General features: G+C 36.2%; 16 protein-coding genes, 3 long non-coding RNA genes and 6 pseudogenes across 32 annotated transcripts in view; 12 read left to right on the forward strand and 13 right to left on the reverse strand.

Annotated features, from left to right (window-relative positions):
- Positions 1-13398: 13398 nt before the first annotated feature.
- LOC148691948 (uncharacterized) lies at positions 13399-16162 on the forward strand. Its single transcript, XR_015954777.1, has 2 exons — positions 13399-14862; positions 15748-16162. It is a non-coding gene; the product is annotated as an uncharacterized LOC148691948 (long non-coding RNA).
- A 1947-nt stretch (positions 16163-18109) lies between these two features.
- Positions 18110-19674, forward strand: LOC137737193 (peroxidase 40-like). Its single transcript, XM_068476600.2, has 4 exons — positions 18110-18404; positions 18539-18730; positions 18873-19038; positions 19128-19674. Exons 1-4 carry the CDS (start codon positions 18117-18119, stop codon positions 19526-19528), a joined length of 1047 nt encoding a protein of 348 aa, XP_068332701.2. The 5' UTR covers positions 18110-18116; the 3' UTR covers positions 19529-19674.
- Positions 19604-28567, reverse strand: LOC137737192 (flowering time control protein FCA). Of its 4 annotated transcripts, none has more exons than XM_088682531.1 (19): positions 28074-28567; positions 27720-27790; positions 27505-27583; positions 24339-24421; positions 24213-24264; positions 23712-23779; positions 23361-23427; positions 23192-23271; positions 23017-23081; positions 22849-22905; positions 22594-22747; positions 22214-22285; positions 21530-22063; positions 20844-21044; positions 20560-20763; positions 20447-20485; positions 20265-20327; positions 20134-20170; positions 19604-19949 (listed from the first exon to the last, which is right to left on the reverse strand). In XM_088682531.1, the coding sequence occupies exons 1-19, from the start codon at positions 28282-28284 to the stop codon at positions 19942-19944; spliced, it is 2145 nt and encodes a 714-aa protein (XP_088538657.1). In that variant the 5' UTR covers positions 28285-28567; the 3' UTR covers positions 19604-19941. The 4 variants fall into 4 exon arrangements, with proteins under 4 accessions (XP_088538657.1, XP_068332700.2, XP_068332699.2 ...); XM_068476599.2 differs by having other exon boundaries at positions 21530-22099; positions 28074-28550; XM_068476598.2 differs by having other exon boundaries at positions 20134-20179; positions 21530-22099; positions 28074-28550.
- A 2499-nt stretch (positions 28568-31066) lies between these two features.
- LOC137736207 (cell wall / vacuolar inhibitor of fructosidase 1 pseudogene) lies at positions 31067-31597 on the forward strand (annotated as a pseudogene).
- A 5548-nt stretch (positions 31598-37145) lies between these two features.
- Positions 37146-37816, forward strand: LOC137736687 (cell wall / vacuolar inhibitor of fructosidase 1 pseudogene; annotated as a pseudogene).
- Positions 37817-38600: 784 nt separating this feature from the next.
- LOC137736208 (GPN-loop GTPase QQT2-like) lies at positions 38601-40749 on the forward strand (annotated as a pseudogene).
- Positions 40750-40858: 109 nt separating this feature from the next.
- On the reverse strand, positions 40859-43930 carry LOC148691949 (uncharacterized). The gene is made up of 3 exons (XR_015954674.1): positions 43312-43930; positions 41855-41917; positions 40859-41038 (listed from the first exon to the last, which is right to left on the reverse strand). It is a non-coding gene; the product is annotated as an uncharacterized LOC148691949 (long non-coding RNA).
- Positions 43931-46834: 2904 nt separating this feature from the next.
- LOC137736828 (galactokinase) lies at positions 46835-50803 on the forward strand. The gene is made up of 14 exons (XM_068476108.2): positions 46835-46930; positions 47144-47428; positions 47524-47708; positions 47816-47862; positions 48019-48110; positions 48276-48358; positions 48439-48507; positions 48589-48774; positions 48906-49040; positions 49166-49300; positions 49405-49475; positions 49836-49913; positions 50094-50235; positions 50327-50803. The coding sequence occupies exons 2-14, from the start codon at positions 47257-47259 to the stop codon at positions 50438-50440; spliced, it is 1509 nt and encodes a 502-aa protein (XP_068332209.2). The 5' UTR covers positions 46835-46930; positions 47144-47256; the 3' UTR covers positions 50441-50803.
- Positions 50804-54933: 4130 nt separating this feature from the next.
- Positions 54934-57853, forward strand: LOC137737904 (uncharacterized). Of its 6 annotated transcripts, none has more exons than XM_088683107.1 (5): positions 55078-55276; positions 55371-55456; positions 55852-56739; positions 57177-57312; positions 57504-57853. In XM_088683107.1, exons 3-5 carry the CDS (start codon positions 56196-56198, stop codon positions 57562-57564), a joined length of 741 nt encoding a protein of 246 aa, XP_088539233.1. In that variant the 5' UTR covers positions 55078-55276; positions 55371-55456; positions 55852-56195; the 3' UTR covers positions 57565-57853. The 6 variants fall into 6 exon arrangements, with proteins under 6 accessions (XP_068333583.2, XP_068333585.2, XP_088539233.1 ...); XM_088683106.1 differs by having other exon boundaries at positions 55374-55456; XM_068477482.2 differs by having other exon boundaries at positions 54934-55456.
- Positions 57854-60136: 2283 nt separating this feature from the next.
- On the reverse strand, positions 60137-61068 carry LOC137738176 (cell wall / vacuolar inhibitor of fructosidase 1-like). The gene has a single exon (XM_088683109.1). The coding sequence runs from the start codon at positions 60991-60993 to the stop codon at positions 60439-60441; it is 555 nt and encodes a 184-aa protein (XP_088539235.1). The 5' UTR covers positions 60994-61068; the 3' UTR covers positions 60137-60438.
- Positions 61069-63358: 2290 nt separating this feature from the next.
- On the reverse strand, positions 63359-63892 carry LOC137736210 (cell wall / vacuolar inhibitor of fructosidase 1-like). Its single transcript, XM_068475529.1, has one exon. It carries the CDS (start codon positions 63890-63892, stop codon positions 63359-63361), a length of 534 nt encoding a protein of 177 aa, XP_068331630.1.
- Positions 63893-70229: 6337 nt separating this feature from the next.
- On the reverse strand, positions 70230-70777 carry LOC148691950 (uncharacterized). The gene has a single exon (XM_088683282.1). The coding sequence runs from the start codon at positions 70667-70669 to the stop codon at positions 70400-70402; it is 270 nt and encodes an 89-aa protein (XP_088539408.1). The 5' UTR covers positions 70670-70777; the 3' UTR covers positions 70230-70399.
- A 2226-nt stretch (positions 70778-73003) lies between these two features.
- Positions 73004-75307, forward strand: LOC137736211 (uncharacterized). Its single transcript, XM_068475530.2, has 2 exons — positions 73004-73626; positions 74618-75307. Exons 1-2 carry the CDS (start codon positions 73243-73245, stop codon positions 74855-74857), a joined length of 624 nt encoding a protein of 207 aa, XP_068331631.2. The 5' UTR covers positions 73004-73242; the 3' UTR covers positions 74858-75307.
- A 1943-nt stretch (positions 75308-77250) lies between these two features.
- Positions 77251-81526, forward strand: LOC137736890 (protein REDUCED WALL ACETYLATION 2). Of its 2 annotated transcripts, none has more exons than XM_068476201.2 (16): positions 77251-77588; positions 77702-77793; positions 77966-78106; positions 78189-78245; positions 78340-78412; positions 78660-78818; positions 79005-79154; positions 79245-79500; positions 79586-79701; positions 79845-79931; positions 80002-80090; positions 80181-80243; positions 80463-80519; positions 80719-80815; positions 80890-81048; positions 81203-81526. In XM_068476201.2, the coding sequence occupies exons 1-16, from the start codon at positions 77556-77558 to the stop codon at positions 81206-81208; spliced, it is 1635 nt and encodes a 544-aa protein (XP_068332302.2). In that variant the 5' UTR covers positions 77251-77555; the 3' UTR covers positions 81209-81526. The 2 variants fall into 2 exon arrangements, with proteins under 2 accessions (XP_068332302.2, XP_068332303.2); XM_068476202.2 differs by having other exon boundaries at positions 77276-77588; positions 77969-78106.
- Positions 81527-82357: 831 nt separating this feature from the next.
- LOC137737563 (uncharacterized) lies at positions 82358-84423 on the reverse strand. Its single transcript, XM_068477083.2, has 3 exons — positions 84288-84423; positions 83133-83263; positions 82358-82793 (listed from the first exon to the last, which is right to left on the reverse strand). Exons 2-3 carry the CDS (start codon positions 83228-83230, stop codon positions 82547-82549), a joined length of 345 nt encoding a protein of 114 aa, XP_068333184.2. The 5' UTR covers positions 83231-83263; positions 84288-84423; the 3' UTR covers positions 82358-82546.
- On the forward strand, positions 84269-87201 carry LOC137737562 (Pentatricopeptide repeat (PPR) superfamily protein). Its single transcript, XM_068477082.2, has one exon. It carries the CDS (start codon positions 84720-84722, stop codon positions 86721-86723), a length of 2004 nt encoding a protein of 667 aa, XP_068333183.2. The 5' UTR covers positions 84269-84719; the 3' UTR covers positions 86724-87201.
- Positions 87202-87368: 167 nt separating this feature from the next.
- On the reverse strand, positions 87369-88890 carry LOC137736550 (desiccation-related protein PCC13-62-like). Its single transcript, XM_088683256.1, has 3 exons — positions 88550-88890; positions 88069-88294; positions 87369-87825 (listed from the first exon to the last, which is right to left on the reverse strand). Exons 1-3 carry the CDS (start codon positions 88879-88881, stop codon positions 87448-87450), a joined length of 936 nt encoding a protein of 311 aa, XP_088539382.1. The 5' UTR covers positions 88882-88890; the 3' UTR covers positions 87369-87447.
- A 2403-nt stretch (positions 88891-91293) lies between these two features.
- Positions 91294-92770, reverse strand: LOC137738087 (desiccation-related protein PCC13-62-like). Its single transcript, XM_068477689.2, has 3 exons — positions 92430-92770; positions 91944-92169; positions 91294-91703 (listed from the first exon to the last, which is right to left on the reverse strand). Exons 1-3 carry the CDS (start codon positions 92759-92761, stop codon positions 91326-91328), a joined length of 936 nt encoding a protein of 311 aa, XP_068333790.2. The 5' UTR covers positions 92762-92770; the 3' UTR covers positions 91294-91325.
- A 1563-nt stretch (positions 92771-94333) lies between these two features.
- Positions 94334-95739, reverse strand: LOC137736212 (desiccation-related protein PCC13-62-like; annotated as a pseudogene).
- An 827-nt stretch (positions 95740-96566) lies between these two features.
- On the reverse strand, positions 96567-99018 carry LOC137738086 (protein REGULATOR OF FATTY ACID COMPOSITION 3, chloroplastic). Its single transcript, XM_068477688.2, has 5 exons — positions 98672-99018; positions 98220-98274; positions 98044-98100; positions 97792-97869; positions 96567-97118 (listed from the first exon to the last, which is right to left on the reverse strand). The coding sequence occupies exons 1-5, from the start codon at positions 98975-98977 to the stop codon at positions 96694-96696; spliced, it is 921 nt and encodes a 306-aa protein (XP_068333789.2). The 5' UTR covers positions 98978-99018; the 3' UTR covers positions 96567-96693.
- A 956-nt stretch (positions 99019-99974) lies between these two features.
- LOC137736914 (uncharacterized) lies at positions 99975-105355 on the reverse strand. 5 transcript variants are annotated; one of them, XR_015954789.1, is made up of 11 exons: positions 105092-105355; positions 103509-104418; positions 103052-103181; positions 102502-102953; positions 102145-102225; positions 101948-102046; positions 101451-101609; positions 101214-101367; positions 100934-101005; positions 100489-100805; positions 99975-100388 (listed from the first exon to the last, which is right to left on the reverse strand). XR_015954789.1 is itself a non-coding variant. In XM_068476234.2 (11 exons), coding segments are annotated over exons 2-11 (2223 nt in total). In that variant the 5' UTR covers positions 104334-104418; positions 105092-105355; the 3' UTR covers positions 99975-100387. The 5 variants fall into 5 exon arrangements, 4 of the variants coding, with proteins under 4 accessions (XP_068332335.2, XP_088538697.1, XP_068332333.2 ...); XM_068476234.2 differs by having other exon boundaries at positions 101214-101300; XM_088682571.1 differs by having other exon boundaries at positions 101214-101300; positions 103509-104354; positions 105092-105344.
- A 1358-nt stretch (positions 105356-106713) lies between these two features.
- On the reverse strand, positions 106714-108248 carry LOC137738399 (F-box protein At5g49610 pseudogene; annotated as a pseudogene).
- A 9146-nt stretch (positions 108249-117394) lies between these two features.
- On the reverse strand, positions 117395-118443 carry LOC137736994 (uncharacterized). Its single transcript, XR_011068813.2, has 2 exons — positions 118336-118443; positions 117395-118223 (listed from the first exon to the last, which is right to left on the reverse strand). It is a non-coding gene; the product is annotated as an uncharacterized LOC137736994 (long non-coding RNA).
- Positions 118444-126144: 7701 nt separating this feature from the next.
- LOC137736213 (beta-glucosidase-like SFR2, chloroplastic) lies at positions 126145-128481 on the forward strand (annotated as a pseudogene).
- A 10874-nt stretch (positions 128482-139355) lies between these two features.
- LOC137738345 (gibberellin 2-beta-dioxygenase 2-like) overlaps positions 139356-140615 on the forward strand; it is a 5604-nt gene continuing 4344 nt past the window's right edge. The window contains exon 1 of the mRNA XM_068477983.2: positions 139356-139882. Coding sequence (XP_068334084.1) covers positions 139503-139882 — 380 coding nt within the window. The 5' untranslated portion in view covers positions 139356-139502. The remainder of the gene's footprint in view (positions 139883-140615) is intronic.

The raw sequence follows: 140615 nt of genomic DNA on the forward strand, positions 1-140615 counted from the left end.
TTTAAAGTATTAATTATTTTTAGAATAAATATTTAATGTATTAAACATAATACCTTAAATATTTATTCTAAAAATAATTAATATTTTATTCGTCGTGCAATATATTGAGCGACGCTAACTTCGCCGTGTAACGAATTCATGTGTTTGTCGCGCAAAGCACGGTCAATCTGCATTTAAACCTTCCAATTAATCACGCATAGATGACGCATTTTGCGCGACGAACTTGAAATTTGTGCGACGAATATGTTGGTCACGCAAAGGTGTCTTAGTGCTATATAAACACAATTTCAAAGCCCTAATTTTCAAAAAAAATTTGTTTCAAAAAAATGGCCGATTCTGGAGAAGGTTCTGGCAAAAAAAAACTTGTAGTGCGAATAGAGAGGTATTGACGGAAGCAAGTGATGTACTTTAAAGGCAGAAATTTGGCTGAGGCGTACGCCGAATCTAAGTATGACATTGGGAATTTGTTACGGAGGGATTGTTCTGCCGAGTTTGAGTCTTGGAAAAAGGTCTCTGAGGAGTTGAAGAAGTCCATGCTAGGAAAGTTATCGGTAAGTTTATGGTAAATAATGAACAATTTTTTTTGTTAAAACATAATATTTTTTAAATTACTAATTTATTGTTACTGGCATTAATGTAGGTTCATTGAGATGTTGATGAAACCTATGAGAAGCAACGGATTTATGTGGATGGGCTTTTCAAGCAGAGTTTTCGGCAGTGGAAGTTTGATGTGTTGTAGGTGGAGGATTGAAGTTGATGAGAGTTGTTGTTGTCTTTTTTTTTTTTTTTTTTTTTTTTTTTTTTGTAATAAGATTTTGTGGACTTTATATTTAATTTAATGAAAAAAATATATGTTATGTGGATGAGTATTAATATTTGCATTAATTATAATTTCTATTTGGGATAGTAAATTAGTTTTGTAATTAATTTAATGTTTAATTAGGTTTGAGTTTTTTATTTATAATAAAATAAAAATTTACAATACATACAAATAAAAAACAAAAATGGAAAAAAAAATTAAAAAATATGCATTGCGCGACGATACATTCCTTCATCGCGCAATGTGTTGAAAATAATAAATTGAAAAGTAAAAGACATAAAATAAAAAAATGGTAAACTTGCGCGACGAATACCATCTTCGTCCCTCAATAGGTGTTTACGCAACGAAGACCTTTTTCGTCGTGCAAAATCGTTCGTCCAAAAGTGAACTTTTTAATCTGGATTCAGCCATGTGCATAGGCAAACTGCAAAAAAAGTTGCAGATTGTGCCTCTGCACTCATCCCTTCGATTTTGCTCAATCCGGCATCCGTCATTTCCATTTTCTCTCAATTTCATCATCTAATACTCACTCCATCTTATTCTCTAGGTTGATCGAGCTGTCTCGGTGTGTTTGGTAAACGTTTTTTGTCATTAGGGTAAAAGTATTAATATAAATTCATACTAACGACATTAATTTCGTTGTCTGTAAGGATATTATGTGTGAATAGCAATTGGTGGAGAATGATTAAGAAGGTATTTTCTTCGTTTTATTTTTTAAACATATAAAATTAATTTAATTATATTGAACTTAGTTTGTTATGTTTATATTGTGTTGTGAAATTATATTTATATTATGTTCTTAAATTTGTACGTGACGTACAAATATGTGTTGTGATGTACGGAGTTAATTGAAATTAACTTTGTACTTGTTTTTTATTTTTAGTAAAACTTAGTATCCCGTTCGAGGATTAGTTGGATTTCGCGCATGGATGCGAAAGCATGACTACGATCCAATTAATTCTTGAATTGTCCCATTATTTGGATAGTTTTGTAATGCATAGTAATGATGCATAGTTTATGGTTGAAGGATTAGGTTTCGGTTGTGGAGATTTCGGTGTCATCTATGTACGTTCTTTGGGTCGTACACCTGAAGAACTGTATCAAGATGCTGCCGAAATTCATCCACGTCGAAATCTAATCTGATGTAGCCGTAAATTACATGACATGACTATGCATTCTCGAATGGGATAGGGCCCTTACCGAAAGCATAAGGTGACATTATCATTTTGTATGAAGTTGTTGTGATTGTTGTATTGTTATTGTGGTGTTCCAGGAATTATGGACATGACATGGATACAGAACCCGAATAGATGCACGGATTTTATTGACTTTGCACGTACACACAACCCTGGTGCAACTAGAATCCGGTGTCCTTGTAGGAGGTGTAACAACACGTTAAGGGAGACAATTGAAAATGTTCGATTTCATTTAGTAAGGAATGGAATGATTGAGACATATAATACTTGGAACCATCATGGGGAACAATTAGACAATGCTTCGTCTTCAAACGCCACAAGAGTGGACAATGTTGAAGCTATTGTGGATCCTAATGAACAAGTCATGGGTATTATAAATTATGCTTTTCCATTTGCATCGACAAACACCAATCAGTAAGGGGAAGATGATGTGCCTACACCAATGCACAGTGTAGAGTTTGAACAATATGAAAAACTATTAAAAAAATGCCAACCAAGAGTTATACCCGAGGTGTGAGAGCTTTTCCGTTCTCACGGCCATTGTGGAACTAATGCACGGAAAAATAAAGTATCGTATGCCTTGGGATCAAGAGAATGCTTCTGAAGGACAATTGTTTGCTAAAAGACCATAGACATGCGCACAAGGTGTTGAATGGTCTTGGATTGGGTTATGAAAAAATTCATGCTTGCAAAAACAATTGTATTTTATTCTACAAAGAGAATAAAGTATTGGATAAATGCCCTGTATGCAATGAGTCGAGGTTCAAAATGACAACTCAAAATCGAACGAATATGATCCCACAAAAAGTCATGCATCGTCTGCCCCTAAAACCTAGGTTGTAGCGATTGTATATATCAATGCATACTGCCACGGACAGGAGATGGCATAAGGAAAAACGGGTTGATGACGATGTCTTGAGGCATCCTGCAAATGGAGAGGCATGGAAATAGTTCAATCGAACGTTCCCTGATTGTGGTACTGATTCTCATAACGTTAGATTGGGATTTACCACTGACAGATTTAATCCATTTGGGGTTTTAAACCAACAGCATAGTACTTGGCCGATTTTCATATTTTCGTATAATTTGCCGCCATGGAAATATATGAAAAAGAATACATGATGATGACTCTATTGATAACCGAGGATCCTAGTAAGTCAATCGATGTATACTTACGACCGTTGGTGGATAAGCTAAAAGATTTATGGACACATGGTGTGCGCACATACAATAAATGTACTGGCAAGATGTTCACTTTGGGGGCTGCAGTGATGTGGACTATGAACGATTTCCCCACATATGCAATGCTTTTCGAGTGGAGCACTACGAGTTATATGGCATGCCCTGTACGCAAGGAAAATGTAACATTTAGTTGGCACGCCGGAAAAGTTTGTTACCTTGGTCATCAGAGATGGTTGCCTTGGGACCACGAGTGGCGAGAGAAAGACAAAAAGTTTGATAGGGAGAAAGAGCATCGGCTCAAACCCAGAGAATGATCCGATGATCAAATTTTGGAACAGTTTAACCGTTTGGATATTGCTCATTTCAAGACTAATGTCAGTAGGACTAGACCTTCTACACATATGAACTGGATGCACAAGTTAATGTTTTTTGAGTTCCCATTATTGGTCCAAACTAAATTTGAGAAACAACCTCGATGTTATGCATGTTGAGAAAAATGTATTTGACACATTGGTCGGCACAATTCTAGATATTGAGGGCAAGACAAATGACACGATCAAAGCTCGTCTTGATTTGGAATGAATGGGAATACAACGGGGTTTATGGATAAGTAGGGACAATGATAAGGTCAGAAGGGATCTTGTGTTTTTTTCAATGAAACCGAATGACAAGAAAGAATTTTTAAAGTTTTTATCGTCTGTAAAGTTTCTCAATGGGTATGCTTCAAATATCGCGCGTTGCGTAAACGTTGACGAGAGTAAATTAGCTGGCCTAAAGAGTCATGACTGCCATGTGGTTTTGCAACACCTAATTCCTGTGGGTATTTGACATCTCTTGTCAGCCGATGTAGTGAAACCAATCATGTTGTTGTCCAATTTTTTTTTTTTTGCAATTAACTTCAAGAGCGTTGCAAAAAACGGACATTAATTAGTTGCCCCATGACATTGTGCCAGTTCTATGCAAGTTTGAATGATATTTCCTCCAGCTTTCTTCACAAGTATGATACACGTGATGGTTCACTTACCAGAGGAGGCATTGGTTGTTGGACCAGTCAACTTTCGATAGATGTATCCAACAAAAAGGTATATATTCCTCCTTTTTTTATTAATCAATATTAAATATATTATGATTAGTAATATGTGTATCATATCGTTTTCTTTTGGCAGGCTTCTCGGAGACTTGAAGAAAAGTGTACGAAACAAAGGAAAGCCAGAAGAACCATTTTAGATAGAAGGAATATCTTCAATCAAAATACCGATTCAATTGATCACAATTGATCTCGATAATATTCCACGATACAATGGTCCAGTGCGCACAAACAATGATGGTGATGTACCTATTGATGATGAGGAATGAGACACTAAAAATGATGATAGTGACAAAAGTGAAAGTTATTATAGTTCGGATGAAGATTAAGGCAATTTATTTGTAACTTTTTTTGTAAATCACATGAAATGGTTAATGCATTATATAGAGTGATGGAAAAAATGGTATGAATGATTCCCATTTTATATGTGAATTACCTTGTAAATAAATTTGGTATCTTTGTATTTTATAATAAATTGTAAACAAAATTAAAAAATTAAAAAAAAAAACCATTTTAAAACGTAATTGCGTGACGCATAACAATTTTTGGTCCCGCAAGTTAGGCCTGGCAATTCCTAACAAGACCTGATAACCCGACACGACAAGCAAAATATTAATTTTATAATTTTATAACCCTAAAAAAATTACTATAATAATTATATATATTAATTTAACAATTTTATACCCCTAAAAACTATAATAATTATATATATATTAAATTAAATTTAAAAAATTGGTGTCCATTGGATCGACCTAAATATACATACCATTCAACTTCTTAAGTGTTATATGTACAAAATAAATAAATTTAAATCTACTTAATAAATAAATAAATATATATATATACACACACACACACACCATTGAACTTGATGAGATACGCATTCTACGAAACTAATTTCAACGATCCAACCATCAAACTTGTTTGTATATGGTTCCAGATCGTATACGCCAAAAATCGCAAAAAACAAACATTCAGAGATCAAGTAACAATACAAAACTTTTTGACGATTAGAAACGAAAAATCACGATTTAACGATTATTTTAACTCCAATTTTGATGATTTTTTACAGCTACACTCATTTAGCTTATATGAATACAATAAATGAATTTGATCTTCAATTTAAACTATTTACAAAAGTGGATACCACAAAATCTTATGTTATACCTAATGAAAGTATAAATAAACTCGTGTTAGTGAATCTATCTTTTTTATGGGATACGCATTCTACGAAATTAATTTCAATGATCCAACCGTCATACTTGTTTGTATATGGTTCCAGATTGCATACACCAAAAATTGCAAAAAAAAAAAACATTCAGAAATCAAGTAACGGTACAAAACTTTTCGACGGTTAGAAATGAAAAATCATGATTTAACAGTTTTTTAAAATTTACGCTGGAATATTGCCTGACGAATACATATTTTTGTCGCACAAAGTATATTTGCGGGACGAAATATTGTATTCATCGCGCAAGTGTCTAAAATTTCAATTAAGGCTTTTTTCTTTCGCGGAAATTTTAAAAAACTTGTGCGACGATTCTTTACCCTTGCGAGACAAAGGCTCTATCGCACAAGATTCCATATTTTAACCCCATCTCTTCTTCTTCCCCTCACTTACCTCTTCTTCCTTTTTCCCTACGCGATACCCTCTCCCTTCTTCCTCTGTATCTTCATCTGTCTCTCCGTCCCTTTTTCCAGCTGTCGCGACTTCATCTCGAAGAGGTAATTTCCTTTTCAGTTTTTTTTTTCAATTTTCTTTATTTACAAATTGGGGGTTAGATATGGGGTTTTTTTGGTTTTTTTTTTCTTTTTCATATTGGGGGTTAGAATTAGGGCAGTCAGGTTAGATTTAGGGTTCGTAAATTGCGGGTTACATTTAGGTTCTTAAATTAGAGTTTTTAGGGTTCTTAATTGGGGTTAGATTTAGGTCTTAAATTAGGGGAATGATTTTGGGCAGTTAGGTTAGATTAGGTTTTCTTAAATTAGGGGTTAGATTTAGGGTGCTTCATTGGGGGTTAGATTAGGGTTGTTACATTAGCGGTTTTTTTAATTTCAAGTACAGGGTTCAAATTAGGGTTTTTTTTTTTTTTTTTTAATTTAAGTACAGGGTTCTTAAATTAGGGATTTGTTAATGTTTTCCTGTGTTCTATGCATCCACAACATTGCACTTACACTTTTCGATATGCAACAATCATTTTATTTATTTATCTTTATATCGTATAATTCACCTTTTTAATTCTCTTTTATTACCATTAGATGAAATATATTTATGTTTGTGGTTTTTTATGTTGGAATTTAAGATATTGAAGGATGTGTTCTCTATTATAGGTTTGAAAGGAAAAAAATTGAATTACAATGTACATTTGTGGAATAAGATTTTAGAGATTTGCATTGTTGACTGCCATGATTTCTTGATATATAATGGGGTATTAGCCTTTGTTGTTACCTTATTAATATGATAGACTTAGTTGTGTTGCTTGTTGAATTCGGCCTCCCAATTCTGAAGTTACATTTTTAGGAATGTCATGAATGGATTCTCTCCTGGGTCTTGCTATACTTAATTCACCAAGAAGGACAAAAAGTGGGAAATTTATATGTAAAATATGTTTTCAATCAGATAGGGTAATGTCATGGTGATTAGGTATAACAAACCAATAGGAACACATTAAATCAAATGAAATTTGTTTGTGAACTCCATTATATTTATTATTATTATTATTATTCCAAGCTATGGGAACCCACATTATATAAGCAAATCTGGATTTTACTAGTAAATAATGATATGCTCTCTCTCACATTATTAGTTTGTTGTGAGGTCTTTATTTAAACATAAGGTAGTAAGGATATCCAAGGCACCTCACATTTGTTTGGTTTTAGGTAGTAAACTTGTAAGGATGTCCTTTATGCTAGTTTCTTCTTATAAGTTATAATTGCTGGGTCTATATCTTATCTGAATTGATTAGTTTGTGTATAGTATATCAGTTTTAAGTTTTGTTTCTGCCAAACTTGAATTGGGTCTAGAATTAGGGTTTTTAAATTTCGTTTTGAATTTAAGTTCAAATTATTAGCATGTGTACGGTAAGTTAAATCTTTGTGTACGAAACAAATTAATTTCCAATTTTGTAGATGTCACACCTCATTAGAACCCGGAGGGCGATGAACACCTAGTTCGACGGCTACACCTAGTTCGACGACTACACCTATTACTGTCACCACTGCTCCGGCAGAGATGGACCATAGGCCGGTCAATCTGATTGACCCAGTTGGTCCTCCAGTCCCAGAGGTGCAGGCATCGTCGACTTCTTCGATGGCGTTGCCTGTTAGCGCCTGACGTACTCACCGGCACCCCCGCACTACGGACCAAATGTCGCCATCGGGATCCACAATCGATGCCTCGGGTACACAGTCAAGCATACAATCCTAACTCACTCCCTCATTCCCATGTTAACTGAGTTTTGTTATTATAGGTTCATTTTGTTATGTCATGTCATGTAAGGATTAAAAAGTTTCCATTGTTTTCTCTTTTTTTTTGTTCGCAATTTCTTCGCTTTCAGAAATGGGTTTTGTCATGAAATCGAAATTGTGTGTATTCCGTAATTCATGTCTGTTAATTTTTATGTTTTTGCAATTTTTTTGTTAATTTATGTTTCATTTCTTAGTTACTAAAATAGGTTTCTCATGAAATTGAAACGGTAGTATTGTGGAAGAGATTTGATGCTGAGGAGATGGCAAAAATGTTTAACTAGGAAATGAAAACCTTGGTAATTATCATGAAGCAAAGTTTTTAAAGTCATAGAAGTTTCGGTTGTGACTATCAGAGTCTTACAAATGTCAATGTGGATAAGGTTATATGGAATTGTTTGCTACAATAGCTTAGAATTCTTTGCCAAGCCTGTTGCCAGTAATGTCGAGAGCCTGTGTATACAAGCTCGAAAATTGGTCGTCTTGGATGGCAGTTGTCGCCATTTTCAGAAGTTTGTTGTGGTATTTGAAAACGCTTGAATTGGATATATGTTCTAATTAGGAGAAAGGAGTGGCCTCAAACAGAGAGGTAGTTGTGATACTCAATAACTAACTTTCAGGAGAAATACAAGAAGAAAATGTATGCGAATGTTAACTGATCAGTTTTATTATTTTAGGTTCAAGGGTAAAGTACAAAAAACTACCTCAACTATTGGGGTCACGACAGTTTCATACCTCATCTTTTAAAATTGACAATGTCATACCGCATCTTACGAATTTGTGACAATGTCATACCTCTGTCAATTTTTTTGTTAGTTTTTCTGTTAAATGCTGACGTGGCAAGAGACGGGAACCACTTTCTATTAAAAAATTATTTAAATATTATTAAAAACAAAAAAAATATTTTAATATTTTTTAAATATTAAAATAATAAATAAAAGTAGGGTAAAGTACAAAAAACTACCTCAACTATTGGGGTCACAGCTGTTTCATACCTCATCTTTTAAAATTGACAATGTCATACCGCATCTTACGAATTTGTGACAATATCATACCTCCGTCAATTTTTCTGTTAGTTTTTCTGTTAAATGTTGACGTGGTAAGAGACGGGGACCACTTTCTATTAAAAATTAATAAAATATTATTAAAAACAAAAACAAAAAATTAATATTTTTTAAATATTAAAATAATAAATAAAAGTAAAATTTAAAAAAAAAAGGTAAAGTACAAAAAACTACCTCAACTATTGGGGTCACGACAGTTTCATACCTCATCTTTTAAAATTGACAATGTCATACCGCATCTTACGAATTTGTGATAATGTCATACATCCGTCAATTTTTCTGTTAGTTTTTTTGTTAAATGCTAACGTGGCTTGATTCGGGACCTACTTTCTATTAAAAAATTATTAAAAACTAAAAAAATAATTATTTAATATTTTTTAAATATTAAAATAATAATAAAAAGCAGAAAAAAAAAAAACCCTCATTTCGTCCCTCCCCTCCCCCTCCTCCCTCCTCTCTCCTTTCCCCATCTTCATCTTCTTTGCCCACCTGCAAATCCCAACAAAAAAAAAAAAAAAAAAAAAACCCAAATCCCGTCGGCGGGAAGATGGGTGAGCAGAGAAGGTGGAGGATGGATGCGGAAGAGGATGTGGAGAATGGATGAAAGTGGTGGATTTGGGGTTTGATGGGTTTTCAAATTTTTTTTTTTTCCTTCTTTTTTTCTTCTTCTTCTTCTTCTTCTTCTTCTTCTTCCGCAGGGGAATTGATGGTTTAAAAAAAAAAAAAAAAAAAAAAATTTCCTTCCTCCTTTTTTTCCTCTTCTTTTTCTTCTTCCTCCTTTTCCTTCTCCTTCTCCTTCTTCTTCTTCCGCAGGGGGTGTTGATGGGTTTTCAAATTTTTTTTTTATTTTTTCTTCCTCTTCTTCTTCTTCCTCCTTCTCCTTCTCCCTTCTTCTTCTTCCGCACCGATAGGGGGGAATTTTTTTTTGTTTTTCCTTCCTCCTTTTTTTCCTATTCTTCTTATTCTTCTTCCTCCTCCTCCTCCTCCTTCTCCTTCTTGTTCTTCTGCAGGGGGGTTGTTGGGTTTTCAAAATTTTTTTATTTTTTTTATTTTTTTGGGTTTGCAGGTGGGGGGAAGAAAATGAAGATGGGGAGAAGAGAGAGGAGGGGGGAGGGGGAGGGGAGGGACGAACTGATGGTTTTTTTTTTTCTCTTCTTTTTATTATTATTATAATATTTAAAAATATATTAAATAATGTTTTTTAGTTTTTAATAATTTTTTAATAGAAAGTATGTCCCGAATCAAGCCACATGAGCACTTAACAAAAAAAACTAACAGAAAAATTGACAGAGGTATGACATTGTCACAAATTTGTAAGATGCGGTATGACATTGTCAATTTTAAAAGATGAGGTATGAAACTGTCGTGACCCCAATAGTTGAGGTAGTTTTTTGTATTTTACCCTTTTTTTTTTTAATTTTACTTTTATTTATTATTTTAATATTTAAAAAATATTAAATATTTTTTTTAGTTTTTAATAATATTTTAATAATTTTTTAATAGAAAGTGGTCCCCGTCTCTTGCCACGTCAACATTTAACAGAAAAACTAACAGAAAAATTGACGGAGGTATGACATGGTCACAAATTCGTAAGATGCGGTATGCCATTGTCAATTTTAAAAAATGAGGTATGAAACTGTCGTGACCTAAATAGTTGAGGTAGTTTTTTGTACTTTACCCTAGGTTCAATTTGTTAAGTTATATAATGTAAGGATTAAAAAGTTGTAATCGTTCCAAACCTTTTATTAAACTGTTGTGATCATTGTGTTGGATACGTATATTGTTTATGTTATTTTCAAGGTTTTGGGAAATGTTTTAATTATAGGGGAGGTTATGCTGAAATTTTAGTAGGATTTGTTATTAGTTTTGGGTTCATGATTTTTTTTTCATCTCTTTGCAGCGAAGAAAAACACTCGGGGACCTTGTCGGCAATTGAAGACGGCGAAGGTCACCTGGGTGACCACCAGTCGTATCCTAATCAAAGACATTGGGCAGCACCAGGCGGAGTAGCATAGTGCATTGGCCCATGACATTGGGCATGTCGTGTGAACCTTTTGCCCTATGCGGTAGAAGTCTTGGAAGGCGATGCCGGAAGAGACGAAGAACACGGTGCGCAACCAATTGTCCGTAAGTAGCGTCGCCTTTTTAATGTTTTTCATGTAAAATTTATATATTTATATTTATTACTACCTTTTATTACTAATACTTTCAAAATATTTGTTACATTGCAAACAAACTACAATTTGGAGGACATGGACAAGGACATGTTCGCGTACCTCAATTGGCTCTTCTCCAAACGCTACAAGCAATGAAACAGTGACCTGCACCAATGTTTCCAGCAATTTGATGATCCGCAGGTCGCTCTTGAGGGGGGTTGTCTGAAGGAGTTGGAGGACCAACAAGATAGTTGGGTTTAGCTTTGCGGTCATTTTCAGGAGTCGGGCTATGTGGTGCGTTTTTAATTACGACTTCTTTCATTTTACATTTTTTAATTTTTACTAATTTTTTTTTTAATTTTCTTTAAGTATTACAACTAATATGTTTATTTTTTGTATAACCGAAGAAGGTGAAGGCAAACAAGATCAATCGGGAGAAGAAGACTTTTCTCCACCATTCGGGTTCGAGGCCTTTCTCTTATAGGATGGAGGCGCGATGAAAGGTATATATTACATCTTTCATTTCCAATTTTAAAATGTCGCTAATATTTTTTTTTTCTTACTAACATTTTCCGTATCTTTTTAGATTTCAGGAGGGTTCAAAATTTCCAGAGATCGACGTCTTTGCTGACGTTTATGTTTGGCCTGGGGATAAGTTGACGGAGTCCCTTCATGTAAGTAATTTCTTATGCATTCAACATTTATACTAATTATTTCAAATTGTTTTCTATTAATAATCCATGTTTTTTTTTCATAGGCGACTATGGTGGAGAAGAGTCAGTCGGTGCTTCAAGAGTCCGTCTCCTAGCTTCCCTCAAACATGCCGATTGTGTCTGTGGATCCCCCTGATGATGTAGGGTTTCACATCGTGACAGAGACGTTGGACCAGACTTTCGGTCGTAGGTCAGGGACTTATTGTCGGGGGATAGGAAATGCCAGGCGGCAGGAAAGTAGAGCCTCGTCATCCTCGCAGTCAAAGGGCCAGGTTACGGCTTTGACACAAGAAGTCATTGGCCTGACGAGTGAGCTGGCATCGTACAAGTCTCAAATGTTGATGCTTGTATAAGCCTTCAGTTCCTCCGGAATACATCTCCCTGGTTTTTCTGCACCATCATCATCACATCCCTTCCACATCGAGCAAGCACAGCAATCAGGCTCGTCGACCTCCTACCCCATCCCCAACCAGTAGCAAGATCCTTCGTACAACATTCCTATAGATTTTTCTGCTTTTTTTCATAGTTTTGTTCTTGCTTTCTTTTAAAACTTTATAATTGTACGTACATTTTTATTCATTATTATTTATTTTTTTTGTCATTAGTATGAAATCTTTTTTTTTTTTTTTTTTAATTTTCATTTTTTTCTATTTATTTATTTTTAATAAAAATTACACTTATGTGATGCCGACCAGTCATCATGCAAAATTAAACGCGTCTTATAACTTCATTGCACATTACCACGCGCCTCTTACATTTTTCGTCGTGCAAAATTTTTCGAGACGAACTAGTCATAAAGTGCACTTGTACCCTTTTATATCGTACGACGAAAACCTTCGTTCGTATAACTTTAGCGCAACAAGTAATAAAGCGTCGCGCAATTTTTTTTTTTTTTTTAGCGACAAGTTCGAAATTGTTCGTCGCACAATGTGCCCGACAAAATACGCGTGACGATTTTCTGGTCACCATAGTTTTTGTGCGACAAAATCTCCCTCGTCGTGCAAACTGTTTAATTTAGTAATGTAACTTAAAAGGAAAATAAAATAGGAAATAATGAAAAACCAAAGATTTCCAAAAACATGAAAAAATGTGAAATAAAGATTTATGCCAAAAAGGTCTCAAGACTTAAAGTAACCGAATTAGACCTCTATTTTATTTTTGGGAAAACGAGTCTCAAAATCATTAATACAAAACTAGACCCCTAGTTTCTGGAAAATGAGTCTTGAGGCTAAAATAGCAGAACTTCGTCAAGACCGAGTTTTCTTGGATTTAAGCTTGTCAAGTTGCTCCATGAATATCTTTCCTAGCTGTTCTACATCAGTCTCCTCCACTTTGGAAGAACTTAACCTGGAGTTATTATCTAGATACAATGACTCATCATTAAAAGTATGAAGATCTACAACACTGAAGGTCTAAGAAATTCCCATTAACATCTGCCAAATCCACAACATAAGCATTATCGCTGATCTTCTTCAGAATTTTGTAAGGGCCATACTTGCGTGGCAATTTGTTGTAGGTACCAACCGGGAACCTTTCTTTCCGCATATACACCATGATTAAGTCTCATCCTTGAAAACCTGTGTTTGTCAGCAGCAACCCTGTACCTTGCATTTATTAACCGTAGTGACATATGTCAATCTTGAAATGGTCTGAGTTGTCATAAGGTTGTTATAAGTGTAGTGATATGTGTCAAGATTAGAGTTGTTAAGGTAGTTATAAGGAATAAGTTGGTTAAAGAGTAATACAGTAAATGTATCATGTATTGGTTACTAAATAACCAAAGTTCTCAAGGCATATTGTATTAAGGTGTAATAATTTCATTTTAAAGATATCAAAAACTCTCTTATCTCCCGCTCATTACTTTCAGCTTCTTCTTTCTCTCAAGCTTTTCAGTTCAAAGTTTTGGTATAGTTAATATGATATCATCGTCGGTGAAGGATAGCTACTGTTTCTGATCCTTGGAGTATTCCGCTATAAAATTCCGCTTCTGGGGTCTTCGATCTTGGATGAGCTTTCGGTTGTTGAGTTTCTACAAAAAGGGGTTTTCAGATGATTTCTCGACAAGTGTGAGATTGAAAAGCGAAGCAGTTTTCAGGTGAAATTGTTCTTGTTTTCTTCAGTATTCGTGTATTAATTGTTGTGATTCTTGATTTGGGAAAATTCTAATTGGTTGTTCAAAGATTAGAGATGTTAAACTTCATGTGCAAATTTGGGGGTTCTGCAGTTTCCAGCTCATTTACATGATTTCCAGTTAATTTCTAATTTAGAATTGATTTGTGAAAGAAGTATTTTCAAGAAAGTGTCAATCTTTCTTGATCAATCTACAACTGTCATTCTTTTGAGATAGTATACAGTTGCTATGAGAAAGTATCAATCTTTCTTAAATTCTGAATTTTCCTGAAAGTGTCATTGTTTCTTGAATTTTTTTGTGTTAATTTGAAAGCAATTTGATCATGGCTACTACAAATATCAAAGTTGAGAGTCTTTTGGCTACTATAAAGCTGAGGGATGATAACTTCGCAAAATAGGCATTTCAGTTTCAGTCAATTTTCAAAGGTTATAAGATGTTTGATCACTTTGATGAAATACTGTTTGTTTACCAAAGTTTGTAATTGATATTGAAAAAGGTGTTACTATTGAGATTACTGCTACATATATTGGATGAGAGTCTACAAATATGGCATTACTGAGTTTATTGTTGGCTACAGTTTTTGATGAAGCTATTGAATATGTTCTTGGATGTAAAATTGCATTTGAAGCTTGGTCAAATCTTATGGATCGATATGCTTATGTGTCTAAGTCTAAAGTAAACAATTTGAAAACTGAATTTCATACAATACAAAAAGGGAGTGATTTAATTAGTAAGTATCTGTTAAAGTTGAAAAGCATCAAGGACAATTAACTGCAGCAGGGAAATCTGTGTCAGATAATGATATGATCATAGCAAGTCTTGCAGGATTACCAAAAGAGTATGCCCTAATTAGAATTGTAATCTTGGCCAGGGAATCATCCATAACTCTTAAAGAGTTTAGAGCTCAGTTCTTAGGTGCTGAAGAGATAGAAGGAGAAACAAATGTATTGTCTCAGAATTTATTTGCATTGTAACTCTTATCAGGGATCATCTTCTGCTTCTGGATCCAATCTTGCAGGACACAATCACTTGTTAGCCACTATAGGAGGTACTATTGCTCCATCACCATATAACAATTCATCCCAGTTTCAATATCCGCATGAGCCGTACAGTTCATAATTCCCTCAACAATATCAATATGCACAGCTTCCCTTTTATCCTTAATCACCATATGATTTTGGATTCTTTGGAAACACTTCTAATTCAGATGCAAAACCTCAGTTTGGACAAAATGGCGGTAACAAATACAGATCAAATGATGGTAACAAATCAAATGGTGGCAACAATTACAGATCCAATGTTGGTTTCAAAGGGAAGAATTTCAATGTAGGGTCTTCTGGTTTCTCATCTAGTAATTCAAGACAGAATGGTTCTGGTACATGGTCTGGCAACAGTAAGAACAGGTCTAATGTGGTAATAGAGTGTCAAATATGCAATACAAGAGGTCACACAATTGTGAATTGTTTCCATAAGAACTCAAATTCTCCATCTATTAGTTATATGCTTGAGTGCCAAATCTATGAAAAAAAGAAGGCATTCAGCTTTTGAGTGCTATCATATGGGAAATTATGCACTTCAAGGTCAACCTCCACCTCCATCTCTGAATGCAATGACTGCATAGCAAACATCTCAAGATGTACCTTGGGATTCTTGGATAGTTGATGCTAGTGCATCACACCATATTATTGCAAATGTGGATGCTTTGAATCATGTCATACATTTTGAAGGTTCTGAAAGAATTATAATTGGAAATGGCACAGGTTTAAACATTGAAAATATTGGTTCTACAACTCCCAAAACCAATTCTCATGCTCTTATTCTTAAAAATGTGATGCATGTTCCTAAAATTGCAAAAAGCTTATTATTTGTGCAATAGCTATGTGCTGACAACCATAGCTGGTTTATCTGTGATGAAACTGAATTCTTTGTGCAGGACAAGAAGACAATTGAGGTCCTGTAACAAGGAAAGGGTAGGCCTAAAACACTGTTTCAAATTCCAGTAGTCAAGAGTTCAAAAGGAATGCAATCTGTGGTTCAAAGTTCAGTTGCTTATCTTGGACAAATGGTAAAATCAAGTCTACGACATCAAAGATTAGGCCATCCAACTAATGAAATAATGTCTATCATGTTGAAGCAATCTTGGTTAGACAATCAACATAGTATGTGTACTCAATGTATCAAAGGGAATATGTCTAGGGTTCCTTTTCCTTCTAGGATTGATAGGTGTTCTTTACCTTTTGAGAAGGTTCATGTTGATATATGGGGACCATCTCCTGTAAAGTCTCTAGAAGGACACATATGCTATATATGTAACCATTGTTGATGAATATACAAGATATGTTTGGACATTTTCAATGTGCAATAAATCGGATGTATATGCAATCTTTGTGAAATTCTATGCATTTGTAAATCAGTTTGGTATCTCTATTAAGTGTTTGCAATCTGATGGTGGTGGTGAATATACAAGTCATTCATTTAAGTTATTTCTTGCTGCAAAAGGAATACAATAGTTGATTTCATGTCTATGCACTTCACAACAGAATGGATTGGTTGAAAGAAAACACGAGCATATTGTAGAAACTGCAATCACTTTGCTTACCACAACTGGATTACCAAGTTATTTTTTGGTACTTGTCACCGAACACGAACAACCCCTTTGTATACGCCGAAGATGAAACCCAACCAAGCCCCGAAACAAAAACAGAAGCAAACTCCTACCATATTATCTAACAATCCAAACATTTGATCAGTCAAACAAATCTATAAGTCATACACCCAGTTTTACCCAAATACATACATGCACATATAATGGCCTTTTGGGACATGCTGAGATGACAAATTCTTAAATCATTTGGGTTTACAATACTAATTAAAACCCCTCATAAAATGGCATCAGAGAAATAGAAATATAAACACAAAGGGCATGCATGGATCATTCAAATCATTGAGTGCAAGGGCACAGTCACTTTCTTTGCTCATGGAACATTATTCTACACCTGCCTTTAAGGCCTTAAGCTAAGAAATTGCACGAAATCATTCCACCTATCCAATTGGAATGCATGATTTCTAACAAAATCTATCGTTTGACAAAAAAAAAATGCATGATTTCTTTCTAGTTAATGATATTAATTCTATCAATGGGATTAGAATGATCTACACTCAAATACCATATTAGTTAAATTGAAAACCAAAATATGGTATATTTCTAGGTAATGCTAGGGAGACTAAATTTGTAAACAAAATTTGCAAACTAAATAATGTCACTAATAGGAATGAGTATGTTTATTAACGCTTAAATAATAATTCAATCATCAACTTCCATGTCATTTAGTTTACAAAATTTAGTCCACAAATTTAGTCTCCCTAGCATTACCCATATTTCTATTATCCCAAATATTGCCATGCAAATGGTCCAATTACAAAATTCATACTAAAATCCAAACGGGTGCACGTTTGCTCACCATTCTAAAGTGGTGATGATGCTCATCATCCTATTAATTATTGTTTGATTAATGTAAATTTCATGATTTTGTATTGTAAATAGATCAAATCAAATTCATCCAAAGATAATTAATATGGTTGAAAGCATCACCATCACTTTAGGATGGTGAGCAAAAATATTTCATTCTAAACAAACCCACTTAGACGATTAAGGAAACTCTTACCACACTAGTGTAATGATCATATCTATGAATGTCACAGAGAGGCCTGAAAAGAGTGAAGAAGCACATGGTATTAGGTAGCACTAGCATATATGTGCTCATCAAACAATGATCTCTTCTAAAAGCTTTTAATTGACTATGTCTCTTAACTACCCTCTGAACATGATTGACTCTTTATATGCAAAGAACCATTCTTCTTTATCTGCGAATCACAATTTGACACATAAGACAATTTGACTCTGTCTTAGGAAGACAACATTCCTCACATTTCTGCAAATCACAGTCTGACACATATGCAGAAATACTCATCAAAATACAAAATAAAAAATTTCTGCACACATGTCAAATTGTGATTGAAATGTTTTAGAATGACTACTTCCAATGGAATAAGCTGTCCACCTAAAAACTAACTCATATAAAATCACAAAAGAAAAAATTATGCACATATCAAACCAATGAGGAACGAATCTTTACACTTAAACAACCAATTATTGTACGTACCCTTTTTGCCCATTAGACCTCTTTCACATACTCAAACACCAAACCTCAGTGACCAAGTCTGCTCATTGTTACTAAACCACTCCAATCGAACTTCTATATAATAGAGAAACTTCTACCACCCAACTCACTTCTTCACTGCATGCCAAGAGACAAGAGAGTAGAGAATAGAACACGAGAGATGGCCATGAACTTGGCTTTGTTTTCACTATTTCTGGGCGTTGCGATTGTTTTTGCAATCGTGCCGACAATCATAGGAGGAGGATATGGTGATGAGGATTGTGGTGACCCCTTGGGAAACGATGTGTACAAAGATAGATGCCCGGAGGCGGAGGCCATAATATATGCCGGGGTCAGGCTGGCTGTGTTTGAAGACCCAAGAATGGCAGCCTCTCTCCTTCGTCTCCATTTCCACGACTGCTTTGTTAATGCACGTTATTTATTTTTCACTATTTATATGTGTGTGTGTGTGTTACGTTATTTTTCACTATTTATATATATATGTGTGTATATATATATATATGTATATATGTATATATATATAATATGATGTGAACTGTTCAGGGCTGCGATGCTTCAGTGTTGCTAGATGACAATGACAACTTTGTTGGGGAAAAAACAGCAGCGCCTAACTTGAACTCTCTGAGAGGTTTTGAAGTGATTGATGCAATAAAACAGGATCTTGAAATTGTTTGCCCTCAAACAGTTTCCTGTGCTGACATTCTTGCAGTTGCTGCCCGAGACTCCGTTGTTGTGGTGTGTGTGCTAAAAGCTACATAGTTCTTTCTTTTTTCTTTGTTAACAAGAAAGCGATGCAACACGAAGACTTCTCGGGAGGCCTAGCTTATAGATATACTTCCTTCGAATTTTGACTAATAATTTGATTTTTAATCTGCAGTCTGGTGGACCTAGCTGGGATGTTCAGATGGGAAGGAAGGACAGCTTCACTGCTAGCAAATCGTTAGCAAATAACAACATTCCAGGCCCAAATTCTACTGTTGCAACACTGGTTTCCAAGTTCCAAAATGTAAACCTTAGCTTGAAGGACATGGTTGCACTCTCTGGTACTCTCAACTTTGCTTCCACTGATCTCTTGTATTGTGGTTGATTAGAGTGAGACGTAAGACTCATATTTTGCTCTCCTCTCCGGCAGGTGCACACACGATGGGAAAAGCACGCTGCACCACCTTCACCGCCCGCCTACAAGGCTCCACTAATCCAAATGGTCCGGATTCGTCTCTTGAATACGTTCAGTCGCTGCAGCGGCTGTGCTCAGAATCTGACGGCAACACGCTGGCAAACCTTGACCTAGCAACCCCAGCTACGTTTGATAACCAGTACTATCTTAACCTTCTCTCCGGAGAGGGTCTGCTTCTGTCCGACCAGAATCTCGCAACCAGAGATGATCAAACGCGTGAACTGGTAGAAACCTACGCACAAGACCCGTCCGCCTTCTTCGAAGACTTCAAAGATTCCATGGTAAAAATGGGAAGCTTGGGAGCAGTTACCACGATGAATGGAGAGATTCGCAGGGACTGTCGAAGTGTCAATTGATCTTTTAGCCTAATGTGGTAAGCCACTTTCCTACAGTGGAGTGGAAGGCTCAATTAGGAAGCTTTGTACTGCTAATTATGGATGGTAATGCTAATAACATATTACTTTAGGTTTAAATACAAGCTAAACTAATATTTATCTGATAATTATCGGATTTCTATGTTTTACAATTATATCCTACAACTCGATTTTAGGCAATTGGTTGCCCAGTACTAATGGTACAGAAAATGCTCACAAAAAAGGAACTAAGAGCTGAAGAACGTTTCCACTACACATCCTACCGAGCATTTTCAAGCTCTAGCAAGGACCATTGGCTGCGTCGTGATCAAAATTGATAGAAATACGCTAACGTTTGGCTTCCTCCCAGCATCTATTCTTTTTGTTGACAACATGCCACCTTACACTCTACCACTTCAAGCCCCTGGAGATTGAAAAAAATGTTCACCAATTTAGAAAGGGGTAAATACAGTAGACAAATGCTCAGTGCATAAGAAGCGATCTGAGTGTCGGTTTGTAGCCATGCACAAGGCCATACAGCCATGAACTCTCATTCTAAATAAACCCAAACCGACATCAGAATTTGAACAAAAATAATTTATTAGAACCTGTTGGTTTATTCTTCCACATCCACTCCTGAGCAGCCTGAAGCCCCTTGGCCGAAAAAGAGAACTAAAATTAATTCGTGATACTTAAAACTTTAAAATAAACTGTGCACCCGAATTTGAAAATTGAATACCTGTTGGAAGCGTGAAGGATCACCAGCTGAACTAGGTGTAGGTAATTGTGAATAACTTCCTTCCTGGAGACACAGATGACGAAAATAACCAATTAAAAATGGACTGGTTAGGGAAAACATTATATATTTTTAATTTTATTGTGAATCTGAATTATCTGGGTACTAGTCGGTGCGAAATTTACCTGAACATTTTGGTGACCTATAATTCCAGAGGCCCGATACTGTTATTCAAATTAATGAGTTAGTAACCACAATCAAATCTTTAACATACCAGGAACCATTAGGAAACACTGACCGATGAAGAAAACGAGGGCTGTTGTAACTGCAAGTTGTTCCGGAACTGTGGTTGAAGCTGAGATTGATGATGCAGTTGTTGGGTCTGAGAAATTTGCTGCACAGACCGATTTGGAGGGAGTGATGGGGCATGAGGCTGCTGAACTGATGCCTTTTGTTGCTGCTGCTGTTGCTCAAACAATATAAGTTCAGCAGGTTTCTCCCACTACAAGTTCACATAAGCAGCATTAATCAAGTTGAAGACAAAAGGCGAAAACGAGGGAATCTGAGTGACAAAATCCTTACCCTGCTTTCACCAGTTGCATTATTATAATAGTACTTGTATCCATCCGGTGAGGTGTGCTCTGTCCAAATGCATCTTGCAGGAGCTATAGCCTGGGTTCCAGGAACAGCTGGGGCAACAGATGTGACTGAAGGCACATCCACTGTTGGTGTGGAAGAAGTGGTGCTGGCAACCGTATGTGGTGCAACACCAGTCCACTGGGACTGCAGGAACAAAAATAATGTTCAGCTTACAAGGTAAGGGTTGGTAAAGACAACTAGAACTAGAAACAATAGAGCATCACAGACAAATCCAGTTGATAGGCAACCAACATCCACGTCTGGGACAAATGCATGCAGAAGCTAAAATGCATGGCTTACTAACCACAGTTACAAATACGACCAAATCAAAAAACCGAATGGCTTAAAAAAGGCGTTGAGTGTGTGTGTGGGTGGAATGAACCACAAAAAACAGAATGCATCCCAACCTAAGCCCAACGCTGTAAATGCACAATAAATTCGACTTCCAAATTATTGTCTAATTAATTAGTCATATTTTGGAAATCAAAACATAGTTTCTACAGTTCTAGAGCCACAAGTCGTGCAATTGATTCATTTAGCAACTAAAGTTACATCCTCACGGTAGCCCATCTGGCACTTCCAATTACCACATACTCCTACAAGATAACAATTGACTAATCTTCAAATACCTGTTGCTGTTTGGTAGCCAGGGGATTCTGATGCACTGCTAAACCCTGATTTGATGGTTGCATTTGCTGCAACTGTTGTTGGAGCTGGGAGAACGCCTGCTGAGATGATTGAAAGCTTGCTTGCAGAGTTTGTGTCTGTTGCGACAGCATCTGAGCTAATTGAGAGGGTGACTGCTGAAGAGGCTGAATCAGTTGTTGCTGACCAGGAGCAGAACCAAGCTGCTGTTGATTTGCTGCGGTGGGCATGGATTGAGGTTGTAAGCTGATATTCAAAGGGGCTGATAGTGCCGTAGCAGAAGATGAACTTTTCTGAACCTCAGGCTGAGGAACAGACAACTGTCCACCCAAGCCAATAAACTGTTGTGACGGTAATGCTTGACTAAATGGTGCTTGACCAGCAGAATGAGGAAGTTGAGCCTGACCAAGCTCCCGCACTGTTTGTGTGTGTGAGTTTGATGCCGAAGTTTGAGGGTGCTGTTCAAGGGATGGTGGCAAATGCTGAGGTGACTGAAAACACTTCTGTAATGGAGATATCTGCTGGCCGACATGTGGCATAGACTGGTTAAAACTCTGAAACAGATCCAATCAAGCTATTATTTTCACAGTGAAATATGGGTAAATAAGAAATAATTGTTTCGACTTTAGACTACCATGTGATTAAAACAAAGTTAGAGCGCCTTGTACCTTTTGTGATGTTAAAGAAGATGAAACTTGCATTCCAGGAAGAGGACCCTCTGCTGAGCCGCCATGGCCACCCTTAAATTTAAGGAGCAAATCATTAGACTTTTAAAGGCATAAAACACACTTATAACGAAAAACCCTAATAAGAAACTAGAAAATATGGATCATAAAATAAACAATAAAAGCACAATGCCCCTGCAGCCACCCTTTCATCTTCAGCTGCAGACGAGGTGACAAGGTTACGGTAAAACCATCCAATCAAGAATCATTACAGATGCGTTAACTACAGCATCTGCATGCCTTTCATGATTGTCTTACACGAACACAGGAAAAGGGACATTTCTTACCGGAGCAATGTTGCAAAATAGCTGAACTATTCTTACCGAATTCAAGGGCAATGACATGTCTCCGGACCTAGGAAGCAAAGTGCCCACAAAGCCAGGACTTGGGGATGGTCCTAAGTTTGCTGGACTCATTGGATGCCAAACATTAGTTGGAATTTGATCGCGTATAGGATTGCCAAAGTTAGGCATTGGTCTGTTTGGAGTAAGTTAGAAACAGAGAATGTAAATGACTACAACAAAGAAAACTCCAGACAAAAAACTTCATAGAAATATTCAGAGAATGGTGGGAATTACCTTGCCCCTGGGGCTTGAAATCGAGGACCAAAACCTGGACCCCCAAATGGAGGACCCCTAAACAGAAGAGTGTCAAAAACATTTAGGAATCTGTTACAAAAATTTATACTTCAAGAAGATTAAACCACAGCGGCCAAAGAAAATAAGAAGGCACAATGAGGAAGAAACCTTGAATCTCCAAGCCTAGGCCTTTTGGGATCAGCAAACCGGACAGTTAGTGGTTGATCACAACCCTGATGTGCAGGAAAAGAAATATGTGTGATATAATTGGATAGCATTTGATAACATAATATTACACTAAAGTTAATCCAAAGGAAAAAAAAAAAGACAAGAAAACACTCACTCTCATTTTATAGAACCCATTAAGACCATTTATAGCTGCCAATGCCATATCTCTCTGAGAGTACTTTACAAATCCACATCCTAAACATGAATGGTTCAAAGAATGCATAAATCTCATAAAGAGCACTTTCCTTATATTTCGAAATTTTAAATATGAATGAGAAACATACCACGACTCTGCTTCAATTCATCACGCATGAGGTAAACATCTTCAACTCGACCATATGGTGAAAAAATCTGCAAACAGAAAACAGTAATCGGAACTTTTTGCTTTTTCCAGCTGCATTTACAACGTCAAACAGTAAATTTGCACTAACTCTAATAAACAGAAGTTAAGAGTTTTATGCTTTAAGCTGAGAGTGTATATATATCTCCTCTGAATTACAAAGGAACGTGTCTATAAAGGAAAAGTAAGATTGTGGTTCTAAAATAAAGAGAATAGCTAATTTGTTTCAAGATGAGATAAGAAGACTGAAAAATACTAATCCTAGATGATAACAGATAATTGGGTTACAACATACTTCCTCAACTTCCTTTTCAGTAGCTTGTTTGTTCAGTGATCCCACAAATGATTTGTACTCAACCGCACCTACCATCAAAAAGGGTTGGCATCAACAATGGAAAAACTATATATTAATTAGACACGTGCATTGAAATACAAAAGTCCCCCCCCCCTCCTCTCTTCCCCCAAATGGATACCACCCCGTTCACACTATGGTCTTGATGAAAAAATATAAAACGAAAGGTACGAGCATAATTGGTTGAGGACCACTCATAGGTGAATAAGGGCTTAAGAGATCAAGGAAAATCAAGCACAAGATTACTCTGTTAAATGAGGTTCCTTCTCACATATCATGTCCTCTCATAAGTGGCTCCAACTCAAGCCAAGATTTGACTGACCATTTGAACCAGCAGTATATCTAATCTTTTGGAAAGAGTTCTAAAAAGGCTATACACATGTCATGATAAAATTTGCACAAAAAAATGGAACAATCAAACATTCACGCTGAGATGAAAGTTACCAAGGCGTTCTCGTTCCCCATCAGCATATCTGACTTGGATAGGACCCGCTCCCTGGAGTAAAAAGAGTGAAACAACTATAAATTAGTTACATGACGATTGAAAATCAAACAGTAAAACAAACTCACCCCAGGAAGAGTATGTTGATTATGCAGAGCTCTAATTGCCCTACCAGCTTCTTCTGAGGTTGCATATTTTATAAAACAACAACCTGCATATGCAACTTATACCCTTGTAAAAAAAACCAAAGATAGGCAGCTTGGTCCATATCCATAATAAACTCACATTAAAAGTTTCTAAAACCAGACACAAACACATGAAACCTCGTATTTACAAGCTAATATGCTAGCAAAACAAACTTTTTCAAAAGAAACAACTAAAAATAAAATGATAAATCACACACATCGTATTCCTTAGTGCATGTACAAGCAAAGGGAGAGCATTGACTAGAAAAATGGTGTGAGCACCCATAACCTTAAGCCACACATCTAGGAACAACCCCAAAACATAAACATTCCATGGTTGTGGTGTCTCAAAACTATATCAGTATAAAAGAAAGGTATTCGTCAAACCCTTTCTTTCCAAATAACATAAGTTTTCAGTACGCTTCTCATAAATTTGGCACACACTGGTGGGAAGCTTGAGGAGCCAAAAGAAACCATAACATCAAAAAAGGACAACAATTCAAACTTGATTTCAGGATCAGTGTCCTGTGATTGGAATAAAAGCACAAAAATGAACATCAAAGCAACATGCATATGCCATCAAAATACACCATTCATCAAAAGTTTCGTAAATCCCAGAGATGGATGAATATCAAATCCCAAGCATTTCACATCACAAAGCTTCCTACAAAGAAATATCCTGAAAAAACAGCCAGCACACTAGCCATCCCCAGCAGCTTGGCTGTCTCAAAAGTAAACTCTTGCATCTGACACACCTTTCAGATTTAATTAAATTTCAACAAATCAACAAAAAGTTGATTTCAGAAGTATCCTATATAATAAATATCACTGCTTATTCAACATCCTATTTAGTCATTATAAACAAGTATTTAAACGCCCCTACTTAGTACACTGTAAACTATCTGCCAATGTAAAGTCCCCTACTTAGTATACAATGAACTGAGAGACATTATCAAACAGACGTCCAGGAAGAATCAAACCTGAGGAACTTTCCATAGAATAGTTCAGAACAATCAATCACAAGTCTAGAACGAAAATATGCACGTGTTCATACCATGACAGTTTATTACAACTGGGGACTTCAGAGGCCACAAATACCACCTTCAGAAGCCAAACCATGGAAATTATATGAGCTTTGCATAAAAACTAGTTGAGTTTGCCCTTGTTACTATGATTCTGGATGTGAAAACTTGGATTAAGTTCCACCTCCCAGGCTACACTACAAGTCAAATCTCAAGACAAGCCAAGAGTCCACTATACTGATATTGTGCATGCTAAACATCAGCACATTAAAGGATGATCAGATCATTCAAGTAAACCAATAACTGAAGGAAAAAGTAACTATTTTTCTGCCATAGACAAAACTGTATTCTGTGATACCACCAATCCTAGAGAAAGACTGTTTAGCTGCACCATAACCAAAGACATATATCATAAGTCTACCATTGCATCACAAACTTCACCAAATATATGATGAACTTTCACCTTATCAAAAAGTCGATGAATGAGATTGAATTACCCAATGCAAATCTTGATATTTAGAACCACATAGATACGTAAAACAAAACAAAAAATCAGCCTGATTGATGGCTGAATTTTTCACAAACTCAAAAAATAACTCATATATTCACCCACACAAACAGAAAGGGAAAACTGTCGACTCAAGATACCATAGCATCTAAAAGTGTAGACGATTTGACACAATATTCCTAGATACCAAAACTTCAGAGTTGCTTCTCCAACACTTTCATGCATTTACAAGGGAGGTAAGTTTCAATGTAAAACTAAGGAAATTATAGATATTACTAATCTATGAAGATACAAAACAAAGGCAATACTTGCTCAGCGCTCCCTATCACTGGGGAGTGGGAACAAGATCAGCTCTAAAGTTGGAAACCCCTAGCTAGAGATGGAATTCCATAACCAAAAAACTCAGTTGAACTTCACAATAAGATCCCTGAATTCTACAAAGTAAACTTACTACAAGGACAGATAAAACTAATATAAAAATCCACAAGGCCAAACAAAATACTTGCCCTAAAAATATTACATATCTCAACCACACATAACCTCACAAGCATTAAACATCAGTCCGGTACTGAAAGTGTTCAGCTGCATCAACACTACTCAAAACATGAGCCACATGAGAGCTACTCCAGATTACCAACTTCAATAAGATAACAAAATAAGATAACAACACACAACCACATCTTCCTTATAGTGGCACATTAGCACCATAAAGAGACAAATGAGTCAACTTTTCAACTAACACATCCGAATGCAAATCAGACCCTATGCTCCAAAGAGGTATTAGCCATGCATACAACGATCCTGAGACCGTACCAGGAATAAACAAATAAAAAAAGCTAGTTCCACCACATTTTGATAGCTTAAAATACGTACAAAGATAGGGGCATAAACACCATATCAAAATATCCAGCCCCATGAACACACCATGATCATACGTGAAACTTACAATGAGAGTCATAAAACCAACAAACTCACTCAAGCCATCCACCAATCATCCATCTCTCTCACAACATCTAACTTCACAGTTCACATCCATCACATCCTGTCAATCTTATAAAGTGACAAATGACATTCCAAGTCATTCACACAAAGCACTCCAGCATTCACCAAGATAAGATAAACCAAAGGAATCCTCCATATTACATTGTGATTAAAACTATTCAAAAGCAATAATCCATGTATGTCTGAGTAAATTTTTTGTACAACAGTTGCACTTCTAAAACTCCTAATATAAAGAAGCTACAGTTATGGCTACAGACACTCCCATTACAAATATTTTGTTGGGTAATGTCCCCACTGCTGCAGCCACTATCAGAAGCGCAGGACCTAAGTGTCTTCCAAGATCCCAACTGCTATTCAGAAACTGGTTTTTAGTTGGTTTACATGTCTTGCCTTCTTCTTCTTTGAAAGGACGGACATGAATAAAAGGTTGCAAGAAAAACCAACAAGTGTGAAACTTGTTGCGAAAACAAAGTGAGATGAAAGATGAGCTTTGGCATGCTCCCATCTGCCTCTCAGAGCACCTGAAATAAGACATTCCTGATAACAATTATATCATAAAATTAGCGCACGCACGTACCTTGCTGCTGTCCTGTTTTCTTATCTTTGATCAGAGCAACCTCTATCACTTCTCCATGTTCTTCAAACACAGGGCGAATCTAACATCATATAAAACTAACATGCATAAACACCATGACATAAATGTTTCAATTTAAACCAGCACCATTTCATGGATGAAAAAGTCCAACAACATACATCTAGCATTTGTGTACAGTAATAATTAGACTGACTTACATCTTCCTCGGTAGCTGTCCTGGGAACTGATCCAATAAATAGTTTGGCAAAGCTGCCTCTATCGAAACGATCTGAAAGATAATCAAACTCATGATCAACGCAGAAAGTAACCACAGCATAATCCAAACAAAAAAGATATTGCCTTTTAGCCAAGGCAAATACCAAAATAGTAATTGTTATTGACTAACATTACAATCTATCTTCCTACGAATGAAGTACATTGAAACTGCTTAAATGACTTAGCTCAAGCAAAACACAACAAAACTGCAACAAAATTCATCAAAGCTGCAGTAAATGAATTTCATTTTCATAAGCTATATGAAATCCCAATTAAAGAAGATCACAACAGCGCACCTGGAGAGCCTCGTTTCTGACCCGATATCGGAGGCGGGTCCTGGTAGTTCGGACCAAACCCTCCACCACCGGCACCGGCGCCCCCAAATGGCCGGAACCCACCGGGAGTCTCACGCGGCGGGATGTCGAAGCCACGGTGTGGACCGCGACCACCACCTCCACCATGATAGTTAGGGGGGCTGCAGCGAGTGTGGTGGCTCTGCTGGTTCATGGGTGTGTCGGAGAAACGAGAGGGTTGACGGTAGGGGACCGAGTCGTAGTGGTCATCTCCGTCGTCGTCGTTGTTGCCATAGCGGTCTATTCTGTAGCTATCCAGCTTTGCGAAGTTTTACGTGCCGTACCCGAACCCTAACCCTAACCCTAGCTCGCGCCAAGACTGGAGCTTGAATTTTCGGAAGAGGAAGACTTGGAGGTTGACGAAGACAAAGTGGAGTCCTTTCGTTGCGACAGCGTAATGAGTAAAACTCAGAGGGAAGTACTAAGCAAAGAGAATCAATTTCCTGTTTGCTGCGTCGAGGCGACCGAGTCGGGTCGGCTAATGGATCCGACTTTCAGTTCTAATCGGATCCAAACGGACTAACGCGGATATGATTGGGCCGCATTGGCGGGCTTCCCCTGGGCTTTTATTTCTTTAGTCGGGCAGTGAAAAACTTCAAACTCAGCCGTTTGATTTTTTTTCTATGGTTAATTTTGTAGCTACAAGATAATTGATCTGAAGGGATTTAATGGCTCTAATTAACTTAAATGTGCACTTTCAGTATGCATCGGAGAACTTGCACAATGTTTAACTTGATGTTTCCTTGAAGACTTTATATTTATAGAGCTAGTTTTATGGGTTTTTTTCTCGATTCAGTATGAGAGTATTCAGGCGTTTCATTTTTTATTCAAGATAGAGCTTTTGTTTCTAATATTTCATGCTTAGACCATCTCCAATGGTTGGGCTAAAAGTCAAATTTTTTAACCCTGAAAATTTAGCTTTTAGCCCAGAAACAGTTTTACTACTCCAACCGTTATGGCCTAAAATTTTAGTCCGGGATTATTAAATAATGAACTTAGGCTATTTTTTTCCTTAAATTAATTTTTTTTTTTTTAAATAAATATGTAGACTATCATAAATTAATTTTATGAACATTTTAATCTAAAAATATTTAAATTCCGATAAATATTGAAAAATCACTAAATTTTCCACAAAGCAAGCCTTTAACTTTTAATTCACCTACCGTTCCGCCGCCATTGCAATTTTCTTGAAACTTTGCAATGATTTTATCCCACAAAACTTTCTTATTTTGATTTGTGTCAACTACATCATATTCGTTAATAGAAACCCATGCCAAGCATAAAGCAACATCTTCCTCACAGGTCCAATTACGACCTCTAATATGCTCTCTTACCATGTTGAACAATTTGGAAATGGAAAGAAATGGTAGAAAGATAAATTGGAAGAATTGTAGGAGAAAATTGAGTTTTGCGTGGATATTTGAACAAATACATAGGTATTTATAGAGTTTTAGGGTGAATTTTGAGTTAAATATTTTTTTTTAATTATTTTAGCCGTGGATTTAAATTTGGGCCGTTAGATCTTTTTTTTATTTTTTATCGTTAGATTTAATTATATTCGATCTCAACCGTTGGATTCAATGTATTTTAAAATAATTCTAAAAAAATTAAATTCGAATCTGGACCGTTGGTTGAACCAACAATCCTTAGATCTCAGCCCTTGGTTTAAAAATAGAGTCGTTGGGGTTTTTTTGGGTGGCCGACAGCCTATGACAGAGGGGCCCACCCCTGTCGGGCAATGTTTGCAAGCCCATCACGTGGGCGCGTTGGAGAGTGACGGGGCCAAGACTGGCCCAACTGCCTGCGAGTCCACTCGCATGGGTGGGGGGAGGGGGAAGCCCAACTTTGGCATTTGGCTTTTAGCCCAAAGATTTGGCTTGCGTTGGAGTGGGTTTGGGGGGGGGGGGAAATTAGGGGGAGTGGGGGTTGGAATTTGGCTTTTAGCCCATTGGTAGAGATGGTCTTAGGTAGATCGTGATAGACCGTTTTGGGCTATCTTTTGTATTATCATAATCATATTGTGTGTTAATAAGGCATCTTATCATAATCATGTAGCAATTTTTTTTTTCTATTTTTTTTTTTCGACAAAAAAAAAAACCTCAAGGATTTGGTCATTGGAAAGCTAGGTTTGAAACATACAACTTGAGTTCAACTCACATGGATGCATTTTTTGAGGTCACCGGTTTTGCTTGTATCGTTTAACTCGAGGAAGCCAAAAGTACAATGTCGCCTTATGTGGTAACAGGGCAATTTAAAATTTTTGAATTAGTATATTATACTAGGCACAATCACTACCATATTACTATCGGTCAACACTCGTGTGATTTTATTTAATTTTTTCAATACAAGTGATATTTTATAATAATTTTTTTTCCATTAGAGATAAAAAATAAAAAGGAAACGAAGGGAGCTGATAATGGATATAATGTGGTGGTTACACATTATTCATAAGAATTTAATGTGGGGATTACACATCAAGATACCATCTGTTATAGTACGTAGAATCACCATCTCCGAATTCTTCTCCTTAATTTATGTTTCCTTGTGTCATAGATCAACCCAATTGCAGTTTTATTTTAAATTCCTTCCATATATGAGAGTAATACCCTATATATTGTAAACATTTTATATTCTACATCTCTGGATCCTTCTCGTTAATTTATGCTTCTTGTAGTATAGGGTATTCCTACCACTTATGGGCTAAGTAATACCCTATATATGGTAAACATTGTATACGCACAGTCGTTTAAGGAATAAAATTTCTACAATACCCCACATTAAAACAAAATTCATATTTTTTAGAAGAATAATATTTCATATTTGGCAGGACCCATTAATTTGATGTTAAATGAGAATTAATGGACCAAACCCTAATTCTATACCGTTTCATATAAATGTGCTCACACCTTAGCGAATATGTATATCATTTACAAAATATGAACAACTCAACATGTCTCATTCTACTAGTTTGTCTAATTCTAGTCTTTCTTCCACTAAGCCATTGCAGCAGGGCTGCGAAGATCTTGCAAATGGAAGTTGATCTCATCGACCAAACCTGCAAAGTAACACCAAACTACGATCTCTGCGTCTCCTCTCTCAAATCAGACCCTCGAAGTGCGTACGCCGACGTTGCAGGCTTAGGCCTCATTATAGTTAACGTAGCCACTGTTAAGGCAACAGATGTTGTGAACAAAATCGAGGAGCTGCTTAAGCAGAACCCTGCAGAAAAACCCTTAAAGTATTGTACTCGCTATTACCGTAAAGTTTTGGAAGCTGACATCCCGGAAGCCAGTCATGGTTTTCGTTCGGATAACCCTAAGTTTGCAGAGGAAGGCATGATCGGCGCCACTGGCGAGGCTGAATCATGTGAGAGTAGTTTTTCTGGCAAGTCTCCTTTGACAGATATGAACAAAGGTTTCCAGGATGTTTCGAATATAGCTGCAGCAATTGCTAAAATTTTGATTTAATATATTAATGGACATGTTCTTGTTGTTTTACCTTCGAAGTTATAACACGGTTTGAATTTGATTATTTTACTATCCTATCTTTTATTCACCTAAAATGATTAATTAGATAATTCAATTTTGATTAATCTGTAATCTTCATGTTGTTTTATACATACTGGATAACAGCAGTGATCAATAGAAATTGTGAAAAAGGCTAAAAAAATGTCATGCTAGCAGTAGTTCTAGTTTTAGCATGCAACAATGTTGGGAGTCACTAACTTCTGTTTACCAAATTTGTTCATCAAGTATGTGTTGTAAGTGAATTTATATTTAAATGATTAAATCAGTATAACATAGGTGAGATCTGTTTATATTGTGGACGCTAAAGTTGTCATATTTTAAAATTGCAAGTGAATGTTTGTTTCAAATCATTTCATTTTATAGTATGTTTGGAATGCCATTTAAATGAGAAATGGTGTCATTTTGTTATTATATATCCTATCTTTTTACCTCGCTAAAACGTTTATTTGTTGTAGAGGTGGGCTCGAAAGACCGAAAAACGGAACCAAAACGGAAAAAAAAAAAAAAAAACAAAACAAAACCGAACCAAAAACCTTTGTTCAGTTTTGATTTGGTGGTTCAAAAACCAAACAGAACCGAACATAATGAGATATAAATTAATATTTTATTCACTTATCTATCTTAGGTATTCAATTTCCAAGATCAATTTTGAGTAAATTATTAGCCAAATTTTAATCCAAGACTAGGTAAACCTAACTTAAAGCCTAAAAATGTTATAGTCTTATTCACTATATTTTTTTTTCTTCATTTTCTTTCCAATGTATAGGTTATCAAATAAAAAACAAAATGAAAAAAAAGAATTGAAACTGAACCAAATGAAAAAATAAAAAAATAAAAAATAAAGCAAAATAATTCGGTTTCTCCATTACAAATTGAAAAACCAAACCGAATAGTACTTTCAGTTTTGGCAAAAAACCTAGACCACCCCTCATTTGTTGTAACGGGCAAAGCAGGTAGCTTTTATTTATGGTAATTTCATTCAAATTGTTTGCAACATGTACTGTGGCTATTGCTAGGAGATTTTTAGTAGTGTGTTTCCAAACGGTGAGTTTTTTTTTTAGTACAGGAAGGGGAATAGACAATGGGTTAATAATAATGTGGTTCAAATTCGTCTTTGGCGAAAATCGAACCTCAAACATCTCACTTACTAGTGAAGAGGAGTATCACTAGATTGCAGTACTAAATAACTTCAAATGGTAAGTTAAGAAGCAACATAAAGTTTAACCAGCCTCATCAACTAGTAATATTTTAGTGTGATCGTAACGCGAATAGAGATTTGAACTTTATGTCTACTTTAATTGAGGACGAAGTAAGGAAAGCGTGGTTAATATAGTAGCAACATCTAATCTTTTTTGTTAATGAAATTAATTGATTTTTTGCATAAAAAAATGTAAAATCAAATTGGTTTATTAAAGTGGAATGTTAGGCTGGATTTTGATTTCTTTATATGTATTGGACTATATTAGAATCAAATCGTAGGTACATCGTATGCATATTTCATCACTCAATATTTATCTTAAATATAGAAGTACAACGATAAATAAAAAGGATTACTCGTTTTTGGTAAGTTATCTGAGAAAGAAATAAAGCAATATACACTCGAGTCATGATCTCTTTGTTATGGTCATTAAACATTGGATTTGATATCAAGGGTGAAGAATAAATGAACGTACTTTTAATGTTTTAATCTCAACCTTTAATATCAAATTAAAAAATAATAACTATACATTTTTTGATGACCTGGTAACCAAAAGAAAATTTTTGATACCTATCCATTTATCATTTATTGTTTTAGATAGGTGACTTACCATTTACGTCCATTTACCAAATTTCACCCGCAAATTCCCATTAATTCCTTTCCGCATAATGAAACGGGGCCTAGAAGTGAGTTGGAGATAACCATTCAACTCTGTCTAGTCTTATATAAATAAGCTCACACCTTGTTAGCATATATTAGTGGTCAGGATTGTGACATGTGTCACTGGATTGTATATGTTGAGTTAGTTATGCTGACATGTATTTATAGTGAAATAAACCCTTGTAATAATTCATTAATGGTAATGAGAAAAGTTTGTTGCGGATTTGTTTTCTCTCTCTTCGAGCTCTCTCTCTAGATTTCTAAGCTTTCATCTTCCATAGCTAGTGTTGACATGGTATCATCGCTAATCACGAGTAACATCATTGGTCGACGATCCTCTGCTTCCCCTCACTAGTCTCTCTGTACTGATTGTTGTCGTAGTTGTTGGTGTTGAAGCTCATTGCTGTTGTCGGTGGTTGAAGTTTGTCGATGTTGTCATTCGTCGGTGATCGTTGCGAACCCTAATTTTTTGGATTCTTCGTTTCATAGCTGGTTTTCGGCTGTGCTCATTCATCTTTGTGCTTTAGGAAACTGATATTGTTCATCCTCATATCTCATAGATTGTTGTTGTGATCTTGATTTCTTGATAAAATCTTGTTTGAAACCTTAGCTTTTGGGAATTTGTTCTCTTGGAAATTGTTGTTAATTGAAAGATTGTAGCATAATTTGTGGTGTGGATTGTTCTACTTTGTTGTAGTCTGTTGATTGATTCCGTTTGTGAATTTTTATATTTGCATTGAACACATTGTGATTTTTATCATTGAAAATGGTTACCTTTGCTCAGTTGGCACTTACTCAATCGCCAATTTCGTCTCTAATTCCTACTATTGGTAATACTGTTATTGTCAAACTTGATGACTCTAACTATGTGACTTGGAATTTCAAAATGGAGTTACTACTTGGAGGCAATTAACTTTGAGGTTTCCAAGTTTGTCATCAAGAGGCTTTTTGTTGAAATACTTATTATACGGAGGTGAACCAAAATGTTTATTATAATGCAATGAAGATATTCAGACCCTTCTACTGGTGAATAACTTGATTTCAAATACAGATGTTTATGTTCAAGCAAAGAAGGAGATGTCTATTGTTTCTACTAGTAGTGTGTTGTCTTGCCTAAGTGAAGCTACTAGTATTGGAGATGAGAACCAATTTTTGGGTAAGTATGGCTCTTATGGACCTCAACATTATGCAACAAATGAATAACAGAGTTATATTTCTTATGAGGGTCAAAGTTACGAAGATGGTGCAGTTAAGTTTAGAAAACTTACACAATACTCTATTGAGGTTGCCTTTGTTTTCAACTAGGAATGATTGGAACCGTGTTATTGCTATTTGCTTAAAGAAATTGTTGGAGGGATGTCAATAACATGTTCATGCTGTTGTGCAACAGCCTAGTGGTTGTTTTATCATTAAAAATTAAATAATATCCATACTTACGTTGGACGCATTCATCAAAAAGAGAATAAAAGATTTGGCCATTCTGTTTTATCCTCTTTGTTGGCTGCCAAGGTTCATTCAAATTCGTCTATTAAGGCAAATGATGATATGAGAGAAATGAAGGAGAGTCATGGTCTTGATGTTAACTATCATGTAACTTGGCATGGTAAATAGATTGCATATAATGAGGTTAATGGTGATGAGGCTCTCTCCTTTGGATTTTTGCCTTGATACCTTGATGAGTTTGTATGTGACAATGATGGATCTTTTTGTACGCTAGAACTTGATAATAATATTCATCGGTTTAAAAGGTTATTCATATCTTTTGGAGCTTGTGTTAAATGATTCATATGGTGTTGGCCAATGTTGTTCCTTGATGGTACGTTTTTGAATGGAAGATATACTGGTACTCGCCGGAAATTGAGTAAACTTTAAACATTCATAACTTCTTCAATACTCAACGAAATCGAGTGATTCAAAAACGAAAAATCATACTTCTCAACGAAACAAAGAGAATGGTACCTTTCTCGATGGCTAATTCATCGTGGTTTGGCCGAAAAACGGCTCGAAAGTGGCCAACTTGAGACCAAGATAGCCACTTTCGAGCGGTTTTTCGGCGAAAACACGGTGATTTAGCTATCAAGAAATGTAACATTCTCTTCGTCTCATCGACAAGTATGATTTTCATTTTTGAATCACTTGATTTCGTTGAGTATTGAAGAAGTTATGAATGTTTAAAGTTTACCCAGTTTCTGGTGAGTTTTCCAGTTTTTCCGGTGACCAATCATCTTTCAGGTTATTTTCCAACCATCTCCGGTAACCATTGGGCTTCCAAAAAGGTAAAATCTTGTTCTACACTTTCCTATCTTCATTTTGATATATTATGGGTCGAATTTGGTTAAGAAACGATTGAGTTACGAAGCTTTGAAAATTGCCCAAACTTCCGGCCAAAAGCTTCGAGACACTTAACATAGTTTTTAACGGAATGACCAAAATAATGGATGGTGAACAATCTCAAGAAACATTTCTATTGATTCTTAATCTCAGGGACCAAAGTGATATGTTATGTAAATCTCATGAACCATTTTAGCTAAAAAAACCTTACTAGATTATAGTATATATTAAGTGATAGTATACATGGTTGATGACTGTTGGTATACATTTGCGACTTATTCTCTTTTAACACAAATCATGTATGATCATCTACCATTAAATTTGATATGATCCATATGATACTACAGACGAAAAATGAATTAATGCACTTTAATATTTTAATATTAACTCTTAGTATTAAATTCAAAGATAAATAGCCATGCTAGGTACTTTATGCAAAGGATTCCCATTTTTTCCAAAAAATAGGAACTAGGTGTGGGGTTCATTTCACATCGAACTTTAACGATCCGAACTGTCTAGTTTGTAAGTATTGATTCATAGATCATCTTTGCAAAAATTCAATTCAATCCAAAATCATTTGCCTATTTAATTGTCAAGATAAAATTTCATTGTTTATTATATAACAAAGTATTCATTATTTTTTTGAACCCAAGTAGATGGCTTAAATATTTTCGATTTGACTAATATTTTGCAAGAATGATCTATGAGATGCAACTTGAAACATAGACGATTCGAATCGTTAAAATTCGATGTCGTGTGGATCTTACAACTAATCCTCATTTTTATGAAAAAATGGGATCTCTTCCCTTGAAGGCTTTCTAGCCATGCTTATATAACAATTTTGATGTATATTAATTTACCATTAATTGTTTTAGGGGTGTGATATCCACACATCCCATTTTACTTCTCACATTACCATTAATAGTTTTAGGGGTGTGATATCCACACACCCCATTTTACTTCTCACACACCTTTTTAATTTTCGGCTGTCGAATCAGATGAATTGAAAAAGATCAATGAACATAAATTATCAAGGAATATGTGTGAAGTAAAATACAGTGGGTGGATAGCACACCTCTTGTTTTAATGAGGTCACTTGTCATTTACACCATTGACCAAATTCCGCACTTGATTTCTCATCAATTCCTTTATGCGAATCAAACGGCCTAGGATTGAGTTAGAGATAAGCATCCAAATTAAACTCTGGACAATCTTATCTAAATGAGGTCACACAGTAGCATATATGCACACCTTTCAGTTTCTCAACATCATCAACTCTTACATAAGCATCAACAAACTTCTCAAAACATTTTTTGTCTTGCGAAAAATGAGGTACTCAGCATGTCTCATCCAACTAGTTTGTCTAGTTCTAGTGTTTCTTCCCCTAAGCCATTGCAGAAGGGCTGTGATCTTTCCAATGGATGCCAATCTAATCGATCAAACCTGCAAAAAAACACCCAACTACAATCTCTGCGTCTCTTCTCTCAAATCGGACCCTCGAAGTGGGAAAGCGGACGTGGCCGGCTTAGGGTTCATAACGGTTGACATAGCCAAGGATAAAGCAACTGACACGGCGAACAGAATCAACGAGCTGCTTAAGCAAAGCCCTAGTGACCAACGTTTAAAAACTTGCGCTACCTTTTACCATACAATTCTGGTTGCTGATGTCCCAGAAGCCAGTCAAGGTTTTAAGTTGGGTAACCCTAAGTTTGCAGAGCAAGGCATGAACGACGCTGCCGATGCGGCTGAAGCATGTGAAAAGGAATTTTCCAGCAAATCTCCTCTGACCGATAAGAACAAAGTTGTCCATGACCTTAGCAGTATAGCTGCAGCAATTGCTAGGCTTTTGCTTTGATATATTAACAAAAATCATGTTACCTTGATAATCAATAATTTGTTCTGGCTTTATATTCTAAATTTGATTCTCGTTCGTTTGAGAAGCTGCCGTTTTATCTTATCATTCTTCAGTATATGGATGTATATATAGATGGATGTGAAATCTCCCATACACGCATAAATTAGAAAACTCCCTGTTCCTATGTAATTACATCTCAATTTTTTCTCCTTTTTGCGCAAACTTATTTGGATGTAACGACAATAAAAAAGGGGGGTTGCATTTGGGAAAATGTGTATTGCTCTGTCAAGGGACAAAAAAAGAACAATGATCACATTTTCATCTCGAAGGGTATGGTGGATTTATTAGATGTGTGAGCGAGGCTTGAAATACATGAGTGATGACCGTTGGGATTAAAAGACTGAAACTCCTAAAAGATTATCCCACACTGTTTGATTTGGAGGTCAAAAAGTATGTTATCGCTTCATATGGTAGTGGATCACATAAAAAATGAAATTAGTCTGTCATCAATGTGTGATGAGATTTTTCTATATTAAAAATAAAATAAAATTAGCTAGCTATTTTAACTTTTGTAATCATAAGCTGTTTTAGCAAAAATTGAACTTCATTGTTGGAGATGCTTTTAGGAGAATCTTTAAAAACATGAGTCACTAATTCAAAATCACAATCCATCTTTACAAACTTATTTGGGGTTTTTTTCAATTAAAGTTTTTGTATTGAATCGTTGTTCTATAACTTGTTTGATTCGTTTGGATTTGATTGATTTTGTTCTGAAGAATAAGGGCAAAGAAGACTACGAACTTACTAACTCGATGAAGAAACTGCAAGTTGAGGAATCATCGTCAAGGTAGTCCGGGACAAATTTCAAGAGAAAACCTGTTATTATATTTGTTGTGGACATGGCAGGTAATTTCATTGAATTTAATCCGGTTTTCTTTGTTTATTGTAGCAATGTGGTTGTTCTACTTGATTCATTTCATTGATGATTGAAATGGTTGTTCTTATATCTCTTGATCCGTCTCTGGTGCTATCATCACAGAAGCATTTGCATCCACATTTCCTACTGTAATCGCTTACGTGGTACATACACTTCGTTCGGCTAGCCCAGGTACTTTCAGGAGTAATATACTGTATGCTTGTGGTCTTCTTTACAAGACATGGTTGCCTCTTGTGTTTGCAATGTTTTAAAAAACACGCCCCAAGGCACGCCTAGGCGGCTTTGGAGATGGAGCTGGGGTGAAAACGCCTCTGCTCAGCAGTAGAAGGCGAAACATTTAAACGTGGCTGATGCGCACCTAGGTGGTTGATGTGTGCCTTAGGTCATTATAGGCCTTTTTTTATATAAAACTTCTCCACAACCTTCTTTATTCGATACTCAAGTCCTCGACAACCCCACATTCTTCTTCTTCTGTGTGAAACACTAAAACCCTCATTTCTCTTCTTCGCACAACACTACCAATTGAGCAGGGCTGCCACCACGCAACAAAAAGGAAAGTGAGAGTGAGGGAGAGTGAGAGAGAAGTGAGAAAGTGAGGGAGAGTGTACCGAGTGAAAGAGAGTGGGTGGGGATGTATGTTGACTATTTTAATGTTTTAGTGAGGGAGAGAGAGAGAGAGAATGGGTGGGGATGTATGTTGACTATATTAATGTTCAAATTAATAGATATTAGTGAGAGAGAGAAGAGGGAAAGTGAGAGTGCATGATGGAAAAAAAATGGATGGGGGATGTATATGGACCATATTAATGTTGTAAAATGAGTGGATATTAACGAGGGATTATCGTTTTATTATTTTCTGATGTATGTGGACCACATTTAGATGAGTGATTTCCTTTTTGTTTGTATGTTTGCGAGTTAAAATTGTTTTTCTTGTGCAATTTTGAATAACAAAGGATATTTAAAGTACTATATAATACACACACACATATGGTATATATTAAATATTAAAAAATTTAGATAATGTAAAACTTTGCCTCATGTCTTAAGGCTTTCGCCTAAGCAAGGATATCTAAAACATGTCTCACCTACACCTTTGCCCCTTAAAATATTGGTTTGCATTCAACAAGATTGACGTTGCACACACGCGTTTTAGATATGCATTCACACACATACAAACTGATGTTCCAAACAAACACACACGTCGTTGAATATACTTCCTAACCATTTTGATTGTGATCATCTAAATTACGGTCACGGACTCAAAATGCAGCAGTTTTACCCTTCTCTTGAGTTTTATAATTTCCCCTTTTCACTGTTAACTCACATATGTAATACGCACTTTGCGGTTTTTCTTTTATATCCGTTGTCTTGAAAACTGCTGTTTATGCAATGGATGGAAGATTTTGAGACATTTCAAGCAACAGTGAGTAGACATATATAGTTCATACTCTTCAAATTTAGCTCAGATCCTCTCCCTTGTGTTGGATGAATTTTATAAAAACTTGCGGTCTGTTGGGAGTGTCTGCAGTTTCTGGTGCTGGAATGAAGGATTCTTTAATTAATCCGTTGAAGCAAGTGCTGAAAAGTACATGGAAAGCCATAAGTAATGCCTGAATTCCAACAGACCTATATATATTGAAATGCTACTGAATAGGGATGTGTATAATTGATCTAGTCTTCACAATTTTCTGCTTCTTGTTGCTTTTGTAGGGTTGATGTGGACAAGAGACCGGCAGAGAAGCAACGTTTAGAGGAGGAACACGGAAAGGAGAACATGGAGAAGTTGAGGAAGGATATGGAGAAGTTCGGGGGAGAAACTGTGGTCTTGAGCACTGGTTTGAATGACAAAATTGGAGGGGCAAAGCCATGATGGATGAAGACGATGAAGATGAAGATGAAGATGAATAAGTTGGCAAGTTTGCACTTTAGTGATACTTCGCGTTAAGTATTAACTCACTAGTTACCAAAAGGGATTGGACGATATCACTCTGGATGGGCATTGATGAAGATTAGAGTAATTTGATCTACGTGTTTGGTTGGATGATGAATCGTAAACTTAGTAATTCGATCTACTGCCAGCAGTTTTGTTAGTGCGGAATGACACGCCCGACCCCGATATTCTTCAAATACCTGAGGTAGGCACGTGCTGGCCGACACCCAAAAGTGACGATGCCATACTAACATGCATGTGAAGTAATGAACATAAATAAAACTTATAAATTTAAATACAATGCTTATGCAATTATGGAACGTGTTCAGAGCATACAACTAAAATAAGACACTAGAAAGGAAATAATATGACAGTGAATGAACAAAGAGATAGGTCATACACCGAGATGACTCGAAGGTACCGATGCAGGAGTACCTTAATGCCGAAATTGTACGTCTCGATTTTAAGTCCTGAGGGGGCGCAGAACAAAACATGAGTGGACCAAGTTGATACTAAAATAGTTATTCAACAACGTATTAACCCCCAAAGTTTATGAAAACTCAATAGTATAATATGTAATAGGTTTTCTGAACACCCTAACATGCCATAAAACTTTTGTAAAACATATATTATATATAGTGTGTTTAGTAGTGGTATATATAAGGCATATACATATATATATATATATAATATTTCATTCACCCGAAGGCATATAGAACACTTCTTCATTCATCCGAAGGTTCTACATCACGCCCCCGTAGGCAAATCATTCGCCCGTAGGTAGTATCATTTGCCCGTAGGCACTACATCTCCCGGCCAAAGCCAATAGAAGTATCTTCTGCTCATAGGCACCAACCAAACGCCCGGTCATAGCCAATATAAATGTTAATTGACCCGTAGGCCCCTACATCACCCAACTAAAGCCAATATATAGATATAATTCGCCCGTAGGTAGAACATACACTCGTAGGTAGGACCTCCATAAGAACATTCATATAATATTTCTAATATATATATATATATATATATATATATATATATATATATAACTATCTTAATCAGAGTTCAGTAGCTAAAACGTCATATCATAAAACCACGTTCATAAGTATGTATATAGTCATCCATCATATATACCACAAGGAACGTAAGGTCGGTAAAGCATGATATTGATAAAGCATGGTAACCAATTCACTCATAAACGTTGCATAAAATGTAATCATAAAATCATGATTTTCATGTATGCATTTCTAATAGTAAAATATGCATTTTGGAAGGGGTTCACTCACCTTACACTGTTGGCAAAGAGCCGTGCAAACAAGAAATGACAGAAATGTCATACACAATTGCACCTAAGCACATAAAAATACCAATTAATAAAACACTATCATAACAATTGAATTTAGGAAAACGGACGTCGGAAACGGATCCAGGACATTGAACTTAGCCTAGGAGGGACCGAAACCCAAAGAAGTCAACAAAAATCAATGTTGACCAGTCCGATCAACGGTCAGCATTGACTGGAAGTCAACGGTCAAACGGGTCGGGTCAACCGGGTCGCTGGGTTTGGGCAAAGTCAACGAGCCTGGGGTTTTTGGGCCTAGACTAATGGGTTGTCAGGCCCAAAGGTTTAGGCCTAGGCTAAAGGGTTTTGGATTTCTGGTAAAGGTAGGCATAAAAACCGCCAAACTGAAAAACTGAATCAAATTGTGACAAAAAAAAACCCATAAAAAATCGCGTTGACCAAAAAAGTCAAAACCAGAACAAAAAACCGAACTAAATTGTTTCAAACAGTTCCAGTTCCAGTTTGGAAATATTATGAATCGGAGGAACGGGACTGAATCGCTTTTAATATAAATTATTGTTTTATTATTATTTTTATATAAATAAGACATTTTTCCAAAAAGACCATGCGCATAAGCCCAATATTTTTCTTCACTTCTGTCCCCCTCCTTTCTTGTTTTATCACTTTTCTCCCCCTATATTATTTTTCTCCATTCTTTTCCAATATATTATGCATTATGTACATTTTAGTTTTAGTTTAAGACCTACATTTTGGTCTTGATATGAGTCTTTCCATCTTTTGATTTATATTTATATGCACACTTTGTATCCTCCAGTCACAAATCTTGTAGATCTAGTAGTGGAAACTCAAATTTACTTGAATTTGTGGTTGAAATATGTGTTTGGTATTTGAAGTAGAAAATTAGAAAAAACATATATATAATTTTGGTTAGAACCGTAAACCGGCATGAACCGAATCGTATGATTTTAGTAATAAATTTAAGCAGAACCTCATCGAACCGAACCGTTGAAATTTTCTAGTTCCGGTTCCATTTTGAGGGTGGAACCGGGCTAAACCAAACCGTGCCCACCCGTAGTTTCTAGGTCATAAGTTAGTGTATTGGGCCTAGTATTAGGTTTGGGTTTTAGATTTCTGGGCTAGGTTAATAGGTTATGGACATGGGCCTAGTTCTAGAGTTAAAGGGGTTTGGGCCGGATAATGGGTTTAGGGCTTGGGCTTAGTTTTGGATTGGGTCTGATTATAAGGCCCAAAGATTTAGGCCGGTTCTTGATGGCGGGTCGGGTTTGACCCGTTCTAGATCGTGGGTCAGCCGGACTCCACGAAGAAGAAAACCGGATTTTAGCCAGGAATTCTTGAGCTCCGATCAAGCTTAATACTTAACCAAAACATGCAATTCAATATACCAAATTGAAGCCCGAAAAATAAGGAGTCGAAATATACCTTTCTTGTGGCCTGCCATGTCGAGGTTGGCCGAAAAGCCTCGGTTTCCTCACCAGAATCTGGGTAAATCTCCACAGCACTACAATTGCGTCCAAAGTCGATAAAAACTCCTCAAAACGTCTCGAACACGACTCTAAACTCGATTAAGAGGACTAAGGACTTACCTACAACAAAAACGGCAAGAACTCGCCAAAGGATCCTTTGAACAGTGGTAGTGCCACTGTGAAGAGAGAGAGAAACCTTTCTGCGCTTGGGGTTTGTGAGTTCCAAGTCAATCGATGGAGGAGGTTCATAAAGGTGGAAGTGATCACTGGAGCTACGAGGGTGGGTGGTAAGGTACTAAGAGAGAATAAAAGAATGGTGCAACGAGGGTGGGTGGTAAGGTACTAAAAGAGAATAAAAGAATGGTGCAGCGAGGGGGGAGAGGGAGTTGTGAGAGAAGAGATAGATAAGGGAGGTTACGGTGAAGGGAGAAAAGGAGGAGAGTTGGGTCGAGGGGACAAACCCAAAAGAAGTGGCCCTACAAGGCACACAAATTAAGACTCAAAAGCACTTTTCAAAACAAAATATCTAGCCCAAAGTGGACATTTATGAAAGTACCCTCATTCCAAAAACCTAAAAATAAAATATCGGGACAGGTTGTTACAAGAAATCTATAAATTTTTACGTAAATTCATCCATGTGGCAGCTGGCAGTTAGGTGCAACGCATTAATCATTCCAGCTCAATATTGCAGAGCTAGTGGTGAGAGTAACTAATTTCCTCCTAAACTTTTAATTACGGCTGGTTTGGTATGGGATACCAAACTGAAAACGGCATATCAAGTCCCAAACCGACTATTTTCAGGACGAAAATTTGACGACCAATCCCAAACCAAAATTTGGATATTCCCGAAATATTTTCAATATTTTGGGATTTCCCGAAACCAAACTTGAACTCAAATGAACCTGCATTAAAACCGCAATTTAAAATCAGAGATTGTGAGTGAATTGTTGAAGATTAAAGGTCGAGAAAGAGACCAAGTGAAAAGATAGTCAGGCATTCGTCTTCCTCCTGACCTGAGCTCCTAATTTGAAACCCTAAGCCCCAATTTGAAACCCCAACCTTAATTTGAAACCCCACACATACGGAGAATCGCTGAAGAGAATCGGAGGTAAGGAAGAAGCAGTGAGGTGTGGTGGTGGCCGAAGTGGAGAAAGTTGGTCAGAGTCAGATTGTGAAAGGATGGGTTGATGGGTGGCCTTTGAGCTTTGAATTCGAAAGGAGAGACAGAAAAAGTCTGAGACTTTGGCGAAGGCAGAGATGGGAGAGAGCGAGATGGGAGAGACTTTGTCTAAAGAGTCTGAGTCTTTAGATAGCACCCATGTGCTTTTCTGCACACTCTACTTATTTTAATATTATATAATAGGCTATTCTTTATATGTTTGCAGTTTGCTTGATAGAAATTTAGACAGCACACAACACATCATGTGCTTTTCTGCACACTTTGCTTATTTTAATAATATACTAGTATATGGGCAAACACAATGTGTGTGAGAAAATTTTTTATTTTTGTTTTTGAAATAGAAGGAGAGAGGAAGAGAGGAAAAGAGTGATAGAGAATGTGGGAGTGGGAGGTTTTTTGTTTTTTTTTTGTTTTTTTTGTTTTTATTTCATTTTTAAATTAGATATATGTTATGATTACATGTAGGTGAGGCTTTCAAAGAAAAAAACATTAAAATTTTGTTGTGTGAAATTACATTTCTGCTCCATATTTCTTATTCATGTTCTGTTTTAATTAGAGGGTTAAACTGGTAATTTCATAGGGTTTTTGATGACAAGAGTGTTTTATTAATTAGTAAAGATAATAGGCTATTCTTTATATGTTTGCAGTTTGCTTGATAGAAATTTAGACATCACACAACACATCATGTGCTTTTATGCACACTTTGCTTATTTTAACAATATACTAGTATATGGGCACACACAGTGTGTGTGAGAAAATTTTTTATTTTTGTTTTTGAAATAGAAGGAGAGAGGATGAGAGTGATAGAGAATATGGGAGTGGGAAGGGTTTTTTTATTTTTTTTTATTTTTTTATTTTTTTATTAGAGATATATTAGGATTACATGTAAGTGAGGCTTTGAAGAAAAAAAAAACAGCAAAATTTGGTTGTGTGAAATTACATTTATGCCCCATATTTCTTATTCATATTTTGTTTTAATTAAAGGGTTAAACTGGTAATTTCATAGGATTTTGGTTGACAATGAGTGTTTTATTAATTAGTAAAGATAATAAATATTAAAGTTCGATTCGAGACATGGGTTTTTTGCACACATCATGTGCTTAAGTGCTTTTCTGCACCATTATAGATATTTATTAAAGTTTGGTTCGGGACTTGGATATCGAATGGTGTTAAGATGTGAGACCGAATCCCATACTGAATAATTCGAGATCAGTTCGGTTTCGGTACTAAAATTTTTAGAATTTTTGGTTGGGGCTTTTTTTAGTTCGGTTTCAATGTGATTTGGGAATTTCAGTATTTTTTTTCCACCCTTACTTTTAATTACCAAGTAAAAAAGAGTCAGGCAAACAAAAGAGAAGCTTACTAGTTGTTACTAGTACTCTTAAGTCTTGACCTACTAATGGTCGCGTCAGCCTGTACTTATTTATTCTGGAATATCATGAAAGCGAAGGTGTAATGAACTAGACCACCAGGTCCACCACCCAACCTCATGAAAAAAAGAAAGCTTTCGAATTTATTCTCCTTAGCTTCTAGCCACTACATGATTGGATTAGTGCACATAAGTTTAGTAAAGTTAAGTAGGGTAGTGTGTTATCCGTCATTTTATGCATTCGAACTTAAATTTCTCTTTCATCTCACCTTGTAGTTTAAATAAATTTTGTGTTGCACGTCGATTATACTAAAAAAAAGATTAACATGATTAATGTAATAAATGCGTTATCAACAATTTATCCGGTTAGAGATAACTTACTCTTATCAAATGCATTTAGCTAACTTGCAGACTTGCAACTTTGTAAACAAATTAACTTGAGATCGTATACAGATTATTGGATTTAACTTGTTTATCAATAGTAGATAAACATCTAACTCGGAATGGGATCGAAATGGGTCGGGTTTAAAAGACTATATTATCATATGCATTTAACTTGACGAATTAGATAATTCATTAGTTCCATGTAAATACTATCACCAACTATATTTATGTTTAATTATTAGAAAAATTAATGAAAATAATTTGAAAACTTTGAGTTTTAACGATAAAAACAAAATAAAGGATAAAATAAATAGTATCGGATTGATATTTTAATGTAAAAATATAATTTTTCGTTAAACTTCCCTTAATTATTATCATCACGGGTGTTTTTTACCCGCCACTCCTCTGCGCCACCGCACGGCCCGTGCCTCGCCGCCCACAAAGCATACCGGCAGCAGTTACACTTGACCCACGTACTGTAACTGCAAAATAAAATATAAAAAAATTCCTAAATAAATTCAGAAAAGGAGCAAACCAATCCAAAACGACAACGCAGAGTCCTATATCTGAATTCGAATTATCCAACGTCGAACGTAACTACCTAGCAGGTCTCGGATTCCCGCTGTAAAATCCGTTATAAAGGTAAAAACGAAGTGGATAGAAAGTAGATAGAAAGTAGATAAAAACAGGTTTATCCGAATCTTAATCTTACTAGGATGTTCGCCTTTCTTAATTCTCGTAAAAAATATATATATGTTCTTCTTTAATTTGCTGTTTAATTTCTATAACTCTCTCCTCCGACTCTTCTAATTTCTTTATCGAAACAGTGTCCTAAATTATTGTCTAATTATTTAGGATTCGACAATAATTGAAGAAGATCAGATTTTGTTCGCTTGCGTCACCGTCACCGTCACGGGGGCTTTGAGTTTTCTTTTAAGTAGTTGCAGAGGGTTCAGTTAATCCAGCAGATGGCACAAATGGCAAAACACGAAGAACTTCCGATCCCAATCCACGACACCCTCGACGCCGTCTACGGCAACTCCTCCCAACTCGACGAGGCCCAGCTCCGATTCAACCACCTGAACTCCAAGTTCCAGCAGGTTTTCGGTCACCCCCCTCAACTCTTCGCTCGCTCTCCAGGTGGGTCCCTCTCTCTCTCTCTCTCTCTCTCTCTCTCTCTGTGGGATTTTTCAAGTTTCGATTTTGTGCTCGTGTTTGAATTTCTGATTGGACAGGGAGGGTGAACTTGGTCGGAGAGCACATAGACTACGAGGGATACTCGGTGCTGCCGATGGCCATACGACAGGACACCATTGTCGCAATTCGGAAGCACGACGACGGAGACGCCGAGAAAGTTCTCAGAATTGCCAATGTCAACGACAAGTACCAAATTTGTACTTATCCCGCCGACCCGACCCAGGTACCAAATTGTTTGACTTGATCATCATTCGTTTAACTACAACGTTATCCAGTTGCTATCGGAGTTCAATTTCGGTCAAAGTTTTTGACTTTTTTTTTTGGTTGAAGGAAATTGACTTGAAGAATCACAAATGGGGGCATTATTTCATTTGTGGGTAAGACATAAAAATCCATGCTTTGATCTGTATGTTGACTAAATTCTAGATTTTTTTGTTTCTTTTTGTTTGATGATGAAACATTTGGATAGTCAAAAGTTAAAACTATGGATTTCTGATGTACGGCAGAAAGTGATGGATTATGTTGTTGTTCAGGTATAAAGGTTTTTATGAGTTTGCCAAATCCAAGGGAGAAAATGTTGGACCAGTTGGACTTGATGTTCTTATTGATGGAACAGTTCCTACAGGTGTAGTTCCCACCAATTAATATCAAATAAAACAACCTTAATGTTGTCAATTTTAAGGTTAATTAGTTTGGTTTAACAATTTATAAGTACAGAGGCAACTAGTTTATCTTATGGTGGAGTAAAATCCGAGACGGTACTTATTGATTTTTTTGTTGTTTCGTTTAGGCTCTGGACTATCTAGCTCTGCTGCATTAGTTTGTGCTTCTACGATTGCGATAATGGCCGCTTTTGGTTTGAATTTCCCCAAGGTATAATATCTGTCTCTGTTCTGGAGATCTACAGATTGTATAAATAAGCTTCAAATGCTGACATTCTTTCTTGTGAGCAGAAAGAAATTGCACAACTTACGTGTGAGTGTGAGCGACACATTGGCACACAATCTGGTGGAATGGATCAGGTTCGATTATTTTCTCATTCTTGATTAATTTGAGTATGATAGTCAACTGCTTGTTTGTCCTGATATTGGTTTAAATTGCAGGCAATCTCGGTGATGGCCAAGCCTGGGTTTGCAGAACTAATTGATTTCAACCCAATTCGTGCTACTGATGTGCAACTTCCGGCTGGTGGAACTTTTGTTGTGGCCCATTCTTTGGCAGATTCTCAGAAAGCAGTAACTGCTGCCACAAATTACAATAACCGAGTTGTTGAGTGTCGCCTGGCTGCTGTAAGTTTCGAATCCTAAATCCAATTTCCGAGCTACTAATGCAGGGGATAAGTATCAACCTGAGAAGGGTTTAGTAATTTTATTGTCAGAAATATTATATACTCACAATGTGGGGTTGGAAATTTTTTTAGATTGTGCTTGGTATAAAGTTGGGGATGAAACCGCAAGAGGCAATTTCAAGTGTCAAAACTCTTTCTGATGTTGAAGGTTTGTGCATATCATTTGCTAGTACTCGTGGGTCTTCAGATCCGATCGTGGCTGTAAAGGTACTTTTATTCGTTTCCTGCCAACATTTTGTCATTCAGTGTTATATACATTTGATTATTTTCATTTTAGGTTCATATTAGTCACTTCTCTATCTATATCGGTTACATAACAGTCTTTGCTACAGGATAATTTAAAAGAAGAACCTTATACAGCTGGGGAAATAGAGAAAATCCTAGGGGAGAGTCTACCCTCTATCTTGAGAGATTCTCCATCTTCTTTGGATGTTTTGAAAGCTGCAAAGCACTTCAAGTTATCCCAGGTACTTCCTTGGTTGCTAGCTATCTCGTGTCATTGCTAATTGTGTTGATTTTTTCTTTGAATTTGGAAATTTTGTTTTAATGTTGAACAACTATTGTCTACCAGAGAGCCGCCCATGTGTATTCTGAAGCCAAGCGGGTATATGCTTTCAAGGATGCCGTATCATCAACAGTAAGGTTCGTATATAGTTGCTGAAGTGGCAATCTGTTGGTTACAAGAAAGGGATATCCTTCCCCTCCTACCCCTCTCAGGGGTTAAACTCAAGACTTACCGCCCTTTATTAAGTACAGAGAGATACCATGTGTGCTACTCCAGCCAGTGGTGTGCTATCTTAGTTCATATGAACTCTTTTCCCACTACCCGTGCAGTAAAAGTAAATATGGTTTAAGATATAGAATGGAATTGGCATATCGTTACTAAATTTAACTATATGTTCTCCTTAGTAAACATGAAAATTTATATAGGGTTGCTTAGTGAGCGCTTAATGGTGTGAACAAATAAAAGGTTTTATGCTAACGCTGGAACTGTTTTTGCAGTGATGAGGATAAGCTAAAGAGGCTTGGTGATCTTATGAATGATAGCCACTATAGCTGCAGCGTGTTATATGAGTGCAGGTACAAATTTATATTGTCGACCTCCTTTGAATTTATATATGCACACTACTGACGCTCTCGCAATAATAATTGATCACATCACGAAGAGCTTAATGTAGGGACATGGTATTGTCCGGCGTTGGAAGATCTTGTAATTTTTGTCACTCTTATCTTTACCATCGTTCTTTTTCACTGAACCAGCTGTCCAGAGTTGGAAGAACTTGTAAATATTTGTCGGGAGAATGGTGCTCTTGGGGCAAGGCTTACGGGAGCTGGATGGGGCGGCTGTGCAGTTGCTTTGGTAAAAGATAGTATTGTCCCACAATTTATCCTCAATCTAAAGGTTTGCTCATCTTCTATCATCCTTAATGCTTTCCCTCCATTGTTCATTTTGTTTGAGTTGCTGAACCTAAATATCGCTTGAGGTGTATCAGGAACGCTTCTACCAGTCACGAATTGACAGAGGCGTCATCAACAACAACGATCTTGGCCTCTATGTTTTTGCGTCCAAGCCCTCCAGCGGTGCTGCTATCGTCAAGTTTGTCTGAGTCAAGTTGTGCAGTGCTTTTAGATTTCGGCTTGAACTGTAGTGTAATCTGTTTTTAGTAAATTTACGTCGATAGACCGACATGAATTTCTGTTTCAGTGTAATAAACCTGCTGGGTTCCATTAGAGTTAGAGTTCTCTCCAAGGTTTGGAAGTTGATTAATTTCCAATGTCAAAGGATGTCATAACAGTCAAACAGTTAGACTTTCAATTGTGTTTTCCAACTCCTTTTTTCTGGATGGGCCCATCCTCCTCTGTAAGGTTACAAATATGTCCAAGCTAGTTGGACTTGGGCTGAGAGGCCCAAACTCAATATATTCATGGGCCATGGAATATGTATTGACCGGCGTTTATACGGGTGTTCATACGAGGGTTACTCTTTTTATCATGAATCTAGTCCAACTGGATAAGAGTAATGTTAGAGACATCAAATGTTTACATATTAATAAACGTGTCAGCGTTTTATTAGTTTAAAATCTGATTTAGGGTTGTTTAATTTCCTTTTAAAAGTAGCTTTTTGAAAAAAGTTAGGCTAAAATTATGCTTGGTAAATGATAAAAAATAAAAAATAAAAAAAAATTTCTTCCAAAATCATGGTTTAAAAAAGCAGAAAGCAAAAACAGCTCTATCCGTACTTCTTTAAAAAAATATTTTTTTTATTGGAGATGGGCGAACATTACCAATTAATAAACTTTTATATTGACAATCCTACTCCAGTCTCTTTTTTTACTAAAAGCACTTTTAGCACTATAGTTTACCAAATATCTAACTGCTTTTCACAGCACAGTAGAAGCAGTTTTCAAAAAAAACCCAGAAGAATCCCAAATTAGCCTTTCGTCTTGTGGACTCTTCACTCAAAATAACTTGCTATATCATTTGATTATGTGAATTTGGAAAATTACATGACTTGTTAACATGACATTAACGTCTAGCATTACGATCTGTTTTACCTCTACTTGGAAATGAGAGATTTTAAATTCAACTTATAGATTCGAAGTTTTAAGTTCGAATTGTATAAATCACGTGAGTAGGACTAACTCATTGTATGAATAAAACAAATAATCAATAAATGAGCTGGATTATTGTAGAGTTATCTTACCTTATGAAAAAACAAATTTAAGTTTTTATGGCATTCGACCCAAATCCAAAATACGCATGACTTGTCCTGTATTGCCAACTCAATATATTATTTGTACTGCCGGATCATTTTCTTGAGAATCTTAGGAATTTTATGATCGTGATCGTTTATCGTATATCGTGCAGATAATTTTTGTTAGGTACTATTTATATTTAATTTTAAATTTTAAATTTTAAAATTATTTATAACCACACGATATACGATAAATGATGAACGATAACCATCATGTGATTCCTAGGATTCGAGGAAAATATTCCGGGATAATCCTTTTCCATTTGTACTTACAAGAGCAAGGAATGGACCAAACTTTGATGACAAGCGAACGTGCCTAACTCGTTAGGCGTCATCCTCAGGGACCCTGACACATATGTACCATTGATTGTGCAGTTCTAACAGAATCTTGCGTGGTCCCTTTGACTCCGTAGGGGCTAGACCAAAAAAATATCAGAAAAAAATAAAATAAAAAAATTTAACGAAAAACTCACGGTACTATTTACTTTAACGAAAAATCATATTTTTACATTAAGAAATCAATCCGGTATTATTCACTTTACCCTTTATTTTGTCATTATCATTAAAACTCAAAGTTTTCAAGTTATTTTCATTAATTATTAATTTTCCTAAAAAAAATAAGGGGAAGAGGGAGAGGACAACAACCATTTTATTCTTAACCTTTCCATATCATAATCTCAAGTTTAAGTTCCTGTGCTTTCTTGAAAAATTATCAACAGCTACAACAAAAGCACTTTGGTAAAAAGCAGCTGGTACAAAACTTATCATCAACTACTACATATATAAGTTGTTTTGGAACAAAGTTGAGTATTGATGAGAAATTTATAAGCTTAATTAGTTGTGTACAGTTACGCTTAGAAGCATGATTGAAATTGAGAAATAAACTCATCTCGACCCTCTTTCTCCCTTCCCAAGTTTTCCATTTCCCCCTCCTCAATTCTTCCTTCATCAAGTCTCAAAAAATATCTTCTCTCTCATTACGTGATTAATCATATCATAAAAAAAATAAACTCATAATCATACACAAGTTAGACCTGTATTTTAGAAAATTAAACTCATAATTATAGTATAATGTAAAAGATTTTCTCGTTACATGTCCAAAGGATGCATGCACCATACACCAGGGGAGCACGATACTTATATGAACGTGTCAAATCTTTACTAATGGGTCCTCAATGTTAAAACGATGGGACATAAACTCAATTATCAACAAATCAACTTCATATAATTTACCAAATAAAATGATAAAATAAAGAAACATGGGTGGGGTCCAGAGAAGCCCCCTACCAACGAAGCATCAAAGATTCAAAATCCATTTTATTAAATTCATATGTCACCATTTTTAATTCACGTGGAGGTCGTGGGCTGTGGGGTAAGTGAAAGTGAGTGAGTGAGACAGATGGTTCATGGTTGCCATACCCCAACACCATAAGAGCATTCTTGATGGGGACTTTATCTTCTATGGGACTACCACATTTCCAACCTTAGTGAGAAGTTTTATTCTTAATGAGTCGAAAAATAGGGCTAGATTCATCACTGGGCTAACAACTCAATTTTTTGGGTAGCATAAAAGCGGGCTACATCTAGCCCCAAAAACAATGGATCCCACAAAAAAAAAAAGTAGCAATTCATGTGAGCAAAATTCTATCACTCTCTCTCCACATACAAATTCATTTATACTCTCCTTTTATTACTTTTTTAATTCTTGTTTCTTACTTATTTTTCTTGCAATTTGGCTAATTAATGATTGTTTTAAATTCCATAAGAATTAAAATTTCAAATTGATTTAACGTTCATGGGCCATTGATGAGTGAAATTTTCAAATAAATTTTTTCAAAATTGTATGATACCAATTTACCAATTGGTGCTAGGTAAATTGTTGTGTTATACGTGAAAATCAAATTATTTCAGAGGGTGAAGTGGGGTTTGTTTCTTTCAATGGATGAGATTGATATAAAGGAATATAATCCAACGAACGATTCATAAGTGATGAAATTTGACTTTGTCACAATTTGAACCTTTTAGATTGAAGGGTTCATAAAAATAAAAAAAAATAAAAAAGTCATCACTTAATCAAATTACTACATAAATAAATATATATAGTCTCATATAGAGCCTGAAAGATATAGCCCCTCATTGGGAGGGATTCTTTTATAAAACCCCAAAGATTCCTCAGAGCTCTAAAATTGGCTATATCCACCACTTTTCCAGCCCTATATAGAGCCTCTTATTGGGGATGCTCTAACCCCTCCCTCCTTCCCTCCTCCATCTTTTGCCCTTTCCGATCAAGAAGTTTTGCCCTCGTCATCATCAACACCATAAAAGAACTTATATGAAACGGAGACGTTAAATCTTTTAAATTAACCATACAATATCGTAAGAAAAACTTAAAATAAGTAGCATTGTGCTTATTGGTTCGAAAGGCAACGTTTACGTACTTTCTAAGGGGTCGGTAAGTCATTCTCGAATAAAATAAGAAGAACTTAAGCCCGTTTTCAAATTTTTGGACATGACTATTGTTTTGAAGTGTTAAATGGTTTTTTAATAGCTACCCCTACTGGAACTTAGTGTGCATTTAATTAATGTATTCCGTTCTTTTTTTCTCATTTGCGCGTCGGTGTATAATAAATAAATAATACTTAGTTATCCACAAAAACAAATAATTTTCATTAACAAATAAATAATACTTAGGGTACCCTAATACTTAGTCATCCACAAAAATAAATCATTTTCATTAACAAATAAATAATACTTAATCATCCACAAAAATATATATTTTTCATTAAGAAAATGTTTATATCTTCATAGTTGCAGACACCATTTTTGACGCGGTATGTGAAAGTGAAACACCTAGTTGAATTAATATTATAAAATCAAATTAAAACGGTCACGTTAGTTAGGGAAAGTTAAGAATATTATAATTGTATTAAGAAAATTATAATGTGAAATTTTCTTGCATGTGATTTAATATCTTAGTGAATAGCATGTTGAGTTTTCAATCTATGCGATTTAGATTTGAAACTCTCTCGTCTCCTACGTTATTGTAACAGTTCTGAATCTTCTCCAAATTCCCTTATTACTAATAATCAAAATAATGACTGAGATTTTACCATTAAAAAGATGAATTGGCAAAAAAATAGAAGATTAAGGATGTGTTTAAAGTTACATAACTTCTTAATCCTAAACTTAACATTACAAGAATATTTGTACTCCTGATATGTTATATCGTTAAAACGATATCATAACGACTAATTATGCATAAACGTAAACTCAACGAAGTTTCTAACAAAAGAATATTCCGCAAACGTTGTATAGCATATACTCACTTCAACAATATAAAAACTTCTTCTATAGTCTTGCATGAGTCCATGACCATCACTCACGTCGTCTAGAAATTAGAAGTGTGTTTACCATTAATCACAGAGGTCAACCCTAATTGGTCAATTAAAGCCCAAAGGGGATTTTAAATCAAATTAAATTCATAAAAAAAAACCCCACAACAAAGTCAAAAACTCAAAAAAAAATGCCATGCAAGTGTCGGTGGAGCTGCCGAGGAAGGGGAAGAAGAAAACATCAGATTCGAGTCTTTGCGCGGTGGTATTTATCCGACGAAGATATAGCGCCACAATTTTAATCAGAATTCAAAATTTTGATTGATGTATTTATATAAAAGCCCTGCACTTTCTCGGTGATTCTCCTAAAACCCCTCCTGTCCATTCCCTTCTTCCTCTCTCTCTCCTCTCCCCCCTCTCTCTCTTCTCACTCTGACTCTCTTTAATTAGCAGTTGAAGCTTCCATATATGACGCTAGCTTCGCTGTAAGCTCTTTCTCCGCATCGGATCTGGGGCTTCTTCGCTTTCTTTTGAAGGTTTCTACTTTAACTTTTCCTCTTTTTCTTTAAATTGTGCATTTTTTAGATCATTTCTTAAATTTTGAGTTTTGGGTTTTCGAAAACAATGTTATATATCATGGCGATGCGTATTAAAGGGTGTTGATTGCTCTAGTTTTGATGGGTTTTGCATAATCTTTCATGTTCTTGTTTTGTTTGATCAGGTCTGTTAGCATTGCTTTTTGTGCTCTGAATTTGTTAAATTTGTACATTTTAGCAATTGTAAGCTGAAATATGCAATCACATTGAATAAAGTTGACTAATTGCTTGATTTTCGACACGTTTTGATGCACATTGCAATCGGTTTTTTTGTGGATTGTGTTGGTTTTCGCTTGTATTGTTGTTAATGGTTGAAGGGTTTTGTTGACTGACAGGAAAGGGAGGAAAAAAGAAGGGAGGCACTGTTGTTTATTGGTTGATTATTCTTTGGGCAAGCGGTGAGCCGTGTCAAACAAGTTGAATTGCATTCAATTAAGCTGTCTCCGATTTAATTGCAAGTTAAGTTCGAAAGTGCTGTTTATTTGAGGAAGCTAGATATATTTGTCCTCAAGTTGCAACTGTGAATATAATATATATTGCAAGGAGGCCATTCCTTCTAATGGGTTGACTCCAAATATTCAAAATTTGGTTTTTTCCATTTGGGAGGGGTGTAACGTGGCTTTGATCATTTGAAGGCCAGGAAGGGAGTTGGTAATTAGCTTGAGTTTGGTTGGTTGTAATGGATCAAAAGAGTCCGAGGGAAAAGGACTTTGAAGTTGATCTTGAAAGTGGGGTGGTAGTTAGTGAAGAGGATTCAAGCGATACCCCTGTTTCGTGTGCTAAGAAACCGGCAAAGACATTGATTGCTAAGGTTTTTGGCGGTCTGTTGGATGGAACGGTTAAAGTTGAAGATAGAATTGGTTTGTGTGGCAATGGGTCCAACTCCAATGTAGTGTGCCCCGATAACTTGAAGGTGGCAACAAACAAGGTGCTGGAGGGGAATGAGTGCATGGATCATGTAGAGAAGACACGGGTGAAGGACAAGCGGAAGAAGACGAGCAATAAAAAGCCTCCTAAACCTCCCAGACCTCCACGAGGCCCATCATTGGATGCGGCAGACCAGAAGTTAATCAAGGAACTCTCTGAGATTGCCATGTGGAAACGTGCAAGGATTGAGCGAATGAAAGCGTTGAAGAAGATGAAAGCTGCTAAGGCGTCTTCCAATAGCGGCACATTTGCCATGCTGTTCACCATTCTCTTCTGTCTTGTGCTAATCTTTCAAGGTAATATTTCTTTTATTGAACTCGAGGATATAGTTATTGAATCTCTGGTATTTGATAGTTCTTAACTTGTTTGTTTGTTGTTTTATGATTTTAAACGATTCCTAACTGCTTTGGTGAACTTGTAATGTGCATATCAATTTTGCTTTTTGTGATTGACAATTTCAACTTTTGGATATCATTAATTCTTTCTTTAACATTTCTTTTGGTTATTCCCAAAAGAATAAATGGGTTTACTTCTGAATAGCATGTTTTAGGTTTAAAGGAGACTCACGAAAAAGTTTGAATTTGTTTCTTATTGTAATTGAAGATAATTTATTAAACCATATTTACCTTCAATTAGTTTCTCAACATATATTGTTTACAGAGATCCCTAAAGTCCAAGACTTTTCATTCATCTTCCGTATTGGCATTCACATTCTATTGGCGTTTATATGCAGGAATTTCGTCTAGAAGAAGCTCACCTGTGAACATTAAGGGATCTCCATTGTCTGCTGGACGAACAGAGGGCAATTTGATCTCAGTTCAGTACTATCCAAATCTGTCATCAAAGGGACCTGGTTCTGCATCCCCCAAGTATGTTAAATTCATTTTAGCTTTATAAATATCTTGTAAAAAATGCTTCGTATTTATTTTTTTTTGGGTTTTTATGGCATCTTCATGTATGGGAATAAACAACCAATATATATATGCACTTTTCTAACTTGATGACCAATGTTGGTTTCACTGTCTGAAATAAAATGTTCCACTTTGATTGCACCTTGCAGTATCGTAGAGCAGGTTGCTGGTTTGGATCCGCCGGAGAAGCTGAAAAGATGGGCAGGGTGATATTACAATGTGGTTGCCTAGTCGATGTTGAGGAACAAATTCCACATGCCTTTTGAATCCTCGTGCAAACCGTCGATGCTTGCACTTTTTTGTATGTATGATTACTGAAGCTGTTGATCCCCTGTATGTACAGAAATGGGGGAGAGCAAGAGACTCAGAGAGAGAAAGAGAGTGGTTACAGTACAATTTTTAGTGTTCTGTCCGTGATGTCAAATGCATACTGATAAGTTGCCTTCCTTGCAACTGGTTTGGCCTCTAATAAAGTTGCGGTAATTATACCACTAGAAAATCATCCAAATCTGCTCCTTCTTCATTTCAAATGCTGTATAAGTTTGGCTGAAATTGGTAGTGAGATGTTATTCGCGTTCGATATCGCTGGGTTTTGTCTCCAAAGATGCAAATGTTTCCTGTATGAATGGAATGCCATGAATGTAGGATGGAGACGTCAATTTTGCATCTTTGAGGTATGCTTCGTTAATGTGTGGATTAGGCGAGTTAGACACGCCAGCGTGCCTCTCTTTGCACCTAAATGCGAATCCCTTTATTGTCCGGTATTTTTAGTAAGGGAAATATTGTGCAAACTTGGCAATAGAAGACCCCGTTTGAGTGGAAGGGCTTGCATACACCCTCACTGATATTCCGGCCAATAATACAATGTTTTGTGTTGCGTGCTATTCCGGTGTTCAGGTCAATAATGCAGTGTCACGTGTTGCGTTTCTTAGGGTGCATGCAGCATCCTAATTTGCCCCCATTCAAGGCATCCTCATTTCAATTTTCTTTTTATGTAAGTGCTTCTGGCCAGTGTGTGCTTTTAAGTTTAACATGCTTTGAGGCATTGGTGCCATATATAACATGTGATTTCACATAGTGTTGCCTTCTTCTAGCAGTCAAACGGCTCTCAGTTATATTTGCTCCGTGAGATTCCAGAGCCTTCTCCTCCCTTACAAATCTACGAATAGTTTTACCTAATAGAAAGGGTCCGTGTGACCAACATAAAAAAAAGGGAGGGTCCCAATTGATCACAAGATACCATTTTCCTTCACATGTATACATTATCCAAATCTATTAATTTGGAAATCTTTCAAATGATAGAACATGTCTACATGCAAATCACATAAGATTCTAAAGGTTGTGGTCAATGTTGATCGAGGTAAGTAGAAAATTAAGCCATGATTTATAAGAGCGTTTACTTTTTCACCCGATATTTGAATTCTCGATACTTTAATATCGATTATGTTCATGGATTAATGAAAGTGTGCAAAAGTTCTATTGCCTCTACCATTTTCTGTGCATCTTTTTTTTTTGCGTATGGCATTGCCACTTGTGTTGGCATCATCCACTAATACATAACGTAATTTGAAAACCATATTTCAATTGCTGCCTGTAATGTGACAATGAAAATTTCAATTTCACTTTCTAGCGAGATATTGCCCGCTTTGAGTCTACCTATTAAGGAGCCTTCAAGCTCAGAACACACCTAATATGGATATGGGGGTTTGCACATATAAGAGCATCTCCAACAATACTAGCTAAATTTTTGTTGATGTAGCTAGTCAGATGACCCAAATGTTAATTTGGCTAGCCACCACTCCCAACAATATTAGCTATTTAGCTTAAGTTAAAATTTTATTTTATCTAAACTTAACAACCCAAGTCCTTTTTCTTCTCTTGAAGCCAACAAATAATGCAATTTTATAGTTTTTACTATTTAGCAGAAAAATTAGCTTTCTCTCTCATCCTAACTAAATTTATCTAGTTATTGTTCACAAAGTTAAACTAGTTATGGCTGGTTTGGTATTGTTGTGCTTTGAAAAAAAAATTGTTTCTGCTGTGCTGTAAGAATAAGCAGTTGTGAAATAAAGCAGTAGGAGTGTTTGGTAAACTTTTATGTAAAACAGCTGTGACTGTGTGAAATGACAAAAAATGGTATAATACTAGATGTGCCACTAATTTAATTTTCTTAACAAATAAAGGTGCATTACTAAATATACTTTATTTTTAAAAGAAAAATATTTATAAATTTTATCTTAAACATATAATCCAACGTTTAACAAAAAGTCATAATCTAACGTTTAACAAGAAATCATAATCCAACATTCAACATATAATCCAACATTTATGCTGCTTCACGTTTTCAGTTTTTTTTCAAAGCTCATTTTTATTGCTTTTTCAATTTTTTTCACCCAAAACTGTGAAAATAAGCTGTTTTTAAGTGTTTACCAAATACCTTTTTGAGCTCAGTTTTTTTTTATATCCACTTTTTATAAAAGCACTTTAATACCAAACCAAAGCTTTATTTTTCTGCCTTTTTTGTTTAAGTAACCAAAAATCTCCTTTAGCTCGGCTGCTAGAGATGCTATAAGACACTTTCCTTTCCTTGCTCGGGCGATGGAATATTCAGCACCTAATAGCCTGCCAGTGTCCTTGCATCTGACCACATATGGTCACCATGGAATCTGGCCCAAGCCAATCCCAAACCTACCCTTCAAAACAGTTAAAACAAGATGCATCTCATCTTAGGGAGAGAGGGGATGTGAGGGGGGAGATTCCCCTCTTACCCCACAAAGGAACATGAAGAGAACAAAACTTGATTTCAGTGGCTGAAACAGCTGCTACAAGTACAAGTATCTAAAACCTAAAAAGCTGAAAACTTTCCCAAACAAAAACTACAGAAGAAAAGCAACTTCACACAATACTCACTAACTATAATCCTAGAGAGGTGATTTCTTCACTCTTTCTCCTTCTGCACACTCCTTTTTATTTTTGGCCTTTGAATTGGACAAATCAAAGAATCCACGTACATAAAACCGAAGTGTGCAAAAGGAGAAAATGAACATGTGGTTATCATTTTCCTAATAATAAGATAGGGACAAATCAACCCTTTAATAAATTGAGAATGGCAACAGCCACACCAGAAAGATCATTCACAAGAGCATTCCTATCAGTGAGAGGAGACTTAACTCCTCCAAAACCCTTCTCACATGCCTCAGCCTCCGTTGCAGCATCAGAAATCCCATACTTTGCAAACCCAAAGTGCCCATTTCCCAAAGCTTCAATTGCTTGCGGCAGGCTAAACTTCACAATTGGGATGTACAGCTCAGCACAGTTTGCCAATGCCTTCTGTAAATATACTTCCCGGGATTGCTTCAGCAGGCCGTGGATGTAGTCCAGTGTGTCACTTGCATTTGCCAGGAGAGCATCGGATGCTATCCGGGCCAATCGCGGCACATCCGCGTTTGAGCTGTCGGGGTTTGATTGGAGGGTTGAGAGGCAGAGATTATAGTGGGGTGTTTTTTTGCATGTTGTTTGTATCAGATTACTGCCTTTGTCTAATGGAAGAAAAAAAGATTGGGTTGTTGGGGTTGCAATGAGTAAAGCAACGTGGAGAAAAAGAAGAAGAGTTGAGAATCTTGCGAGTGAGCTACTCATTTTCTGAGATGGGAAGAGAAACTTTGTTGGGATTGTTTGATCTGATTCTTTTGGCAGTTAATTTATACTCATGTTCCAACTTCATGGATTGGCAGATTGATTGCCACTTATTACTACCGTGTTCACTCGTAGGCGCTTTTTGTAATCATGTGCTATGAGTTTCAATTGCGTCTACATTTCGTGTTGCTTCACATGTCTAAATATTTTGCGTCTACATTTCGTGTTGCTTCACTTATCTACTCCTGAGTTGCTATTGAGACGGTAAATGAAGTCAATTATAAACAGATACGTGTTTTTAATTTTGTCTGTAATAGTGCACGATTAATTTGAAATAATGTTACCGTGATATTTCAGAAGAAGTTATTCTCCTTTTTTGGTGGTCAAGTAATGAGAAAATTGGAGGAATATTCCATATGATTCTGTTATTAGCACCATTTTAATTTCCTCAAATTTTGGCCTCTATAGTAATAATTGGGAAACAAATTGCAAAACAACATGCAGAAAAACCAGAAACCAGAAACCAGAAACAAAAGTTCAAAAAGAGTAAATGTGGTAGGTCTTCTTGTCTCGATGCAAGGGCATAAAGATGGAGAGATTCTCTTATGACGAAGACCCTTTTGTGAGCATTATTGTGCCACGTGTACAACAAATTACATCAGCACTAAAGGGTTTCTTGAACGTGAAATTACAGTAAACTCACTTCGTCGTTCATATATGACTCGTTTAGATGTGTTTTTCAAATGATTGAGTGTTTTTAGAACAAATGTTTTTGAGTTCCAAAAGCACTTGAAGTGCTTTCTATAGTAAACATCATTTATGTGCTTCTTTCAGAAAGCACTTTAAGTGATTTTCCCTAATTTACTTGCATTTTTACTAAAAATTGGTTATTTATGTCTGTTCTTTAATAAACTCAATTCATCAGTATCATATATTTTTCCAGTTTAAAAGCATGTTCTAACCAATGTATTTTTCATGTAGGCATAACAAAACCACATTGAGAGAGATATGTTGAGAGCATATCCCAAATCAAAGAATGGAAGTCTAGCATAAGAGCCTAAACTTGTTGGGATATTCAACTCGTTGGTACTTGAGTTTTAATTGGATGCTCGCATTCTAACATAACATTATGTGTTTAGAAAATTGTATTTGGTGCAACTGAATAATTCCATTGATTTGTCAATGATATGTACAAGAGTTTCCTTTGAACAATAAGAAATCCGATAATCTAGGAATAATAATGTAGTAGATACATAATCAGTTACATAAAAACTTCCTAACTAAGAACATTGACTTTCTAACAATTTGCACGCCCAGGAATGCAATTTTGGTTATCAAATTAATATGTAATGAGTGGTATAAAAAAGCGAAGAAGGAGGCGGAGAAAGTCGTTAGAAAAGGGGAAGAAAACCTGCAATGGAGCAACATTGGAAGAAGGGCAACTTGAATGAGAAGTATGATCAATGTTTGAGATCTGAAACTCGTCATCTTCGGGAGCAGGAAAAAGGGTTTGCAAGAATTTGGGCAGATGTTTTTGCTCGAGATATATCAATGAGTTCTACACATAAAATGCAAAGGTTTGAGTCCCATTATAGATAGGGTCCATAGGGAGTGTGAGACTTGTTGGATATTTAGTTTGTACAGCTGGTGCAATGCAAATATTGGCAGAAAAAAAGAAAAAAAAATTAGCAGGCTCCCAAATTCTTGCTGCTGGCAAATACTACACTATATGAACCATGCCTTAACATGGTTCAAAACAGTAGAGAAATTGCCATTGAGTATAGGTTTCTCGATTCAGTCATACATATGATATTGTGGAATATACTATCTAAGCAAACTTGACGTACAGGAGAGAAACTTACCTTTTCCTGCATGGCAGTGCGTTTGGTTTGGGATCGGAGAAGCTTCAGAGAGATGTCAAATACAAAATTTTAAAAGATTTGATGCCTGCGAAGCGACTTAACAAAAAAAAAACCTTTAATTCCACCCGGAATGTCAAGCTTCTTATTATTTCGTCGTAACTTTAAAAGCAAGCGTTGTTGAATGTGAATTTGAACAGAAAACAAATAAGCCAGATTATCTTAGCTTTCTTTTTTGGTCAGAAAGAAAGTTTCAGTAATAAGAAGGGAAATTACACACACCACAAAAAGCCCAAGCAAAAGCAGAACTATAGAAGAGAAAACAAGATTATATTTAAGAGGGAAGATTAATGTATTAAAAAAAATTGCGAGTGTATGTATATTAATGGCCATACATCTCTTAAGTACTCTTCCGCTGCGTTACATCAACTCATAAACAAAAAGTGCTACTAATATAGAGGCTAATAATTTCCATCAAAATTCTTCTTAAACTAGTTTTTCCTTGACCTTCACGGCAACTTATCTGCAATTGCTGCAGCTATACTTGCAGCATCATGAACATCTTTATTGACATCTTTGAGAGGGTTAGAGGGCCCTGAAAATTGCTTGTCACACAAGTCAACCTCAAACGTAACGTCCTTCAACCGGTCTTCTGCAGTAATATTATCATCATTACTGAAAGCTTCGGAGGCTTGAGGAATATCATCATCTATGATAGTGTTGTAATTGTCAATGCATGAGGTGAACAAGGCCTGGTTTTCTCCGGGGCTCTTAAGCAGACCGTTGATTTTGTCCATGCTTTTGGTTGCCTTGGCCTGAACTATGTCGACCATAATGGAGGCTAGCCCTTTGGCATCTTCGGCGTTGAGACTCCGAGGGTCGGATCGGAGAAGAGTCTCGCAGAGATCGAAGTTTGGTGTTTGCTTGCATGTTTGGTCAACGAGGGCAGCATTCATCGGGAAGATGATCCTGCCATGGATTATTGGAAGAAGGATAATTTGAACAAGAAAGATTGGGGTTAGAGATATCAAAGATTTCTTCATCGTTAAAACTGAAAGCTGAACAAGTAGGTTGATGGTTAGGGCTAGATGTGAGAAACTGAACCCTACATGTCCCTTTTATATGATGGGAGTAATTAAGGGTCAAACTAACTTGGTTTTTGAGGGATCTTTTCAGAAAACTTCGTAGGATTTGATTTTCTTACCATTTATGTTGGAAAACTAGTTGTTTATTTTTGGGTAGTGCTATTCACACACCAATTCTTACTTCTCACACAACCTTCTTAATTTCCAGCCATCGGATCAAATGAATTGAAGGAGATCTATGACAAAAAATTAACAAGAGTATGTAGTCAAATTCAGATTTGATATGATTTTAATAGGCTATAAATTCCGGTTGTAATCAATTAGGATTTTAAATGAAGATTTTAAAAGGATTTGAAATAATAGTGTAGTCAAATTAGAATTTTAAAGAATCCATCCAAATTAATTGATTATGATTTTATAAAAGTCAACACAAGTCTAAATGTTGTGAAAATTTTAAAGATTTGTTAGGATTATAATGAAAGAGAGATCTTGATGGATTTAAGAGCAAGAAACATATCTATAATAAAAACCAAAAAGAATCTCACCTCATCACCCCTTAGGATTTGATGTGAGCGATGGCTGGGAAGAATTTTTTGATTACAAGTATTTTATTTTTCTTTCGTTTTTTGAAACAATAGAAGTAGATTTTTTATGGTATTTACATATGAGCGCATAGTTAATTGGAAATAAGAATGCCAATAATCTGCTGGTTATCAAGAAGAAAAAAAAAAGATAAGACTAGAAGCTCCCATTGCATTAATCGGGCGGCTTAACATTTGATAATATGATTCACCCACCTTTTTGTTCTCAAGATGGAATTCAATCTCCAGTCCCACAAATTAGATTAGTTTAATATTTGGTCTCGTACAAAATAATTTCAGGTTTCAACAGCTTTGTTGAAACCTGACAGAGGATTGGAGGACCCTACAAATTGTTCGTCACATAAATCAGCCTCGTGGGCGGTGTTTAGTAAGCGGTCGTGAGCAGTGCGAGGACCATTGGTTAAAGCTGAAGAGGCTGCTTCCGTATCTTCTATAACATTTTGGTAGTTTTATCGCAAGAGTTTAGTTTGTCTGTTGGCGCTCCTGGGGCCTGAAGTAGCTGCTGGATTTGTCTCTTACCTTCTCCCGCTTTAAGCTGAGGCATATCGATCATAATGAAGGCTAATTCCGTGACATCTTTTGCATCGAAACTTCGATTGTCTGATCGAACTAAACCCTCACAAAGACGGGGGTTTTTCGTTTTCTGGTATGTTTGGGTGATGAAATTGGCATGGGAAGAAAACCCTGCAATGGAGCAACATTGAAAGAAGGGCAACTTGAATGAGAAGTATGATCAGTGTTTGAGATGTGAAACTCGTCATCTTCACGAGGAGGAAAAAGAGTTTGTGAGAATTCGGGCAGATGTTTTTTTCTAGAGATCAATGCGTTCTACACATAAAATGCATAGGTGTGAGTCCTCTGTCCGGGAGTGACAGATTTGTTGGCTATTTAGTTTTGTACAGATACAATGCAAATATTGGTAGAAAATAGAAAAATATCAGGCTCTTAAAATCTTGCAGATTTCGGCTAAATAGTTAATACTATACCTCATATGTATGAACCATGCTTTCTTTGGTGAACTTTCTGTGTCCCGGAAATTGTTTGGTGAGCAATAACTTCTGTCTTAAAATGGTTGAAAACAGAAGTACACAGATTGTCATTGAGTATGTAGGAGAAAAACTTTCCTTTTCCAACACGGCAGTGCCTTTGTTTTGGGATACAGCAACATCCCTTTTGTAGGAGAAGCTCCAGTTATGTCAAATACGAAAGTTTAAAAAGATTTGAGCCTGCGCGGTGACTCTTTTTTTTTTTTTTTTTTTTTTTGAATAAACGATATTATCTACACTAAGGGAAAGGGGATAGGTTTAGCCTCACAATAGGCTAACAATAATATCGTTCAAATTCGTCTTCGGCTATAATCAAACCTAAGATCTCTCATATACAAATAAAAAGAAATATCACTTGACTATAGTACTAAGTGGCGAGCCTACGCGGTGACTTTCTTTCAAGAAAACTTCGAAGCCACCCAAAATGTTAATTTTCACAGTATTTTGTTATAATTTTAAAGGCAAGTGGGATGTAAATTTAGCTTTCTCCTAAGGACATGAATTGCTTTAATAGAAAGATTTACACGCTGCTTTCCTTTCTCTATGCTTGAGAGCCCTTCTCACCGTCTCGTGAGTGTTTGCAATTTCGTCACTTTTCGTTGTTGCCGATCCTAGTTCTAGCTGGGGTCGATGGCAGTTTCTTTTCTGTTTCTTCTGTTTTTCCCTTGGTGATTTTCTGCTGCGTTTTCCCTTTCCTACCAATCTTTTTCTAGTATGTTCTCCACAATTCTTTGGCATCAATTTTTTTTTTTTTTTTGATGTCATTTCCAATTCGATCTGTAGTCACTTTTCATCGTGATTCGTCGCGATTTACCGAGTCGATGTATCGAATTCCTGTGTTCTCACTGGTTCGAGTGCTATCTACACCACCACCTTCTCTATCTGCCTTTGGCAACGTTGCGTTTGGATCTCCATAGGCTTCATGGCTGGTTTTTCCCATCTTGTGGTTGCGATTGAAGAGCTGTTCTCAGCTAATGATGGTGATCAGAGTGGGGATGCTTTGTCGGAAGCTTGGAAGCAGGCTGCTGGATGGGATTTTCTGGTGTGGAAATGGCTGCATCAGAGATCTAGGTTGTTCTTGGTTTTTTCTGGTTTGGGCTCAACCTTTTGTTGGGCTTTTTCTGTTTTTTTGGCTGGTCCTTTTTTATTTGTATATTTTGTCTGTGGGCCAGTAATTTGTAAATTTATGGTGTCTGTTTAATAAAGGTTCCTGCCTTTAGTTGATAAAAATAAAAATAAAAAATAAAAAAAATAATAAAAAAAAGATTTAATGGTCACTACTAATTAACAAAAGGTCCTACTAATATGGTCGCTACTAATATGGAGGCCAATAATTTGCATGAAAGTCTTCTCAACCTAGTGGTACGTTGTGGTGCGTCTAATTTGAGATGAGTAGGGAAATCAATGGCCAAGATTAATCCAAAGTCAAAAAATAAAAATAAAGGTTTTTTTTTAAATTCAATAAATACCTAACCATTTTCTTTATTTCTTGCACCACAACTCAATATTTAGTTTTACTACAATCTCTTAGGTTGTAACGCTAGTTGCTTTGTATTGTATTTGAAATTAAATTATTGAAGTTACATGGAGTTTTATTATTTTCAAAGAAAATATTTACAAAGTTCACACTTAAACACACTTGCAAGACATAAAAAAATATGTTGTGAATTGTATCACTCTTCTTTTGCCCTTCCTCTTGCCCAACAGGTCGAGTTGCAGAAAGGCAATTGCTTTTCAGAGAGCAATTTACAGGGCTTTGCTGTTGCCCTTCTCCAACGGGTGAAATTGCTTTAAGGAGTACAAAGTAAATAATAATATTGGCATAACCATGGCTCTTAGAGATAGTCGTAGGACTGCTTCGCGAATGTATAATATTTGTGTTGAAAGAGAATCAAATTGGTTATTGAATGCAAACTTAAACGGTGCCCCATGCCTTGAAAGACGATGAATGAAGACGTCAGGAAGCGGATTGAAGTTTAATCTTATTTCTTGGCGACGTATTTTCTGGGAAGCAGATTTTGTACAAACCATGTGCATCGATCATTTATTATGCTATTGTTTTTTTATTGCAATAAATTTGTAGCTCATGTAATTAATGTAAGACTCATGTTGAGATTAATGTAAGACTCAAGTTGAGTTGTCAATTGTTATGAATTGAATTACTTAAAAGGCAAATAACTTGATCTTCAAGATATTTGACTTTTGACGTGATTCAATATTGGTTAGTAAGAATCATGAAACCAAGATTTGAAACCCTAATTAAATAAGACATATTGTATATGTGTGGGCAAACATTTTGATTTAATAGTGATTATGTGTCTCTCTCTATTAACTATAATTGTAACAACCCGTCCCCAATTATTAGGATTTTATAAGGTGAATTTACAAAAATGCCCTTCAAGGAAAATGCGTTGACTTTTGTTGACTGTCTTGTCGAGTTACGTAAAATTCATTTTCTTGGCGTATCCTTGTAGTACTCGTCACTACGGACGTGTGGGCACAAACGAAACGCAATTTAGAGTTATAACAAATGAAACGCATATTATTGCATGACGCTGCGAACGCCCAGGTAAGTTTCAGGTGAGTACTATATGATGTTAGTGATTGCATTGGTTATGGTTATACGTTGAGGCATGTATAGCTCATTATCCTGCACCTCGGTGTTAGTGCTCCCGCCTGTGGCCAGGGCACAGTCCTTCATGTGATTTTCACCCCCTGCACCGCACACTTACATTGGATCCAAGTTTGGTGCACAGCCTTGTCGTATAGACCACAATAGGTGGTTCTGACTCGTGGGTGACCTGTGATTATTCACACAGCCTTCACGTGATTGTAGCACTTGAGCGTACTTATTTACACCCAACCCTGTCGTACATACCACATTAGGTGATTTCGACTCGTGTGCAAGAATTGATTAATGACCTATAGGTTCAGCTGTACAGGTCATGTTAGGTGACTCCGGTTGGCATATCATTTTATATTGATTTATTTCACCTGGCTTACTTATTTCATTGCTGAGATATTTGACATGGCATATACTTGGTTTTCACTACTCTTGAGAATGATTTCTACATACGTATGTATTATTATTTTCTGGAAACTATACGAGTTTTACAGTGAGGGGTTATTACTTTCAGAAAAGAGAAATGTGTTTTGTAAAGCTTTGTTTTTGTGCCCACTCACCCTTCTGTTTTTCGCCCCTCCATGTTTTAGCTACTAAAAGTTCGTATCGACGAGGATTCTTGGCAAATCTCAGTATAGGTTGCAATCTTCGAGGGTATGATCCTTACCCACACTACTGTACTTTACTTATACTCTGACGTCGAGTGTGAAATAGGTTCATTCTCGCTCACAGCGCACTCTAGTCTTTAGGCACTTTTAGGTTTAAATTTATTCACATTTTCCACATCACCGTACTTTATAGCTTCGTTACCTTCTAGGTGTCGGCCAACACAGCTCGATTAGGAGTCCTAGTGGACATTCCGGGTTGGGATGTGTCAATAATAGGCTGTTTTAGAGGAACCCTAATCACTGTATTAAGAGTGTCCCTGCTTTCACAAAATACACATTCCATTTTGAGCAAACCTTATTATTGCTGGAACATTTCCGCTTGCTGAAAGTAGAAGACTCATTTGTCACCTGCAAGTGTTATGTTTTACGTATTCTACAAATAAGTAAGCTATAATTGGTTTATTGTAATTTATGTTTATCAAATATGTAATCCTAATGTTGTGTTGTTCTTATGATTTAAAAAAAGAGTATTCTTTCGAATCTAAGGATAGGTTTGATTTATAGGAAAACTAATGAAAATAGCTTGAAAACTGAGTTTTAAAGATAAGGACAAAAATAAAGAGTAAGGTGAATAGTTCCAGGATTGACTTTTTAGTATAAAAATGTGGTTTTTCGTTAAAGTAAACAGTATCAAGAGTTTTTCGTTAAAATTCCCTTGATTTATCCCCTTCCCAATATCATATGAACGATGAGTTAATTTATCAACTTATGAGTTCGCATAGAAAAACTTAGACGGAGATATACTCAAACACATCATCTACAAAGCACATCTCAGAAAATATAAAACTTATATTTTTGTTTCACCTGATCTCAGGTTAATCCTAAGGGAGAGTTCTTTTCGTCAAGTAGCCCTGGGGAAGTAGTCAAAAGGGCCATCGTGATTTTACTGCCAGTAGGCTGCTAAAGCATTAACAGGGAAAAATAATTTTTCCTTTTTCCCCTGTTTTTGAACTTTTAACTTTCGAGATATTTTTCACACAGAAAAAAAAAGTGAGATACTTGATGGCAACTTGGTGATCTGCATTACAGCTAACTTTAAAGAAAACACACCACGGCAGATCACCAGAAGGTTATGGAACATACAGAGAAATAGGCATCAAAATTTATATAGTACCAAAATCGCTGATGGCAGCTTGATGTATGATTTTTGGTTACACTCGACGGAATCGAACTTGAAACTATCTTAATCCTAACACATTATCCGACTTCTAATCACTTGAGTTAACCCAAACCACTTAATGGACTCAGAATTCGAGTTTACAGGTAGTTTATCTTAGCTAGGTATTAAGAAATGTAAGTGACAAAGAAATGTAAAATCAAATTCCAAACAAAATCGAATTCCACAATTAACTCATATCAACCAAATATCACAAAATTTTATCGATTAATCAACTTAATTTAGCCGACGAACCCAACATATCTCTGCAAATTCCAACAAGTTAATTATATATACTAATATATTCACAACCTACATATCTGATATCTTTATATCTAAGAAATAATCAAGAAATTGATATGGATATTAATCAAAGGGTACAACCACAAAAGAGAAAGAAGAAGCAAAGCATACAGGCCAAGGCAAAAGACTCCACCACAGTTATCAACGTCCACACCGCATCATCGAGTATCGAGGAGCCGAACCCTCGGACGCTCTGCAAGTTCAAACTCCACCCAGAAGTGAAGTACGAGAGGTCGAATATTCCGGTCCACGACCACCGGAATATTCCTAACGAGGACATGGAGAAATCGAAATCCAGCCAGCTGAAAGCCGAGGAGTACCACCTCGCTGCGCACATGAGTAATTAATATATGATCTCTCAAATATTTCTTTGTGCTGGCGGAGAGCTTTCCGGCACATTCATACACACAAAGTCGGACTTGGAGGAATAGTAAATGGGACATATATCATATATTAGATGCCTTTATATATAATTATTTATTTATTTGGGTCAAGGGAAATATGGTTAATTAGGTAAATATCTATCAAGTACACGTGTTCCAGCTATGATTAGCTGACTAGATTAATTGCGTGGTGTCCCAACAGGATTGTTTACTGATTTTTTTGGTGAAGATCTTAAAGATTCGTGAATTGTGCTTATTTATCATATATCGTGCAGTCAATTTTTGTCAAGTATTATTTGTATTTAATTTTAAATAAAAATATTTAAAATAATTTATGTTCGTACGATGTACGATAAACGGATAAGATTGACTGATCTTCGAGATCCTTGCAAAGAGGATCCGACGAAGATCCGGATTCGGGTGGTGACAAGCATTTGATGTGGGGTCACGTTACATACGTACCAATATTAACATACAGCGACGTAGATTCTACGCCTGTGTTCTAAATGCCCGGGAATATGGTTTTTCATTTGCATCTTTTTCAAAGAAATAAAATGAAGAGAGTTCCTAGCCATACATGGTAAATGCTCTCACAGTATGCGACATACAATTTTGCATGGATGGACGTGAGTTTAATTACAAAAGTATAAGAATTGAATTATTATCGTAAATACTGGTGAAATATACCCACACAATAAAAAAGATGAACTTAACCTCACAATGAATTTGTAATTATTTACTGTTTTAAAATAAAAGAAGTTTTACGATGATTTTATTATTATTATTATTTTTTCTTCAAATAAACCGAAGAATATACCACACAATTTGAGTCCATTCTTTATCCAGCATACCCTGTCATTCTCAATCTCAACAGTATTCAACCTAACTTTTATTTTATTTTAGTCTATTTTTTTTTATTTTACTTGACAAAGAAATTTGAAATTCCCCCTTGATCGCGTTTGAATGGCCGGGTACATTTTTTCCAAAAACCTTCTCTTATAAAGAAACCAATTTCATTGATTTTAAACATTGATGATTATTTTTTTTTCTTCAAATAACCAAAAACGCTTGTAAAATGATTTAACAACAAATGTTAAAATTACAAAAGTACAATTTGATATTTTTTTTAAAAAGCATTTCCGGCCATAAGATCTTCACTATTAATTATTCTAGTGTTTAGTCTCTTCGTCGTGTGTTTATGTGGCTATGACCAAAGTAACAATTAAAATTTTGGCCATGTTTCCACAAAAAAGCCAAATTATGCAATTATTAGTTAGTTTGGCATGCTTTTGCAAGTTAGAAAAAGGACACCAACATGTGCCTCGTAGGGCCTCTATGTCTAGTAAGGTGTAAACCAAAAGAGACTAATAAGCGACATCATCTACCAAAGTTTACCAAAAGTTCAATAACACATGAAAAACATTGAGTGATATATTGTAATGCCCAAAATGTAATTTATAATTATTAGCCAAACGATAAATATATGATTTTTCATAAACAAAAAAATGAAGACCAAATGTCACTCAGATCTTACTCTAGCTATGTTGAGTTGACTAAAGCTATAGTGTAGTTGCAGGTGGTCTTGCCTAGAGCGTTAAAGTCCTCTACTGAGTTTAGGAGACTGATGGATTCTATTTTCGAATTAGTGTAGGTTTTGTTTGTGTCACGTTTGGCTGATGATGTGGTCTCGCCTTTGAGAGATGACTCTATGGTCTCGTTTTTCAACTGTGATTTTATGTGGTTTCGCTCTCCAGTTATGACGTTATGTGGCCTCGCTTATCAGTGAAGATCGGTGTGTGCATTGTTATAGGTTTGTTACGTCTATCATTCTTGTGACAAATTTGTATTAGTGCACTTGTGCTTGTGGTAGTCGTGTAGAGGTTTTTAATTAATAGCTTATTTGTGCAAATTCACTTTAGATCAATATATTAATCACCAGAATAATATATCTAATTGACACCTTTATATTTATTTACGATGATCAAGAAAATACCGCTTTCAAAAGGATTCCTCAAATACGAAGTTGTGGTCAACAAAATTATTACCCTATGTCGCCTAATTTACACACTTCGCCAGTCCCCCAATTCCGGCCCCTAAAAAGAAACAACGAGAAGAAGGTGGGGGCCTACACAGCTTATGATCCACTGAAAATAATGGGCCGTATTTTTGGGTCTTCACACATTAATCGGAAACCCTAACCCTAGTGACCTCAGACTACGCCCACCCTTGCACGTGACAAAGCATCTAATTAATATGAAGCGCCGCAGGAAACCTATTAGAACAGAAATACAAATTGGCTCACCAGGACCGTCCGATTTCCCGCCACGTCACCTGTCCGCGTGAACCCGCGTTTCAGCGGCTCAGATCGCTGGTTGCAGAGCTACTGCTAGAGCGAACCAAGCAGCTCCTCTCTCGTCCCTCCCTCCCTCCCTCTATCTCACTCCCTCTCCCAAATCCAATCCCAATTCGTTTCCTTGAGAACAGAAAGGGGAGATTTTCTCTGCAAATTTGTGTGAGCTTGGAGAGGATGAAGGTTATGGAGGAAGTTGTGGAGGAAAACGAAGTTAAGCCTTTGACCGCCGAGCAATTGGAGCAGTACGAGTCGCAGTCAGAGTCTGAGTCCGAGTCCGATGACAGCGTAGACGAAGAGGAGGAGGACGCTGACGAGGATGAGGACGACGACGACGACGACGACGCGGATGACGACGAAGAGGACGACGATGACGAAGAAGAGGACGACGACGACGATGTTCAGGAGGTCGTACAGTCTTCTGGTGGCCCTCCGATTCACTCGGTAGACGACGAAGACGATGAGGACGAGGACAACGAAGACGGTGAAGGCGGTGGCGACGATGACGATGGCGAGGGAGACGACGACGACGACGATGATGAGGGCGAGCCTGATGAAGAGGTAATCAACGCAAACTTTACCTTTTCCCGAATTTTCTATTTTTTATTATTTATTTTTGGTGTAGATTCAACAGATCTGGTAATTTTTGTATGTTTTTATTGTGTTTATGTGAAGAATAATTTTTGATATTATTTAATCTGATTTTTCTAGCGTTCTGGTCCTGGAATTCAGGGTATATTTGAATTTTCTTTTGGTTTTTTTCTATATATATTTTTAATTGTAATTAGATTTGAATTATTTTTCTGTGATCTGTTAGTCTGTAGATTTGCAGTCAAAGCATGTAGCTGTTTATTATTTTTTAGTTTTCTAAATATTTATTTTTCATGTAGCAAAATTTAGAGAAAAGTCCTCCATGGCTTTTACATTTATGCCTCTGCTAGACTTGTCACAAAACTTTTTGAAATTATTCTTTAAACCTTTTATTAATTTGGTTTCTTTGTTATTTGTTGATTTCATCCTTTATTTTGATTAGATTAAAGCCGGCTGCTTTGAGGTTTTCCTTTTTACCCTTCTGTAAATCTGGCATGTAGTTTCTTGTTGATGTAGCTACTGTTTACTTTTAAATCGAAAAGATTTTCGGCCACGGACGGCCCGTCTGTGATTACTGTTCTTCGCTGACATATGTTGAGGGCGAGCGTTGAACGCAATAGAAATGTTCATGAGTTCGAGTTGTGGAAACAATCTCTTTGTAAAGAAAATGGTAATGTTGCGTATGATAGATGTTCATCAAACCCTCTCAAAGCAAGGAGCCTTGTAGGCTTGAGGTTTCCCTTTACGTGTACTTTCATAACTACCCGGTGTCTGAATTTGGCAGCGACAAGCCTTACGGATCTCTCAGCTGTGTTTACGTCTACTTCAATTGTTACTCCTTTATTGCAATTGTTTGAATGGTGGCTTATGTTATCAATTCATTTGTTCATTGTGTATGGTTCTGTTTTTTTTATGGTAACTGATGGTTAAACCGTGGCTGACATCTTTTGAAAATCTGTAGGATGAGCTAGGAACTGAGTACCTCGTCCGTCCGGTAGGTCGTGCTGAGGACGAGGAAGATGCGAGTGATTTTGAGCCTGAAGAGAATGGAGATGATGAAGATGTTGAAGATGAAGACGAGGGCGATGACGCTGGTGGGAAGGTGGAGGCTCCCCCAAAGAGAAAGAGATCGGACAAAGATGACTCAGACGACGACGACGATGATGGAGGAGAGGATGACGAGAGACCCTCCAAACGATAGGGATTAGAGTACCGACCATTAACAAATAGGTCATTCGCTCTCTCATAAACTCATCGTCCCGTTTGTAGAAAGAAGGATAGGATGATTTCGGAATTCTGTGGCGCTGTTGTTCTTGCTGTAGTAGTATGAAGGTGGAGTAAATTTCGTAGGTTTACAAGAAGCTTGTCATATTTTGTTAATGCTTAGTTGATGTCAGTCAGTCAATGTGTTGGGGGACTTGAAAGAGGTTGGTTTTAGAGAAGTTAATGTAAGTTTAAGGAACTTGATTAAGCTTGTAGCCGTTTCAGTATTCTCGATCTTTTGTTATCTGGTAGGGTTGGTTGCAGGTTTATTAGGGTAGGACCCTTTGAACTATTCAATTTTGGTTGGTTGAAAACTCGGAAGGTTGGTAAATCGACATCCGATGATGATTGATTCTATTTCTATATAATGGTGGAATGGATTGAGATACTTTCTTGGGTACTTGGTACTTTGGATATTTCAACCGTTGGGTTATTTTTAAAATATAAAATCAAGATTTAACGGTTATAACATCTGAAGTATCTTAGTACTGTGGAGCATCAAATTTTTCTTAAGGAATTGAAGGATCAGTCTCCACCTAATTTGCACTCTCAAGTTTTTGCACTTCACTTTTAAATAAAAAATGGAAAATCAATGAACAGAAAGTACTTGCGTCTATCTCGGGCACAACCTCTTCGTCCATTCATTTCAAAATACTAAATATAGAAATTTTAAATGTAGATTTATAATTTTAAAGTGCTAATAACACGTTTTATTTTTGATTTATTATTGGAGGATTACATTTGGTCGAAGAGAGACGAATAAGGTGGTTCATTGTCTTGCGAGGTTTAGTCTAACTATTGATCACCCAATTTCTTGTTTTGAAAAGCCTTCTGATGTAATTTCCGATTTATTATTGAATAATAGTACTAGTAGTTAATTTTGGTAGGGGACACATTTTTTCCCTTCAATTGGGTTGAAAGCTCCTATAATGTTTTTATTGAGACCCAATGTAAACTTCATATTCTCGAATTATACGTATTTTAATCTTCAATAAATATCTTAGTTCTTCTCAAAAAAATAAAAATAATAACACGTTTTATTTTATTTTGGTAGATTAATTGTTGGGCCTGGTGAGTGAGCTCCTTGGACTAGAGTTAGGGCCTCTGCATCAGCAAACTCTGGTCGAAGCAAACTCTTCAAAATCTGCCGACAAAATTTATCAGACCAAATAAAATAGAAAAAATGCAAAGTAATAAAAACATAGTGTTATCCACGCACCATTTTTATCGCTTACGCAAGAATTGCTTACTACTTCTCGAATGGAAACAAAGATTGAGGATGGTCAGTCGTTAGAATCACACAAACAAATTTGTATTAAAATGTGTTTTAACAATATTATTTTAAATCATATTGATTAAAAAACCTCTGTCTGAATTAAAAAAAAAATATAAAAATAGGATAAGACTATAAAAAAAGAAAATGATAGGACAATTTTGATTGGTGGGGGTAGACCCCCAAAACTGGAAAGATTTATTATAAGCAATAAGGTCCCATAACTATTCCATTTACTTGAATCAAGTGTCGTTCTCAAGCTAAATAGATAAAAGAATTTCGTGGATATTGCCCAATTTACAAGATTGGATGTTACAAGTTTGGTGTTGCATCTCTCTCTCTCTCTCTCTATTTTAAATTGAAGACATAAATTATCTCATTTATTCCAAATAAGACAACCAATACAAAAGAAAGAAATTTAGGGTGAGTTTGAAAATCTTGCTTTCAATCTAATCTGTCCGAAAATCTCTCCTAGCTCGTTGGGTGCAATGTAAAATCAAATTTAATAGACTACATCTACCATTATGTTTTTGGTATGGTTTAATAATCGAAGATTAATGGGGTGGATTTTAATGATTTAAGTTGTGCATTGTTAGTTTTTGTTTGTTGTTTAGTTATCGTTGTAGGTTGCGGTAATTATAGAAGCTCAATATGTGTTGTTTGGCCTCATTCTAGGTGAGTTTAGTCAATATGAGGTCGAGTTGGTAGTTCTCCACCAGAGTAACGAAGGTGAGTGGATTGAGTGTGGTACACCTCTACTAAACAGTGTTTGTGATATAATTTGCAGCCATGATATCCTTCTGTACAATGTTTGTACAGGAACATAACGTTGTTCCATATCATGATTGTTTTAAGAATTTTCATTTCTTGCATGATAAGAGTTTTCATCTCTCGCATGATCTTACAACAATGAACACTTCACACATTTAGGCAGAATCCATAAAAATCAGAACTGAGAACCGTGGATCCACATCCACACCGTCGGATCCAAATCCAACGCCCCATAAAAAAGCGAAGGTCTATCCCCATTAAGTTGAAATTAATGACACGATTTAAATAACAGTTAGAAGAAATGGCACTATCACAAAAAATGGAAAAAAAAAAAAAAAAAAAAAAAAACAATTCTAACCAGATGTGGTTGTCTCTCTATAACGGCGTCTCTGCTCCTCGCTCGTTTCCCACCTTCTCCTTCCCTCCGACGCTCCCTCTCTCTCTCTCTCTAAATTGAATACTCTGCAGCGCGGCGTATATTACCACACGGACATTGCATTTCGTTCTCCAGATTCAGCAGCTGATCGAATCCGATCTGTGAAATGCTTGCTCATTGATCCATCCTCTCCGTCCGATCCGCTGCTTTCCAAAGATGATGATCTTTAGCCCTGTAACTGCCGGCCAGGTACTCGATTCCTCAGCTTCTACTGTTTTCTTCCAGATCTTGCTCGAATTCGAGGGTATAAAGTGGTTAATTTTGTTGAAAGATAGTGAGGATTTAGTTCCTTGTGGTTTCAGGTTTCATTCTTGCTCGGAGTCATTCCGATAATTGCAGCTTGGATTTATGCCGAGTTCTTGGAGTACAAGAAAAATTCACTTTCTTCCAAATTGTGAGTTGAACAATTTTTGCGCTTTAGCTCAATTAATTTGTATGTATTGAAGCATTTCAATACCGAAAGCTCGAACTTCGTATGTATATCTATGTGTAAGTATTTGTGTATGTGAGTGATAGAAATGAGCTTGTTCGGGTTTGTGCTGAGTGAGATTGGTTTTTGACATTAGCAGGTACTCCGAGGTGAATTTGGTTGAATTGGAAAAAGAGGCGGTTAAGGAGGATGATAGAGCTGTTTTGTTGGAGGGAGGAGGTCTACAATCCGCCTCCCCGAAAGCTCGAATTCCATCTGGCTATTCGCCTATTTTCAGGTTTCTAAATGATACTCTTTGGGCTCTGAGTTGTTGGTTAATGATTGCTTAAGCCATGTGCTTACGGTTATTATGTGTTTAGGTTCATGTTGATGGATTCGTCTTTCTTGCTTGATAATCGGCTGACGCTTAGGGCAATGTAAGTGAATTTTTTCATGGGTTGAATAAAATGTATTTTCTTTTTTAGTGTATCAGAATGATGACCTTGGCCTCTCTTTGTGTCTCTCTTACAGATCTGAATTTAGTATCCTGTTAGCGTACTTATACTTATGCGATCGTACAGATTTCTTCAATGCATCAACAAAGGTGATATTGATAACTTAGTCATAGTATATTAACATTTCAGTCTTCATTATTAGCAATATTCGGTGTTCGACGAAGCAATGTCACTGCACAAGTATTTGATTGAAAAACACTAAAATTTAAATGGTAAAACACGAAAACAAAATAACAAAGAAAGTACTAGGGAAGTTCATCTATTTTTTCATTTAAATTTTTTTATATCTTTCTATATTGAGAGCCTTATATTCTTGAATGTCATCTGTTTGTGCAGAGTTACAATCGGGATCTTTTCATATTTCTATACTTCCTTCTCATCATAGTTTCAGCAATGACTTCTTTCACGATACATAATGAGAAATCTCCGTTGACCGGGAAAGCCATACTTTATTTGAATAGGCATCAAACTGAGGAGTGGAAAGGCTGGATGCAGGTTGGTTATTTTGCAATCTTTTATGATGTATGCTTGTCTATGTGCATTTCATTGGTACCAATGTTCAATGTATAAACCGTCAGGTCTTTAAGTATGCTCACAATCCATGCTTCTGTCATAGAGAATAATAATACAAGGCATCTGGCTTTCCATTGAGGTCTCACTCTTCTTTGCTCCATGTTACAGGTGTTATTTTTGTTGTACCACTATTTTGCTGCAACAGAAATTTATAATGCAATTCGAGTATTTATTGCTGCATATGTCTGGATGACTGGATTTGGAAACTTTTCTTATTATTATGTCCGCAAAGATTTCAGCCTAGCAAGGTTTGCACAGGTATGGGGTTTCCTAGATCTCTAAGATTGCGTGGGTGAGTTTGCCATATTTAGTGTATATATAACTCAACTCATTCCTTTTTATGTGTAGATGATGTGGCGGCTTAATTTCTTGGTACTTTTTTGCTGTGTTATCCTTAACAACAGTTACGTGCTGTACTACATCTGTCCAATGCACACTCTATTCACTCTTATGGTTTATGGGGCACTTGGTATTATGAACAAATACAATGAAACTGCGTCAGTGATGGCTATGAAAATCGCCGGTTGCTTCTTGGTTGTTATCTTGGTGTGGGAAATACCTGGAGTGTTTGAATTGCTTTGGGGGCCATTTACATTCCTCCTTGGTAAGTAACTCGTACAGTTTTATTTACCATGTCAAACATTGCAGACTACTGACCCAAATTGCCAAATTGCTAAACAAATTTGCAGGCTACACAGATCCTGCGAAACCTGGTTTACCCCTTTTGCATGAATGGCATTTCCGCTCAGGCCTTGATCGATACATATGGATAATTGGAATGATTTATGCTTACTATCATCCAACTGTAAGGCTTGATAAAAATCCTAGTCCAATTTTGTCTTTGGTGTATTTTCTGTACTTTACTGGTGGATTTAATATGAGAGCTTCTGTTTAGGTTTTGTCATTCTTTTGAGTCAATAGCTAACCAATTGGCATATATCTTTATAGGTTGAAAGATGGATGGAGAAACTGGAGGAAGCAGAATGGAAGCGTAAAACATCAATCAAATCAGCTGTTTCCTTGATAGCCTTAACGGTATTTTGACTATCATATTCAGGAAAATCCCGCTTCTTAAACATTGATCTCTGACAGTCTGAATTTCCAGGTGGGATATCTATGGTTTGAGTATATATACAAGATGGACAAGCTTACTTACAATAAATATCATCCCTATACCTCATGGATTCCAATAACGTATGGTATCTCTCCTTGAATGCTTTAACAAATTGGACTGTATGTAACTTATCCTATTGACTAATATAGCATCTTGTTCTTGTTTATCAGGGTTTACATATGTTTGCGAAATGTCACACAACAATTCCGCAGCTACTCCTTAACCCTTTTTGCGTGAGTGGTTGTCTTGTGATTCTCTGTTTTAATCTATCTTATCTCACGTGTTAGAGTTATATCATTTGCTTTGGAAAGCATTCGGTTTTAACTTTGAAAGATATGGTAGCTTTAGTTTTAGTTTTAGTTAAAAGTTATGCCTTTATCTGTAATTCTAAAAGATTCTTTGATATTGAAAACCATTTTTTTCCCCTCCTTACTTTGTCTTTGGTTTACCAGGTGGCTTGGAAAGATCACACTGGAGACTTACATCTTGCAATTCCACGTCTGGTTAAGGTAAGCTTATAGTTGTTCCTGCGGCACGTTTAAGGTTTCACTAATAAGACCGGCTTTCCAAATTTTTCAAGTACCTTCTTCTGTTAGCAAATATTTGGTCAATGAGAACTGGTGGCGCATTGTATATGTATTTCCTGATTATGTACATACATATGTATTCAGATACCTTTCTTACTCTGGTTTCTGTGAGAATTTGCAGATCAAGTACCCCTGATGCTCAGCCAAAGTTGTTGCTTTCTATGATCCCGGATTACCCAATGTTGAACTTCATGCTCACTTCTGCCATATACGTTGCTGTAAGTAAAGGACGTTAATTGCTGTAATCTGAAAATACTCTTTTTCTCATTGTTGAAACTTTGCTATATTGCAGATCTCTTGCAGGCTCTTCGACCTGACAAATACATTGAAAATAGCATTTGTACCCAGTAAAGATAATAAGCGCCTCGTCTCCAACATAGTTACAGCTACAGCATTTTCGTGTGGATTATACTTCATCTCTTTTGTCTTCCTAAAAGTCCCCCAAATGATGGTAAGTTTAATGCATCTGAATTGGTTAGTTAAAGTCTGAGTCCGTTTCACATTGTTCAAAATGAGTAGTGACTTCGGGCATTTCCCTGCTTCATCTGTTCACATGGTTCTCATCTCACTCCTGCAATTTTGTCGATACTCTTAAAACTCCACAGGCTTGAGAATTCAAATATGTAGAAGATATAGAACACAAGAAGGCCGGTTGCTTGTCAAAGTTTATGCGACGCCGAAGAATACCGTTCCACTGCAAGAAATCTTGTCTCCGTAACCCAATTGGGATATTGAATCATCTGCTGCTCATCACAAATCACTGGGTTATTAATCGAAATGTAGATCATTGTATTAGTTCTTTTGTCAACATTGTATTAGCATTAGGTGTCGGGACGTACGTTGTATAGGGAAGGGTGGGTACTTGAATTATACTCACACTACCACTTTTGATACAGCAATAGTAAAATCATCCAAGAGTCTTGTGCTTCCTTTCGTTTCTTTTACCAGATACCAAATGTTCAACTACGTACTAGTTACTGCAAAATACTTGGAGCCATGGCTACTTTGCAGATATGAACTGTGAATGCAGTTGTTAATGATTGGTTTATTACTCGAGCTTTGATTAATTTGCTTATTTTCTAATGGTGACATATTATTTAATTTGCAAATTTGATTGAAAATTTTGGTCTTACTAGCATTACATGCTAAATATTTGGTGTTTTAAAGATTTTAAACAACTGCAAACTAATAAGGCCCTGTTTGGAATTGCTCATGTAAGTACTTTTTTTGTTCTTAAAGTTTAGGGAGAGAGGAGGCTACGGAGGGGGTCGTAGCCGCTTTTTTATTTTTACAGATCACCCACAAAAAAAAATTGCTAACCTAGGCCTTAATTTACCGAAGATGACAATTCTTAACAAACTCAACCAAACCTCGTTGACCATGTAATTAGCACATTTACCTTTCATTATAAACAAGTCAAATTTTCTATTAAAAACTCAAGTGCTTTATAAACTCACTTCTATAACTCATAAAAGTAGTTTTTATTAGCAAAAAACGCTTTTAACTCTTCCAAAAAATCTCAAACAAACCCTTAGTCCTAAAGAATTCATAAATTGCACTTTGGCATGCTGTCGCGGATATCTCACCCGTGAAAAGTTACTGCTGTACTCTCAACAAAGCTGCCTCAACCTCAATATATAAAAAATTGATTTCATTAACTTTGTCCGACATTCAAATTGGTTAAAAGAAAACTAGTGTGACAGAAATCCAAAGGGCTAAACAGCTCCAGATATCGCCAACAGGCCTATGCATGTTATCCCTTCAGCTAAGCAGTATTCATCGGAAAAAAATAGCGGTGGACAAAGCCAACGACGACATTCGTTTGGTTTCAAATCGGCAGCAAAAGACTACATTGCAGGAAGCAGCAACGGGTTCAGACCTTTCTTGAAACAGTAAATAGTTAGCAGCACCACAGGGTTCCTTTCATTCGAGACGTAGCAGATAATCCCTCAGAATATATGCACAATGTCATATGCGAACGTCCAGAACAGCACGAATGACAAAAGCCCACCCAGAAAGCCGTCGAGTATAATCTGGCTCCAGCTATCAAAATATGAATAAACTGTAAACCCTGTCTTGGCAATGAGTCCAACTGAAGTGACGGTCATGATAAGAAGATAAAAAATAAATCCGGTGAGGCCAGTGAACCCCAAAATTCCAGCAATGACACCGCCGATGATAGACATAAATGTTCCACTGCACAAAGGACAAACGCAGACATTTTAGCATTAGCCCAGAAAGTTATAAGAATGTAATTTCTAGCATGAAAACATTTTGAAGATATCAAATCATTTGGTGTGACATCTTCCCGCATGCTATATTATGATTCATCCAAAAGGCCATTACGTCACACAGTTATGCTAGCCTGATGTGATATAGTAACCGACATGAGTAAATACATGGAACTGTGATCCCTCCCAACATTTAGCAAGATAATTTATCGTCGATTACAGGAGGATCGACAAGTCCACATAAGAACACATGGGAAACATAGAATAAGTTTTCACGATGGGCCATGAGGTTGTCAAAACAAACCTGTAATATATAACTTTCATGTTACTTTGCAAATTCTCAGCGTTGAGGGTTGGCACATCAAATGCGGCCTCGCTAGATTTCTTCTCAGATGCACCCATACCTTCTTCTTTCTATGAGCTGAGAAATAATTCCTGAAGAAAAAGAAAAAACAAACCGACGGTCCCTCAGTTTTGTATAAACCATCACCCTAATGTCATTGGACTAAATAACTAATGCAAGTCCAATCGGGCAGCTAGTCCAAAAAAACACAAACCATAGCGTAATAGGGAAAAAGAACAGGAAATCAAACAGGTAAAGCTGTGGAGGAAGGAAATATCCACAAAACTTTCAGAACACAGTGAATGGAACTCCTAGGCATTCACCAGACTCACAGTCATATGGCATATCTGAAATTTCCACCAGAGGGAAAATCTACAGAGTACAAGGTGAAAGACTCAAATGGGTTTGCAACTTTGCACGAAGTTCTACAATCACATCGAAGACTCGTTTCTGCTTGAAGAAATTACGATGAACTAAATTATCGAGATTTCAATGTATAAACAGCACATAACCGGCTAAAACAAGTCACACAGATTGCCAACCTTCGTGTCTGAAATCCAAATCACACGCTTGATGTTTATCACTCAGCAGAAACTGAACTGGGTTCTTATAATGGCGTGTTTACTAAGGAGGAATGGAATGGGTAAAAAATGGAATTGCACGCTGTTCACGGATTCAGGTGTTTACTAATGGGTAGGAAACGATACACGGGTGGGACCCACCCTAATTCCTTCTCATAGTGATTACAGATTAGTAAACGAGCTATTAGTATCCTGAAGATTTCTAGGTCTAAGGTTTTTCATAGTATGGGCACAGTAGAGTAATCTGACTACAAACAAGTCTATCACTAACACATCACACACCATGAAAATTACATACCAAAACAGAATTATACAAACTCCAAACCATTACCCTGAACTTCTACAAATTCCAAAACCACACCCCTTTTCTGGAATTAAAATTTACAAAAAAAATTTAAAATCTTGCCCCGCAAATTTCAGATTCAGTGTAATAATCGAAAATCTAGTAGTACAAGATCTGTAATTTGGAAATATATCATAAAACTCGATGAAATCCAAAACAAATAAATTGAAGAAATTGCAGGGATGAACTTACAGTGAGGAGCGATCGGAGGCCTCTGCTCTTCCAGTCTGCAAATCGAATGAGCTTTGTTTGTGCGTAACTGGGTTTTTGGGTCTTAGAAGGAAACCGAGTCCGAGTCGAAGTAACCAACCCGCCGATCCAATTTGCCAAATGTTTGTATTTCGCCCCGAAAGTTTAATTCTTTTCACATTTTTGCCTCTATCCTGAACCTGAAAACCCATTTCTGTCCTCCCCTTCTTCACTTGGACTGTACTTTCTTTTACTCGGACTGTAATTTCTCTGCAACACCAACCCTAAAAAACCTTCATATTCTTCAACTTTGATTGGATATCAAGCGTCCCAGAACACAAAAAATTGATCTTTCATTGATTAGGTTTTGAAATTTGCTTCAGCTAGGGTTTTGAAATCTCTAATTTGATGAGAAAAATTTGAGCTGGTTTTCCGATGTATTTGAAGGAAGGACGCTCCTTGCTGCTGAAAGTTCACAAACCATCAGTCCCATTTGTTCTCAATACAACAAACCCAATTCTCAGTTCAAACCCTAAACCCCAAATCGAACCCAATCAAGATCAACCCTTTCTCAAAGAGTCTGATGTGTTGCAGAGGTTGAAATCCGAGCACCATTTGGGCTCTGCATTAGAGTATTTCAGGTCAATTGCCAATTCCAGAGCTTTTGAGCACACCCCATTGACATACCATGCCATGATTGAGAAGCTTGGGAGGCAATGTGAGATGGATGGTGTGCAGTACTTGTTGAACCAGATGAAATTGGAGGGAGTTGGGTGCTCTGAGGAGCTGTTTATATGTGTGATCAGCTCGTATCGGCGAGCTGGGTTGGCTGAGCAGGCCTTGAAGATGTTCTATAGGATTAGGGAATTTGGGTGCAAATCCACTGTCAAGATTTACAATCACCTCTTGGATGCTCTGCTTAGCGAAAATCGGTTTCAGATGATTAACCCGATATATAGCAATATGAAGAAAGATGGGATGGAGCCAAATGTATATACTTATAACATTCTGTTGAAGGCGTTGTGTAAGAATGATAGGGTTGATGGTGCTCACAAACTGCTTGTTGAAATGTCTAAGAAGGGGTGTCTGCCGGACGCAGTGAGCTATACCACTGTAGTGTCTGCATTATGTAGACTTGGGAAGGTAGAGGAAGCCAGGGAGCTTGCTGGTAGGTTTGAACCCATTGTGCCTGCTTATAATGCTTTGGTGAATGGGGTGTGCAAGGAGAACAAAATTGAGGAGGCTTTGAAGTTGTTGGTTGAAATGGTGGATAAGGGTATAAACCCTAATGTTATCACGTACTCAACGATTATTAATTCACTTTCTGATACGAGGAATGTTGAGTCTGCTCTTGCAGTTTTGGCTCAAATGTTTGTGAGAGGATGTAGCCCTAATGTTCACACCTTTACTTCCTTGATAAAGGGCTATTTTGTGGAAGGGAGAGTACACGAAGCTCTTGACTTGTGGAATCGGATGATTCTCGAGGAATATAAGCCAAATATTATTGCGTACACTACTCTGGTACATGGTCTCTGCACTAATGGAAAAATGGGGGATGCTGTATCGGTTTGCCATGAGATGGACAAAAATGGCTGCCCTCCAAATGTGACCACATATAGCACTCTGATTGATGGCTTTGCCAAAGTTGGTGACCTTGTTGGTGCATCTGAGACTTGGAACCATATGATGAACCGTGGTTGCCGCCCTAATGTTATAGCCTATACATGCATGGTGGATGTTCTCTGTAGGAATTTTATGTTTCATCAAGCTCATAGTCTTGTAGAAAATATGGCTGCTGAAGGTTGTCCTCCGAATACAGTTACATTTAATACGTTTATCAAAGGGTTATGTGCTGATGGAAAGGTAGATTGGGCTGTCAACATGCTCGATAAAATGGAGAAAAATGGGTGTTTGCCTAACATTACAACATATAATGAGTTACTGGACGGTCTCTTCAAGGCGAACAGATTCGAAGAAGCTTATGGAATTGTCAGGGAGATAGAAGAAAGAGGGATGATAATGAATTTGGTAACTTACAATACCATTTTGAATGGTTTTTGTCATGCAGGAATGACCAAGGAGGCTATGCAGCTTTTAGGAAAGATGCTGGTAAGGGGAACAAAGCATGATGCGATCACATATAACACGATTATATATGCCAATTGTAAGGAAGGTAAGATAAGCACTGCGATTCAGCTGTTCGACAGAATTGGTGCAGAAAAGGAGTGGCAACCAGATGTAGTAGCTTATGCTAGTCTTGTGTGGGGGATTTGTAATTGGGTAGGTTTAGATGAGGCCATGATTTATCTAAATAAGATGGTAAGTGAAGGGATCTGCCCCAACACGGGCACATGGAATGCGTTGGTGCGGTGTTTCTTTAGCAGTTTAGGTCATTTGGGGCCAATCTACATGCTGGACGATATAGTTCGCAATCGATAAGAAAACCAAGTTAGATACTCTTATGGAGAATCATCTATTTCTGCGATGAGCTTACAGACATGCTTACACTTTAAAGTCCAGTTACCTGTGAATATCTAAAGTAGCTCATACACTCATCCCTTGCTTCCAGAAGTCTGAGCAAGCTGTTAGTGCAGTTGTACACCTTGGAGGCCATGGAAAAATGATGCAGCAGCAATTTTCGGTCTGCACTGGAACTATTATTGCATTGCCTGAAACCTGATGGAGGCAAAAGCCAACGCACCATGCTCCCCAGAAATGCTGCAACATGTCACTGATCTTTAACTTTTTTTCTTATGGCATGTCGCTTTGCGCTCTTGTTGTAGCAATGTGCTAGTGTTTTTCTGCATGTAATCTCCCTAGTTTCGTTCTCTTTTTTGGTCGAAAATGTAATCCGTGTTATTTGCTCACTTATGTATGAATCATGTTCGTGAGTTGTGAATAGAAAATTTTGGCTGCAGATACAAGTATTGCAACATATCATAAGAGTGTTTTCTTCATCTTCCCTGTTGTCTACTTTGTCAAGTTCCCATGTAACCTGATTTTATGCGAACAAAAATCGAAGGATTTATGCGAACAAAATGAAACCTGTAACGATTCATCAAATTATTTAAGAACGTGATTTACTTTTATTTTTTATTTTGAAAAAGACATTCTGAACAGGGTAAATTAAATGTCAACCAAACTAGTCCTATTTGTTCATGTTCTATTCCTTTTTCAAATAAGATTTAGCAATCCGGCCGTCAGCTCCTTTAGGGTAGATACCGCCAGTGACACGTTCGTCGCCGCTACCATATACGATCCTTAGGATCTCCTCTGGAGTCCTGTCATATGCAACTGAGTACTTGTCTCCGGCGAGAATGTTGCCGCTAATTTTTCCCTCAGCGCCTATGTATTCGTGAACCACAAGGCCTTCATCTTTCAAACCTGTGCGTCCTAGCTTATTCCTTAAATCCGAAAGACGACTCGTGAACTCGGCCACTGTAATACCATACGGTTTCACTATCAGGTTCGCGTGCTCATATAGCAGTGCTCGAATCACTGCATCTTGGCCTGATTCCACGCCCAAAAGACCTGCAACTAGCTGAACAGGACCAACATGCACATTCAGGTTCACAATAATATGTGATAGAGAGTAACCAATTTGGTTATGCTTTTAAGGTAACGTTCTCTTGCCAAACTTATTTTCTGGATAAATGCCAGGACTATTAATTTGGACGATGAATCATGTTGATTCTTGTCACAATATGCGGTTGAGATTGATCACATTCTAAAACACTTATCTAACATAATACTTGCAGTTCTTGGTATTGTGTTTGAAGCTTACCCTTTTGGAAGTAGCACCTTGGAGCTTAGGGCTTGCACCAACATAGCCAGTGAGACCAACATAAGGAATCAAATAGGATGCAAGGAGATAGTTGGTTGAATTGGCATAAGGGTCAAATGGTGGATTTAAGGGACTCCCAAATGCAGAATCAAACACATGAGCAAAGGATTCTGCACTTAAATTCAACAATGGCCTTGGGAAACCCTTCACTGTTTTCTTAATGGCTCTGCACAAAAAAAAACAATAATTACGTTAGAAAAGCCTTCTATTATGTAGCATTTGTAAACAAGAAATGATTTGTGCACGCTCATTTTCTCCTTCAAATATGTTCATTTTTGTTTTTTAATTCTTCTTTAATTCATCGGATCCAAATGCTAAAAATAAACTATGTCAGATATACAGAAGTTAAAAAGAAGTGTGTGGAAATCACTTCTTTAGTAAATTAGGAAAATTACGAGGAAAAATATATAGGAAATTGAACCTCAAATGTCCAACTTCTTGCCATCCAAATTGCTCGATGACATCCCTAGTGAAGTGGTCCAACTGTGCCCTTTTAGCACCAATGGGAGTTGGACCTCCTAGGGTTAAGCTCGGATCAACTGTATCCAAGCCATGCCCAAAAGCACCATACAAAAAGAACTCAGCTTCCAAATACTCTAAATTCAAAGGAAACTCCAAAAGATCGACATCTGATTGAGGGACGGAGGAGGAGCGGTCGTCGTGGTGGTGGTCCAATATCGATTCGGAATAGCAAGATAGTGGAAGGAGGATGAGGAAGGCAGCAATGGCGGTGGCATAAGCAAATGTAGCCATGTTTGTTACAGCTTGGAGTGTGTCTTAGTAAGAGATGGACTTGTTCATTTTATATAGCATTCTGACGAGCTCATGAGTTTAATGCACATTTAAACACAATAAGAAAAATAAGAAAGAAAAATCTGATGAGAACGTCTGTTTTTGCATGCATGCTGGGTGTACGTGGCCGATGATCGGGGATGATTCATGATCCATAAGAGATAACAACGATTTCATGTTGCAACATTTGCTAAAAATTACTTTCCTAAGCAATATTTTATGTTCGACATCGTTTGGAATGAATATTAACAAATATAAATATTTAGATTTTGTATGATCAGTATGGATAACTCATTATATTCGATTTTTTATTTAGAGAAAATTGAGAGTGGATTAGACATTAAGAAAACTTATCATTTTAGTTCTACTTTTTTAGGAGAAATGGAATTGTAAAGGTTATTTTATTATTTTTATTTATTTATTTATTTATTATTATTATTATTATTATTATTATTATTTATAAGTAATTTATCTTCTCTTTCCAGTTGCACACAATGTTTTCATTTTTCACTTCGGCATTTAACGTACGTTAAGTGTAATAGGATAATAGGTTGTCTATTCCAATCCAACTGGACACCAAACAAAGCCCTACACATAAAATTTAACCACACCTTTGACATTCACTAATGCAGGTATGTTCCACATATATGGTATGATCAAACTTAGTTAGAGAGTGTCAGCTTAATTTTGTGACTAAACTTAATGAGGTTGTATCATAAAATATTTTATGATACACAGAAAACAAGATTTTATGAATAGGATTTAAAGATTTGTAGAATGACTTAATATCCAGAGTCATGATATTATATGCCATGTTGTAATTAAAATTTCACATAGTGTGATGTGATAAAGGCACTAGACATGAAAAATATATCTCTCTCTGTCGTTTCTCTACCTAAGTTTTAGGTCACAACATCGAACCCATATTAGGGTACAGACATGATTATTTTTCACGTGTTAGTGGGTTAAATAGTTAATTCTTAGGCGGAGGATGAATCAATGAGGATCGAATCCACACAAAATGCATAAGCATGATTTTTTTCACTGCTACAGCAACAACAATATCTGCTTGTATGCCAGCGTCTTAAATGGGAATCAAATCAACAGTTTTAGCTAAAACACTTTGAATACATAAAATAACCTAAAAGACAAATCCAAACAAAGATTTTATATGCTACCATCCATTTACATTTAATCTATGGTTTTAAACATTACACAAATTTATACAAAAGCATTTCTCACTTTCTCTGCCCTCAGTTTTCTTATCCATCCTGTTTTTCCTGCACTGGTTGTTCTACCCTTCCTTGTTCCCTATCTTCTTCTATATCATCATTGTCAGATGATTAATCCGATATATAGCAATATGAACAACGATGGGATGGTGCCCACAAACTGTAAAAAATATACGTTTTTCAAACGAAATGCCAATTCTTATGTACCATGACTTAGAATAGCAACAGACAGAGTTGTTGTCAAATTACTTCAAATAATTTTTAATTAATTATTAAATGTTTTTAATTAATTTTTTATTGGTTTAATCTGGATTATCACATCTTGAAGCAAGAGTCCAGGGAACTATCTTGAAGAAAAGACATCGGCAAAAAAGAAAAAACTGGAGCAAGAGTACAGGAAACTATATACGTCCTTCGCTTTTCAGAATTACAAATCATTAACAAAGAAATTAAATATGCGAACAACACCTCTCCCTTTCTTTCTAAGTTCTCCGACTTCTACAGACATGCTTACACATTAAAGTCTGGTTACCTGTGAATATCTAAAGTAGCTCATACACTCATCCCTTGCTTCCAGAAGTCTGAGCAAGCTGTTAGTGCAGTTGTACACCTTGGAGGCCATGGGAAAATGATGCAGCAGCAATTTTCGGTCTGCACTGGAACTATTGCATTGCCTGAAACCTGATGGAGGCAAAAGCCAACGCACCATGCTCCCCAGAAATGCTGCAACATGTCACTGATCTTTAACTTTTTTTCTTATGGCATGTCGCTTTGCGCTCTTGTTGTAGCAATGTGCTAGTGTCTTTCTGCATGTAATCTCCATAGTTTCGTACTCTTTTTTGGTCGAAAATGTAATCCGTGTTATTTGCTCACTTATGTATGAATCATGTTCGTGAGTTGTGCATAGAAAATTTTGGCTGCAGATGCAAGTATTGCAACATATCATAAGAGTGTTTTCTTCATTTTCCCTGTTGTCTACTTTTTCAAGTTCCCATGTAACCTGATTTTATGCGAACAAAAATCGAAGGATTTATGCGAACAAAATGAAACCTGTAACTATTCCTTAGATCAAATTATTTAAGAACGTGATTTTCTTTTATTTTTTATTTTGAAAAAGACATTCGGAACAGGGTAAATTAAATGTCAACCAAACTAGTCCTATTTGTTCATGTTCTATTCCTTCTTCAAATAAGATTTAGCAATCCGGCCGTCAGCTCCTTTAGGGTAGATACCGCCAGTGACACGTTCATCGCCGCTACCATATACGATCCTTAAGATCTCCTCTGGAGTCCTGTCATATGCAACTGAGTACTTGTCTCCGGCGAGAATGTTGCCGCTAATTTTTCCCTCAGCGCCTATGTATTCGTGAACCACAAGGCCTTCATCTTTCAAACCTGTGCGTCCTAGCTTATTCCTTAGATCCGAAAGACGATTTGTGAACTCGGCCACTGTAATACCATACGGTTTCACTATCAGGTTCGCGTGCTCGTATAGCAGTGCTCGAATCACTGCATCTTGGCCTGATTCCACGCCCAAAAGACCTGCAACTAGCTGAACAGTACCAACAGCACATTCAGGTTCAATAGTATGCGATAGAGAGTAACAAATTTGGTTATGCTTTTAAGGTAACGTTCTCTCGCTAAACTTATTTTCTGGATAAATGCCAGGACTATTAATTTGGACGATGAATCATGTTGATTCTTGTCACAATATGTGGTCGAGATTGATCACATTCTAGCACACTTATCTAACATAATACTTTCAGTTCTTGGTATTGTGTTTGAAGCTTACCCTTTTGGAAGTAGCACCTTGGAGCTTAGGGCTTGCACCAACATAGCCAGTGAGACCAACATAAGGAATCAAATAGGATGCAAGGAGATAGTTGATTGAATTGGCATAAGGGTCAAATGGTGGATTTAAGGGACTCCCAAATGCAGAATCAAACACATGAGCAAATGATTCTGCACTTAAATTCAACAATGGCCTTGGGAAACCCTTCACTGTTTTCTTAATGGCTCTGCACAAAAAAACACATAATTACGTTAGAAAAGCTTTCTATTGTGTAGCATTAATTTGTAAACAAGAAATGATTTGTGCATGCTCATTTTCGCCTTCAAAATCATGTTCATTTTTGTTTCCTAATTCTTCTTTGATTCATCGAATCCAAATGCTAAAAATAAACTATATCGGATATACAGAAGTTAAAAAGAAGTGTGTGGAAATCACTTCTCTAGTAAATTAGGAAAATTACGAGGAAAAATATATGGGAAATTGAACCTCAAATGTCCAACTTCTTGCCATCCAAATTGCTCGATGACATCCCTAGTGAAGTGGTCCAACTGTGCCCTTTTAGCACCAATGGGAGTTGGACCTCCTAGGGTTAAGCTCGGATCAACTGTATCCAAGCCATGCCCGAAAGCACCATACAAAAAGAACTCAGCTTCCAAATACTCTAAATTCAAAGGAAACTCCAAAAGATCGACATCAGATTGCGGGACGGAGGAGGAGCGGTCGTCGTGGTGGTGGTCCAATATCGATTCGGAATAGCAAGACAGTGGAAGGAGGATGAGGAAGGCAGCAATGGCGGTGGCATTAGCAAATGTAGCCATGTTTGTTACAGCTTTGAGTGTGTCTTAGTAAGTGATGGACTTGTCCATTTTATATAGCATTCTGACGAGCTCATGAGTTTAATGCACATTTAAAAACAATAAGAAAAATAAGAAAGAAAAATCTGATGAGAACGTCTGTTTTTGCATGCATGCTGGGTGTACGTGGCCGATGATCGGGGATGATTCATGATCCATAAGAGATCACAACGATTTCATGTTGCGACATTTGCTACAAATTACTTTCCTAAGTACTATTTTATGTTCGACATCGTTTGGAATGAATATTAACAAATATAAATATTTAGATTTTGTATGATTAGTATGGACAACTCATTATATTCGATTTTTTTATTTAAAAAAAATTAAGAGGTGGATTAGACATTAAGGAAACTTATCATTTTAGTTCTACTTTTTTAGGAGAAATGGAATTGTAAAGGCTTTTTTTTTTATTATTATTTTTTTATATATTTTTTTTAATTAGTAATTTATCTTCTCCTTCCAGTTGTACACAATGTTTTCATTTTTCACTTCGGCGTACGTTAAATGTAATAAGATACTAGGTTGTCTATTCCAATCCAACTGGACACCAAACAAAGCCTTACACACATAAAATTTAACCACACCTTTGACATTCACTAATGCAGGTATGTTCCGCACATATGGTATGACCAAACTTAGTTAGAGAGTGTCAGCTTAATTTTGTGTCTAAACTTAATGAGGTTATATCATAAAATATTTTATGATACACAAAAAACAAGATTTTATGAATAGGATTTAAAGATTTGTAGAATGACTTAACATCTAGAGTTATGATAGTATATGCCATGTTGTAATTAAAATTTCACATAGTGTGATTGTGATAAAGGCACTAGACATGAGAAAAATATCTCTCTCTATCATTTCTCGACCTAAGTTTTAGGTCACAACATCGAACCCATATCAAGGTATATAGACATAATTATATTTCACATGTTAGTGGGTTAAATAATTAGTTCTTAGGTGGAAGATGAATCGATGAGGATCGAACCCACACAGACTAGTGCATAAGCATGATTTTTTTCACTGCTACAGTAACAACAATATCTGCTTGTATGCCAGCCTCTTAAATGGGAATCAAATCAACAGTTTTAGCTAAAACACTTTGAATATATAAAAGGGAATTGTTATTAGCACTTCAAAAATCTCATTTTACACTTCTCACATGTGTAATTTTCTTTCTAATTATAGAAAGTTTGAAGTGCAAAATGAGATTTTTGAAGTGAAAATTTATGTGTAATTTACGTAGGGTGTCAAATTGTAAATTTATGTTTAAAATTTAACATCTCCATTATCATCCATGTTCCAACCACAATGAAAAATTTCTCGTCATAGAGTGTTTTCTTACTGTATTTTCTGTCGTGTCTATTTTGTTAAGTTCCCTTGTAATCTGATATTATGCGAACAAAATGAAGCCTGAAACAATTCCTTAGATCAAATTATTTAAGAACACGATTTATTCTGTCTAGCTAGGAAAAAAAAAAACTTTCGGAACAGGGTAAACTGAATGGGAACGAAACTAGTCCTATTCCTTTTTCAAATAAGATTTAGCAATCCGGCCGTCAGTGCATCTTGCCCTGATTCCACGCCCAAAAGACCTGCAACTAGCTGAACAGGACCAACATGCACATTCAGTTCACGATAGTATGTGAAGAGTAACAAATTTGGTTATGCTTTCAAGGTAACGTTCTCTCGCCAAGCTTATTTTTCTGGACAAATGTCAAGACTATAAATTTGGACGATGAATCATGTTGATTCTTGTCATAATGTGCCGTCGAGATTCACATTCTAAAAACACGATAATTATCTAACATAATACTTTCAATTCATGGTATTGTGTTTGAAGCTTACCCTTTTGGAAGTAGCCTCTTGGAGCTTAGGGCTTGCACCAACATAGCCAGTGAGACCAACATAAGGAATCAAATAGGATGCAAGGGGATAGTTGATTGAATTGGCATAAGGGTCAAGTGGTGGATTTAAGGGACTCCCAAATGCAGAATCAAACACATGAGCAAATGATTCTGCACTTAAATTCAACAATGGCCTTGGGAAACCCTTCACAGTTTTCTTAATGGCTCTGCACATTAAAAAACATATAATTATTTTAGAAAAGCTTTCTAATTATGTAGCATTTGTAAAAGAAAATGATTTATGCACGCTCATTTCTCCTTCTATACATCATTACATCTTGTTATTTTTGTTTCCTAATTTTTTTTTTTATCCATCGGATTTAAATGCTAAAAATAAACATGGTCAGAGACTCGGATATACAAAAGTTAAAAAGAAGTGTGCGAAAATCACTTCTCTTGTAAATTATGAAAATTATGGGGAAAAATATGGAAAGAAGATTGAACCTTAAGTGTCCTACTTCTTGCCATCCAAATTGCTCGATGACATCCCTAGTGAAGTGGTCCAAATGTGCCCTTTTAGCACCAATGGGAGTTGGACCTCCTAGGGTTAGGCTCGGATCAACTGTATCCAAGCCATGCCCAAAAGCACCATACAAAAGAACTCAGCTTCCTAATACTCTAAATTCAATGGAAACTCCAAATTTCGGGACAGTGGAGGATCTATCGTGATGGTGGTGGTGGTCCAATATCGATTCGGAAGAGCAAGATAGTGGGAGGAGGATGGGAAGGCAGCAATGGCGATGGTGGCACAAAAAAAATGTAGCCATGTTTGATACAGCTTTGAGCCTTTGAGTATGTCTCAGTAAGCGATGGACTTGTTCATTTATATAGCATTCTGTTGAGCTCATGAGTTCAATGCACATTTGATAAAAATAAGAAACAAGAAGGAAAGAAAAATCTCATGAGAACGTCTGTCTTTGCATGCATGGTGGGTGTACGTGGCTGATGATCGGGGGATGATTCATGATCCATAAGATGGACTTGTTCATTCAAGTTGTACACAATGTTTTCATTTCTCACTTTTGCATACATTAAATATAATAGGATAATAGGTTATTCATTTCAATCTAATCCTAACTAGACACCAAACAAAGCCTTACACACATAAAATTAAGGGTAAATTATCGTTTGACCCCCTGAACTCTTATTCTAGTTGAAATTGACCCCTAAATGGTAATTAACCCCCTGAACTATTTGAAATAAGTCAATTTCCCCTTGCCATTAGATTCCTTCCACTATTATGTCAAATTTAAGGGCAAATTAATTTTTTTTTATCATCAATTCTTATATGTCACGTATAACCACCAATAAAATTATGATATGTGGACACATATAACGTTTATTGTACTAAATAATAATAATAATGTGTAATGACATGTATGTGAAATGGTTCGTTGTGTAAAACCGTAGTAATATTTTAGGGAGTCAAACCGCAGTTTACCTAAAAATTTAACCACTTGTGTTAGTTGACCTTACCTCTATTAGAGAAGTGATACAAATATATGATAAGTGTAGTACTACTCTAAACTAACACTATGTTTGGATGAGGGAAAAAAACTTGAGAATTTTAACAAAAGTTAGAATTTAGAAATTAGGATATACTAATTCCCCTGTTTGGATTATAAGCATAGAAATTTAGAATTTCCATTTGGAAAAAAAAAAAAACTTAGAATTTGGAACCTTCCCAAGTTTAAATTCCATGTAAATAAATATCATTTTCAAATTTCTGTGAGTGAGAGTTTAAAAATAAAATCTTTTTTCAAATTCCATTTTATTTTAAGTTAGCCAAATAAGAAAATTCACAAATTTTAGAAAAAAAATTCTGTCATTTCTATTTCTATCGCTTTGAAACTCCTTAGTAATCTTGAATTTCCTCATCCAAACACAATGTAAAAGATTTCTACAAATTTAAACGTTTTACACAAATTTATACAAAAACATTTCTCAATTTCTCTGCCCTCAGTTTTCTTATCATTCCTGTTTTTCCTACACTAGTTGTTCTAGCCTTCCTTGTTCCCTATCTTCTATATCATCATTGTCAGCGTCGACAATAATAATCCCATCTTCTTCATAGTCTTCGTCATCATACTCCATATCATCCTCTTCTTCGTCATCATACTCCAGATCATCCTCTTCTTCTTCATCAGAATCTGTACCTCCACCGAGGGTGTGAAACTCGGGAGGAGGAGGGCAGTCTTCTGTGATTGCCTCGTCCCTCTTGATCACAAGATGCCGAATGACTCTCTCATCCTTGTCTAGCATGGTCTTGAAGTCATTTATCCATTTGGCTTCCATCTCAAAGTTCATCAAAACATAGTAAGCGTTCTTCGCTTTCTTTATTTGGTATGCTAGTCTTCGCATTCCCCAATCACTCACTCTCCATATCCTGGCTTTCTTCTGCCCTAGAAACTCTGCAAGTAATTCAGATATAAACTTCAATAAACAATTGTCGATATATTTCAACTGCAACTCATAAGGGTAAGGGAACTTCATTCTACAAGAATTCCAATAAGTATACGCCCCTTCAGTAGAACGTTAGCATGTTGCTATATGAATGTTCAATGTAAGCAATACTTATAGGTAGATGAAATTATACCAATTACAAGCTCACTTGCCATGTCAGGCGAAAAACTAAATTATAACGTTAAAAACAAGAAAAGCTATCCATCCAAGTTCATCACCACTCCTCAAAATTTTTCAAATATGATACCTAAAGTTAAATTGCTAAAGATTTTTTCAAGGGCCAGCGCTGACATTATTTCAAGGGCAAGCTAAATGTGAGAGATCAACATTTCAGCAAGGAAAACATTAACACCGAAACATCCAGACATCATCACAGTATCTGTAACCTTATTTCGAACTCTACTTCTGTTTGTCTCTTTATTGTAGAGACAGTACTAAGAGAGTTGGAAGACAAAATTTTAAATAGATCATGGTGAACCTACCATATTCGGTTCAGTAATAACGGAGACATTACTAAGAGAGTTAGAAGAGAAAATTTTGCATACATCAAAATCATGGTGAATCTATGATTCAGTATTAAAAGAGACATTACTAAGAGAGTTGGAAGAAAAAAAATCTAACCTTCAATTTTCTCCTTGACACTCCCAACCTCTTCGGCGTGCTTCTCATGAATCAGATAAACCAGTTCATAGTGGCGCACTGTAACAACGGAAACAGTAAGTCATAACCAGCCCACTGCGGTTAAAACTCAATAACATTTTCCACTTGTTTTATGAATTATCAGAAAGACAATTTCTTTCACGATTTAGATCACACAAGTCAAACCAAGAGACAAACCTACTAGCAAGAAAAATGAGCATGAACCACACTTACTTCGTTCCTCATTCAAATCGCTTTGCAGCTGAAGCTTCAAAAATTCATACACCTTCTCTGCATAGTGACGAAAACAAAATTAATAACTGCAACACTCCAAATCATTGTTCGAAAAAAGGGAAATCGCTACTCCTTTTTCTAAAAGCAGCAATCACGTTTGAATCATGATGACTCGCCTTCTTCGGCATCAGCAAACTCGGGGACAAGATTACCATCTTCCTGAATTTTCTTCTGCAATTCATAACAAAGTATCATCCCAAAATCCACCATAATTAAACATAAGCAACCCAAAAAAATCTGATCTTATCCACATTCGTTTAGTTTTTCAAGGAAAATAAAATCTCTTTCGACGCAAGGCCCACACTTGAGTGGTAAAAGACAACAACCCAAAGAAACAGAACAAACCCACAATTTGAATGTATCAGAGACAATAATTTACTTAGTTTAAATCCCCCATAACAAACTTTGTGCATTCTACAGCAGCCAAAAATTAAAGGGTCGCACTCAAAAGTCTCAATTTTTCAGAAGCCAAAATTACATAAGTCAAAAAATCAATAAACCCGAAATAAAGAAGTGAAAAAAAGTAAAAAAAATATGGAGTTTGTGTAGAAATTTAATTAATGGCAACCTGTCTAAGCAGCACAGATTCAGGGAAAGGCCCAGTGGCCTCATCCGGTTTCGATGCAAAGCTGTGATTGTCTTCCTTCTTCTTCTCCTTGTTGCTGTTCTTCCTCGCACCAACAATCACCGACCTTCTCACTCCGACTGAGAGCTTCTGAGCGGGAAATGGCCGGCGAGACGAAAACGACGAGTACCCATTTGAGAATTTCAAGCTCGAATTTTGGTTTCTGGAGGAGGACCCATTTGTGCCGACCGGTTTTAGAGCCGTTGGAGTGAGAGAAGCTCCAGAGAAGGAGTGTGTGAGTGCCCCCATTCAAGCAGTTTTGGAGCTGAGACTCGGCGGGGATATCCGGTTTGCGGTACCAGTAAAGAGAGAGGGGTGGTTTCGTAATTTCAGTAGAATTATATCACAACGGTAAAATCCTGTCCGTCAATAAGTGGATCCTGGCCTACCGTCCGTTTGATTCATCTAATTCTTCGTGATAAATATCCAACGGTCTCCTAGTTAATTGGTTTTTCTAGGCCATCAATTTTGTTTTAATTCTTTTTCTTATTTTCTTGTATCTTAGTGTAAAAATATCAGACATATTAGAAATAAAAAAAAATTTGAGTTCACGATTACTTTTTTTTTTAACGACACTCTAAACTCCTATAATTTATAGAATTTATTTGAAAAATAATTTATATGTTGGCTTATGATTTAGCCAACTGACTTTTGCTCGATAAATACCATGGTATAAGCCATAAACGAATAAAAATATTGTATTACTCTTGAAATAAAATGAAACCCTAATTACATGATGACATAACTAACCCCGACGGCGGAACTTGAAATTTCCACTGAGGTGGAATGTAACTTTCTTTTTTCCTCCCTCTACTAGAATAGTGCTATTCACACGCACATTTTACCTACCACAAATTCTTGTTAATTTTAACTATTAATCTTCTTCAATTCAGTCGACCCGATAACCGAAATGGAGAAGGATGTGCAGATAGCACTAACCTCTATTATATGCGGGTGACTAAGTGACTTTGTTTTGAGAGTTGTTACTTGTTTGGATAAAATGAACTAATTTAGGTTGGTGAGATAGGCTAAAGGCTAGTTTAGCCTTGCCGAAATTATTTTAAAAGCAACTAGGACTAAAATTGTGCTCGATAGATGAAAAAATTGTCAAAATCATGTGTCCACAACAAAAGACAGAAGCAGCTCTGTCAAAATCATGAGCCCAAAACAGAAAGCAGAAGCAGCTCTACCCCTGCTTTCGAAAACATCATATTTTTTTTTTCTTCACAGCACATCAAGCCCAAACTAACCTTAAGTTCCATAGTTTCCTTCATAAGAATTATCACAATTTATGTCTGTCCAAAAAGGGGTACAAAATGGGTGGTGGTTGTACAAAATTTAACTAGCAACAAGGGTGGATTAGCATCAAGACATTTCAGTCCCCAATGGCACCTAATTAGGGTACCCTGTCAAGAATCAAATTCAAATCGAGCCACTGGAGATTGAGAAACCATTTCGATAGCACAAGTTCAAAGCTGAACCACCAAAGCGATCCTATTGGGAGCATAACAAGGATTAAATCGACTCTGTAGCGGGTTTATCATTTTGAACTAGTGATTAATGATGAGACGGTATACAAACTCCGTAGTATTGCAGGCTAATGGTGATTAGATTCTGTACTTATGATTAATGATGTCAAACTTTCCTCAGGCCTTCTCTTCTGATTAAAAAAAAAAAAAAAAAAAAAAAAGAACTTTCTTATCAGGAATCAGCATCACTAAGATTAGTACGAAACAAACGGCGACAACTTGGATACTCACCATTTCTTTCCCTTTTTCTTTCTCTTGTTAGCACTGCCACTGGTGCTGCCACCGCTCTTGGTACCAGGTCCAGATTTGGCAGATGGGCTCTCAGTGGAGGTGCCGGCACCAGAATTTTCAAACATGCCAGTTTGCACTGCATTCTGTAACCACTTGAAGAATTCTTCCTCTGTCATGTTCTCTTCCATATTCGATGTTGGCATCCGACCTCCTCTTTGCCCTGAACTTGCTCCCCTTCCGGTATTATGCTTATTAGAGGTCACACTAGTGTTCACATGAAAACTTGGCTTGTGAGTGTTGGCTGGACATCTCATTCCCTGCAACAAAACTTAGCTTCATGCACATCTTCTTTCAATGTGACAATAATTGTGTGTAGGTGTAGAAGCCGGCATGCGTGTTTTTCAAAAGGAAAATAAACTTATAAGAACAATTCAAACTGAATTACCTGGCAAATATACCACTCGGTAGCATTGTATATCTTGCTATCGGCACAAATAAATGCGGATGGAGCATCTAACTGCACATACAACATTATTTAAAAAGGGATAATCTCGCATTAGACACATTTCAGGTACTAATAGACAAAGCCTTTAGTCATACTGATGATAATTCTTTTTCATTCTCTAAGGTTCTTTTCTTTCAATTCCTACTCGCAAACAATGAGCAAACTATCAAGACACAAAATTCTAAAACAACCTTGCTCCAGCATATATAAACGCACGTACCTTCTGCAACATTCCAAAGAAGAAGGGTTGGGAAGATTGTTCAACCCACCCATCACCATCTTTTGCTTGATGAAAATCTTTGCAATCCTTTCAAAAGAGAAATTCCACAATGAAAACAGCAGCACCAGGCGCAAAAATCTCTAGCAGCAGCACGCTTTAAGGATGCAAAACCCTTAAACTCTTTGACAGATGCAAACAAATAGAACAACATTAAAAGCTATAAAGGTAAATGAAAACCTGGCACCATCGTGATTGGGATTTTGATTTCCTGGTGAGCACCCAAACATGCAAATTGCCACACTTATTGCAGGCGATTCTCCTTGAATCCCCAAATGGGTCCTCGCCATCAGCTTCTGGGTGTGGAAAGCCAGGGGGAAAGACACTGTGCCCTCCATTCTAAGAAACATATTGCAATAAAAGCTTAGGTAAGGTGGATGGACAAAAGACTAAGAACACATAATAAGTGACATCACACAGAGCTATATTCAGTAAATGAACAAATAATTCATGGCAATGGTATGTACCCAAAACAACACAAGTTTCTACTAACAATTCCAAAGTTAATCAAAAAGTTGAATGATATGACCCCCTTGAATTTCGGGAACCGACTGACAGGTTTCACTATCAAGCTTCAACCTCTTGTCACATTCCTCATGGATATGGAAGAAATTAGTCAGAAGATTTCAGATTATAAAACCAATTACAAGAAAGCATACAAATTAGATATATACTACCTTTTGTGAAGCACTTTGAAATCTACGGAAAATGTTCAGCAGTTCCTCTCTCCTTAATTCGTCGTCATATGTTTTTCGCTTCAGGGAATCAAGTAAAATCTAGAAAAGATGGAGCAAAAAGGGCCAACATACAATCAGAATCAGAATCAGAATCAAATAGACCATAGAAAAAATTTCAATGCATATCAAATGATAACCTCATATGCATTTTGAAGTTTCTTGAAAGCTTCAGCAGCTTTTTCATTTCCCATATTTTTATCAGGATGGACCAACATTGCCTGATAAGAAATATAACAAACTTGTTTAAAGAAAAAGAAATATTTTAACAGAGCAGCATAGCATGTTATCCAGGAGCAGTACTTCTATATGTGTAACCAAATCTCTGGAAAGATAAAAGTCATCATTCACCATGGTAAAACAAAGTTAGATCTCAGACTCAATGCTTGGCCATACAAATCTTGAAACTTCCAAGAGAATAACATAGCAAGAAACAAAGAAGTTGGAAAGGATACCTTTTCATGCCTATTAGAGCAAACAAATAATGGCACACTTACCTTTTTCCTGTACTCCCGCTTCAGTAAAGAAACATCTACATTCTCGTACCGAGAAAATCCCAACGCAGAATAGTGATCAGTACAGTTTAACAGCCGGACTACTTCATCTTCAGAGGTTATCTCAGAATCAGTGCCACTGGTTGAAGGTACTCCAGGGCTACGATCAGTAGAAAACCATGGGCCATTTCCGGAGGATGAAGTATGCGCCTGCTCACTGTTAAAGAAGTCTGGTTGACCTGGCATTCCTGATGTTTGCTCAGATGATCCGTTGGGTCTTCTCTGCTGACTTACGTTGTTCTTTAGGAAATATATCAGATAATCACTTGAGATAAAAGATAAATTCAGCCCCAAAAGCAAACCCAGCCATCCAACAGATGTCCAAGCACAATAAATGGAATACACGGTGGCAATTGACAGGGCAATACGCTCATGGCTCAGTGTGAATGCCAAACCTGAATGTTGAAAAATGTCAAACCTCATCAAGGTGTGATGAAGAAATATGCATACTATAAATAGATGATCTGCACTTGTCAGAAGGTAAAAGAATCACCTCCTAAGAAGATTATAAATCCTGTTGTCCAAATGCTTCCATAGAACCACAAGAAAAGAGCTCCACAAAAAGAAACCACCAAAATCGAGAGCATGAACCCAATGAAAAGTCCAATCAAAGCAGCAAAGACCTGGGAATTTATTCAATAGGTATGAGAGCATACTAATGCAAAACTTAAGATACTCTTAAACTCAACCATCCACCTCACCCATTGCCAAAAAAAAAAAAAAAACAAGTAATTATTCATAAGGAAACATTCATAAAGTCTGGACCGTCAACAGAAGGACCCAAGGAGGTTTAAAAGGACAAAGGACTCAAAACAGGGGCATTTTATTGAAAACAAAACAAGTACAAAAAAAATAAGGCCAACTATAATAATAAACATCCCAGCCATAGCAACTATAAATTATAACGAAGTGAGTGTTCGGTAACGACTTAGCAATACTAGGGGGCTTACCAACACAATCAGAAACTTGAACATCCCGGCCATAGCAACTACTGAGAGAATACTGCACCATATAACTGAAAAGAAGGAAGTTGTCCCCATCCGAACTAAGCTATCAAAGCCCCTTAAGGTGCAATCCAACCAGGCCATTGATAAAAGAAACAATATACTCCCAAACTGCATAAGCCACTTCAAAACGAATGGATATGCCTGCTCAAACTTTGTTTTGACATAATCATGGGCATACAGTGCCTTACTTTTTATGGTAAGAAACAATGGCTTGTGCCTCTGTAGCCATTCACTAGCCATCTTCAAGAGCAGCAATGTTGATGTCTTCAAGTTTCTAAACAATAGGGTATCTGAAAACTCTAATCGAGCTATCAAAGTTCTCATATGCCATCTATTCAGGGAGGAACCAGATTTTCTTTTTGTGTGTTTTCGGCGTAAGTGGCTCGGAGGTAATGTCCCATTTTCTTCTCTCCTGCTTGGAGCTTCATTATTCCCATTGTGATCTCCTAAATCACTCCCTAAAGAACTTGACTCCTCTGGACCCTGCACTGCATCCATACCTTGCTTCTCTTTCCTCAAAGACTTTCCAGACTTTTGTTTGCTTTTATTCTCATCTTCAGGATGATTGGTTTTACTTGCACTGGCTGAAAGAGGACTGCTTGGCTGCTCACCATTTGGCAGTTCCTCTCCAGGAAAAACTTTCACCTCACTTGCCTTCCCATTCCCTTTCGTTTCTCCCAGTGTACACCCTGAATCTGAACCCTTCTTTCTGTGCTTTGATGTCTGCCGATCTACAGCATTCTTCTGTTGATTACCCTTCCGAGCCATATGGTAAAAGACCGTGACGTACTGAAAATTAAGTCAAGCAAGATGACTTACAATCGATTCAAAGCAGCCATTCCAGAAATACAATCTGAAAATAAACAACACACACAGTCACAAGGATGCATGTATACATAAAATCAAAACCTTTTATGAAGTACTTCCGCAAAAAATTCGACCACTCATAAATCATTGAAAATTAGACTAGCATTTGTTTTGATAAATTGATTACCGAACTGAAAATTGCCAATGACATCATATATATGTGAAAATCTAAACTTCCAACTTTACTGATAACAGGCCTTTAGCTAGAGAACTACTAAAGAGTAGACTTAGGAATCAAAAAAGGGTCATGGACCCCATATCAATATTGGGCAACCTGCATAACTTTTGAGGTGTGAAGTACAACAAAAACCCAAGAATTTCAATCTAACAAATAACCAAAACCTCATGCAAAAACAAACTTACATTGTTCATTTCGCAAGAAACAAAATTCTCAGGAAGAAATACATATTACACTGTATTGTTATCAACTTATCACCCACGAATCGATATAAATTTCAATTTAAAAGTAAAAATTGCAAAACCGCACTTGAGATTAAAAGGCCCAAATGTCAGAAAATTGATTAGAACCCAGTTTTAATCATTCAGCATTCCAACACACCGAACAAAAATTCGACGAAAGCAATAAAATTGAGCAGAACCCACATCATAAAATCACAGGAAAATTAGTAATTAACATTGAACGATTGGTGCGGACATACCTGGAGCTCGGAGGCACACAGAGGGATCACTGAGAGAAGAAACAGAAACCAGAGAGCATCAAATTTCTCTGTTCGGCGAATTGGGTTGTTCTGGAAATGGAGGAACTGAGCAATCAGCAATCAGCATGCAATCCAAATGTCACAGTTTCATTTGGGTCTGCAAGAAAAGGTCAGAGAAGCACTCGTGAAGAAGCTCCGTAGGAGTTTTTCTGTTGAATTGGGGTCTGTTTGGCTGACTGGATTTCCTCGTTCCGTATCCGGATTGGGCTTCGCCGATGAATAACAACAGTTGTCGCCGCGCTGGACTACGCAGGGCTCCGGGTCCCACGTGTCCTTTCATTTTCGGATTTTCTTTTTGCCTAAAGCCCAAAAAATAAATAAAAAGCCCATAAAGTTTTCTTTTGGTGCGGTGCGAGCCTAATAAACACCTCCATCTTGGGATGACAATTATAACCATTAAATCCGATAACCATAGATAACTGTTCAAATGGATTGGATTTGGATATGAAAATTCGGGTATGGTATGGATATGGGAAAAAAACCGTGAACTTTATTTGGTTATGGTTTTGGATATGGTTATAGGGGTCCCTAATCCATATCCGTCCCCGAATCCGATCCGAATATTATATATATATATATATTTGATATATAATATAATTTTATTCAATTTACCGAACCCTCTCTATATTAATTCATTATGTATGCATCAAACCCTATACTATCTTTATTATGCACCAAACATCATGCATGGGGCATACCAACAACATCATCAATTCAATATTCTTATTGTTATACTCAACTAAATTAATTCATTGAATCATTTTATATATAAATTATCAAATGTTACAAATTTATCAAATTCATCACTCTTCAAGAGTCTCACTGTCAAGAAATTGGTGCATGTTATCATAAACAACTTCAAATATATTGTTATGTTTTTTGTAATTGGATGTTGCTATTTAACGACGGAATTAGTATCTACTCAAATTTATAATGTGTCAATTGGATGAATATAATTTTTTTTTGTTTTTTGACGAAGATGGATATAATCGATAACAGATTGAAAATTCGTTACCCGGTGGATATGGTTATGGATAATCCCCAATGGTTAATTTGCGGTTATGAATATGGTTAATTTTCATGGTTATGGGGATGGATATAGCATTTCTGTCCCCAAACCGAACTGTTGCCATCCCTACCTCCACCTGCTTTTAGCAGAATCTCTTACGAGAAGTGCTTTATGGAAAAGCAATTCCAAACAGACTTTTTTTTTTCAATGGCAACGGGAAGGGAAAGTCTTAATTTTCACAGTAATATACTTTTCACGTGAATATATTCCCAATTGAATGCAAGTTTCTTCAGTAAAGAGGTCATTTTTTTTTTTTTAACAAACGATATAATATACACTAAGGGTGAGAGGATGGGCTTAATCTCACAATGAGCTAACAATAATATGATTCAAATTCGCCAAGTGATAAGATGAGATGCCAGCAGTGTGACCGAACCGATCGCTCTCAGCCAACTTTCATTTGATAGGAAAAGCGGCCGTCACGGCCACAGTCCTCTTTCTACTATCAAGAAAATAAGAATTACATGATAAAAGACATTTTAAGAGTAATTGATGTGAGCAAAGGAAGCAGCAGATATATTCCAAAGCCAAAAACACAAGATTACAATTTGTACAGCATAAGTCAAATGTTGATAGCCGTTGACAAACCCCAATCGGCCAAACATACAGATAATTAACTTAGGAAATCTATGTGCAGAAGAAGCTCATTACATGTAGTTTCACACCTTACTGACAAGAAAAAATTGTGCTCCGAAATGCATGTGCCGAGTGCCACAATAGGAGTGTGGAGTTGTTCTTCACAGAGTACATCTCTTTCCACGCACGAGTCTTCCGATAAAACACCAATATCTGCTTATGGGTTGCCAAGAAAACACATTCACCAGTCTGACATATGGGGAAGATGCCCGGGACAAGTCCTTTGATACATCGAAGACTCACTGTATCCACCAAATGTCACTCCTCACTCTCGTACTCTTTCAACACCCAAATTTTCATCCAAGCATCTAAAATCTGGATCACCGACAGGCAACCATTCGACTCCAACAAGTAAAACCTATTTCCAGATACACAAGTCACTTGTTCTGGCAATGACATCTTCCTCCAAACATCATACTCCAAATTGAACGTGAGAATACAGGAACTACCAGTCAACCAATGAAGTGCACCATTAACAAACACGACTTGGTTCTTATTCATATGGGTGAATTGATCACCGTGAAACGAAACAAACTTCCTCTATTTGTTCGACTTAGAATAAAATATCATACATACAAAAGTTCCATCTGACCTATGATCAAAAGTACGATTATAACCCGCTAAAACAACATTAAACTTCTGAGTAGACAAATTGCAAGCTAATCCCACCAGGGTTGCCTCACCATCAGGATAAAATCGGGTGACATGTCGCTCCCTACTATTCGGAAGCAACTTGAACTCTCGAGTCATGGGATTACAGACATAGTAAACACCCTTATCAGGAATGCTAGAGCAACACAATACGCCATTACAAGAGGCTCTGACCATAACCCTATCCCTCAAGAAATCTAACGAAAATTCGGAAACACCCATCTGATTGTCCACAACAATCAAATCAGATTTCAATCCTAACGAGTCAGAAACATGAACCAATAGCATAGGGTTCTTGGCAGAAGTTTCATTGTACAATTGAATGAAATACTCATCAGAAACCAATCTGTACCAAAGTTTACAAACAGTTTTGCTCCTGAAAAGAGACTTAATGGGCAGTTTTGAAAGGATTTGGAGGACGACTTCATCCAGGAAAAAACACGTCTTTGGGAATCCATGATCAAATTCTAATAAATATGAACAGAATTCAAATTACCCAGATGCCTAAATTACGAAAAGGGTGTGGAAATCGCTTACCGGGTGAAGAATTCGAGATGGGTGTTCGATCGAACGCAGTTTGATGCATCAAGATGAAGTGGGATTTCACTTCTAAGTTTCAGAGTTCGCCATTCTTTTACTTTCAAAGAGGAGTTATGAGCAACCGAAACGTAAAGGTTGATAAAAGGTGCATCTTTGATCCTTAATTTGGGGCAAAAAGATGGAGATTGTTTGTAAATTAGGGATTTTGAGAAGGTTTGTTATATTAACACCCACATGTTGTTGAATATATTCCACATAATTAACACACCTCACATATGTTTTTTCAATTAAAATTTATCTTATTGCAACCCCCACGTATTTTCTCATAATACCTTCACACCCCACACTCTCAACATATACCTTACATCTTCTACATACACTCCACATTTTCTACATATACCCCACATTTTCTACATGCACTCTACTCTCTTCATAATGGTTTCTTTCTTCTTATGCCGTTTGATACAAAATCATTCATGTCATGAAGGATTTGCTCAACTTTTTTCCCCTAAATTATTTTTTGGCAACAAGGATTTGCTCTACTTTTTTCTAACCAGTGAACATTGATCAGTGAAGGTGTGTGTCCAAAAATGACAATACATTTTAACCTTCATCCACCTATGACGGTACATTTTGAACACGGTTTGAGCCATAAGTTCAAGCAACCCTCAGGTGAATTCCAGAAATGACAATACATTTCAACCTTCATCCACCTGTGACTGTATATGTTGAACACGGTTTGGGCCAGAAGTTTAGGCAGCCCCTCAGAACTAGGATTAACTTCTCAATGTTTGAGGATATAGAGTTACTGAAAGTAGCTGACTTGGATATCTGTCTTATAGTTGTGAAGGTCGAGGCATCTCATCCCGCTCATGACTTGGATATCTATCCTATATTTCTAAACCCTACAAGGACAAACTTGTCATTACATATTAGATATATATAAGTCATTTAATATTAAATTTTTAATGTGGGGTGTTAATAAAAAAAACCTTTTGAGAATCGGGAAATAAAGAATTGATCAAATTTGACTGGATGATGGGCTTTGTGGGCTCCAACCAAGTTGGGCAATGAGAATGGGTCACATATGTTGAGCACTGAGGAAGTTATCCGAGAAAAAGAGATTCGTGCTAATCGGCGAAGTTTTGCAACTAATACATTGTTTAAGTGGTGTCACCGCTAAATGAAAATTAATGAAAATGGCTTGAAAACTTTGAGTTTTAACGATAAAGACAAAATAAAGGATCAAGTGAATAGTACCAGGATTGACTTTTTAGTGTAAAAATATGGTTTTTCATTAAAGTGAACAGTATCGAGAGTTTTTCGTTAAAGTTCTCAATATATAATTGTCATGTGTTTTAAAATTGTTATACGCATCACATCGTGTCACCGGTTGTAAGAGATTTTCCTTCTAAGTGGACGTTAGCCTGACAGTAACTGATTTTTATTTTGATTATTTTAAGCTACTAATGTATACAAAAAAAAATTTGAACTCTAGTGCAAGAAAACATGCATGTTATTCTTGCCAACTGACCTCATCAATGAGGGAGCTACACACTGCCTATGAAAGCAACTCCACCGGGGGGAGTAGCCTGATGGACCAGCGACTGAATAGGACCCAATAGCCCCAGCTCCTTGCTCTACCCCATTCGGGCGATTGAGTCCTAATGATTTAATTACTTTTGCGTCAACCATGATTTAATTACTTTTGCGTCAGGCGTGTGCATAACACGCACGCGTGAGGGCGCGTTCCCGATAACTTTTTAGGCTTTGGGGCCCGCGGTGTAGACGGCGGAAAAGTTTCCGTTGGTGGTCACGTGGCACGTTCTCATCTGTTGGATTTCAATGGTTACTTTTTCTAGACCGTTGGATTTCTAATGGTCAAAACAAATTTGAAACCTTCCGCAATATCAACCGTTGGATTTAAGATCAACGGTCCACGCTATTCGCCTTTAAAAAATTTTAAAAAAAAATTCACATTAAAAAATTCTGAAATGTTACCGTTGTGCCACGTAGCACAATCTGGAGGGTTGGATTTCAAATTTTTTTTAATCCAACGGCATAAATTAATTAAGTTAATAAAAAATTAATAAAAAATCTAAAAAAAAAATGATTTTACTTTCCTATAAATGCCTTCTCATTATCTTCTACCTTACACCACAATTTCATATTTTCTCAAATACCTTCAACCACATTCCAATCTTTCTCTCAAAGTTTCAATCCAATTGGTTTCCAACAAAATGACTAATGATGCTGCTACGAATTGGACGCTTATTGAAGATGTTACGTTATGTTCTAGCTGGGTTGAAGTTACTCATGATTCGATTACGGGTAATGAGATACAATTGCGAGAAATGTGGAGTCTTATTCATACCAATTTTTTTGAGAAAATTGGTGGGAAAAGAACCAAAGAATCGATGTCTAGTCGTTAGAGAATATTCAACCAATCATTTAGTCTTTGGAGAGACGCCTTGGCACAAGCTAGTGGTAATCTTCAAAGTGGGGAAAATTTAGCGAATCAGGTAACAATATATTATTTATTTGTTTGTACTATACCCAAATTTACATTAGCTACTTTGATTATAAGTATTTCTTCTCCCACATTATGTAGACACTTCAAGCACAAGCTTGGTATAATGCCAAAACCAAAAACAAAAACAAATCATTCACCCAATGGGAATGTTGGAATATTGTCAAAGATTGTCCTAAATTCAGAGGTGTGCCTGTCAGTCCAGAAGTTGTCATGAACAGCACCCTTCTACACTCTACGCCCGTTCATGACTCGCATGTTCATGAAACCGACACAGGAGAAGTGCCGGAAAAGCCCCCTGAACAAGCGTCGAGGTTGACCTGTTATCCAATTAGGCCTCAAGGTAAGAAGGCTTCAAAGAGAAAATGGAGTGCTTCGAAGAATGATTATGCAAAATATATGGAAGAACTTGCTCGCCAAGGTGAATTGATTTTGGTGCGGGAAATGGCTAAATTTGAGGTTGATAAGGCTAGAGAGGAGGCAAAAGTTGCAGCTGTTGAGAGATTATTTCAAGCTAATGAGAGAGAGAGAGCTACTTAGGCAAGAAAGGGAAGAGCTTAAAGAAAAAAGAAGGGCTCAACAAGATCGTGACATTATGAAGGAGCATGTAGAGGCAATGTCTCTGAATTCTAAATATTTTTGGAATTCGGAGAAAGCGGACGTGGTGCGAAGGAGGCGTGCAAGAGAAACGAGAGCAAAAGGAGACGGTCCTAGCACCACAAATTGGTTAGGTGATGATTTTGCATTCACGAGGGACTAGGGAATTTGTTTTTAATTGGAGCTCATAATTTTCCAATCACTTTGGGTTGTAATTTCTTATTTATTGAATAAAGTACTTTATGTTGTTTCCAATTTATTGAATTTAGTACTTTATTTAAACTAAGAGTGTATTGATTTAATTTGGTAATTTATTTAAACTAAGAGGATCTTATTCAAATGACATAAACACCCCAAATAAAATTACATAAACATACCAAATAAAATTACACACACACCAAATAAAAAATAAAAAAACTCACTAAACGAACTTAAAAAACACATCAAATAAAATTAAATAAACACACCAAATAAAAACAAGCACACTAAATGAACTTAAGTTTCTTAAGCTTGTTTCAATTCCCACTAGTGCTTTATCAAGTCAATTTGCCGGGCATTGTGCATATATGGGTCCTGAAGTGAAGTATATCGTTGAATGAGTCTTTCATTATAACGTCCATCCCTTTGTAATTCTTTCTAGAGATTGAACATTTCTTCCCTTTGCTTAAACAATTTTTTCTTTTACTCATCAATTTCCCACAACATCCTTGAATAAGACATTGGAAGAAGGAAGCATAAACTATGAATAATGATAGAGATTTTGATTTTGGTGTGTGATTGCTTAGGATGGATGGTGGGTTATACGGAGGAAAAAGAAAGGATTAGGTTATAGATAATGTCACGTGGTATGCCGTCATTTGTTAAAAATTTGATCGAAATCTATCCTCAAAGATTGTAAACAGATTGTGACACATGGCACAACGTGATTGATTAAAAATCTTATCGGAAATCTATCCTTAACGATTCTGAAAAGGTAATGACACGTGGCACAACGGCATTGGATAAAAATCTTATCGAAATCTATCACCAAAAATTGTCTTTTCGGATAATGACACTTGGCGTAACAAGAACGATTAAAAATCTTATCCAAAATTACAAATAAAATTATTTTGTATTATTTTATAAAATAAAAAATAATAATATTTTATTGCCTATTGTCATGGCTATTTAGTTTAGAGGTGGAGATGCAAAAGGCAGTTAGTGTTCATTAAAGGCAGTTACAGTTCACTGGGGGGATTCAATAGTAAGTTGTTCTATGTAGCCTTTGCAACGCTGAAGTTGCTCTGAGGGTCTCACTTGACCCCTCAAGGCGTGTTTACTTAACTGTAATGGAATACAAAGAAACGGATTTGCACTTTTTTTTGAGGCATTCAACCGTTTACCAACATTTCAGTAATCGGAAACAAGGTAGGGCTCACACAAAATCAGGAATTGAACTCCTAAATCTCTCGGAATTGGATCTACTCCACAGAGGTGGTATTTGGATTCCGAGGAGAAGCCTCCATCAGGAATCCGACTTTTCTACCCAAACTACCCATGTCCTTGTGCCTTTCAGCAGAGTGCCAACTCCAGCTCAATACCGTCCACTGGCGATGACTGGGCTCAAGCTGACTAGTTCATGATGATTTTGTCAGGATGGGTTTCGAAGATGTAGTTGGTGAAGAATAGGTTGTCATTGGCGACAACTGGGTTTGTAACTCGTTTGGTGCTCATCTGGCATTGAATCGACAAGGAAGAAGATGGAGAAAAGAAAAGAAAAAAGATGAGGAAGCTAAAAGAATTGGGAGATGGTAAGAAGAGTATCAGGGAGCAAGGATGACAGGGAAGAAGATGGAGAAAGGAAAAGAAAAAAAAAAAATTGGGGATGAGAAATAAGAGATTCACGGAGGAAGGAGGTTCTGGAAGAAGATGGAGAGAAAAGAAATGAAAAAAGAATTTGGAATGATAAAGAAAGAGTATCACGGTCCAAGAGCGGAAAAAAAGAATTGGGTGAAGGGAAAAAAAATTATGAACAGTATAAAACAAAATTTATATGAAAGTGAATTAGTAGACAATTTATATGGACTCAACATCATTCCTGCCACATTTTAATAAATAAATAAAGCCTATTTATATATTTTTATATAGATGAATTTTATTATATAAATTTAATTAAGAATTTAATTTAATTAATTAGTATGAAAATAATTTATTTATGGAAATGTAACAACTTATATGGACTCAACATCATTCCTACTCTAATTCCATACAGTTTTAATAAACAACTTCAACAGGAATCTGATTCTAATTTCATCTCACTTCAATTCTTTCTCAATCCAATTCCTCCTTAATTCAATTCCTTTCAATTTGATTACGGATTAGTAAACGAGCCCTCAATCCTTTAGGCATTCCACTATTTTTGTTCTTCCCTCTTAGGCCTACACTTTACATGTTACGAGTAGCATTGTGATGTCTCATGTCAATGATACAACGCTTTATGAAAGACACAAGATGCCACGGTAGCATCCGTGACATGTAAGTTGCGCATAACAGCCACGTATTACAATAGCCGGAAAGAAACTTGGTACTACCATGGGGTTACAAGCAGTCAAGCACACAAGACATTCCCAGGTCTTTGTTACCCTACTGGACTGTGGTATAGTTTCCTGCATCTTCAGCTCTGCATAAACCGCATGTGTAGCTACAAATCACCTGAACTTTCCTACATTTTATGATTCAACACACGCAGTGAATGCTCCTGACAACCAAACAACGACATTCGTGATCATGGTCGAGGACCATTACATTTGATAAATTAGCTATAAGCTACACATAATAAGATAGAATAAATCGGCACAAAACTTAGTGTCGATTCACTAAAAACATATAACATTCTTGCAGTAACGTAGTTATGTGAGAAGAACCTCCAACCAAATAAAAACCGAGTGCTACTAGACTAACTTGACATGTAATACTTTTCACTTGTCTTTCACAGATATGATATGAGAGGAAGTAGGAAAAAAATAAAACCCTAGATATAGGAAGAGCCATGCATGTTAATTAGCATGTCACCCAACGGAGTAAAAAAGCTTGAAAGAAATGGACCCCATATGCTGGTGAAACCGACACAGAGAGTCTCAAGTGGGATATGAAGGAAATGATGAGATTTGCTTCTACCAAGTTTTCTTCTTACTCACTCACACTCAGCTCTAATAAGTCATGTAGAAGGTTAAAAAGGAATTTAGCTTTTCAATTTCCACTTGTGGACACCATCATTTTGTGCTAGAAGTCTCCACCATCCCTCTGACCCTCCTTTTAGCATGTAAAAAAACAATCCAACCAACAATTACTACCAAATTTGCTTGTTCAACCTAAATGCATCACTGCCTTGGCCAAATTCAATTTCATTTATCATTTTAGTTATGTCAATTTCACGCTCATTTGTTCAACTACTTTTTGTTTAGCCTTTAGGTTTTTTTCTTACTTATATTTGCTTGGATGTCACTTAAAAGAAGCGTAATCCTTCTTTTGAATTTACTATTATTAGAGGGAAGAGAAGAGTTCGAAACTATTATAATAATTTAGAGAAGGGGAAGAGTTTTAAACCTAAGATACATAGATAGAAACACAACACCCTATTCATTAGAATATTAGACCACATGCAAAGAAACGTAAATAAACCGTAAGGACGTGTTTGCGTATTTAGAATCATAGTCGGAAAGAGTAAGATTGATTGAATAGGAGTTTGGAATTGAATTGAGCAAGAAGCAAAATTAAGAATGTCCCTCATACTTTCTGATTATTGATTCTCGTACTCTTATGCAAGATTGCAAATTAAACTCAAAATGAGTTGTGAGAATTGACAAGTGCTATGTCTTTTTCAACATATTCTTTTGATACTAAAATGAGAAATACTGCTAACTAGATCATGATTTAATTGAAAAGAGAAGTAAAATGAAAATTCAAACTAGAGATATTCTTTTAATATTAGACAGAGAAAATCCGTCCTACCTTTAGTTATAATATTTTCAATGGAGATGTCAAAAGAAAAATTCAAATATTAATTTGATGGCTAATGTGGCAATGTCAAATTTCCTTCTCCTCCAACCCATATGTTTTATTGTTTTAAATGATATTTGTAGGACCAATTTTTTTTTTAAAATCAATTAATAAATTTTCAAGATCTATAATTGGTGCATTAATGAGACCCACACAATAAAATAATTAAAAAATTATTTAACATCACATTTTCTCATAGGATTGACATATCGGTTGGAGTTTATTCCTACCTTCAAATTTAATTACATGACATCCCACTTAGGATTTAACATCTTAGAAGACGGTTACTTGGTCAAATCACCTGATTTGAACTCTTTTGGATATTGACAAATATTTCAAATTTTTATGCATTGGAGTCATTTTCTTCTCCCATATCATCATAGTTTAGTCTGCCATTTTCTCCTAATAGATAATTGCATTATAACCTAATTTGCTTGAGCAAATAGAATTTGGAAATTTCACTATAGGAATTATACTACATGCACAGAAATAACAACTAAAATTCCACAGAAACTACAAAAACATCATTTTCGTGACACATTAAAAATTGAAATACGCACAAATAGAGAATACAATAAAATCTTGATAAATGAATGTTCGATGAAATAATAAATTCTTTTGATCCCGACCGAGACTAATGTACTAAAGTACATTTTAAGGTCCAACGAATATATAAATTAATAGTTGACAAAATACATAAATGAAATAACACATAAATATTCATAATACATATCTAGGAATTTTTTTACTTTAACAACTTCTATTTTCTCAATTCAACTCTTTCTCAAAATATGCTTCTAAAATACATTATATCTTCTAGGGCATTAAGTTTGAAAAACACTTGATCTTTTAGTTCTTAAATTACTTAGAAGTTTGAAGTCATATACTCTTGAGACTAGGCATGCTTATAATTGTTGTTTTTATAAGATACATGTATTTTTGTTTAAAAAATAATTGTAATAAAAGAACAAAACAAAAAATATTTTTAAATTAATAAATATTCACAAGTAGCCATTTACCACAGTGATGGAAATGAGTTAAATCTTACATGACGGCGTGAGTTTGAATTCCTATCGATGACAAATCTAACATTTAATCTAACAAAATTTATCATTTAACAAAAATAATAATAATAAATATTCATTTGCTGATAAATTAATAAATTATTCATTTATTGATATAACAATAACTTTTCAAATATAATAATTTTTCTTAGTTTCAAGAATATTCAATTATAGAGATTTTACTGTATATACCGCAGCACTTGCCATGAATGATTGATTGATTGTTGGGTCTGGCAAAACCTAAGCGTGGACAAGGCATGTAAATTTTTTCAATACATGCTGACATATATTCCCAATCTAGTATGGGAATCTCGATCAATATATAATATCCAATGTTTGGTTCAAGGAAAATAACAGATAAAAAAACAGTTTGTCTAAAGCTATATATGGTACGTTCATCATTTTCTACCCCGGTATGAGGTTAGGTAAAGGCTTCTCTTAGGTTTGGCCATTGTCGAGGGGAAACAGACATTTCTTAATTACCATGCTATGAGCATTATAAATCAATATATAGAGGAGACTCGAACACTATAATATTTTGTGTGTATGAGTAAACGCAATGAATCATTTGAGTTAATTACAAACCTTTTTACTCATGAGATGTAGACGTATTTGTGTTGTAAAGTGTCATTACTCGTAGGTTTGACAATTTTTTGCATGACCAGTTAACCCGACAGGAAACAATACAAAAATAATGAGTCCCGGGTCAATCCGTTAACTACTCAGGTCGTTATCGAGTCATCTATTAAGATAATAGGTTTGACATGATACGACTCGTTACGCTAACGACACAAACACAACTCGTTTGCCAAATCTAATTACTTGTTAAGTTCTTTTAAAAAAAAAAATTGGTGCAGGGCTAGCCGTTAAATTCAGCAAACCTTAATTTGAGTTATCAACTACAGTACTCGCAAACCCTAGATTTGGGTGAAAACGCTGCCAAGTTGTCCATTTATGACCATGATTTTGACATTTGTGAGTAGATGAATTCATTTGATAAGAACTAGCTAATATATAAACAAGAGAAATCACCCCATTTTTGAGCTCATCAGACTCCCAGCTCAGCACATTTACGAGGGATAAAATTAACCAAAAAATCAACATGAACAAAAGGAAAATTAACATAAAGGGGCATCAGCTTTTGGATGAAGAACTTTACTGGCAGTACAGGTTACAAATAAGTCTTTCGAGAAAAAGGAGAAAGAAAAAAAAAACAGCAGTCACGAGTGGGAAGTCTTACACAGATCTGAGAGAATATTTATTCTCTTACTTTCTCAGCCAACAACATATAAAACAACGAAACTGATGACTGATGACTGCCAACAGCATATTTCTGTATTTTCTGCCTTCACAGAATAAGTAACAGCTGCAGGCAATTATAACAAAAATAAATAATAAATAGAATTTTATTTTTATTTATTTCCTACTGAATAAAAACAACATATATGAATGTCACTGCTAATTAATATTTCTGAATTTCTACTTTTTTTACAACCCTGCTTGGAGGAACACCAGCAAAAGAGTCCTAGCTTTCATGGAAGACTTTGCTATGGTGGGCTTGTAGTTTGAGGTAATTGTGGAACAGCTCAGGAGGGATAGACAAGGAAGGAGAAGATGAATTGGGCGGTAACGATGAGGAACAAAGGCCAAGCTCTATATCGGTTAATTCCGATGCAGAACTTGGGGCGAAATGCAAAACAAAGACAACAGACCTGGCATGACATCTTACAAGGTCAAGAAAAGGTCTTACAAGGTCAAGAAAAAGGGAAGGGATCGATGCGAAAGTAGTAGAAGATGAAAGGATATGGTCGTGACGGATGTAGACGAAAAAAAAAAGCTCAGCTAGGATAGCACCAAATCCACATCAAGCACCTCCTCCCTCTAACACCACCACAAAGCTCGTCCCAAAATCAAAGCTCCCGTTTTGGTCTTCACTTTTTTGAAAGCCTGCGAAAACTCACGTACAACAGATCCCATCAAAACTTGAAAGTTAATGCGTGACGTTTTATATATTAGCACAAGATATACAATATATGAAAATGTTTTAGCTTTTTCATACCTTGGATTGGAAATTTGTGTCTAGCTTTCATGTTTGAAGAGAGCTTTTGAGAATCACACATCGACAGAAAGAAGAGCGGAGAAAAAAGGGGAATTTTTGTGTGGAATAAAAGTGAAGGGGTAGTGGCGAGGTTTTATAGTGGGCGCAGAGAGAGAGGACGGGCAGTGGGCCGCCCTAATGGACCTGACAGCGACAAGTCCAAGGCCCAGAAAGAATGTAAATGCTAAATGGACTGGGTGACGTCAGCACAAAGTTGGCCAGCGCCGAACCCCACGTTAAAAAAGGTAAAAGGGCAAGTAAATAACGGTCGGTCAATAAGCCAAATTGTGCTTTACCCTCCGAATAATTATTTTGAAGAAGTCTTTCTAAATTCACTTATTATTTGATTTACAGGATTATGTGTTTATGATTAGAATTGTTTATATTAAAAATTATTTTGTAAAAATTATTTAAAAAAATATATTTAATAAGTTCAAAATTGAGATTGTTTAGCCTAGGGCTAGGCACTGGCCAGGCCAGACCTAAATTTGGAGGAACAGGACCCTACCCGTTTTAAAATGTAACGAGGCGGGCCGGGTTAGGTAGAGGGATTTTGAGTTTGGGAACCGGACCTAACCCGACCGGTTTGAAACGGACTAGTTAGGGACGGGTCCACGGGTAGAAGAAGAAGCGGTGCTTGGGAATTAGAACTTAATGTTAGCCTTGTTTCTGTAGTCTCGCTTAATACCAATCTAAAGCAAGAGACTAGCTAACGAGGTTTAGCGAAGGGTGGAGTGCCCTGTGATGGGTGGTGCAGGTGTCTGGGTTCTCTAAGTTTAAGGTGTTGTCGAGGAGGACAATCGAGGTTGCTGGGCCGTCGTGGTGGTCGGCATGGCTTAGATTCGCGACGGCGGTGGTGTCGGAATGCTGGAGGAGATGACTGATGGAGAGTGACGGAGTGTGGGTGGAACCATGGAGGGGAAGGGATGAATGACGGCGAGAGAGAATCGAGTTCGAGGGCATTGTGACATAGTCGAGCTCGACTACTCGAGGAGACCTAGGTCCTAGGGTAAAACTAATGGTTCAGATTAGATGGTAGCTTTCAATCTCATCCATCCATTGCAATTACAAAAGGGTCGGTCTAGGCCATTTTTCTATACATTTGGACCCGCCTGCCCTGCCCCTAAAATTTCAAAGCCCCGGCCGGCCCCGCCCCATTTCTCTTATGAAAAAAATTGGAACCGGCCCGTACCCACCCCGAACCTTGATTACCCGCCCCGACCCGCAGTTCCTATATCCGTTTGCCCACCCCTAGTTTAGCCAATTAATTATAGCAATAGATAAATGGTTCGTAATATTTTTATCAAATTCGTCATATATTTTTATACAATTCCATACCAAACGATCTAATTAATTTATAAAAATATATATATTTTTTTTTACATGGTGATTTAAAATATTACTAATTTCCATCCTAAATAGTAAATATGAAGTTTTCAAGCGAGTCAATAGTAAATTGAAGATAACTGTTCCTTGTTTATTCCTTATTAATTACCCCCGCTATTCCCAGTTTAATGGTTTATGCATGGAGTCATGACCGTACCCAAAGAGATTTTTCAATGTAACCGTCATATGAGGTGGTACACCACATGTCTCAATATAAATGGTGGGTTATGTGTGTTAAAATGTTATAACTTAAAAATTAAAATTTTCCATCACTTATATAAAAACACGTGATGTATCATCCGTATTCCCGTCATAACTAAAAAATTCTCATATCCAGAGACCAGAGGGACCATGAGCTCTCCATGGTCCACGTGGCAGGTTCTGGACCGTTGGGTCCACGGAAGAGTCTCCAGAATTTTACACAGAGTACGGCGGACACCATTGTAACCCAAAAATAATAATTTGTTTTATTTTATTTTTAACAAACAGCCTTAACATTGTCTAATTTACTATGAAATCACCAAAAGGTCCAAACTAATACTAATTTACTAGTTACAATGATCCTTGCGCAGCCTACAATGCATCAAGTGTGGATAGAGAATTAGATTTCTATGCATATACTCTAGTTCCATTTTACATTTGTACATCAAATTATTGAACAGTGTTATGTCCCCCATCAATCTTATTTTAGTACTTTGTAATAAGACTGGTGAGAAGCATCAAACAGGTAGGACATAACCATGTCCAATACCATAAAAGAAGTTAAGGTTTTCTTGTGGTAATGCAGAGTGTTGTCTAATCTAAAAGTAATATGGGACCTTACATGTTCTTATAAGTAACTGAGCTACTATCATTATTACCGATTGATTTTATTATGGAACCTCAAATTTCTTCATACTATCAGAGCAGGTATATCCACATGCGATAGCCCACTACTGACCACACATGCTTTACATCAACTAATATACATTGTCCACATGTTTGGTTTGCGTATTGTCACACGCAAGATGGCGATTGAGGACATAGAATGTTGTCCTCAGAAAGTTTTAATGGTGAACTCACAAGCTTAACACAAGTGGCATCAGCTGGACTAGGTGATGATAGTAATTAGGTTCAAACACTATCAAGAGAGGAAGTCTTTGCGGCCATTAGATTTGCCCCTAAAACTCCAATTAGTGGCGGAAAATTAGCTAGAAGCGCCTCTAGAAGCATGAGGAGCGGAAGTTAGGATGTAGGGTATTCTATATACAGCATGGTTACATACACATAAGTGCATATATAATTGATGCAAGAGCCATCTCCAGCTTCTTGCATAAAAACAGCACAAGAGATGGGGAACAGAGAATCTGGGTAACTGCAAGAAACCTTAAATCGACAGTTTTATATTGGACTTCACTTCAAATACAGATCATATAAAATTGAGATCTGTTGGAAATGGAACCTCAAGGGCGTGCGGGGAAGGGGGAGCATTACAATCACAGTCTCCCAAGAAATGGTCAAAGTAAAAGAGAAGCGATCACCTTCCCTAGTATTCCTTGGCCTGCGTTCTTCAATATTTTATTTTGTTAAAATTAATTAATTAATAAACATTTGATCACAAGGTTTGACTCTTCAGAGCCTTCAGAAATCTCCTTCATTTTACTGGCTTGTTTGCTTCTAAAGCTGGCGGCAACTATGAGTCTATGTGCCACATTAGGAGATTGTACCACTGTAAAAAGCACAGCAGGCACTGAATTTGACTTGGTTCATACGTGTAGAAAACAAAAGATATTATTTACAACTTAATTAAAGTCTTAAAACTTTGATTTGATTTGGTCACAAGTGCCACATATCAAAATTTGTGATCAGAAATTACGTGCATGCCCGCCTGTGGCCGGCATAAAATTCTGAGCTCAGACAACACTAATCAGTAAATTTTATGTATCATAAATTCCTAGTGTGAACCTAGAAGTATTTTGTGAGCTGCCTCAAATTATTGTGGCCTCTAAAAGGCGGCAGATTCTTGTCATTTCCGCTTTTACCTTGTCTCAATCTCATGATGCCGTTCACTCTAATTGGGTGTTTTAATTTAATCTTATTTACTTAGTCACTGTCCTCAGTAACTCAGTCTGCATATTTTAATTTAAGCACTTTGAGCGTTGAATGAGATTATATGCATGTTTAGTAGTGTTTCTCGCTTATGTAGAAAAATGTTTATGCTCGTGAGCATTTTGGCCAAAAAAAAAAACACTTTTATTTGAAACATATATAAGTTTTAATAAAAATTTCAAATTCTAGAAGAAAAAACACATGATCTCTAGAAAAGTACTGAAAAAATGCAATTATAATTCAGAAACACCTTTAGTGCCATACAACTTAGGAAGAAGCACATGTTTGAGAGTGGTTTTTTGCTTATGTAGAAAACACTTAAAATACTTTTGTTTGAAGCACAATACAATTTTTTTACAATTTTCAAGTTCTTGAATATAAAAAAGCACATAATCTCCAGAAAGCACTGAGAAACTCAATTATTATAACCCAGAACAGCATTAATGCCAAACAACCCGGGAAGCACAACATTTTTTATATTTCATGGAAGCACTTTTCACAATTCCAAAATCACTCCCAAACATGCCCTACACTAAGTTAGGCACATTGAATTTATTAGTACATGAATGGATGTACCAAACATGCATGTGGCCTAACATATTACTGAACTGAAGATCATAAACATCCCCTCGGTATCCTCCATTTTTTCACTGCAGTAGACACCACCACTTTTTCTTACTCAATCTGTACGTAAAAATGAGTAAAAACAATCAATGGAGCAGCTGCAAACGCAATATAATTTGCCATCGAGAACTGAAAGATGAGGCACCAACAGCTTGGTTTGTCTTTGTACAGATGGGGAAGGTGGACGTGACCTATGCATGCATCGCTGGATCGACCTATACAGCTCATACTACAATATACGAATGAGTGAAGTTAAATTAGGGTTTTGCATGTACGACGTAGTGTACATGCAGGCAAAGGAATCACAGGAAATACTAGGAAGCAGACCAGTGGCGTAGCGAGGATTTTCAAATAATGGGATCATGATTTCGACAAATAAAATTGCACTGTACCATTTCGTTGAGCACCTAGTAAAAACATAAAGACATAAGCTTTATTGGTTTTAATTTCCATTTAAGGTTTTGATATAAAGGCCTCCAACCAGCGTGGTAGCCAAGATTTTCAAATAATGGGATCATGATTTCGACAAAAAAAAAAAAAAAAACTGCAGTGTACTATTTCGTTGAGCACCTAATAAAAATATGTCAATTCTTGCCAACATCTGCTTAAGGCTTATGCCAACATATGTTAACAATTACTATGATACGCAGAGGCTTGTCAAGGGTGGCTACAAGAAACTGTAGAGTAATGTTGAAGACTGTCAAGGCTTGTCAACTGTGGCATTTCATTCGAGCATTTCGTACGCACAACAGAGTCGAATACAAGAAGAGAGAAAAGGAAGACAAGATAGAAAAAATTAGAAGAAGAAGTAGAAGAATGAGGTTGTAATTTAGTTTGTCCTAACTGTTTATAGGATCAAATAAAATACACATGCAAATATATATCGGGTTTTAAAGTTGTTGGGATCATGAACAATCAATGACCCCAAGTTGACTCCGCCGGTGAAGCAGACATACATGCATAGTTGGCGTGAGGTGATTTGATAGAATTTATTTATTTACTTTTTTTTTTTTATGCATTACCAAATGAGGAAACCAATCATGTCGATTTTTGGGATAAAGGGAAAGAGCTTCAGGACATGTCCAACGTAGAGGAGCTGTTTGGGTTTATATCCTTGTTTTATTTATTTATTTTTCTTTCTATTCTTCTTCCCGTTTGGTTCTTGGTGGTTTAGGGAAGAAGGAAAGGAACAAAACAGACCTGTCTTTGAGATAGTGAGTGTGCATGTGTGTGAATTATTTGAATTTGGGCCTCGTGGACAGGACCACCTATGATTTTTAGGTACAAGAGTAACACCCATTTAGGAAATATGGAAAATTAACAAAAATTTGGACAACGAATAGAATTTTAACCAACCAATATAACTTTTCATAATTCTAACCAAAACTTGATATAAAAATATTACAATGTCCTTTCTTAACTTAAATAATTACAAAGCTTTATCTTTTCCAAGGGTTGACGGCCATCTAAAAGCTTTTGCGGTTCTTTTATTTTCGTATGCCATATTTACTTAAAAGTTGTTTGATCCTAATTTCTTTTCCCCTCACATTTATCTGTTGTTAGCACAAAATATCAATACATTCTTTCCAAATTGCCTGTTAATTGTTGTACCAATATATAGATCTAGCTGCTCTGATTATGATAAGTTTGAATCAATGTGCTTTCTGTTTGTATTTCGTTCTGTTTTGTATGTTTATGGCACATAATTGTAAAACAGTTATTGCACTTATGGTGTGTTTAAGAATTGAGAAGCGAGGGCTTTGCTGGTTGGTTATGCTTCAGTTTTCTACCCTGAATATTGATGATATAACTGAATTTGTTAAGAAATGTGGAGCTTCTAATGCCAAAAATTGGTTTTCATCTTGTTGCAGAAGTTGGTGTTCATTTTGCCGTCGAGATTGCTTGGGTCATTGCCATTTGTGGTGGCGATGGTCTTCATCATTGTTGAGCCGCTTTGGCGACGAACGCTTCTGTGAAGGCATTGATGTAGTATATTGCATACAAAACCAATAGAAAAACTTAGATACAGATCGATGAAAACACGCACAAACAGAGAGAGAGAGAGATCATTCAGTGGTTGTGGTCCGGGTGTCAAAACATTGAAAGACTGCACATTGGAAAAAATATAATTTCATAATTATTTTAGTTAAAAAAAGGTATTGTAGTATTTTTCATGTCAAATTTTGTATGAAGTTATAATGGTTGGTAAAAATTTTATACATGGCCCAAATTTTAGCTAGTGTATAAATTTCCCCATCCATTTCTTTTTTGCTAGTGCAAGCTCCCACTCATGAAATACTATTAAAAATAAGCATTACTTAGTTTTGTTTGACACGTTTACTAATCTGTAATCCAAATCAAAAGAACAAGTTAGATTCTGATTACATATTATTTTTGTGATTATTAATTAAGGAGGAATTAAGGATTTCCACACAAAATAAGGAACTCAACTTTTAATTATAGAGAAATACTCTTTGGGGTGTTGTATTCTGATTCCTAGAAAACAAGTAATTAATAAGAAATTCATCATTTTTTTACCTATTAGGTCTTCACATTATTTTTAAAATTTCAAGTTTGTCCATTATTTCTAAAATTTAGTAATCAAATTCGTTTCCTTCCTGATTCATGTGAACTAATAAAACTTATACAGAATTAGTATCATTCTTATTCTATTTTTAGATTGTTCAGTAAACAACTTTAAAAAGAATCTATATTCTAACTCCTCATCAATCTAGTTCCTCCTCAATCAATTCAATTTTGATTACAGAGTAGTAAATATGAATTTCCATTACAGATTAGTAAATATATTATAATATAGCTAAGAAGTCATTTCCTCTTACAACTTAACAAACATATATTGACATTACGTATGAAAACAACAAAATGAAAATTTTATACACATGTGTCAAACTGTAACAACAAAACATGTATTGATAAAACTTGTATCTTATAATTTTACAAAAATTATGTTTAGACATACAAAACTAACACACTTTCTAATAAAGATGAGTCTGGAAGTATAGCTCCATTCACACGTGTCCCCGCATTGATTCATTGCTTTCAAAATTTTCAGATATATATATAAGCCAATTGTTATAAACCAACAAATGTCTATTTGATTTTCTCTACACTTATAATTAAGTTGAGGTTGCCACTTATACTACGGTGTAGTGGTATTCCTTTTCATTTGTAAGTGAGAGGTTTTAGATTCGATTTTCGAAAAGTGCGAAGTTGAACCACATTATTATGGCAAGCTCATTGTAAGGCTTAGCTTACTTCCCCACTCCTCCACCTCCTTAGTACAGATACTATCGTTTGTTCAAAAAAAAAAATTAGTTGACGTTGGTACTCAATATTTAATTAACACCTTGACGTTTTGAAAGAGGACACCATCACACCCTGCCTGCATCCCTAAGATATACAATTATAAGAATTTAAAAAAACATGGGCTGGCCCTTAATGGGCTTTTCCACAGCTTGTAACTGGGCAAGCTTGGTCCATCACCTTCATGTTGAGAACCAAAGGCCCAATAACACAACCCACACCGTTAACGTTGTATACCACGTGGACGGCACCTGCCGTAACAATAAGCTTTTGGATTTCATATCTAACGGAACAGCCACTACTTAGTTAAATAATGCTCGGTCAGAGCTTGGGCTGTTTCAATCAGAAATGGCGGTAGTGCCTCTGTTCGTCACGGCGACGAAGCTCGCCAGACTACTAGTGACTCTCACAGTCGCTGCCAATGCCTACTCTTACGGAAAGAATGAGGCTCGGCTCTGTTATATTACAGGTGAAGTTTGAGTGAAGAACAAACTCCTCAAAACGAACCAAGATAGTCCAACAGATAATACAATCATTGTAAACTAAAACATATTAATCAAATTCAAACACATTCAACAGCCAAAGGATTGGACTGTTGAGAACTTTCAGCCGAGCCTCCAACAACTTGACCATCGCATCTGACCTTGACAGTTGGTTCTGGCGGGGGATTGCAATTTCAAATTCGGTTTCTCAGTAATCACATGCTATCATTTTTCTTTGTTGATATCTTCTGTATGCCTACCTATTGTGCGGGTTCTTGACCTAGTGGTCATCCTGAAATGCTGGAGGCTACCACTTCTGCTCTACCTAGCGGTGTTTTCCAACAGGCCATGCATTGGATGGCCATTGCACACACAAGGGTCTATGAATATATTCATGAACAAAGGTTTCTCTGCCTCATTTAAGCTCTGGAAAAGAAGATCTGTTTGAAGTAAAACATGTGCGATTTGCGTTTAATAATTACTTCAGTGAACTTTGTGTTTTAACTTTTTGAGGTCCTCATCAAAACCAGTAGTTGGCGTGGCGCACCATGTCTAATTTATGCGGCCATATGGTCCCTTCGATGTTTCTGCTGTTTCACTGGCTAACTCCTTGACTCTCCACTCATATGTGGATAGTGTTTCTGACAAGCTGGATTTCTTAGGACTCTCCACTCATATGTGGATAGTGTTTCTGACAAGCTGGATTTCTTAGGCAAAAACTACTACGGACAGGTTTCCTCACCCCTCTGAGTTCTAACCAAGCAAACTGGCACCCTCCTGCTCCTATATATAGAGTAACAAAGTTTACTATAACATTAATCTTCTGCCCTTCGGGAAGTGGTGTGTGGTGCTGGACAGAAGCTAGTAGAGACTGATGAGTTTAGTGAATCTGGACGTGGGGTATATCCAGATGGCTTGTACCGCGTGCTTCTTCAGTTTCATGAAAAACATAAACATCTTAATGTACCCTTCATGATTACTGAAAATGGGGTAGCCGATGAGACAAATTTGATCCGTCGGCCATATCTACTAGAGCATTTACTTGCTGTTTATGCAGCCAAGATCAAGGTTTGATTCTCCACTGCACTTTTCAGAATTTTTTTTAAAATAAATTATACCTTAATTTGGTGATGGTCGGTGTTATAAGTGCCTATGGTTTGATACTTTGATTTATAGGGTGTCCCTGCGCTTGGCTACCTGTTTTGGATTATTTCTGATAACTGGGAGTGGGCGGCTGGGAATGGTCCCAAGTTTGGACTTGTAGCAGTTGACCGTATGCCAATAATCTTTCCCGGATTCCACGTCCTTCTTACCATCTATTTACTAAGGTTAATGTTTTTTTCTTGTCCTTGCTCATGTTTTCTTTCCATGTTCTGCTTCTTTCTCCCTAATACAGCCGCAGTTGTACTATTTGTTAAAAGTTTTGGCGACTGTTTTCACTTCAGGTGGCGACAACAGGTAAAATTACACGAGATGATCGGGCACAGGCTTGGAGTGACATCAATCAAGCTGCTAAAGCCCATTTATCGGGAAGTTAATAGGCACGGTTTGATGTATGCAGGTAAACGATGAGACTTAGTATTCTTGTAGGTCCAAATTATTCAGCATCTTCCACAGGTACTATGTATTGATTTAAGAGCAGGTTTCACCATGCAACAAGGTCAGCCCCCAGATGAGATAACCTGTAGGCTAGATTCATAGGTCAGTGAAGCCACCGTAAAAATATAGGGCTACCGTTGACGAGTGAAGCTGCCTCGGGTTCTAACAGAACTCAGGTGGTCACTTGGAAATGAACCCTCCTACACAATATAATACTGCAATTGTTAAGAACCTTCAAACCTTCCTGTGCAAGCAGAAGTTGACTTATCTTTTGCGTTTATTTTTTATTTTTTATTTTTTATTTTTTATTAATCAGAATTGTTATTAGCACTTCAATATATCGTCCTTCATCATATTCCTTTGGTTAATGGATCACATTTTTGTCCTTCTTCGTATTATGATAACAAGAGGCCTTGATGAACCGATAGAGCTGCCCTATACTGAAAGAGATTGGCGATTTGGACACTAGGAGATGGAAGGTCTCTAGGACCCCCTAAGTCTCTTTTCAAGATTTATTCTCCAACCTTTCTCCTCCCTCAAATGGAAACCTAACAAGGAGAAATCATATACCTGTAAGGACAAAGTAACAAGCCTGGTGCAATGAAAGAGTATCCTTTGTGATTATCCTTAGTTTTGGTTCAACGTTGTAATCTCACCAACTTTTCATAATTTGGTCATGTATAATGTCTCAAATGAATAGTGGAGATCACTGATTACATTAGACAATATTTGTAAATAAGAGTCTTTGCGGTTAGCCCTAGTGCTGGAGAAATTTTGAGGTCCGACACCTGAATCATGTGTCCATGTGGACCTCAGACACACAAAAAGAAGACCACATAACCCCTACTCGAGCCCTACTTAATTTGTCATGCTAACCCTACCCCATTTTAGTCCCACTTTTCCTCTCTCACTGACCCCAATTCGGTTTCCCTACCCAAGAACTTCTCTAAGTAGTGAGGGAGAGTGGGATATTGGGTTGGGACCGTGAGAGATTCCATGTTTGATTCCTTACAATATAACAAAAGAAAAAGACCTTGTGTACCTCAATGCAAGTTTCTTATGATGGGCTACTATTCTTCAGGCACATTGTTCATATCCTTATCATCTAGATTAGAAATGCTAGTATCCAATTTACGGATGGGAAATAATCTAAATACTCTTTTTAGCTTTCCATACATTTTTATTTAATTTCGTTGGTTATTTTTATTTTATTTATTCAATCCGATAATCAAAAATAGAGTGAGATGTGTGATAAGCTAAAAGATGTGTGAAAATGCAAATGAGTGTTGGTTGAGTTAATAAGGATTGTTCTCTTCTCTAGACCAAAGTCTAGATTTGAGTCTCGCTGCTGGAAATCCTTCTTTGTGGGCAATCTATGAAAACCAAGAAAGGGCTAAGACCCCTCTATAAGTTCTCAAATAGACTTGTGGTATGTCCTGGCCTTAGGACAGAATTGAAGAAAGTTGAGGTTCCACCATAAAACCAATTGGCAATATAAGGAGTAGCCCAACCTTTTATAAACCCATGCAAGGTCCCTTCTGCCAGCAATGTGAGATTCATTCTTAACAAACTCTCTCACGTGTGGGGAATTTTCAAGCCTAACACGTGGACAACACAATGGGATGACGTAGAGCGCGTGTTGCCATTTGGTACACGTGGGACAATCTGCTATGATACCATGAAGAAAGTTGAGGTTCCACTATAAAACCAATTGGCAATATGATGAGTAGCCCAACCTCTTATAAATCCATATAAGGTTCATCCTTCCATCAATGTGAGATTCACTATCAACAAGGATACTCCCATCCAACTCCTCTAAACTTTTCTTGACCAAAAAAAAAACTGTGCGAAAATTGCCTCTATATACAGATGAGCTAGTCAGTTTCCTGAAGCACTATTTTGTTTTAAATAACAAAAATAAAGAAAAGAAAAGAGCAAAAATTTGGAAACAAAGAGATGTATTTGTGGGAAAATATACTGCATGTATGGTGACGTTCACACCAACACAGGGGAGGTTCACAAGGCCTTATTCTATTCGGGGTTTTTTGATATAGGTCCAAAGTAACTAAAAATTGAACCTATTTCAAAAGTCAAAAAATCATTAAAAATTGGTTTTATTTCAAAAGGTGGCCTATAAAATTGGACCTATTTCAAATTTTCCCTATTCTATATTATGACACAAGCCTTAAGATCCTATACTTTCAAAATACTCCTTTATATAGAGGCAGATTCTTTGCCCTCCCACTTTCTGTGTCCTTCTGTTTGTGTGGTCACGGTTAAGCCACGTCACATTTTATATTACTATTCATTTTTGTCTTATTATCTCTATAAAAAAAATAATATAAAATGTTGACGTGGCTTAACTGTGACCACACAAAACAGGAGGGCACGGGAAGTGGGAGGGCAGAGAATCTACCTTCCTTTATATGGCAACACAATGTCATATTTGAACAACTTAATTTAGATGACGTAATATACACGTGATTCAACAGTAGGAGATAGTCCTAAGATGAGGACATCTCATTTATTATAGACTCTCTCAGTATTTTTGTTTTATTTTTAAACAAATGGTATTATCTATACTAAGAGGTGGGGTTGGACTAAGCCTCACAATAAGGTAGCAATAATTTAGGGCAAATTCACTTTTGGCGATAATCGAACCTAAGACTTCTCACTTACAAATAAAGAGGTATATCACTAGACCGTAGTACTAAGTGGCGACTCTCCATATGTTAGTTAAACGCATTGATAACTATTTCATTTTCAACCGTTTAAATTTTAAACTATTAGTTCTTTGTAGGTGTTAAATTTTTGTAGGTCAGGATTTATTTTTTAAAAAGGACTAGCTAAAAGTGCTTAATGGATATAGAGATATTAGTTTCCAAAATTCAGGTTTATCGTATACTTTGTGTTTGAAAGCTTTCAAACTTTGTGGTTATGGTCATCGATTCATTTCATCCAATTTGTTGTTGATGCAGGGAAACAAGGGATTATTTCTTAATTTGTAATTAATTAGGTTATTTATTTTATTTTCTATAATAACTTATTAGACAAGAAAATTAAGTATTTTCCTTTTGTATTTCAATTTCTTGTACATATTCTAAGATTATTTTCTCTATTTAAGCACAATGTAATTTAGGGTTTAGGAAGACGTTTGAGACATTACACTAACACCCATTCATATTTTAATTCACTTTCACATAACCCCTTCAGTCAACATTTTGCTAATAAATTGACAACTTTACCCTCATAGCTAATTAATTAAATAATAAAAAGCATATTAGAAAAAAATATTATAAATAAATAAATTCAACATTAAAAAAAATTAAAAACTAAAAAATTGAGAGAAAGAGGAGAGAAAACCCTAAACCCTCCCCAGTTCCACGACCCACGGTTTTTCCTCTCGTCGTCCCACCATCACCACCTTCATCCTTAAACCCTCCCTAGCTCCTTCAGTGCCTTTTCCTCATCTTTTTCCTTCTGAAGATTGGCCAAATTGGACTCGTCATACTCCTTCTTCTCGGCCTCGGGTGCCTCCAAGGGCTTTGCTATTGCACCTTGCTTGGAAGACATGGATGTGATCTAAGTCAGAAGACTTGCTCGATTGGTAGACGCAGCAGCGGCCCTAGTTTAGAAGTTTTAAATTTTTTTTTTTTATGTTTAATTTATTTATTTTTAATTTTTTCTTTTTCTAATATATTTCTTTCTTTTTTAATTAATTAGTTATAAGGGTAAAGTTGTCAATTTATTAGCAGAATATTGACTGAATGGGTTATGTAAAAGTGAATTAAAACATGAGGGGGTGTTAGTGTAAAGTCTCACACGTGAGGAGGTTTTGTGAAAACTCTATAAATTTCAAGGAGTGTTAGTGTAATTAACCCGACGTTTGGTATATTGTTATTGAATAATGCTCTTTGAGTGGCAAGAGTTTCTTGCGGTTTATTCCAATGTGCCGTTCTTGATGATGTGTGTGCTTCCAAATTTATAAGGATCAATGGGATTAGTATTTGGGAGCATTGGCTCCCATTTTTTTTTAAACAATATTGGCAACTTAGACACCGATCACTAATTTTTTTCTAGCACAATATGCCACGTGTCAACTTTTATTCTCTCCTTGATGGAGATCATAGGCAATTCTAACGAATTTGGCATCTACGGATGTGCACAAATTTAATTCAACATTTGCCATATAGGAATAAACTCATCTTTTAAGGTCCATATATAGATGATGAAGTTTAGAGCAATGACGGAGCTAGCATGGGGTCATTGGTTGTTCTTGAATCAACAACTTTAAAAACCCTATGTATATTTGTTTGTGTATTATATTTGACCCAAAAAAGCTTCATTCAATCCATGGCCGGATGTGTACCGACGAGGACGTCGGACCCCTAAGGGTTGTGGATTGTAACATCCCACATCGCCCAAGGGAGTGGATCCTCTAAGCTTTATATGTAGGAGTTCATAGGAACTTCCAAGTTAAGCGAGTAACGCACGAGAGCAATCCCAGGATGGGTGACCTACTGGGAAGTTCTCGTGTGAGTTCCCAGAAACAAAACCGTGAGGGCGTGGTCGGAGCCCAAAGTGGATAATATTGTGTTACGGTGGAGTTAAGCCAAGGATGTGACATGCATCCTCTCCAGATCTCTTCTACTAAGGTTATCTCCAACCGAAGGAGGGCCAGAGGGCTTGTTTTAGCCCTCTGGCCCTCCAAGAAATTAATATTTTAATAAACAGTGCAGGGCTATATCGCTTACCATCTCCAACCGAGGGTCATAGGGCCAAACATAGCCCTGTGACACAAAATCATCTCGAACCGAGGGACAAAAGGCTGTAGGGCCATACATAAGTTATTATTTAAATTTAAATACTACAACAACTTCAATTTAAAAACTACAACAACTTAAATTTAAAAACTACAACTTAAATTTAAAAACTACAACAACTTAAATTTATAGGAAAAAATGAGAATTTTTTAATAATTTTCTTTAAAAAATTGGCCAAAAAAAAAAATCCAATCCAATAACTGACGTCATCAGCATGATGTTATGTTATATTGTTTAATATTGTTTAATGTTGTTTCATGTTACTTAATGTTATTTAATGGCTTAGGAAGTTATAGGAAAAAAATAGAATTAAATTTTTTATTTTAAAAAAAAAAATTGTTAAAAAAAAAATTCAAATATAAGGGCTAGCTAATGTCAGCTAGCCGTTGCATTCAAATTTGTGGCCCGACTCGGGGTTGGTTGACTGGTTCGGTTGGGCCAGCCGGTTGGCCCTTTGACCCTTTTTTTTTCCATGGGGCCCACAAGCCATTTGACCTAGCCCTCGGTTGGAGACGATTTTCGGCCCTCTAGTCCTTTAGACCCTTCGGTTGGAGATGGCATACCGAGGGCTGGCCAGAGGGCTCGTTTTAGCCCTCTGGCCCTCCAAGAACTTAATATTTTAATGGACAGTATAGGGCCATATTTGCCTCCGTCTCCAACCGATGGCCAAAGGGCCATAGGGCCCCAACATAATTTATTATTTAAAAACTACAACTTAAATTCAAATCCAACGGCTAAGTGACGTCAGCTAGCCGTTGGATTTGAATTTTTCTTTTCTTATAAATAGGGTGGATATTGGGCTATAATTCACACAACTTTGAATTCAATCTCTTTCAATTCAATCTTTTTCAATTCAAGTTTGCAATGAATTCCAACTTTGGATCCTCTTCGGATTCCAACTGGGGGTCCTCATCCAATTCCAAATTGGAAGCAAAATGGGCACAAATTTTTTTTATGTTGCATCATTTGTATGTTGGTTAATGTTATTTATTGTTGTGTCATATTATTTAATGTTGTTTAATGTTACTTAATTTAATTTAATGTTGTATAATGGCTTAGGAAGTTATAGGAAAACAATTTAATTTAAAAAAAAATTTGAAACAAATTTTGTGAGATAGTAGTTATAGGAAAAAAATAGAATTTAAAATAAAATGAAATAAATTTTGTGAAATAGAAGTTATAGGAAACATTTTGTAAATAAAAAATAATAATAAAACCGTTAAAAAAAAAATCAAATGCAATGGCTAGCTAACGTAAGCTAGCCGTTGCATTTGAATTTTAGCTTAAAGATTCCTGTAGGTTATAACCGACACGAATAATGATTTTTTTGGCCAACCCTCCAGCCCTTTCATATTCTGTGGGGCCCTCTCAGATTCCACGAGCCCTCTAGCCTAACCCTCGGTTGGAGACGGTTTTCGGGCTATTTTCGGTCCTCTAGACCCTTCAGTTGGATATGACGTAAATCCACCAATTCGGGCCTTTGAAATTTGATCCAATGACTATAATTATTATAACTTTTAAAAGAGGTTCATGTTTTTAATTGTATGATCAAATTTCAAAAATCCAAATTAAAATATTGATAGATTTTGTGAAAAGGATCCGGTGCTCACAAATGGGCAGCCAATAGAATACCTGCATGCTGTTGTTCATGTCAAAAAGGCACATGTTGCCATCACCTTGTCATATCTTAGCTAATCCTTTACAACATTAGCATCACTTCAATATCAAATCAATGCATTATTTATATCTATGTCAGCTATACAAATAAAGTCTGTGGGTTTGGATTAGAATAAGACATTAGCTCCTGTTGGACCGTTGAAAATGATTGTTAAATACTAATATTTAAATAGATATGAGTTAAGATTTACATCCATACGCATAATCAACGTCATAAATTGAGTAACTAATTTATTTTTCTTATTTTGTAAGTTACGCGTAAAATATTCGTTCATAAAAATACTTATATTTTAGTTTTTAATCTATTACCAGCGACTTAACATGTTGATGTATAAATTTATGGTTGCATAATTAAACTAAGAAATATTCCTCACACGAATATTGATGGTAAAATATATATATATATATATATATATATACACACACACATATATAATTCGAGTCAAATGTTGGATATGATTCCTTGTATAGGGACATGGATCTCCTCCGGATCCATTGGTCATAATCCACAAAATCTCATAATTTGGATCATTGAAATTTGATTTAACAGTTATAAATATGAGCTAACTTTAAAAGTTATAAAAACTTTAATTGCATCTTTGTCTGACAATATCTTATTAATGGCCAATGCAAAACATCAATTTATTGCTTAGAACGACTGCCAATCGAAGAGTCTAGCGAACAAAAAAGAATGCAAATCGTATATGAAGATGGCTTTTGAGGCTTTGGCCATAAAATTAATATTTGTTGTATCTATCTTTATGTGTACACATTATTTTATTGTATATAATAAAAATTAAAATATTTAAGTATAATAACATGACGCCATATCGACAATATGCATGGATCAAAAAAATTATAAAATTATGAAATCACATTCAATGAGCGTCTAAATCAAACACAAAAGAAAATAATAACTTGAATTGGACAGTCAGATTGAGACATTGAGTAGGGTTTCCAATTTGATAAGTTAATGCAGATTAACACTGCTATGCTAAGGTTGAGTCACCTAATTATTAAAAAATTATCACTGATAATCTTATGAAGTGACTCGTAAATCAAATAGATATTGTACACAATGGCAGATTTAAACTTCTTTTTATCCCTTGTATCCTAATTTGTATATGTATATAATGTATAAGCACAAATGTGAAGATTGTTAGCTTTGGGGATGTTTTGTATTTGTGTTTTTGCTTTGGGGCCTTTAATTTTTGTTGGTGCTGACTGTGAATCTGCCGACCTGAGCATTGGATTGGCAAGTTGCACGGTGATTGTGATGGTGACAATTTCCATTAACGGATTTGTCTAATTTGGTTATCATGTGCTTTATTTGGACTTGTCTTTTCAGTCTAATTGCATCTTATTTTTATGTTTATTTCCTTTAACATTTGTAATATCTTCTTCTATCAATGAAGTTCATGTGTGTATATATATATATATATATATATATATATATATATATATATGATTCCCCGAACTTTTGACATACGTTTTTGTGGGTCTTATTCTGTAATGTATTTCAACGATTCAACCATTTATTTTTATAACTTAGCTTAAAGATCATGTCAATAAAAAATCACCCAAATTCAAAACTACATTACAATTGGATTAAATTTGGTGTTTTTTTGTAGGACTGTATTTGTTCATTTTCTTCACCACAAAATGAATGCCTTAGTGCTTTTGGATATATCTTTTTTTTTTTTTGTGCAAATATGAGGATGAACAAAAATAAAGATGCATGATTTGAATTGTTGAAATATTTTACGAAGTTAGCCCTACTACATATGCGTTAAAATGTGTGTAAAAAACATGTGTCTAGAGATTTTAACTAATATATTTTAAGCTTTATATCTTATGTTTGGCCCCCGAACTTGAAGTTTTAGCTCCACCCCTAAATTTGTACATATTGCTCGTGATGTGACTCGACAATGAGAGAATGCTAAGACTAAATGACTTAGTTATTCTGAGACCACTGATATCAGTTGATTGAATGAAACTTTAAAAGCGACTCATCAACCAATATGGCCATGAACATTAGCGTGAAGACGACTTTTTATTTTTATTTTTTAGTGCATAGTGACCTTCTATTTGTTAATAGTAAACATCTTAACCTTGTAATGTGTATATTGGCGTGGCCACATGAAGTTTTATAAAGTAATGTACAAATTAGGAAGCGTTTGATGCTTCATGTTAACAATTTAATATCAACAGATGGATAACGACCTCCCATCTTGCTGATCGTACTCACCCAGGAACACGGCTCATTGAAAAATCTCAACCAGATGGATACAAGTGGTTGTACATTTGAAAAAAAAAGGAGTATATTATGATACTTAGTATATCGAGTTGTGTATTGAAAATTTTATCCCTAACTAGAGAAGCTGTACTATCAACTTTAACAAATCAAAAGATTCATTCTTAATAAAAAATAATGACCTTTGTCTACCACTTATGTAAGAAGACCATATTTTTTTGGTAAATAAGAATGCCATATTTGTGACCACTTTATACCGAGCTTCACACTCTCTCTAAAATACAAAACTAATCTAATACGATCATTGTTTGGACTGCATTGGTACATAATCTAATTAATTTTGGATTAATATGTGATGAGAAATGTAGGATAAACCGTGTCATTCTACCAATTAATTTGTGTACCATCTCTTTGATTGAAAGAAAGAAATTATGGTGCGATACTGTAATACCTTCACATGAAGGATCAATTGACAACACAAGCTATTTATACAATAGCAGAGTGTGACTTAGAGACAACTGTTTTTTTTTTTTTGTTTAAACCGCAAAGTTAATCTCATTTTAGCATTGCTATCCTAGAAAGTGACTATGAAGTGAATTAATTAATAAAAAAAGAAGAATACTATTTAACTAATAACAAACTACTTAACCAAGTCTCCCGATGCATCAAATGATGTCACCTGTCACTAAATCTTTTTTTGTTGGTCAAAATCTATATCATTCAACATAAACTTTTACTCATGTTTAAGAATGTGCGTTGGTTATATCGAGTGTTGTGTACTTGTACCGCACTATATTTTTTCAGATAAAGAGGTTGAGTTCATCTTCAGTTTTTTACCAGTAAGTCTCACTTGTATTAGACATGAGATACGATAATGTAGCTTATCTAACATTTTCCAAATGTAAAACCACAAACAGATTATAACTTGATTAGTCGAAAACTCATCCAAATTTGTCGATTGTAATCACAATTAATTAAATTCCTAATCAACCACTGACCACGTAAGTATGGCTTTCACAGTAATGACCAACACTTGAAGAATGATGAATCACGAATTCCTTGAACCCAAATCAAAAACCCAGAAAAAACTAGATTATGCCATATTGTCATGGGCAATTAAAGATGGGTGAACCACAAATATGGACCAATTACACCATCCATGATCCATCTAGTATTGTCTTTATCATGTGAGATACGATTGGACGTAGGATCTGTATAGTAACTGAAGTTGGTACCTTTGGGATAAGAGTTGTTACTTGTTGCCCAACAAAATGTTGAGTTTGATGATCATTGATGATCACAATACGTGGAAAGTCATGCTCGTACAAACCCAACTCATCAAAACCACGACCTCCAGAATAAGTTACCTACACGGGAGACATATTCATTATCTCTATCACATACTATATGATACAAAATACGTCATACAACTAGTAAAATAACGAGAATGTGAACATAACATCGTTGTATGAAAGTTTTTTTCGTCAATATTATCTGTCAATGCATCGATAAATAGTCAGCAATATTTAAATGTGTTGTTTTTTAGTTTTGTTTATTTTGTATTTCTAGTTAAAGACATTGCTAAAAGTCGTAGATGGTTGTAAGATCAAAATCAAAGTATACAAAAAGGAATATGTATACAAAATCGAAAAGAGCATGAACACACATGGAAGGGAGATGGGTCAAAGGGCTTACTTGCAAGTTGCATTTTTCTTTTTGTTCTGAACACGTCTCTTACACGACCGATCCTCCAAATGTGAATATTAATAAAATATTTGACCATATAATAATAGATTTCACACCCAGAATTCATGCAATTTAAGTAAGAAATAAAATCATCCACAAAAAGGAGAAACGACAGGAAAATATGTGTAGAGATATAAAATTGTCACATTTTAGAATTATTAAACCAAAACTATCAATACACACAAAATTCCACACCAATACGCTCATATCAAAATTCATACAATTATACAATTATATTATTAGATTTTTAGACTCTCTGATTAAACAAAAAAAAAAAAAAAAAAAAAAGAAACAAATGATCTTGGTTTTGTTATTATGGTGCATGCTATACGTTCTCGTGTTTATTGCGAGTAATATTTAAGACTTGTGAACCAAAGATGAATAACTGCTAAACCCAATAAGTAAGGATAATACTTGCATTTTTTTGTTTTGGGGTATGAGCTCATTCACTTGCAAATAATGTAATTTCATCATAGATATTTCATAATTGGAAATGTTCAACTTCTTAATCTTTATTTAAAGCTTGTCGTTACGAAAAATCATTCAAATATGAGACCGTATAGTCATTCTAATATATCAAATAAATCAATGGTTCATTATTAATAGTTATTTGGTACTTATATTGTTGATTCTTTTTATTCAATTAGATGACTTATTGATCTTAAGTTCGAAATAAAATTTCTACAATAAAAAAATGTTATTTGCAAATGTGAGAATGAGTTCATTCCAATTAACGATGGAATGCAAATATTATGCATAAACTAATGAATTAAATAAGAAAACGAAAGAAACCTAGTCAAGGAAGCGTGCACAATTAAGTCAACCTTCTTGTATGACAGAAATTTGCTAGTTGTACTTCACCCAAAAGTCTACGATTCCTGAATCCCCAGTAACCCTTTTGTTTAACCCCAACCGCTTGCATAGATCCTCTCTCACACACTCTCTCTGCTTCTCTCTTAAATACCCCAATACATATCACTTCCTTTCCAAACTTCCTCTACACAAAAAACTCCCTCTTCTTTCTTTTCCTCTCTCTTTTCCCCCCCACAAAAAACCCTACTGATATTCTTAGTTATTCACCATCTCTTCTTAGTTTTCTGCACCACATCTGTTAGATTACCAGCCATGGTGGTGGCATCTCCAAACCCAACCCGCAACGAAAAGATCCAGGCCGTTGATCTTCCCATCATAGACCTCTCAGCCGAGAGGTCACAAGTGAGGAAGCTCATTGTCAAAGCTTGTGAGGACTATGGTTTCTTCAAGGTCATCAACCATGGCGTCCCAAAAGACATTATATCCAAAGTGGAGGAGCAAAGCCTCAGCTTCTTTGCCCAACCAGTGTCCGAGAAGCAAAGGGCAGGGCCTTCCGATCCCTTTGGCTATGGCTGCAAGAACATAGGCCTCAATGGTGATACGGGAGAGGTTGAGTACCTTATTTTCAACACTAACCCAATTTCGATTGCTCAAAGATCCAAAACCATCTCAAATGAGCCTACAAAATTCAGGTACTCTCATTCTACACTCATCACAAATGTATTTTTCTTTTATAATATAGAAAGTTTGAAGTGTAGAATGAAATTTGTTGAATGCTAATAACAATTCCCTATATATTTATATATATATATATATACACACACGGTAGCTATCTCAGTAGTTATTATTGGGTTTCAATTCTTTATAGTTATTAGTTACTTTTTCTTTAGGAAGGTGGTACATGACTTGTAAAATTTAGCTAAAATTTATTTAATGAAGGACGGTCGGGGGAAGGGTTGACAATTTTGTGTAGGTCTAGGTACAAACTGTTCATTAGTTAGCCATTTACTTTTAAAGAAAATGATGGACTTGTTTGAAAGTGTGTTTTTCTTTTTATAAGAAGTACGTCAAATTTCTTTTTCAAAATTCCTGGGTTTAGGATTTCAAAACTTGGTTTTTTAAGTCTACGGTTTAATCTTTTTTTTTTTTTTTTTTTTTTTTCTCTATCACAACAAACTCATTTAAAAGAAGATAAGTTGATCAGCTGCAAAGTTTATTCAAATTCAAACAAACTTGATGATTTTAGTTTCTCTTTATTTCTTATTTATCCAATTTCTCTTATGATTCGAATTCATTTCAAATATTTCTTTGAACACAAAATAATAATTCTTCACTAAATAGAAGTGCAAATAAGTTGGAATTTGGAATAACTATTTGAAATGTTAATGACAAATTTCTCCATTTTTTGTATATGGAAAATCAAAA

The sequence above is a fragment of the Pyrus communis genome, chromosome 13, assembly GCF_041283825.1.
Source record: "Pyrus communis isolate YQ-2024b chromosome 13, ASM4128382v1, whole genome shotgun sequence".
In the NCBI taxonomy this organism is placed as follows: domain Eukaryota; kingdom Viridiplantae; phylum Streptophyta; class Magnoliopsida; order Rosales; family Rosaceae; genus Pyrus; species Pyrus communis.

Coding starts and splice junctions, on each gene's coding strand:
- LOC137737193 (XM_068476600.2), top strand. CDS start 18,117: ATGCCAAGAGACAAGAGAGTAGAGAATAGAACACGAGAGATGGCCATG. Junction 18,731..18,872: donor CCCGAGACTCCGTTGTTGTG/GTGTGTGTGCTA, acceptor TTTAATCTGCAG/TCTGGTGGACCTAGCTGGGA. Junction 19,039..19,127: donor GGACATGGTTGCACTCTCTG/GTACTCTCAACT, acceptor CCTCTCCGGCAG/GTGCACACACGATGGGAAAA.
- LOC137737192 (XM_068476598.2), bottom strand. CDS start 28,284: ATGAACCAGCAGAGCCACCACACTCGCTGCAGCCCCCCTAACTATCAT. Junction 27,791..28,073: donor TCAGAAACGAGGCTCTCCAG/GTGCGCTGTTGT, acceptor ATTATCTTTCAG/ATCGTTTCGATAGAGGCAGC. Junction 23,272..23,360: donor TGAATTGAAGCAGAGTCGTG/GTATGTTTCTCA, acceptor ATTCATGTTTAG/GATGTGGATTTGTAAAGTAC.
- LOC137736828 (XM_068476108.2), top strand. CDS start 47,257: ATGGCACAAATGGCAAAACACGAAGAACTTCCGATCCCAATCCACGAC. Junction 49,041..49,165: donor ATCCGATCGTGGCTGTAAAG/GTACTTTTATTC, acceptor TCTTTGCTACAG/GATAATTTAAAAGAAGAACC. Junction 50,236..50,326: donor AATTTATCCTCAATCTAAAG/GTTTGCTCATCT, acceptor GAGGTGTATCAG/GAACGCTTCTACCAGTCACG.
- LOC137737904 (XM_068477482.2), top strand. CDS start 56,196: ATGGATCAAAAGAGTCCGAGGGAAAAGGACTTTGAAGTTGATCTTGAA. Junction 56,740..57,176: donor TCTTGTGCTAATCTTTCAAG/GTAATATTTCTT, acceptor GTTTATATGCAG/GAATTTCGTCTAGAAGAAGC. Junction 57,313..57,503: donor CCTGGTTCTGCATCCCCCAA/GTATGTTAAATT, acceptor TGCACCTTGCAG/TATCGTAGAGCAGGTTGCTG.
- LOC137738176 (XM_088683109.1), bottom strand. CDS start 60,993: ATGAGTAGCTCACTCGCAAGATTCTCAACTCTTCTTCTTTTTCTCCAC.
- LOC137736210 (XM_068475529.1), bottom strand. CDS start 63,892: ATGAAGAAATCTTTGATATCTCTAACCCCAATCTTTCTTGTTCAAATT.
- LOC148691950 (XM_088683282.1), bottom strand. CDS start 70,669: ATGTGCGCAGCGAGGTGGTACTCCTCGGCTTTCAGCTGGCTGGATTTC.
- LOC137736211 (XM_068475530.2), top strand. CDS start 73,243: ATGAAGGTTATGGAGGAAGTTGTGGAGGAAAACGAAGTTAAGCCTTTG. Junction 73,627..74,617: donor AGGGCGAGCCTGATGAAGAG/GTAATCAACGCA, acceptor GAAAATCTGTAG/GATGAGCTAGGAACTGAGTA.
- LOC137736890 (XM_068476201.2), top strand. CDS start 77,556: ATGATGATCTTTAGCCCTGTAACTGCCGGCCAG. Junction 77,589..77,701: donor GCCCTGTAACTGCCGGCCAG/GTACTCGATTCC, acceptor TTGTGGTTTCAG/GTTTCATTCTTGCTCGGAGT. Junction 80,520..80,718: donor CAATTCCACGTCTGGTTAAG/GTAAGCTTATAG, acceptor GAGAATTTGCAG/ATCAAGTACCCCTGATGCTC.
- LOC137737563 (XM_068477083.2), bottom strand. CDS start 83,230: ATGGGTGCATCTGAGAAGAAATCTAGCGAGGCCGCATTTGATGTGCCA. Junction 82,794..83,132: donor ATGAAAGTTATATATTACAG/GTTTGTTTTGAC, acceptor TCCTTTGTGCAG/TGGAACATTTATGTCTATCA.
- LOC137737562 (XM_068477082.2), top strand. CDS start 84,720: ATGTATTTGAAGGAAGGACGCTCCTTGCTGCTGAAAGTTCACAAACCA.
- LOC137736550 (XM_088683256.1), bottom strand. CDS start 88,881: ATGGCTACATTTGCTTATGCCACCGCCATTGCTGCCTTCCTCATCCTC. Junction 88,295..88,549: donor CAAGAAGTTGGACATTTGAG/GTTCAATTTCCT, acceptor TTTTTTGTGCAG/AGCCATTAAGAAAACAGTGA. Junction 87,826..88,068: donor AAGGTGCTACTTCCAAAAGG/GTAAGCTTCAAA, acceptor GGTCCTGTTCAG/CTAGTTGCAGGTCTTTTGGG.
- LOC137738087 (XM_068477689.2), bottom strand. CDS start 92,761: ATGGCTACATTTGCTAATGCCACCGCCATTGCTGCCTTCCTCATCCTC. Junction 92,170..92,429: donor CAAGAAGTTGGACATTTGAG/GTTCAATTTCCC, acceptor TTTTTTGTGCAG/AGCCATTAAGAAAACAGTGA. Junction 91,704..91,943: donor AAGGTGCTACTTCCAAAAGG/GTAAGCTTCAAA, acceptor GGTACTGTTCAG/CTAGTTGCAGGTCTTTTGGG.
- LOC137738086 (XM_068477688.2), bottom strand. CDS start 98,977: ATGGGGGCACTCACACACTCCTTCTCTGGAGCTTCTCTCACTCCAACG. Junction 98,101..98,219: donor GTTTGCTGATGCCGAAGAAG/GCGAGTCATCAT, acceptor GTCACTATGCAG/AGAAGGTGTATGAATTTTTG. Junction 97,870..98,043: donor CGATTTGAATGAGGAACGAA/GTAAGTGTGGTT, acceptor CCGTTGTTACAG/TGCGCCACTATGAACTGGTT.
- LOC137736914 (XM_068476232.2), bottom strand. CDS start 104,333: ATGGCTCGGAAGGGTAATCAACAGAAGAATGCTGTAGATCGGCAGACA. Junction 101,301..101,450: donor CCCAATCACGATGGTGCCAG/GTTTTCATTTAC, acceptor CTCTTTTGAAAG/GATTGCAAAGATTTTCATCA. Junction 101,006..101,213: donor TCTTTGGAATGTTGCAGAAG/GTACGTGCGTTT, acceptor TTGTATGTGCAG/TTAGATGCTCCATCCGCATT.